This window comes from Haemaphysalis longicornis, unplaced genomic scaffold (assembly GCF_048455015.1).
Source record: "Haemaphysalis longicornis isolate Haplotype H1 unplaced genomic scaffold, Haemaphysalis longicornis Haplotype H1 scaffold_6, whole genome shotgun sequence".
Taxonomy (NCBI): domain Eukaryota; kingdom Metazoa; phylum Arthropoda; class Arachnida; order Ixodida; family Ixodidae; genus Haemaphysalis; species Haemaphysalis longicornis.
Genome location: NW_027526407.1, coordinates 137,117,629 through 137,240,729, shown reverse-complemented (window position 1 = coordinate 137,240,729; position 123,101 = coordinate 137,117,629). Strand labels below are relative to the sequence as shown.

Here is a 123,101-nt window from a genome sequence, read left to right as displayed (position 1 = left end):
AGCAGAAGGGAGCGTTGTCAAGGCGCTAAGCTGTGGCTTTTTTTCCCTCCTGCTCAGCCATGTGATTTACATGTCTCAAATAAACTTGAAACTTGAAACCTATGGCAGATGCCTACAAAAATATGCAGGTAACAGGAACACTTCACACGTCAACTATCGAGGAATGCATAAAAACTGAGCATCAGCAACATCGTGCTGGGTGCACACAAGTAATATTACATTATATTCCCGAAGTGCAACTGCAAGCTGGGTACTGTGAATAAATAACAAAGACATTTAGAACATTGAAACTTATATACACCACTACGTACGCAAAGTTAAATGGCGGGCTAACTTACTTGGTTTTACAAAAAAAAAAATGCGCATAAATTTTCTACGAGACGCCACTTCACAGCGAAGTGCGGTTCTGCAACAACGAATTTTCAGAATTGTTATCGTAACAAATTTTATTCCTGAATGGCTACTGGAAAGAAACAGCATATAAACGAATCTTTCTTAAACTTCATTCCAATATTGTAATTTCGAGTTTGTAACGTAGTGCTCGCGTTATGTAAGATGAAATGTACTTTAAATGTTTTTTAGACTTAAAACATCTCTTGCTCGGGGCTATATCTGGCGTCCGTCCGTTGTATGCACCTCTCCCCCTACACTATAAAAAAAGATATAGTTAGCGGAGCCCGGTTTAGATCCCTCGGCTTCGATCTCCCCAAGGGAACTATGTGGTGATGCAAAGCAGAATTGTTGGCGTACATTTAGCTCATCGGACGGTGCAGCGTGTCTCAACCGAAGCAGCAACTCAGCAAGCGGCGCGCCGGTCGGTTTTATTATATAGAGCAGATGGAGTGGAGAGGAGGAGATAAGAAAGAAGACGCGCTTGCGTGCTTATCGCGCAGCTGGCGAGTTGCCGTTATGTTGAGTGATGTGGTGTTTAGTAGCGCCAGAGGGAATTCCACGTCCGGATCCACACCAGTGGCAAAGGCACGCTAGTACTGTAGTGTAACGGTGAGTAGGCGGTTGTGCTCGAGGCGCCGAAACTCGTCCAGCATGTTTTTGTCGATGTTGTCGTCTCTGTGGTAGAATCGGTTGTCTCCGTCAGCGTTGGTGAGGTAAAGGTTGTTGACGTTGGTGCACCAGCTGAGAGCAACGTACACGCCCCCGTCTTCGCAGCTTTGTCTTCTTCTTCTTCAGCGGTTCCCCTACGGGAAGATGACGACGGTGCTTGAACGCGAAGCTATCTCGTTATGGATTCTTTCGTTGGCCAATCCCTAGGGGCATCGTGCCGAAATCATCATCAGAAGCGCTGCGGATGGGGCAAAAGCAACGTGCACGCCCTCCTCTTCGAAGGTCTGTCTTCTTCTCCTTCGTCTTCAGCGGCTCCCCTACGGGAAGATGACGACGATGGTTGAACGCGAAGGTATCTCGTGATGGATTCTTTGGTTGGCCAGTCCCTAGGGGCATCCTGCCACAATCATCATGAGAGGCGCTGCGGACGGGGCACGGACGCGGGACATCCCCCCGAGCAAGAGATGCTAACATACTCCTGTAAAATTTTCAGTTTGTCGTTTCTATTGACGTTCAGCTTCGCGTGCCTTCGTTGTATGAGTGGCTTCTTGACGTAGTTTGAATGCGTCAAGGACATAAGGCGCGTTCGTAGCACTTGCTCCTGTCTCGGTTTTGTAGCGCAGTGGGAAGAGCGCCGCGATCCTCCCGTTGTGGCCAGAGAGTCGTGGGATCGAAACCGGGCGCCGCTATCTGTATCTTTTTTTATAGTGTAGGGGAAGAGGTGCGGACAACGGACGGATGCCGGACAGAGCCCCGAGCAAGAGATGCTTTGCACCTAAAAACACTGCAAAAAAGCCCCTTTACACACACAGCAGGAACGCCCACTTTGCATGATGTGTTCCAGAAAGTGTGCATAAATTACACGCTACATTGCATAACAATGAGATATCTTTGAACACCTGAGGAAAATATTGTTATATGAAAATATTGTTTTGGCAGTACTCATGGTTGAACATTACCAGAATGAAATGTATTTTCAAAGCAGAGTTGGAATTTTTCTTTGGCATTTGGTGGTCTGGTGTTGAACATGGCTTTGAAGTACGGTTGATGAGAATTAGACTTTCGAACTTTGTCAGTTTGAATTTATACTTCCCAATCATATAGATAAGGGCTACCCAATCGTTTGATCAATACTTTGCAAGCAATCAAATCTTCTGTAATCCCGAGCTCATTGCAAACATTTTAGAGGTATTTGGGAAGTATATATAGTAAAAATATTAGTATTTACTAGACCATTTTCTGCCTTTCGTGCCTGCCCCTTTTATAGTGTGATTCACCAGCATATTCACGTAAAGAACTGCCTATGGGGACGGGCAATCACTCTTGCCTGGAAAGCATGTGCACATCCCCCCGATAATCGAACAAGAGGTGAAGAAATATACAGCTAGGGATACCTTGTTGTCTGAAAATAAATTGGCGTTTTGACAACGCGGATTGCCGGGGTTTCTTATAAGATACCCCTCAGGCGTCGTTTATAGTCGCTCTTATATGCTTGAGAAAGAGGCGGTCCTGTTTGAGCAATATGGCTAATGTAAGTTTGCGTGGTGCTTCGAGTTATTCGTCTCCCTATTTGGTGCTCATGAGACTTTGCAATGCTCTATTTTCCTTCTTAGCAACAACCTGTCGAAATATAGATATATACCGGGTATTCACCTGCTCTGACGGTGTCGGCCCTTCCGGACGATGACATGCCATATGTTGTCTTCATAGATTTCGAGCCCGGACTGGTTCTAAGAAACATTTTCTTTATCGTGTTTAAATGGACGTACGGTGCACTGTCTTGCATTTAAAACTTTTGTTAGTTTCCCCACTCGACTCGATACTTTCTGTTCAGTTGAACGAACGTATTGTCCAAGTTGGTAGTCGACGCACTCACAGAAATTCTCCACGAAAGCTCGGTGATGAATTTTAGATGCAAAGCATCCCTTGCTCGGGGCTATGTCCGGCGTCCGTCCGTTGTCCGCACATCTTCCCCTAGACTATAAAAAAAAAAAGATGAAGTTAGCGGCGCCCTGTTTCGATCCCACGACTCTCTGGCCGCAACGGGAGGGACGCGGCATCTTTCCACTGCGCTACAACACTGGGACAGCAGCAAGTGCTACGAACGCGGCTTATTTCCTTGACTCATTCGAACTACGTCAAGAAGCTACTGATACAAGAAAGGCACACGAAGATGAACGTCAATAGAAACGACGAACTGAAAACTTTACAGAAGGATGTTAGCGTCTCTTGTCTCTTGCTCGGGGGGGGAGTGGGCGGGACATCCCGCGTCCGTGCCCCGTCCGCAGTGCCTTTGATGATGATTGTGGCAGGATGCCCCTAGGGACTGGCCAACCACAGAATCCATCACGAGATAGCTTCGCGTTCAACCACCATCGTCATCTTCTCGTAGGTGAACCGCTGAAGACAAAGAAGAAGAAGACAAAGCTGCGAAGAGGAGAGCGTGTACGTTGCTCTCGCCCCGTCCACAGCGCTTCTCATGATGATTTTGTGAGGATGCCCACATGGATTGGCCAAGCAACGAATCCATAACAAGATAGCGTCGCGTTCAACCACCGTTGTCATCTTACCGTAGGGAAACCGCTGAAGAAGAAGAAGGAGAAGAAGACCTTCTTCTTCTTCTTCTTCCTCTCCTTATTTTTCTTTAATTATTTATTTATTTATTTCCTTTTTTGTTTGTTTCAATATTGACCAAATTCCAAACTCAGTTCCTCCAACACAAGAAAAAAAAAAGCTTCAAAATTTTTCTAATTTTCTTTGAATCTCATTCGAATTAACGACTGATGTTTGGCCCATCCCCTGATTGGGTATGCGCCAATAATATCAAGGAACAACAACAACAACAACGAGACGAGGGCGTGTACGTTGCTCTCAGCCGGTGCATCAACGTCAACAACCTTTACCTCACCAAAGCTGACGGAGACTACCGATTCTACCACTATGATATGATATGATATGATATGTTTTTTTTCTCTCAAGCAAAGCACTGAGACGACATCGACAGCAACATGATGGAGGAGTTGCGGCGCCTCGAGCACCACCGCCTACTCACCGTAACACCGCAGTACTTGCGGGCCTTTGCCACCGGTGTAGGCCCGGACGCGGAATTTCCTCTGGCGCTACTAAACACCAGATCATTCAACATAACGGCAACACGCCAGCTGCGCGATAAGCACGCATACGCGTCTCCTCTCTCATCTCCTCCTCTCCACACCATCTGCTCTATATAATAAACCCGGTTGCTTCGGTTGAGGCACGCTGCACCGTCCGATGAGCTGAATGGACGCCGACAATTCTGCTTTGCATCACCACATAGTTTTTTTCGGGAAGACGGTGTAGTTTTTTTTTCTTCCCCTAAAAATATGTGGAAAATACTTGGAGACGAAAATTGAACACTCATTTTGCGTCCTTAGGTCATGAGCTCAGCAAAACAACACATGGGCCACCCGTCTAGGAGAAAATCATTTTTAATGAAACAAAAGCTAGTTGCAGAAAAGAAAAGGAAACGCTTGGCCTTTTGAGAATAAGAAACAGCGTAATACAAAGACATTAGAGATTTAGAACTGATCATTACACCTCGACAATAAATTGCAACAGAAAAAAAAACGCAATAAAAACTGGAACCACTTTCAGGGAACCTGTCCGTTCCACCTTTTGGTATCACATGGGCGTTGTTTGCTGTTACTGACAATTTTTGGTGATGGAGGCGAAAAGAGAAAACGCCGATGTTCCCGAAATTTTGGTGAACGGAAAATGTCCCCGTGTGGGCAACATTCATCTGTAGTTGCCCACTACGGCGCTGCTCGTCGCCTGTGTAGCGTCGGGGCGTTACACCCTACAGTCAACCAATGAACAATTTTTGGTTGCAGCGGACAACCTAGGCAAAAAAGGCTACTAGTTGAGTGACTTGACTTTTAAAGTTACGAATTTTTGAGAGCTAAGGAGAATTTTGGACGGAGGCTTTTTATTTAGCTCGAACGCTTGTATCTTCATGTTCGTGTCGCAACCAGCCAATTTTGGGAGAAAAGTTAGAACCTGTTTGCATTATTTCAGAAACGGGAACAGCAGCACAAAACGGGCCAGAATTAGGCGTGCACGAAAAAATAACTGAGCGTTTGTCAAAAAAACATTTGGTAAAGAAATCAGGAGTGTGAATAATACACTCACCTGTTCGAAACAAGAAACACAGGTCACTGACCAAGTCAAAAACAAATTGAGGTTTCGGGAGCGCTGCGGCTGCCTTGTTCGATGTAACTACTAAAGATTGTTTATCTTACAAGTCCAAATACACTGTATTCAAAACCAATGGTGATACGAAAGCTGGAGCATTTGATGTTTCAACGAGAGCCATCGTAAAATGTTTGCAGAGATTACCGAATGTTTGCTGTTGAGTTGGACCTTGAAACGACAATTCCATCTTCATTGATATGGAAATAAAACGGCACAGTTAACAACAGCCGATGGTGAACATTTAAGCTTCATTCCAACCAGCGAGCAAACACAATAAACTCGGAGTGCTGTTCTGTTCGATTTTAAAGCTGGGTTGTTTATCAGGCCGCTATTTATGAGGATCATGCTGTGTACATACGTAGACTGCGTGAAAATGTCACCAGCTGCACGTGCGTGTCTCCGAAACATACCGAAGGAATAATAATAGATATGAATGTGCGAAATACAGAATAATCACTATCCAAGATTATCCTGGCGACTTAGTTTCGCTCATGAATGTTAAAAGCATACAGTTGCGGTTATTGAACGCGCCTTGTGGCAGCGAATGCATCATTTGCAGGTTATTACCAGGCAGTTGTTTTTAGGTCGGCGGCATGAAAAAATGTGCGACGGAATGTGGCTGCGCGCGAAGGAATCCACGAGGAATCCATGGCCTCAATACTGTTCCTTTTCTATCAAAGGCAGACAGCGTCATAGTGGATGTGATAGCAGCATCGTAGCACCGGTTATGGTCCTTAGAGAATTGTCACGTGCAAATATCTACGGCAGATTTAAAACGGAATTCTGCGACTTACAACGAACATTTTTTTGGTTATGCATTGTCACGTAAGCACAACATATAAACTCTTTTCCAGTCCTTCAAATCTAGCGTAGTTGAAACCAGCCTGAGTAAACTGACGAGGCAGCTTGTGAACGCCAGAGCTACAGATGTACGCGTCCCCTGACTGTGCTGTCTCAAGAGTAAAGCGATATTATAGCGGTATCCCATTGCTTTGGAAGACAGGACATGACTACAAGTTCTTCGCATTTTAATTAACCAAGAGGTATTGTTTCAGTCATAGCATATGGGATAAGTAAAAAAGCTCTCCTTGCTAGCTAAAACACCCACATAGTGTCGCTACATCAATTCTACTTAACACGGAGTCCTTACCCAGTAATCTGTAGATATTTTCACAGAAACAACAAACATTTTGATACCGGATAAATAAAATGGTATTCACATGACTTATACACCTAAACTGGTAAAACACGTGAAAAGCAGCCCTTTCAAAAGGTGGCCTTACTCGTTTTATTTTTAAGTATACTATAAAACGACTCACAGCTCACTTTAAAAGCGAATGTATTAGACGTTAGAAAGACTGTTTGAGCAGGTGAATGGGGCTTGGAAAGATATATAAATTGTGCAACCGACCCTGGAAAAAACCGTGCAGTGTTGAAAACATATTCACGATAAAACTTCTTGAAGCAATCTTCTTACTTAATATCGACGGCGGTATTATTGTTAGCAAACTGTGCAATTCAGCACGCTAAAAATACTGGCCATGTCAAGCCACGCGCGAAACTGTGTAATGCAACTCATTTATCCCCACCTTTACTACTTAATCTAAGGTCAACACATCTTGATTTGACACAGTTACTTTAGCTAAAGAAAATCGTATAATTTAAAACGTGTCTTCGATTAAAATCTTAGTTATATTAGATAAACACCTACACGGGAGGGAACAAATTGATAGCTAAAATAGCCAAGTTCTTTTGGTTTGTGCACATTATTGAAACCCGTCATCACTTTCTAGATAACATTTTTCGCTGTTGTACTTTTTATTATTATACTGCCATATAAGATACTGTAGTGAAACACGAGGGAGTACTCCTCTTCAACGACTCCTCCTGTTACTCCTCTTCAACGACTAAGAAAACGAGCGTTAAGAATTTTAATGTGTCCTCTCTCTCCCTCCACCCAAGTAGCTCTTTATTTGGCGAGCGTCGTGTGCTTTTATTCACATCTCTCCACGAATGCTCAGTTGCCCTTTTATTCAATAGCACAGCAACTTTTAATTCTGCCCTGGCAATAATACGTTTTCTTTGCTGGCTCACACGATGATACAGGATACCAAACAGAAATTTCAACCTTCCTACTTGTAAAAATGTGTATGGTGAACGGTCATTGAGTTGCTTGGTCGAAAGAAGGGAATAAATTATTAATTGAAACTAAACTGGCAAAACACTTTTCAATTAACATGTAAATTGTTTTACTTTCATAATCAACGTATATACTTTTCTGTTGCTCTATAAATTTATATTTTGCCTTTCTGTGATGGACAAAATACTCGTACCGAAGCCCTACAAACCTGTAGCAACCGACGACCTCCGGCCAAATTCTCATACTTCGTGCCTGGGCAAGCTGTTCGAACATAAGTGTATTATCGATTAAGAACCTCCCTCGAAGACAACGACCTGTATCCCCATGCCATATTTGGCTTCGGTGCGCACCTATCTGCTCAAGACATACACCACCATCTAAAAGAACCAAAATTTCATAACTTAAGCAAAACCCAGCTCAGGCCACTTTGCGAGGCCTTCAAATAACTTACTGTGGAGCGGCATCTCATAACATCATCCGGCCTGTTTGACAGATCGGACATCCGCAATACGACTGGGGCTCATGCAATGCGACCAGTTCCCCACGCCGGCAAAAGCAGTCCTCAAGGATATGCGATTTCCCCCCTACGTTCCAATATCACCCTCCTTGAAAGTCTAGCCAAACTCTGCACAATCCCAAATCTCCACCACACTTTCCACGATGATGAATTAACAATCTGGACAACTACCGGATCGTCGGAACAGCGGCGACAAAATATATAGAAAATCATCGACTACACGCTCGAATATCTACCGCACTGAAGCCTCACCTGTGCACCCGAAAAATCTGCATTACGCATTCTCCGCGCACGCACAGGCGGCCATCCTCCACTACTGACCCCTGACCCATCCGTCACCATATCCTGTGTTTCCGTCCCGCAAGTGACCACTCTTCGAATTCTCGGCGTTCCCTTGAAAGCTGACGTTTCCGGAGCCGCTTTTCCTCCGCAACTCCATCTGCCCATCACGCAACTTACGCACCGCATCCGAAGAGTCTGCACCCAGCACCACGCCCTCGGGAGAAAGATTCCTGCCAAACTATTCATGCGGTCCAGATGAGTAGCATCATATATGCGGTACCGTAAGTCCCACTGAAACCAAAAAAAAACACTCCAAACTCGGCGCACTAATTCGCAAAACATACAAAATTGTTCTTGGACTCCCCGCATTCACTCCTACCCCGTATCTACTCCGTCTCAGCCTCCACAATACACTGTCTGTGCTCCTAGAAGCACAGCAAGTCGGTCAGCTCCCTCGCCTATCACTCACCACCACGGGCCACACCGGTTTGATACACCTATGTCGTTCCGTTTCTACTTCATTGGACGTACCACAACGCATGTCCACCAAAACCGGCACACAATATCTAAGTCTGGCCAATTGTACTCAATATGCACCCTTCTTGCAACGTGGGTACAAGACAAGCACGCATCCGTCTAATAGAGGAGTGATACTTGTGAGTGGCGCACTTCGCAGCAGACAAGTTTTCGGCAATCGTTTTGTACACCAACCTCGGAGTGGCGGAAGTAAATTCGCAGAAGGTAATTGTCTCTGTACCTAAGGCAGCAGACGTTTCTTGCGACAGGTTGCTCTCACAGTTGGTTGGGAAGATAATAAAAACTTAATCTGCTGATCCCTGCCCCATTGTCATCCGGACTTCGCGTACCGAAATGGGTTTTCCCTGTAGCGGACGCAGATTTCGCAATTTTTGCTTTTTTCTAGCTCGAGTTCTTGCCGTTTGGTATCCTTTTCGAAATCGAGTAATGAGTTGAGCCAAAATAGCTAGACAACTCCAGTATCTCTTCACAATAAAGCCACCACTTACTAGCTGAGCAAGAATGCTTGCAGTGTTTGGCTCCTACTGGCAGGTAAATAGAAATAACTGTCGCATATCTGTCGTTACCTTGCTTTCTCATCAAACAGAAATAGGTCACTCAAACGTGCCTGTGATGCAGTTGGTATTTGCTCCATCTCAACCGTTGCTGCGGATACAATTGCGGAAGACCCAGCTCCAAGTTTTACGAGGGTGGTCGTGGCTTTTTTGACTGTGACTACCACATCACTAGGATTTTCTTTTCTCCGGCCAATCTGAAGGGTGACTCACCCTCCATTCTTCTCCCATACGCTTCCCGGATAAAATAAAATGGCTCACTCACTCACAACACCCCATAATTCGGTCTATTGCCAAAACATGATGTATATCCGTTAGCAACATCAAAAAGCGAGCGCTTATCTGATTGCCAAACGGCGAGTGCTAAATGACTCCCTATAAAACGCCCGCCAGAAGCCATTTTTTGAGTTGTACAATAATTGCACTGCTAAATTGTGCTGCACAGGGATCTGGAATTCCAAAGATAGAAAGTTTTCTTTGTACTGTGTAGTTGGCGGCAGTGGTGGCTGAGGGTGGGGTTGTGATGGAACATACCCGCGAAGGGGAATGACGCCACATTCTACGCGGAAAAGCCTAAGCTTAAGGCCAAGCGCCTGCTGATGAGTTAGAAGAAGAAGAGGTGAACGAGGCACGGGCGCAGGGAGCGAGACCCCAGCCAGGGAACGAGGCGGACGGAACGGGGCACGGCTCTGTGCGACCTCACGGCAAGACGTCTGGTCTACGTGCCACAGTGAGGCAAGGCCGTCGCCAGTCTCCGCTACGGTTCCGGGCGTCGCCACCAAGGCCCGGGACACCGCTACGAGGGCGACGTCGGCACCCGCGTCCCATACAACCGACTGTGAGCGTTTCCTGCCCTCGGAACGTTTACGCGGGGACGGTGCGCGGACTTTGTAGTTGCGGGCGCTGGAGCGGGCCGCGTGGGCCGTTTTATTATCTGAGTTTCTCCATAACGCTTTGTGAATTCCCTTTTGTCTTTGCTTAAACCATCTGTGCTGTCCAGTCTGTAAATATAATGCCATTCCCTCATCCGCACCAAGAGCGTTCCCTCCGTTTCGTGTGATCCGGCCCATTTCATTACAGGGGTGTGGACATATCGACAACATTTATTAAAGGCATATAATATGCCAAATACTTCCTAAGCTCACCCGAAACTACCTGTATTACAACAGCAGAGATTTGAAACCAGAAGTCTGTTACACTGACACGCGCCTGTGCTTTTTTGCCATGGGCGTCGAGCATCTCACGGTTTGGTCGTTGTGCGAAGATGCGTTTTTTCTGAAAACCTTCAAAATAGCTGCTATACACAATCCAAGGCACGCACGCACGCGCACACACACACACACACACACACACACACACACACACACACACACACACACACACACACACACACACACACACACACACACACACACACACACACACACACACACCTCCACAAACTTGTGAAGAGGTATTGCAAAAAGATAATATGCTGGACTATTCATTGTTTACATAACGTAGACTACGCTGCTTCTAGGAGAAATTGACTTCACTGTGGCCCAACAAGCCGCGAATTTAAGCCACATCGCATAAAGTGGTCCTGTGCAACTTTTCCGTTTAAAGTATATTACGGAAGGGAGCATACAACGCGCCACAACAAAAACTTCGGCGAGACTAGAGCGAACTAGAACACAGAGTGGTTCAAACACCTGTACTTTCAATACATCAGAAGTGAAGCAAAAACGGGTAAAATTCGTTAAGGCACTGCGATCACAAGACTTCAGAATGTGGCGCAGTGGTAGAATACTCTGTTCCCATGCAAAAGGCCTGGGTTCGATTCTCACCAGTGGCACAGTGTTTTATCTTTCTTTTTTTATTTTAATGCCCACGAAACCCTTGGTAACTACGCTCAAGGGTTACTATATAGGCCTTCAGTATTTCTGTTCGGGAAGACACGCAATATTCATAATCTCACAGCTAAATAAATATTTCTGCTTCCTTGGAAAACACAATCACGAGAAAATTTTTAGTTTGCGATTATAAGAAGCAAAGGCACCGCAATTTTCTGAGCACCGAATAGTTTCATACAAATATCATTGGATGAAACTCTATGCCTATACATGCGTTTGTTCTATGCAACGTCACATTTGCTAAATCTTAACCTCGTAAGGGCGGGTTTATGCAGCGAGGTGCATGAACACGCACTTATGAATGCCCGGCAGCGCTTTTCACCAAACGTTAAGAACATAGGGTAGATTAGGCGAAGAAACATATAGTTGGCGAACTAATGCCCTACCGGTGCATATTTTAGCCGAGAGGACTACTCGCTTCACGCCCGGTTTTTAACATGTATGTGCTGTCTTACACCCCGGGGGGCATCATCTTCCATGCAGGCTTCGCGTCGCAAAAGTTCATGTAGCAGACGATGCGAGAGTTGGTGGGCGCCGCATGGCGGCGCCGCCATCGCGAGAAGACTGGGAGGGAATTTCTCTACACTTTCCCAGTAGTAATAATAAAGCACAATTATTTTTGTTAATAATTGTTGACTTGCTTATATTTTTATATAATGTTATAATATTTGATTTGTTTGTTTGTTTGTTTTTAAATTCTGCACGCACAAGCTTAAGCTGTTATTGACCACCGCAAGGCGGCGAGATAATCGCAAGACGGCAGGTCATTACCCTGTTTTTGCTTCATTTTTGGCAGCTCGTTTGAACCACTCTGTGTTCTAGTTCGCTCTACCGAGACGCAGCTTGCGGCCATTTGCCGTGGAGCAAACGCCCAAGCCACCAAATAGGCCAGCTACCAGTGGGTGCTGCGCAGGCAAGATGGCGGCGCCTTCGATGGAACGGTCAAGACGTGGGGTGGTAGTGCGGCGAATACCCCGGCGCACGAGCCTAGATCGCGCACTGGAAGGCCGTCTCATCGACCCGGGAGCACTTACAAGGCCCCGGTAAAGGTTCGAAGGGGGAGGGCAGTCAGTGGGCGCATGCGGCGGGCGGATTACGGCCACTCCCAATCCTGTACGGCAACTTTAAGTTTGACTACGCCAGAGCTATTTGGCGAATTCACTATTGAAAATCTGGAGCTGATGGAATCCATCAAACATCAACATGGTGGAATATGGTAATGGCATTAATGATGGCATGACAACAGTTGACTGCATGCTGGCAGGGTGATGGATGACGGCATGCTGGTAGACTTCGGTACGGCGGTAGCTGATGGCATGCGTCGGTAGCTGACGGCAATGGTAGCGTCGATGCTGGCAGGTTGATTGGTTGTATGATGGCAGATATGCGAAATTGCAGAAAATTGATGACGACATGAAAAGGAAAGCTGCTATGCAATGCTAAATAAAAACTGGTTTCATTTTTGCGAATAAATTTATAAAATAAGATTTGCAGCAAATAAGTAAGCTTGCGTAAGCGTTTTGCTCTGTCCATTCATGTCGTTATCATTTTTTTGCTATCCTGCTACAATGCTCTGAAAACTTATTAAACATTTTATGAGAGCTTAGAGGTGTGTGCTGGGGTGCTTAAAAATATTACACAAAACAAACTTGGTTTTAACGTTGAATATATTATCATTAAATATCAAATATGGTTACTATCTTCGAACAGGTGGGCAGCTGAAAAGAAAAAAAAACTGAGCTACACACTAAAGCTTATACAATCCAGATCAACTCAACACAAATGTATATTCAAATTTCCCATACTTCCTTAAACATTATGAGATGGTCACTTCAATGTGGTCCCTTGCTTCTGCTATTCCTCTTTGCCATAAAAATCGAAAGCCTCCAGAAAAATAACATTTTCACCAAATTAAGTGGAAACCACCCACTAGGACTCCCTTCAGGTCATGGAAGAGTGCTCTTGACCGGCACTGCTCTAAAAGCCACCGCATGAGGGCAATGCCTTTCCCGGGAAAGGATTTTAGTAAGATGCAAGCGTGCATACATGCAAGCGAGAATTTCAAGAGAACATGCGTTAGCAGCAGGTGGGAAAGAAGCAAAACACCCTCGTCTAGAAGAATTCTACGCTCAAAGTGCAGCCAGCGAATATCAGGCGCAAGAAAATGTAGCTTCACGCGAGTGTGTTGAAGGTTAGGAACACGTTAAATTGAAAGGTGAAGAATGCCAGATGACATTTAACCTGGTTGGATGCATTGAAGCGACGAAACGAAACCCACAGTCTTGAGATGAAAGTGCAGACTAAACGAACGCTTGCAAAAAGTTCAGCAAACTTGTGATGAATTTAGAGAAAGTTCAATACTGTGAGTACAACCGAGCTGTGCAAGCACTAAAGACCTTTTCGGAAGCCGCACACGAAGGAGAACGGGTGTGCCAAATTTCTCACGGAAAAGATTATCAATAGTGATAAGGTGCGCTGACTAGGCAGGAACCCACGTTGCGGCAAAGTGTTGTGGAAGGCGACTTCTTGTAAAGGATACGAGCATGTGAGGGGCAAAAAACTGCTGAAGCTGCCGTGTCAAAGCCCACTAAAAATCTTGCCGGACCTTCTGCAAGAGACTCGAGTAACAAACCGAATAAAGAAACGGCTTCAAGTGGAGGGACAAAGCTTGCGGTCACTAAAAGAAACATACTGTAGCCCGATTACTGACGAAATGTCAATACAGGAAACAGTAATTTATGGCTGCCAAGTCGACAAATTTTCGGCCTTGATATAAGCTGTGAACCTTGAACCAGCGGTGCCACTGAAATAGCCTGCAGGCTCCTTTGGTTTGTCCTGTGGGGGCTTTCCACGGCTGACGTTATCCCCTTAGGGTATTTTTTTACTGGGAACATGAAGCATGACCGACTCCGTAACCTGAATTTTAGTGTGCCCAACTCTGTGTAAGAGGTGGGGTTCTTCATTATCCGTATTTTCACAGACAGCCACCGGACAAACAGCGCCATGTTTCTAGGCCTGTCGGTTGACAACACACTACAGCATGTTTTGCTACATCGAGCGTGGCAAAATGACCCATCATTACTTTTATTTGACCAAACCACCTAATTAAGAACCTTAGAACAAATTTTTTAGAGAGAGAGAGAGAGAGGGATGTTTGATGGAATGCAGAAAGTTAGGGAATGTTTTGTTCTCAAGGCTCTCTTTAAGATCCAACAAAAGTTGTCAATTGGGAACCCATTTTGGCTCCTAAGCTGATAGCAGATTGAGCCGAACCTGGAAAAATTAAGCTGTCCCACGCCACCTTGATATTTTTGCCTGTCGTCATCAGCAGCCCGAAGTTCCTTCAGAAAAAGCCCAAAGGTCACGAACACGCTAGAGAATCGAAAATTCCAGTAAAACAAGCTGAATAGTGCAATCCCACGTTAAGGACCAAGCATCTACTCCATGTAAATATGTGATTGCAGCCTGTTCAGCAAGGTGTCTCAAGTGAAGCATGACAAAGCGCAATAACACTACAGCCGAACCAAGAACTGCTAGCGCGGATGGCTGATTGTGTGGCCGCTTTCCGAATTGACGCCACCGCATCACCGATAGCCTGCACCACAGGCGACGCGGCGGAGTGAAAGAAAGCTATTGTTCTCACAGGCGGAGAGGAGCATTCAGCGGGCTGCACCAAAAGGGGGATATCAAGCGGCTGTGTCACTTCTAAATGTTGCATCATGTGCATCCTAGTTCTCTTTTTTACTAAGAAATCTTACCTTCGTGCTTGTGTTTCCGCAGTCCAATGTACAATGGCAGCAAAGGTTCATGTTAAACAATACATAAAGACGTTAAATACAATACATCCAAATTCACTGATTCCAAACTCGGAGTGCAATGAATTGCTGAAATGAAGAAGCCGACATGCATATATATACAGTGCTATTGGAAGACCAAAGCACTGCACTTTCGGTCAAATTAGGCAAGTTTTGGTAACTGAATTTCACAGTGCACGCCATAGCATTGCACTACGATTGTATAGAACTAGGTGCTAACCTATTGTAACCAACCTGAAAAACAGCCAGTGACATCTGATGAGAGGTCCATCCAGATCACCAAGTAGGGCATGCCAGCTGATCCCCACTGCAAGGTGTAACAGTTAGTAGCCTGCAAGATAGAAGTGAGTGGCAAACAACAAGCAAGTTGCATTAGCCTTAATCCTTCAAAGTTCTAAATGCGATATTAAGGTGTCGAGCAAGGTGTTCGTCACACTCCAAGCGAGAATATAAGAACGTTAAAATACCGCATTAACTGGATGTAAGGATGGCCGAAGTGACCATCACAGCATAGTGACAATGTCAACGATCAAGTTTCTAACTCAATTCTCTCTTTGGAAGTAGATGCCGTTCATTAGGACCAGTTCATGTATGCGTAAAAAGGAGCCGAGATCAGCTCTCTCATTGCTACTACGGCAAATTGCTTCGACGATTCTGTGACAAAGCGCAGACCTAAATGATAATAACGTTGCCCTAACAATTAGGGAGTGCCTAGCGTTCCGTCCAGACGGAATGATAAAAACTGGTAAAGTTCCGTCCAGACTGAACGCCAAATCGAAACCAGCCGATTAGCCGCCATTTCTCATTCTGGGATTTGGTGTAGTGATTCCGCGGCTGACTACGGACGCTGTCGTCCCTGGTTCGATTCTCGCATCGTTTTTTTTTTGTGTGTGGCCGTGGTTAGCGTTTTGTAATAGCAAAGCTTCACGCCCGCTTTACAATTCACGCGATGAGAGCAGTTGGCATTGGTTTTTTACTCAAGCGGCCGAGCCGCTCCCGCTCGCTGGAGCCAAGGCCGACGTTGCCATCGCCAGTTACGCCCGATCGCCTCTAATTATTACAAGTGATTAATAATTAACAGTGACTCTGGCTAGTCAGTGAGCGGAAGTGGTTTGGCCGGTTATGTAAAAATCAAGACCGACTGCTCTCGCTGAAACATTGTGAAGCGGGCGTCGGGTGGCAGCTTGAAGATCCGCCCAGATTGAGCTAGAGTTAGTCCGATCATCTGTAATTATTAATAATTATCAGTGATTCTGGCTAGTCAGTGAGCGGTAGCGGTTTGGCCAGATGGGTAAAAATCAAGAGGTAGCGGTTTGGCCAGATGGGTAAAAATCAAGAGAGACTGCTCTCAACGCGAGTTGTGTTTCCTCTGGACGGACCTTTAGTGACAGTTGCCGTTCCGTCTGGACGGAACGCTAGACACAGCCTAAGAAGCTGCCAAAGGAGGCTGTAAAGGCTGTGATGAACTGCTGAACAAAAATACAAGTGAAGCAATTTTTTTTCTTTCTGAAGTCTCTTCTAAGTGATTGCGGCTTAAATAAGGTTCAATTTTCCTTCCCACGCAGTGCTTGAAGCCCACATGATGTGTCGGTGCATGTTTTCAACTGGTACCGTCAATATCATGGCAACAATTTTTTTCCTTCAAACATGAATCTAATTAGTCCTTAATAATGGCCGCGATATCTTAGGGAAGCATAGGGAACCAGATTTAAGGTTGTGCTCACATTGACATCAAACCCATTGAAACGATATTCAAATATTTGAAACATGACAATAATGCATTACTGCGAATAATGACAATAGCCACTGCATAAAAAATTTTTGCGACGAGAAAGAGGTTATCCTTTTCTGAAAAAAAAAAAACTTTCAGTGTAATATAACCATCTAGAAAAGGCTGTTCTCCCATCTATTCTCTAGCGGTATACTTTCTAGAACTATATTTATCTAAATCAAGCCATGTGTTTTTACAAAGATTGTATTCTTTGCTGTGCAATTATGTACACAAGCTACTAGAAAGAGACCTTCGGCCTTAACCAGTCCAGAGGAGACCCACTTTTTTTTTTGAAGCATTTGCTCGTGTGCGGGGTGCACTCATCCACAGAATGAGAGCCCAATACAAAATTTAACTGAGCAACACGCGTGGCCGCGAATTATTCGGAGACGGTATGGATGTTGCAGTGCTTAAACGCTCCCCATGCGCGGCCAGCATTGCTTATGCCTCTGCACCAGACGGACGATACGCATGTAGTTTCGACGTGGTAGCAAATTCGGTTTGAATGAACGTTTTTGGTGCTACTGATACACATGCAAAAACATATATGTGATTATCGAACGATTGGAACACTCAAAGATTCACTGCACCTGCGGGGCTTGCGAGTGTGACGCCAATTTCGCCCATCGTACCCTCAATCTGAACGCAGAGAGCCTTGTTTGTACTAGTGCACTTTACTGAGTAACCGCTTTGAAAAATTGCAATCCCTGCAGTGTAGTGTAGACTGCTATGTGCCTCGGCTAAAAGTTACCTAAAGCGTACCACTCCAGTCCAGGTACGAAAAATGATGCGAAGAAGTAAAATATTGCAATTTCTTAATAAGAACTACCCCCCCCAAAACAAACAAAAAAACTTGCGAACCTAACCTGGAGCTGTCGACCGCGCGTATTGGCGATCGGTTGTTGCGAGCAACAAACCGTTTAGCCAACGTAGCAGTATGATCCTACTTCGCTCAACAAAAAGTCTACAAACGGCGAAAACATAGGGCTCTTCGATTTACAGACTCGAATTCACCGCGGATATTCCGCGGGAGTCCGAGGATCCCTCGAAGCCATAAGGATACACAAGAAAATCGAATGCCTAACTGCTTTCATGGAATCGGCGGTGAGTCCGGGACTGTAAATCGAACAGCCGTAGCGTGATATCGTATATTACATCAAAATTAAACAGTATTTGTGAAATTCACAAGGTAAACAAAGCCTACTGTTGCTTCTGCCGTCATTCCTTCAGAAAATGCATTTGCATCATCAATTCAGCAGTCAAGCTTGCCGTCACGCCAACATCGGCCGCCATTGCGCCGCAAGCCTGCCAGCATGGAGGAAGGTAGTGGAAGACGATGGAAGGTGCTGGCAGGCACGCTACCATGCCTGCCTGCACCTTCCAGCGTCCCCTTCAAGCAGCTTCCATTACAGTTTCTGACGTACATCAAGCTTTCCAAGGCGACCATCAAACGCAATCAACTTTTTCCAGCAATGAATCTTGATGGTTGGTTCATGTTCTGCACGCCGGAGCCTACCCCTTATAGATTTAGGGGTCGGTCTCAATGCCTCTGGGCGTGTTATGCCTGTACTTGAAGCTCCCCCATGAGGTTTTGTTTATCGGTCGATAAGTGGGCTGACACGAGCCGAGACTGCGGAATGACCGGCCACCGAGGCCATGCCGCCAATTGCGGGCCCAACGGGATACCTTTGTCTGACGTGTCGAACATTAAGAAACATTGCGAGCACCCAAATAGCTCCGCTGGTAAATAAAATATTCAAAATATAAACATGAGTAAACAAAACACCATACACGGTTGCGGAAAGATCATGTTTGTCTAGACGGTGTGTCAGAGTTAATAATGTGTTATTTTGCATTTGTGATATTCTCGGTAAGTTGGAAATATGCCAGTAATATCCCTTGTTAAGATTGAAACTAGGTTCTGTTAAGATTGAAACTGGCTTCTGGCTTCTGTTTCTGTGGGCTTCTGTAACGACTTCGTGGAGAGAAAATCTGTGGAATAACATTAGCTGAAAAACGCGCGTCCAGCGTGTTAACTCCCAGTTGTCCCTCGTTCGCACTGCGTCGCAGCCGTACTCATGCGCTCAGACGCTCCGATGCTTTCAACGCATCTCGTGCTTACGGACACACGTGCGCAGTGCGTGAGCGGAACGGCTGCAGCCATGTAGTTGATCCTTCTTTCGTGATCATAAAAATGAGAGGCACGCAAGCAATGAATTTTCCTTCTGTTTATTTTCGCGTAAGGTGGTATTTTTCGCAGGAAACAGAAAGGTGCATTGCTCGGGGACTGGTTGAAACCGGTGTCTGAGCATTTGCGGTGCATACATTCCCTTCTTTCTTTCTGCCTTTCGTCCTTTCTTAGTTTCTTTCTTTCTTTCTTTCTTCCTTCCTTTCTTTCTTTCTTTCTTTCCTACTTTCTTTCTTTCTTTCTTTCTTTCTTTCTTTCTTTCTTTCTTTCTTTCTTTCTTTTTCCTGTGCCTCTTTCCTTCTTTATTCCTTCCTTTCTTTCTTTCCTTACTTATTTCCTTCTTGCTTTCTTTCATTCTTCTTTCTTTTCTTGGTCCTTCTCTCTTCTTCTTCTTCCTTCTTTTTCTCGCTCCAAGATCGCAACTCATGCAGTAATAAAGTATTGCTTGCTCCAGAGTAACTATCGCCCCGCATAGCTACGAGGCTAAACTAGATATGCTCAACCACGTTACGAAGTCTCTTAATTTCACAAACAGCACTTCCTCACCGGATAAGGATCTCGCCCCTCTGGTGTTGTATTTGGCACCCCCCCCCCCCCTGACTGACCAATGCAACTATCGGCCGTCAGTCCACAGCAGCTGGAGATCACCGAATCACGGTGGTCAAGTTAGGGATACGGCAGACGGTGTTAGGAGTCTCTGGGTCTGGACAGGCGGCCTTTAAAATCTTAACCAGTCAGCGTTCAATGCACCAGCACTGTCTACCGAGGGAAGCTTACCTGTGCTATTAAAAGAGCTCTGGAACATTAAGCGGGACATCATAGGGTTAAGTCAAGTTATAACAGAAGGTGGCCTAATAAAGCTGACTAGCGGGCATCGAGGACTTAAAAAAAAAAGAAACAAGAGAGGGTGGGATTGTTAATACAGCGAGAAGGAGCCGGGAACGAGGAAGAATTCTTCAGCATAAACGGAAATGTCACAGCCCGTCTTATCAATCTAAACAAGCGGTGCTTCCTAACGATTGTACAAGCCTATGCTCCAAAGGTAGCTACGATGATAAAGCCATAGACAGTTTTTACTAAAGCATTAAATCAGCAATAAAGAGAAAAACCATGTTTTGGTTAAACTGGGAAGCTATAATACAAAATTCGGTCAGATACAAATGGAAGAAAGGTCACTGGGAAACTTTAAAATAGCAAGTCGAAACAATAAATCAGATAAACACGTGAGATTTGCGGAGAGAAATAACGTGTCTCTAACGAACACATTTTTATGCAAATAAAACAATAAAAAATATGACGTTTCAATAAAGTATAGCAAGTGTTCAACAAAAATGTAAAGTGATTTCATTTATGTGACAAACCAGTTATTGTGCACGACATAGAGATGCTAGGCAAGATGTGTAGCATTGATCGTAGGATAGTTAGGTGCAAAGTACGGCTGAGACCCACAAAATAAAGATGGAGGCTTTTGAAATTTTAGAAACCCACTTCCAATATAGCCCAAGGCAGGAGGAAGCAATTTAAAATAATCCTTCTAAAACATTAGGGCTCTTAACCGGGAACAACGAGTATTCTGCAGACAGGCTTAATGAAAACATAACAGGCGGCATGGAGCAAACCAACTTGACAACTAACTCAGAAAACGAAAAAAGAAATTGCAAAGCGTAAGAGCATGAACATGCCGGACACGACGATTGCATAGAATTTTCAGAGCTGTCGAGATACACTAGCAGATGTAAAACAAATGACATTCATGTGTGCAACACGGCAGTTCTCGTGGAAACGCTGGAACTTCGAGGAAGACTAAATGCAACTTAGGAGAAGCTAGGGCATGGCAAATACAGATTGTATGCACCCAGTGACGATCAAGGTAACATTACGAACAGCATGGGAGAGATAATAAACGCACAAAAGAAATGCTACCCGAGGCTACCCGACAGGACTTTATACCAGTTGAAACTACTCAGTGAACAAGCTAAGCTTGCGAAGTCGCCCTAGTAACCAAAGCAGTAGTAGAAAACGCTATCAAGGGCAATTAAAGAAACAGCGCTGAGGCTGACCATGGCAAAAGCGTAGGTCATTTGAAGCAGCGAGGATATATTGTACGAGTAAAGCTTGCTGCTCTATTCAGCGAGTGTTTAGGGGACTTAAAGTGTCAATAGCCTGGAAAAACGGCAACATATTTCTGATTCGCAGAAAGGGATGCAACAGAGGGACAGCAGAGTGTCCCAAAGACATAGCAAGCAAGCTGGCTTTAGGAAATGCTATTGATGAATAGATCACAACAATGTCGTCAATCAAGTAACAAAAAACTCCGCATTATAAAGAATACCCTTTCACGTGCTATTTATAGAGTATAAAAAGCGTTTCACTCACTACCCATCGCAGCAGTGCTGGAAGCATTAAAAGTCCCGGTAATGGAGACCTACCTAAGATATCTAAACGGCACATATAAAGGATATTGTGAGAATACCAGGAAAAGTGGAAGACGAAGGAAGCGGCAACAAGGCCAATCACGTCTACATGTGTATGCACGCTAAGCGAAGGGGGCGGGGAAGAAGTGCGCGGTAGTAGAAGAGGATGACGTTGGAACGTTGGGAGCAAGCGACTGTTGTGGGCGTTCTCAACACCTCAGTCTGGATGCCTTCTTAAGGACAGAATACATGGAGCGAATATGCTACGAAAAGACGGCGAACAAGGTCGTCCGCCGCCGATCTAGCAGGGTCAGATAAGTTCGTCGTCGGTGGAGCGGCGACGAGCGGCAAACCGAAGGAACTAATCAGGTCTTCCGATTCCCCCCCATGGCGTATGGCGTGTACAGGCCGCTGAAGACAGCCGTTTTGAAAAGTGTCATAGACGTACGCTTGTCCCGCGCCTACTGCAGCTAAAAAACGGACCTTACGTCTGAGATCAATTGAGATTGAGATTGAGATCCGGCCTTTTCTGATAGCTGAAGCCTCACGCGCAACACGGTCCCGATTGAACTACCGTCGCTTGTGTTGGCGAGATAGGCATATACGATAGCTTTTATTAAGTTAAATAAAAGTTATCCAGCTAGATAACGTGTAAAAACATCAACATGGGGTGCATCTGCAGGATACGCGTGTGAGGAACAGGCGATATTACTGCGAGAACTTCTCTAATACAGAAAATAATTACAAGCAGCAAGCCGTCCCTTGAGTAGCTGTATTTAGCGCAGTTGCCCCATATGTCCAGATAGAGTGGAGCGAATACAGTCTATAAAATCCTGATGAAGATTTTAGCACACAGATTACGGGAAATAATAACTCTAGTATGGCCGCATCAGACATGCGGCCTACCAGGTAGAGGCATACTAAACAATGTTCATGTTGCACGTAGCGTTTTGCAGTGTTGGGATGTATTTGGTAGAAAAGTAGCAATGCTTCAGATTATGAGAAGGCGTTTGATATAGTGTGTCACGAAATCTTGTTCTGCATGTTGGATTATGGTAATGTTGGTAATGTTGTGAAGGAGGGTTTACAAACGGCGTAACGTGAGGGCATCACAAAACGAATGGTAAACAAGACAGTTTCCGAAGGTATTCCTTTGTTATCTTCTGTGAGGCATGAGTGCCCGCCTCTCCCCTGTTGTTTTTCATTTTTTCGGAGCTGTTTTGCTTGCGTATAACGAATGATGGTGATATTCGCGGCTTCGTCTCTGCTCGATTGAGGTGAGACTATTAACATACGAGGACGACGTGGCTGTATTTTGTGAGGACAAGGAATACATCAACAAGGCAATAACGACAACAAAAAATTACCCAACCTTCCCGCGAGGGGAACCCTGTGGAGATGCGACGCATCTTGGGGGTTTGCTTAATGTTTCCGTTGGGTTGATTCTCTAATTGCGTGAAACGTGTGAGGAACGCGTATGATATATTCTTTATTTAACACGCGGCGTAACGTTAACAATGACGGCCTTGTTGTCGCTGAAGTGTAGGGGTAGTGGATGGTGAAGTAACAGGACCACCGTGGAATTTGCAGCGAAGATCAAGTCTATGCCCGTGCCCGAAATCGGAACGCCGGTGCTGGAACGACCGCGGCTATGACGCAACGTGGCGCGGCTATGACGCAACACAATCCCACACAATCCACTTTAATTCATTTCAATCCAAATCCAATCTAATCCAATCCAAGCCAAGCCAAGCCAACTCAAGCGAATCCAATCCAATGCCCCTCGTGAGAGAGTGTTCGCTATCGGAGAGGAGAGGGGGTGAGCGGCGGAGAGCGCAGCTCGCGCTGCGAGAAGAACGGGGGGGGGTATGGACGGGCAACAACAACGCCGTATGGAGGGACAAGGCGATTGAATGAGATGCAGTCGCATCTAAAATAATTTTGTCGCGTTACTAATAGTTCTTTTAATTGGGCAAAGTGTGCGGGTTTTTTTATGGGGAGTAGAAGGCAGCACCCGTGGTGTTTGAAAATTTTTCTTTGTCACGCACACCAGTGCGTTATCTCAGAGTTCCCCGGACAGCTACCAGGATAGCAGCGAGTACTGGGAAGGCGAGATGGCGGAGCTGCGCGAAAAGACAACCAAGTGTGGGGATTCAGCTTTGTCTGTTTTGGCACGTGCCCCAATTTGTAACCTTTCCTTGTATCGAAATTGTGTTATGTGCGGCAAGTACTTCATTGCTCGCGAGTTCAACTTCAGAAAATTCATAGTGTGTTTACTGTGTTCATCTGGTCTTCAGTTTGGGAGCGTTCAAGTAGAACGAATCTTTTCCGTCAGGTTAAAGAGGGTGAGGTAGGATTGTGTCACGTCTGTGTTCGTGAGCTTGCTAATCGGTTTTTCTTTTTAGGGGATGTTAACGAGAATTTTCAATGGACCTTTTTGCAAAGTGCATTGGCAAAGGTGCTGCCGACGTTTATTGTCTCGTTTGCAAGTAAAAGCTGTAGAAGCCCTAAAGGCTATATGAAGAAGGTTGTATACTGTTTCAGATTTCTTGCAGTAAGGTTTTCATTGGCGTATCTAGCAACTGTTTCAAGGAAGGTACTCACTGAAGACTTCAAGGATGTATTGTTCTCCACGCCACTTTATTGCTCATTGTACAGATCTATTCCTAGCCAGGGCCTGCTATCACGAGTCAAAAACATGGCCTTGCCAGCATCCGTGAAAAATTTTTTCTTTAGGTTACACACCGGTACGCTGCTTGTTACGACTTGGATGCAGCATAAACGTTTGTATGTTGTTGGTCGTACAACGTGCACTTTGTGCAACAAGCCCTAAACTGTTGAGCACGTTTTCGCGGAGTGCTGGAACGCCATCTTTTTCTAGGATGTGCTACAATGAACGTTACAGGTAGATGTACCCGTCTCCCCACAAGGAATACAATTTTTTAATGTACCTAGCGACACACTGTTCCATATGACCTCATCATGGCTCTAAGCTTGCATGCCACGCTGACCCACACGCCATCACTGTGGGAAAATACTTTGCACAAAGTATTAGTTCGTGTTTCAAGTGTATAAGTTACTGACACCGGGTCTGGATTGGTTACCTGTTCTAGAAGAACTGTGCATGTTTGATGTTTATTTTAAGTTTTTCCGTCAGACGAAGTTCGGCCCATGGTTTTAATGCTATCCGTGACGTTTCCTGTGTGAAACCAGAAGGTAATAAAGAAAAAAATGTTCAGATGGAGCGGAGGCAGAACGCCAATTCTATTTTTTTGTAGTCACTGGTTAGACTCTCCCCAAGGACGTTCGCTCTCTCTTTTTAACTGCCTTGTTATGCTTTTGAGAACTAAAAATGCATGTTTTAGCAGGATAAACGCCCCCTAGACCCGAACAATCGTCAAACGACTTACAACCCAAGCAGAAAAGCTATTTCACTGGGTCTGTTTATTGAACGGCGCCGTTGATTCTGGGCATGCAGGCAACCCAGTGGCGGTGTGGTGGTGGACACCGTGTCTTGGCTTCATTTCGTTCAACCCGGCGAACAAACGGCGTCCTGTCGCGGCGCGTTTCCCGCCGCGCGAACTTCGTCGTGAGAGTTAGCTGAATGTATTCTAGCCTTTACGCGGGAACTCCCGCTTGAGGAGTTTATGACTGGAAACTTGCCTAGGCGTGCCCCGTGCCCCGGCGCAAGAGCCAAGATTGTGCACCTGCGGCCGTGGCATCGTCTCGGGAGCAATTCGGGGCCCACGGCAAGATTTCGAAGATGGCTCTCTCGCCGTGGGCGTGTACGGAAGCAGGTGTACGGCCCCTCACAATCACGTACGCAAACTTTTATTCGATACGCAGTAGTATCTTGAGAGTTCGGCATGGTGGCGGCCACCTCTCGGAGGGTTGGGGGTATCACAAAACGACTTTTGGTGTTTTATTTTCGTAATCAAAGCTCACCAACGGACGTCTGGTAGTTTGCGGTGGATGTGGGCCGCGTGCAGAGATCTTGCACTAGACCGCTTTCAAGGCAGTGGCACCATGTGTCATCCCAGGGCGTAACTTTGCCTAGGCGGCTTTCGAGGCGGTGGCGCCATCTGTCAACCAAACGATGTACCTTCAAGTGGCGTTAAGGCAACACTTCCACCTCTTGTGACAGAATCGCCGGTTATTGAAACCTCGAAACAGCTCTGCTGTTAGAAACAGATTAACAGGGCTACACCTAACACAAACTGATATCACATGGCTCCATCGGCAACCAACGCGTGGCAAACTGTTATGGGCCAAAAATAGGTATTTTCTGGCACAGTGACTACCGGTGCAAGAGAACTGCTAGAGTATAACATATCATAGTTCAAGTGATTAAAAATAAGTGGACTTCGGCTCTTCTTGTAGTGGAAGTTACCGACAACCGGTGTACAGTTACGGTTACACAGTGGATAACTAGTGGTGGGTTTGAAGAAGGGGAATGCCAGTGACACGAAGGAGAAGCGAAATAAGCGAAATTCGGGGGTAAATTGTGGACTGGAGCATCGTAGTACAGGATCGGGTGGATGTCAAATGAAGAAAACGTCGTTCTGCAGTGGATTTCAGTAGGCTGATGATGAATGAATGAATTTGACTTGCTACCCAACATCAGATAATCACATATCTTGTAGACGCGCAAAGGTTCCTGGAAAGCGTGTGCACCGTGAGACAAAATAGAGAGTTGGCGTGATTATCTGACATCTACAAAACTATACACACACTAACAAAGTCTGGAGGTGAATAGAAAAACCTAAAGGGAGGCCGACAGATAGCCCGATCCCGGTCATTATAAGGGTCGCCGTTGCACACCAGCCGAAAGCAGTTGCCCACTACAAGATTTAAGCTGACTTGGGCGACACAGGTGTGACCAAAGCAGCAGAACCATTGAAGTGACTGATGTAGGTAATGGATAGACCATACACCTGCAACATGCGACAAACTCACACTTCATAAATGGTTCTTCAGAATTGCTCTGTAGGATGCGCGAATAACAAATATCCGGAGCTTCAATTGTAAATATTTCTAGAGCACTTGAACCACAAGACCCAAATATTTTCTGAAAAGTTGCAGACAACATACTCTCTACTTCATCCATTTTTCTTCTTCGCCGATATTGTTATATTTTCGATTATAGGCGTTTTTATGTTGTTAGCAAAGATGAAAATTTTAACCTCACTCCTTTAAACGCGTAGCCTCAATCTGGCTAATACACCACTGAAATCGTTTTCTTTAATTTTAGTCTCTAGTTACTCTTACCTACCGTTGTGGCTGTACCTTATCATATAATATTTAAGCATGTTTTTGCACCTTTGTCGGTGTTTACCTCGAGCCAAGAAAACACACAATCGCCTTTACCAGCTCAGAAAACCTCACGGTAGAACATATTGCTGACATTCCCTTCTGCAGAAACGAATTTTATTGCGAAGTAACGCAATATGCCGGAAAATGTTTTCGACATTTTTAAAACGTAAAACAATGTGCTCCTTTCTATACTTTCTTCTTCCTATTCCTCTGAAATTTCAGAACGAGGTTCTGTGCTCAGGTTTTACAAGAAAAGGCTATTTTTCTTTTCAGTATTGACGAGAATTACCAGCAGAAATCAGTCCTACTTTGACAGTTGCAACTACGCGGGTTGCTGACCTTTTAACATAAATGGACACCGTTGAGAAGGAAGAGGCATGCGTAAAGCACATGTTAAACTCATATGATGAACTGCTGAAAACATCTTTCAGTTATGACCGCGAAATCAAGAGTTCCAAAGAATGGTAGAGGCTGTTGAGCAGGGCTGCAAAGAAGACATTGTCCATCTGAGCGAAAAGCTGAACGACCTGAAACAATACAACCGTATTCAAAACACAAAAATCTATGGTCTCGGTTTTAGGGCAAAACGAAAATCTTTTGAGCGAAGTATATGCCCAAGCAAAAAAGCTCGAACTCCCGATCATGTATGAAAAAATTGTTAATTGCAGGGATTCAGTAGCGCTTGCACAAGCCAACGTTATGGGCAAGGAAAACGGGTACTGACTAAGAGCACCCGTTAGTCATCCCCCGTGTTTGTTGCTCTTCCCTTTGTCCTGCCCTAGTGCTGTTGAATCCTGGTGGTGCACTGGTGAACGCTTCGGCCGTACGCGTGAGGCGCAGGAGAGCCGAAAGGATGAAAACTGAAATTTTGTCTAGCAACCACCGTCTACTTTGGTTTTTGGAAATGCCGGAGCTGTCGCTGCAAATCTGCAATGATGCGTTCCAAAAAACAATCATTGCGAATTTAAAAGTTCTACTTCCTCGTTTGTTTTCCTGAGTGCTGCTCCCCTACTCTCAATAGAGAAAAAACAGCCACGGAGTTAGCTGAAGCAGCCGTATCATAAAAAAACCGCCAAGTAGGCATTGCGCATACCGTCACTGCTGTTGCTAAAGTTTGTGCCATGGGTGTCTGCTCTTTTTTGGGTTTGTAGATGATTGGGTTTGTAGATGTAAAAAATCTACTTACCCATTCATATTAAAGAGACATCTGGGCTCGCTCCGTAGCTCCTGGCTCTATACGTGGTGAGACGTGCTGTAGTAGAGGACTCCAGGATTATTTTGTCCGCCTGGGTGCCCCAAAATGTCCACAAAGGGTGTGTTTGAGTTTTTCGCCTTCAATACAAAAACCAACGCGGCGGCCGCGAAAAGATGCTGTTTCCTTCGGCTCAACAGCCCCAAAGCGTTAGCCACGCAGCCACCCCGGCGGGGCAGAAATGGTCTTAAGCTTTTTTTCCCTTTTGTTACTAATGCATCGAGAAAGAAGTGAAGTAAAATACGAATTGTGCACACAACGAATTGTATACGAAACCATAACAGAAATACGGCAGCTTTTGTTACACTTTTAATCAACATATATAGTCAAAAGTGCATAAGCGTGCGTATTGTTCCAGTTACTACGCTAATTGTCGAGGAGATTCTCCGGCTACGCTAATGCGTTTTCATGTCTGAGTTGGCTTATGTAACACAGGAGGTTTTGTGACATTACGCATTGAAATTTTACAACGTTTGGGCGGGCCGCGCATATTTGTTTCGGACCAATAAAATAGTGCATAACGCCATTCGGAAATGTTCATAAATACCGCATTTCACTCAGGCTCATGCGGGTTTAGCCTCACGTATTCTAATGTGGGCACAGCCTCACACAAGTTCATGGGGTTTCCGCCAAAGTTGGTGTTACGGGGGTTCAGCTTTTTTGTCGTCTCATTGAGGCTCGAGTTAAGGTTCCAGGTGCACACTTACACTGAGGGATGAAGACCCACCAGGTAGTATCTACCTCACACGGAAGTCTATGCACTCTTCTTCTTGTCTCAGCAAGTAGCACCCGGGCATCATATACTTATGTGCCAGTCTGCACACCTTTGTGGTAGGAATACACCTCACGGAAGCCACTCCAGGATAGCGATTGAGAACCAATCACACGCTGATGTCACCAGTAATCAACGCCCCCATTCGCTCTCTAACTAGTGCTTGCCACCAACAATAATTAGTTTAAGCTAACATAACGAGAGCTGCGGCTCTTGTGGAACTTGATATATTTTTTGTAACTGGTAAAGTTCGTTTCTCTTTACCTGGAGTCGTTTGCAACGTACACCTGCATTCCTACGTCGACCACTTTGTCGCCTACAATTCTACTCCTTCCACACGGAGAGGCTGAGCAACCTCTTTAGAGGACGGCATTTTTGCTATGCCCCGGGTCATTTATTGATAAACGGGGAAAATGTTCCGTGACTGCATATTACGGTTTCTCAACATATGCCTAATTCGTACTGTCTTATTCGGTTTCTTCAATCACTTCACCTTCTTGTTCCATGTCCGAATCGCCTACGTCGATTCCGTCTTCCTATCGTTGCCGTTTTTCCGGGCTTCAAGCTTACGTGCCATGTTTAAACTACGTCCGCCTTCCTTTATTTGAATATTATTCGTTGTTTTGAGAAAACGGCTCAGGAGGCCATTATTTCTTAGTAGACCAGTTTATAACGCATCCGAATGAATATTGCACTGGTATTTCAATTCTTTTTTAGGAAATACAGTAATTTTTCGATAAACGCTTCTCTTCAAACAGGTACTCCTAGCCTGCAAAGCCCGTCGTTTTGGCTATAAGAAAAATCCGGACCGAGTGATCGCGCGTTGCAGACAAAAATTATCTGTGTTGTAAAGAAAAGATCAACATGCGCGTGGTATCAAATTAAAAGTTTCTGCCTAATTTGTTATTTGCTGAAGAAATAAGTAGGAGACATTATCACCTCTCCTCTATAGCGGCCAGAATATGTGTTCGAGAGCTAAGACATTTTTATTGCTGCCAAATTGGATGCAGAAATTACATTTTTAATGCAATATTGTTCGACGTGTTTTCTCAAACAGCGTTTAAATAGTGTGCCCAATTACAGTCCTGGTATTTCTTTTTCCCCGGGGAATTCAATTCAATAGTGCAGTTTTCCGAGTCGATTCTGTGTTTAGCGAAGCCGCAATTCTCATTGTACAAATCCATGCACGATGGTAAAATATGGCATTCCGCAATTCCTTGAACACGCAGTTCACACCACAGCACGATACCTGAAAATTGAGTTGTCGTGAGTCAATCAGAACCACAACAAAACACACGCGTAACTCTGACATACAAAAACACGCCTCTAAAAAGATAATGGGAAAATAAGCCCCAAGAGACTTTTCAAATATGCTACATAGTCTAGCTTCATGGGCTAGTAACTCAAAGACACAAATTTTATTTCAAGGCATTCCCTTATGCATAACGTAGCAGCCTTATCTTCGAAAGTTCGAATCTTCGAAAGTTCCCCAGAATAAACAAAAAATTTCTCTGTCTGCGAAAGCTGCCCCTAAAATAGTCCTTAGCTTAGAAAATACAGACATTTCTGCCAAACAATATTTGCATCGGTACGAAGATCTAAGAAGAGAACTACTCTAGTGGTTTGTGTAGCGCGAACGACCCCAGCGCCCATAATATTACGGCCAATCAGATTTTATATTTTATCGGAAAAAGTTGCTGAACAGGGGAAATATCTTCTACGAGCTTAGAACAAAGAAAGGCGAAACACCTTTGACTGTATCTTGTTTATTCGCTTTTTTCTTCTTCATGGATATCCGCCAGCGCACAAAGCATGGCGGCAATATGGCTTGGCAGTGAAGGCAACCTCGGAAGGCAAAGGGGAGAATATGGTAGGTCATTGAAGCTGATAAAGAATTTGGAAAGACAGAAAAAAAGGGGAGCAAAAATGCCCGCCGGATGGGATCCGAACCCACGACCTCCATAATACCGCTCTGGTGCGATGACCACTACGCTACCGGCGGGACAATTTCCCCCTCCACTTTCCGGGGTATTTATGTTCAGGTATTTTTCTTTTCCGCGCTTGGGGGCGGTAGCCAGTGACTTTGGAATACTCGGGGTGAAGGGCACCTTCTTTTTAACCTCCGCGACGTGACTCAAGAGTCTACGACATGTCGAGAGGGGTCGACCACCGTTGAACCCTCTTAAGCTCCCTATGGCAATTAAGACTGCCCGAACAGAGGCTCTCGTTATGCATGTAGCGAATCAGAATAGGAAATGAGGGGTTCGTTGAAAATAAGACAGAAATAAGGGTTGGCGGTAAAGAAAACCTCAGGAAGCAAAGGGGAAAATGTGGTAGGTCATTGAAACAGATAAAGAATCCGAAAAGACAAAGAAAGTGGAGAAAAAATGCCGGAAGTGGAGAAAAAATAGTCCGAGTGGCGGTGGTTACCACCCCCAAGCGAACGAAAAATTCCCCGAGGGGAAAAATGTGAAAGTGCGAATGCACGAGTTGAATTTGCGCGGTTCGGTGATGTTCGCGAAAGAGAGATCACACACACACACACAACTACAAAGAAAGAAAGATGCTTTTATTCACAGACACCTATTTGTGTTGTCGTTGTACTTGATTGCTAGAGCGGATCTCAGCTTTGAAATTTCGTGTCAGTACTCCTCTGAGCAGGTGCATTAGCCCTTCTCACGCCCGATACTTGGCCAATCCCCCACGTGGGTATGTGCCATGTCAGCGGCCAGGCTGCGCGCGCCCATCTCCACGTGCGCGGACATCGCCGGTGGACGCAGGTTCAGGATCGCTTAAGAAGTGCATTCGCACTTAAAAAACCACCGTAGAGTTATTGGCATCGTCCGGGGGGTAGGGCACCGCACACCCTCACTGCACTGGGGGACACATGGTTCGTGGCATAGCTCAGTATTGCGGGTCTTGAGTCACTAAGCACTGTAGTGCACTTTGGGTTCGTGATGGCTAGCGCGATGGCTAGCTCTTCTGCGTGGTGGGCGTCTCGGGCTGTAAAACTTCCTGCAGTGTACGTCTCTCCTGACGCGGCTGCTATCACTACCGCGGCGTAGGTATTAGGTCGGTTGGGATACTTCGCGGCGTCAACGTAGTAAGCGCCGGTGTCTGCAGCGTGTGTAGCGGTAAGCGCCTTCGCCCTGGCGAGTCGGCGTTCTTGATTATGCTCCGGGTGCATATGTCGGGGAACCGGAGGCACGTGGAGGCTGCGCAGTAGGCTCTGTGGCAGGGATAACGGGACGTTGTTGTCCTGTGATTCTTGTCTGTGGTAGCCAATGCGCTGCAAGATGTAGCGTCCAGTGCGGGTCTGTGACAATAACTCTACGGTGGTTCCCAGCGCATCCGCGGCGCGCTTGATAGTCCGGCCTCCTCCCCTAAGTCGACCCAGCCTGTGGAGACGGAGCCACTCATCACATACGGGGACATCCTCGAGTGGTACCGCATTAATCGCCGGACTCTCCCGCCACCTCACCCGAAATTGACAAGAGAAGAATCAGTGACATTTAGACAGCTACAAACGAACTCGCTATTAACCCCGGTGTTAGCCAAGCACATGTGCCCTGAAGTGTATGTAAGTGATAACTGTGTATTGTGTAAGAAGGAGAGAGCCACTGCGGCTCATATCCTATGGAACTGCGAAGTGAATCCAAGCAAGGCCAACGCAGCCACAGTGATCCCGCCGCAATTTATGGACGCGGCGAGAAGCAAGGACTACAACATCCAATTTCTGGCCGTCCAGCAGGTGTTGGCTGCCCTCGAACGCCAGCGACCCGAACGTGCTACCTCCTTCGGAGGTTCAGCATTAAGAGGTAGCAGGCGACGTGCGGCAGACCGACGCGACGTTTAGGCCACGTCTCATCTGCAGGTCTCAATAAAGTTGTTTCCTCCTCCTCCTCCGCACTTAAAAAAACACCTGAACATAATTACCCCAGAAAGTGGATGGGAATAATGCTCCGCCGGTAGCGTAGTGGTCATAGCCCCCAGCCGGTGCTCTGGATGTCGTGGGTTTGGATCCCACCCGGTGGGCATTTTTTCTCCACTTGCTTTCCTTCCAAATTCTTTATCTGTTTCAATGACCTAACACATCCTCCCCTTTGCTTTAAAGGCTTTCTTGACTGACAACCCTTATTTCCGTCTTATTTCAACGAACCCCTCATTTCCTATTCTGATTCGCTACATGCATAGCGAGGGCCTCTGTTCTGGCAGTCTTGGTGCCACCGGGAGCTTTAGAGGGTTCGAAGTTGGTCGCCCGCTCTCGACATGTCGTAGACACTCGAGTCACTGAGGATGTGGTAGGTCATTGAAATAGATAAAGAGTTTCGAAAGAAAGAAAAAAAGTGGAGGAAAAATACCCACCGGGTGGGATCCGAACTCACGACCTTCATAATACCGGTGTGGTGTGATGACCACTACGCCACCAGTGGGGTTATTTTCCCCTCCACTTTCTGGGGTATTTTGGTTAGGGTATTTTTGTTTCCTGCACTTGGGGGTGTTAGTCAGCGCCGCTGGGACTACACAGGGTGAAGGGGCCCTTCTTTTTATCAACGGGGCCGTGACTGGAGTGTATACGACATGTCGAGAGTTGTCGACCACCGTTGAACCCTCTTAATCTACCTTTCGCACCAAGACTCCCACAACCGAAGCCCTCGATATGCATGTAGCGAATCAGAAATAAGAATTGAGGGCCTCGGTGAATTCAGACAGAATAAGGGTTTGCAGTCAAGAAAACCTCGTAAAGCGAACGGGGGAATGTTGTAGGTCATAGAAAAAGATGAAAAAATTTTCAGTAAGAAAGAAAGTGGTGGGAAAATGCCCGCCGGTTGGGATCCGAACCCACGACCTCCACAATTCCGGTCTCGTGCGATGGCCACTACGCTACCAAAGGGGCCGTTTTCCCACCAATGTCCATCCGCAGGGGGCACACGTAAAACACATTCTTAGTTCATCCCTGTATGGATCCGTCAGAACCAGTCTCCCTACACACTGAATACCTTATTGTACACATTTCCCTTCCTTTTGAAACCGTGATTGTCTAGTCTTCCGCACTTGCAGCCCATGCCAGGTATGTTGCCCCGTGTGGAGCAACTACGTCTGCTTCCTTGTAAATACGACCCCTTCCTCTTTCTCTCCCTCTCTCCTTTCTCTTTTTTTGTTTTTTTTTGTAACATAGGCTTAGCCACTGCAAGCATACTCTCCGGTTTCGAAACATCTTCCGATACTTCTCTCAGTTTTCTGCAAATCTATTTAAGATATGTGTTCTAAATGTTTGTGACAGCAATATCATAGAACTGTACCCTGATGAAGGCAAGTCCCGTTGCCGCTACGTAAGTAAACGTTCCTTGTTATTGTTCTTGCTGTGTATCCGACTTTTATACTATCCCTGCACGGTTTGTGAGTTTTATTTTTCTCTCTCTCCCTTTCTCCCCTCTCTCTCTCTCTCTCTCTCTCTCTCTCTCTCTCTATATATATATATATATATATATATATATATATATATATATATATAATTGGTTAACGCACCGCACCGGTTATGCGGAGATGTGGGTTCGAGTCCCGCTCCCGGAAAACGGCGGATTTTTTCTCGACTTATATTTTCGCTTATTTATCAATGAATCAAAGAAACGTGACAAGCACACGTCATTCGGCCCTATTATATATTTCGAAAAAAGCCGAATAGCACTGGCAATGACGACTGCAACCTTGATATGCATCTTTACCGAGTCCCTCGTCCCGTATCTCTCTGTTCTGCTACATGCATTACGAGGCACTGGCTCCAGCAGTTCGGATATGCCAATTGCTAACCCCGACCTCCGACCACGTTCTACGTGGCGGCCGCTGGGAAAGAAGACGTTCTACGTCTCCCGCGGTAGTCGAGGGGCGGCGCTAGTTGACCGGCCTCAGAGCTCTTGTAAATATAAACCCCCGCTTTAAAAGTCGAGAGAGAAGCCGCTGTGGGGATAGCGTAATTGGTTAACGCACCGCACCGGTTATGCGGAGATGTGGGTTCGAGTCCCGCTCCCGGAAAACGGCGGATTTTTTCTCGACTTATATTTTCGCTTATTTATCAATGAATCAAAGAAACGTGACAAGCACACGTCATTCGGCCCTATTATATATTTCGAAAAAAGCCGAATAGCACTGGCAATGACGACTGCAACCTTGATATGCATCTTTACCGAGTCCCTCGTCCCGTATCTCTCTGTTCTGCTATATATATATATATATATATATATAAATATGTGTATATATATATATATTCCCTCATTTTCCATTTTCTGATTCGCTATATATAAATATATCTATATATATATATATATGTATATATATTGTGAATGCGAAACCCGACAGCAAAAACTGGACGCGCGTTCAGCGGGCAATCGCCCACGAAGGTGGTGCAGCCAAGCCAAGCGGGGAAGGAGAGAAGCAAGCGGGAGCTCGGTAGATTAAAGCGTTCAAACATGCATACTCTTCGCAGTTTCTCACAATGGCTCAGCCGACAAACTTCCAAAGCACAGGCCACCCCGCCTCCGCAACCCATCTCCCTCGCGGCGATCCGGCCTCAGGGACTGTACTTCGAAGTTACAGAGTCGTTCCATCTATTCAAGCGCCGTCAGCCGAAGGCAGTGCGCAAGGGGAGAATTGAGTACCAACACGCACGCCGCCTAACGAAGCTACCACCGCTGATCTTCACCCCGTCATCGAGTTGACCCGACGATTTGCAGTCTTCACCGGTTTAGTCTCAGCTTCGTTCCTGAGTTGGCCGACTACATCTTTGGTGGATGCCGGTGCCGTAGATTCACATGGCTTCAGCGACAACCCAGTGATCTGACTGCAGGAAATATTCGCCTTTGCCGTTCTCCATCCGAGGCCTTAAAACGTCAAGCTATCATTCGCGGAAGCTCATCTGCCCAATGATGCCAGAGCGTGAAATCTTTATTACGGGCACTCATACTCGACCTGGGTAAGCTGGAGTGAGGCACTGATAGCCACGTTTGGCTTTTTTCCGAGTGCTTATAACGACCGCCAGATGAAGATTCGTGCTCGCTGCCAAGGACCTGACTAGGTAATTGCCACTTACAACTATGATAAATTACGCCTGCTCACAGCCTGTAACCTCATTTGGGAGTCTCCTCCTGCGAGGAAATATATCTTAGATGGCCTGGCAGACCCTGTTCATGCTGCAGTTTTGACCATGCAGCCGTCGGATTTGCTCCGAGAAACGTTCTGCCATCGGGCTGCAGAACTGGAGGAAGGTGGCACTCGGTGGCATTCCACCGCTACTACGTTGAGTTCTGCACCGAACGGCCGGTCAACGTCAAAGGAAGACGTTCTTCATCCCCACGAATACTTTTCGTGCCGGCGCCCTGGCCATAAGAGCAAGACTTGTCCGGCGCCAAAGCCACAGGCACGCTAACAAGTGCCTCCCCTGGGTCAAGTGCATATAGAGGGGATCGGCGACGTAGCGGCACTGGTTGACAGTGGGGCTGAGCGCACTGCCATCCACAGACGCCACGCCCATGACAACGTTATGAAGCCGTGGACACAGCCACCGCTACATGGCCTCGGGGGCTGTGCTTTGCCCGTAGGAGCCCTTCACTTGACCATAGGGATGGGGGCTGGCGGCAGGTCTTTCACGGCAGTCCCGGTCTTTGAGGACCTGCCAGCAAATGTCATGCTGGGAGCAGACTTCCTTCTTTCAAACGACGTGGAGGTACGCATGGAGCGTGGGCAAGTCCAACTGTGTCCCACTACAATCAGACAGTCCCTTCCTGCCATTGATGAAGGTGAACCTGCCTTTGCGGATGCTCTGTCCCGTTTGCTGGAGTGGCACAAAGCTCTTTTCACATACGACACAGCGCAACTTCCCGGCACTAACCTCCTCGTACACACAATACCAACAACCGATCTCCCGCCAGTCTGTGCACCGCTAGGTCGCCATGCTGAAACGGAGCAAACCGTGAACGACGAGCAGGTCTTTGAGATGCTCAACGCAAGATTCATCAGGCACTCGTCCAGCCCTTGGGCTGCTCCCATCGCCCTCGTGCGCAAAAAGGACGGAGAGAAGACAATGCAAGACAGCCTTACGTGCCCGGGCAGGACGTTTTCAATTTACCGCATGCCATTCGGATTTCGGACGGCGCCCAGGACTACCCAAAGGGCAATGAATTCGGTCCTGGGGTCACCGAAAAACCAAGCTTGTGTCGTATATTTGGACAATATTCTTGTTTTTGGGTCAAAACGCAAAGAGCACCTCCGAAATCTCCGAGCACTTATTAACATGGCTGTACGAGACTTGATTTTGACTAAACCATTACACATGCCGAATCGGGGCCACCTGCATCCCCTACCTGGGTACAGGATTTCCACCGATGGGACAGATCCGCTTCCTGGACGAATCACGGCCGTGGTTAACTATCCCACGCCATGCTGCCTAAAAGATGCGCAATCATTTCTTAGCGTTGCCTCGTACTTACATAAATTCGCCCCTGACTTCGCTTCTACAACTGCACACTTTAAGACCTTTCAAGGAAAGACGCAACGTTTGTTTGGGGTGCTGCTCAACAAGATAAGTTTCATACGCTCAAAGAGCAGCTCTCCCGTTGCCCGGTACTAAGCCATTTTAAAAGAATGAGGCAGAAGTGCACACCGATGCCAGCCAGCTTTGCTCGGGGCTGTGCTTATGCAGCGCGATACAACAGGCAATGAACACATCGTGGCTTACGCTAGCCGAAAGCTTTCCGCCACCGAGCGGCATTACCACTCGAATGAGCTGGAGTGCCTCGCCATTGTCTGCAGCGTCGAAGACAAATTCGGAATTACTTGTTCAGCCGCGAGTTCAGGGTGATGAGGGCCAACGCCGCAATGACGTGGATGTTCACTAACCGCCATCTCAAGCACAAGTTTGTCAGGTGGATTTTTAGTCTGCAAGAGTACACGCACCACGAAAGGCATCGCCCAGTGGCGTTGAACCAGCTCGCTGACGCGCTCTCACGTCATCCCACTGGTGAAGGCTCGCAGTTCCGACTTGGGGATAGTTGGATCCTTGGAAAGGAAGACGATCGTAAAGTACAGCGTGAATATCCCGACATGGCTGCCATGATTGGTGTTCTGAGCACCTCTTCAGGAAACCCAACTTTCGTTGTTCGCAACGGAACACTATATTGACACATGCAATGGCGCAATGCGAGTCGCACCAGCCCGTGAATAAATGCATCTTTCTTTCTTTGTAGTTGTGTGTGTGTGTGATCTCTCTTTCGCGAACATTACCGAACCGCGCAAATTCAACTCCTGCATTCGCACTTTCACACTCTTCCCCTCGGGGAAATGCGGGGAAATTTTTTGTGTGGTTTTAGGCACGAGTTCGCCGCTAATGAACGTCGTTTGGTTAATTGCATTCATTTTTCGCGAAAATTGTGGTCTAGGTACGGAGTAGACTGCTGTAAAACCTCTGCATGCACCGAACGACAGTCCGACCCGACGGCCGACTTCAGCCAATAAGTTGACGCCCGTCCATCAGCGGGGCAGTCGCCGGCTTCGAGGTGCCAAACCTGAGTTCGGGCTTCTACCCGCCGCAACAAGCGGAGCGAAGGCGCATACGCTCAGCTTGGCCACCATGACTACCGATAGCAGCGCGCAAGCTCAATTCGTCCTTCATCAGCCACGATTGCCACAAGCTTTCCACGGCGATCTTTTTGAAGACGCCGATAACTGCTTGAGCCACTTCGAACGCATAGCCGCTTCAACCCGTAGAACTACGCCACAAAGCGGACAAATGTCAATTTTAGTTTGGAGAAAGGCACTCGAACATGAATCGACAGCAGGGACGGTAAGATGAGCACGTGGCAGGAATTCTGCAATGAGTTCTTGCGAGCGTATGCCAGCCTGGATCGTCGGGAAAGGGTCGAGCACGCGCTGCGAACTCGCGTGCAGCTACGGAACGAAAGCGTCAGCATGTGCGTAGAGGAAATGACGTGCCTCTTCAGGCGAGCGGACCCCAACATGGCACAGGAAACGAAACTGTGCCACCTTACGCGTGGCGTGAAAGAGCAATTGTTTGGCTGCTGCCTTCTACGGAAAACCCCGAAGACCGTCGCCGAGTTCATCTCCGAGGCATCCGCTATAGAAAATACCCCGCGACAGCGCTCCAAATTCTTTGAGCGTCAAGTTCTAGCCGCAGCGCAGGTGAATGCTCCTAACGCTGCCTTTGGTGGCAGCATCGGTGGTCTTCGAGTCCACATCCGGTCCGTTATCCGCGAGGAGCTACATAAAATCCCTTGGAACGGCACCAGAGCCTACCGCAGGGACCACCGTGAGCATTGTACAAGAGGAGGTGCAGCAAGCCTTCAGGGCTTCGCCAGCCTCTGAAGATGCGGCACCGGCACAGCCCGAACCTGTGCAACTGACGTACGCTCAGACCGTGAAACGTCCACTCCCCACCACTTTATTGCCGCCGCATCCTATGTCGCGAGGTACACTGCCGATTCGAGCGTCCCTCTACTTCCCTGAACGCCTACGCAAAACGGAAATGTGGCGCACCCCAGACCTTCGCCCGTTGTGTTACCACTGCGGCGAGGCCGGCCGTGTCTATCGTCAGTGCCCGTAGACAGAGCTCGGTTTGCGGCGTTTTGCAATCGACGCCCCACGACTTAGACCTGGCCAACGGCTCCTCGATATCGAGGACTACCTGAAAAGCCAGCGCGGACAACTACAGACGTCTCGCCGTCCTTCCCGATTGCCATCTCCACGTCGAAATTCAATGAGCCATGCTGGTACCAACATTGCGCGATCACCAAGTCCCATCGGGAAAACTAGACGCAGCGGCCTTTGACGCGGGGTCGCTGACGGCGGAGACGATCAAGAGCTTCCATCGTTAGCTTTGTCGCCGCATAGTGCGAGGATGACGACAGCTGCCGACGGGAAAAACACGTCCTTAGATATTTATGTTGATATTGACGGTTCGGGAGTGAACGCTTTTATAGACACTGGCGCCGACTACTGCATTTTAAGTGGCAGGTTGGCGGCGATTTTGAGCAAGGTGACGACGCCATCGACAGGAGCGCAAATTCGAACCGCAGGAGGTCATATCGTTACGCTGTTCGGCACGTGCACGCCCCGAATTAAAATTTATGGATCAGAGTTCGTCGCAAGTTTCCTTTGTCTGCGAAAATGCTCTCGAGAACTAATTCTGGGTATGGACTATCTCCGGGAATACGGGGGCGCATTGACTTCCGAAAGCGGCGGGTCTCTGACTACGGAACTAGCGACAGGGGAGAACGACGGTGACCGCCGGCTACTCATTCGCATAACGAACGATGTTGTTACCGTTACCATACTACCTCGCTCAAGCGTCTTTTTTGTGGTTTTCTGTGATGAAATGCCCGAAGGTGAACAAGTCGCTGAGGGCAATCTGTCGCTCCTCTTCATGCACGGAGCATACATCGCAAGAGGCGTCGTGCAACTGCAGCAAAGAAGAACTTGTGTGCTTCTGACGAATTTTAGCAACGAGCACCGGCATCTTTTTCGGGATACTGCAGTAGCCGACATTCAGAAAGTTACACGGGCAGACGGCTGTTTCGCGCTTGAAGAACTCGCGACGGTAAACAATGCAGAAAACCAAGACGCGCATTCAACCGAAACTATCGACATCAATTCTCACCTTTGGGAAGATCAGAAGAAACTGCTACGACAACTGTATTGGTGTTTCAAGACTGCTTCTCTCGTTCATCGAAAGTTCGCCGAACCAAAATGAAAAAACACCGCATAATTACGCATGAAAATACCAAACCCATACGGCAGCAGCCGTATCGGGTATCTAACAAAGAGCGAGAAGCTATTCAAAAGCAAGTAGAAACAATGCTTGACGAAGACATCGTTCCGTGATTTAACAGGCCATGGTCATCGCTAGGTGCCCTGGTAAAAAAAAGGATGGGACTATACGCTTTTGCATCGACTACAGCTGAACCGTGGAACCAAACAAGACTTCCATCCCCTACCACGCATACATGACTCTTTGGACAGACTTCGCCGGGCGAAGTACTTTGTGTGAATCGCCTTGAGAAGTGGCTACTGGCAGACCGAAGTCGACGAAAGGGACCGGGAGAAAACCACTTTTATTACGCTGGATGGGCTCTACGAGTTTAAGGTGGTGCCTTTCGGCCTCTGTTCTGCCTCAGCCACATTGTAAAGAGTGATGGACACTGTACATACCGGTCTCATGTGGCAGACATGCCTTGTGTATTTAAACGACGTCGGAGTTTTTTCCACCACGTTTGAGGACCACCTCTCCCGGCTGAGACAAGTGCTCGAGGCAGTGCCAACGCCTGCCCTTTCGCTAAAACCCGGAAAATTCCACTTTGGATTTATAGAGCTAAGGTTCCTGGGACATAACGCCAGCGCCGAAGGGATACGACCAGAACAAAAAAAAACAGCTGCCTTTGCCTCTATTACCGCACCTCGGAATAAAAAGGCTGTCCGGCGTTTTCTCGGCCTCTACGCCTACTCTGCTCCGCCATTTTCTTGTCCTCTCCGAAATTCCTAAGCCACTTATCCGGCTGACAAGAGATGACGTTCCGTTTGGTTGGTGAGATGAGCAGCAAGAAGCCTTTAACAAGTTACCCCGACGCATGCAGTCATCTCCTCTGCTGGCGCGTTTTGATAAAGACGCAGAAACTGAGCTTCACACGGACGCCAACAAATCGGACTGGGTGCTGTGGTCGTGCGACGGCAAGAAGGCCATGAGAGAGTAATAGCTTACACGAGGCGTACCCTTTTGTGTGCCGAGACAAACTGCTCCACAACAGAAAAGGAGTGCCTCGCAGTCGTGTGGGCAATTACGAATTTTCGCCCCTATCTTTACGGCAGGTCATTTAAAGTGATCACGGACGGACCATCATTCCCTCTCCTGCTTAACAAATCTCACGGATCCATCAGGCCGACTTCCTCGTTGGACTTGACGATTGCAGGAGCTTGATTTGACCATCGTGTATAAATCTGGTCGCAAACACCACGACGCTGACTGCCTATCCCGCAACGCCTATCTCGACTGCCGATCCCACAATACTGCAACTCAGGAAAAAACCCGCTCCACTCTGTTTCGCCTAGTTTATGTTCGTGAGGCTCGGACGATGCTGGACGTGATGCTAGCATGAGAAAGGGATGATGAAATAGATGCAGAAGCTGAACGGTTCACCCAGCGTGCAGAACAAGCCCGGGAGCTGGCACGACTTCGCATCCACCGCCAGCGAGTGACCGACACAACGCGCTATTAATTGCATCGCCGGGAGGTAAACTACACCCCAGGTGACCACATCTTGCTGTAGACTCCAATCCACCGTCCAGGCCTTTTAGAAAAAGCTACTACACCGTTATTTCGGACCTTAAAAGGGGCTGCGACGCCTCAGCGATATAAACTACTAGGTTATTCCAGACGGGACTGTGCGAACTATGAACTAACCGCGAAGTGAAATAGTTGATGTGGTGAGAATGAAACCGCACTTTTCGAGCTAGCCCACCCGGCTGCCGGTGATGTGTACCCTAGTAGAGTGTGATTATTATCCTGCTGAAAAAGTGAATGAGAGTTGTTTTTTTCCTGGCATAGGACTGCCACTTTTGTGCTTTGTGGGATAATGACTTCAAACTCGTTTGCTTCACTTTTTGGTCACGTTGTTCCCCCGCCGGTGTTTAGTAATGTGCTGTCTCATTATGACATTTTGCGCATTCGAGGCATCGAGCCGATGTCTCTTTTTGGGGAGGGGAGTATTGAAACATTTTTTTTCTTTATTTCCCATCTCGGACAGCAACACCAGGTACCAGGTACAATAACAAAGAAAAAAACCACAATAATGCCACCATGCCCCCCAGGGCCGGTGTTGTCATTTAAAATTCCCTAAGCGTTGTGAGAGGTTCAATTTTAGACAACCACTCTGGTGGAGACTTCTTCGCTCTCTGAACTTCAACAAACTGTGACACACTTTCCCCAAAATACTGTCTCGTTGGTCGCGCGTCGACATCGCAATGCAGCCAAGCCATGCGAGAACGCCAAATGCTGTGCAGACCTAACAACATGACACTGTAAATGGTACACCATCCTCTCTATCAATGCACAAAAAACGAATACCGTGTGGGCTAAGTGGAAAATCTTTTTGGAGTGACCGTTGGAGGACATCCCAAAGGAACACTGCGGCCCAACAATAAAGAAAAACATGCTCCACAGTTTCGGGTTGTTTGCAAATGGGGCAGTCGGTTTCCCATGGAACCGAGGGCCCCATTTCATTCATCCAAGTAGCAACTGAAAGTGTACCCGTGTGCAATTTAAAAAAGAAAGTCTTTGCCCCAGGTGTCCAGGACAAGACGTGTTAAAAAGAGTCAAGCGAAAGGGGAGTATTGACACATGCACTGGCGCAATGCGAGTCGCACCAGCCCGTGCCCTTCTAGTCTCGCAGCGGGATGGGGAGCACTCCGAGGCGAGGGGGTCGCGTGAGCACGCGCTGAGATGTCTAGGAGAAGAAAAAGAAGAGGAGGTCACGCGGGCGCAGTTGGGAAGTGGTTCGCAACGTGAACTCCACGCTCGTTTTTTTGTCCTGTTTTGGGCCCACGTTGGCCCCTAATAAGCGTGCTTTGGTTAATTGCATTCGATTGTAAGTTAGAACATCGCCTCGTGTGGTCGAAAGTCGCAAGGAGGAATACCACGTCATTGCAATTCCTGTCGTGTTGAGGGTTGTGATTTCGCGCGCCGTTCATGGCTCCCCCAAGGGCGGACACATTGGGTAGCTCGCAACCCTCCGGAAATTAGAGGAGCGCTTTGGGTGGCCAAAGATGCAAAGCCAAATTCGCTCTTTGGAGCCATTTGTGAAGTTTGCAAGCTGTACAAAAGGATTCTGGGAATTCATCCAGGCTCACTTAGCCACATCGTGCCTCCAGAGGCAGCATTTAACACCATACATAACATGGGGCATTTGCCCACCATGGCTGACGGAAACCGCTGTATCATTGTCGCCGAGGGCAACCTCTAAAAATAGGTCGAGGCCGCAATGTACCCTCCCTAGCTGCAAGTCACGTGATCAAGTTCCTGAAAAATAATTTCCAACGGAGATATGGAATGTCCAAAAAGCTAATATCAGACCGCTGAACGACTTTCTGCAGCCGCGAGCTAGGATCTTTCTTTCGCCGAGCGGAACTCGAACACCATTTTGCATCCTCCTACCACCCCCAGGCTAACGGCCTTACAGAAAGAAATAAAAGACGCTTCAAACACTACTGGCACCGTACATGGAGACCCACAAGGCAGGGGAAGCCGACTGGGACAGACACCTGCCATCCGCTGCTTACTCGGTCAAGACGTCCTTCCAATCTTCAACCGGAAAAACCCCGTATGAAGTCGTTTACGGGCAACTCTTGAGGTTGGACGTCGCGGCCAGTTTGGATACTCCCGTCAAAGTCGGCCGACCTGTCGATCGGTAGGTGCTGCCGCAATATCAGAACAGACGCACGGAGGAGCACCATCGATGCGCAGAGGAACCAGAAGAAATACAACTATTGCAGACATCGACGCGCATGGCTATATGGTGTCGGTGGCTAGGTTTGGTGCAACGAGGGACTCAGGCAACAGGCCAGACGCTTCTACCTAAGTTTCACGGGCCATTCGTCAGCACGGAGCGCTTAGGCACGAATATTTGGCGAGTGGCCACCACCTCGGACACAGCAAACCTTGACAAGCGCAAAAGAGACAACTTCGCTGTCCATATGTCGCGCATGAAAAAAAGATTGGCAAAGCAGACTGACATTTCGCTACGCTTCGGTCAGGCTCGCAGTCATGGCCTAGTGTGAAGGCGAAAACCGGAAGCCAAAAGTGGGCGCGTTCAGCCGGAAATCCTCCGCGAAGGTGGTGTAACTGAAGCCAAGCAGGGATACAGAGGATAAGGAAGCGGGAGCTCGGGGGATTAAACCTTACGTACTTGCTTGCGTATGTATCTCTCTCTCTCTCTCTCTCTCTCTCTCTATATATATATATATATATATATATATATATATATATATATATATATATACATATATAGGGAGTAGTAGAACTTTGAAGATGGTAGAGAACACAAGAGAAGAAAAACATCGAACAAGATAAAAGCACGATTGCGGCCTAAAAGCAAGTTCTCTTTGTTGAAACATAGGCCATATCTATATCTCTCTCTCTCTATATATATATATATATATATATATAGATAGATAGAAAGCAAAAAATGGGTATAGCTTCTAAAAAAGTTGTTTATTGGTCGATATTGCGGTCGGATGCCGACCTTTATCAAGACAACATTTGGTATTTCTCTGCACGTATTTATAAGCTCGTCGTCTAACGATGCCGAAAGAACGAGAGAGATAGAGAGAGAGAGAGAGAGAGAGAGAGAGAGAGAGAGAGGAATTTGGGGAGAAAAGCAACAACAAACACACCCTCTCGGCCAGTTGAGGTAAAGGATAACAAGAAGAGAAATTGGAAGAGAGAGAAAAAAGAGAAAACAAAAACAAGTCTAAACGTGCACAGGGCAGAGAAGAGTACAGAAATTTTTCAAAACGCTGTCTATCTTTCGTCAGCTTGTACAAAGAGTGACAGGGACCACCCACTTCAGAAGGGCGCCGCTCTGCTCAAGAAAGAAAAGCGCAAAGCAGTAACAGGAAGGATCTCACACAATCACTGGGGGCACAGCATTCCAATGGTCACGGACATTACGGGAATGGTTTACACGAAGCGGTCGCAGCCGCACACATGTTTCAGTAACACCAAGCCTACCAAGGCTCGTTAAGAGTGTAGGTAGGATCTCCGTACTGTGGCTCAAAACAAGCAAGGTTCCGCCGACCGGCCGGACGGGCGAGCGGCATTCATCATACATCGGTCTATTCTTCCGCTCTATTCGGTCAGTCGAAGGGGTCGTCCCTGACCATGAACCCGGGGAAGGGCGCTTAAATTATCCTCTACAGGCACGCGGGAGTGGCTCGGGCCTTTTTTGGAGTAAACGACGGCGGGTGCCTCGAGGCTGTATGTGGTATATGCCGCCTGTCCGGACACCCCAGAAAGGAAATGAATAAAATAACAATAGCTTGATTACTTGTTTAAACAACACAGAGACTTACAATTTAGATAGGAGGTTATTCCGCAGCCAGACTTTCAACAGCATGTATAAACGACATAATGCCCGGGCTAACATTCATACCTGCCTATACGGTATTAAATTTGTGAATAATGTAAGATTCACGTTGTTCGCGTTCTCCTCTTGTAGTAGAAAATCTACTCTGTAAAAGTGTAGCTTTGATGGAATCGAACTGGTGGTTTTCGGAGTTAATATGCTGGGATAAGGGTAGATCCCGTAGTGAAGGAACATGTGCGCGATGGTTGTTGAAGCGCATGCGGAATGCCGTGTCCATCTGGCCAATGTATAAATGCCACAAACACCGCACTCTAGTAGGTACACGACATTAGAAGATTCGCAGTCGAGTGTCGCGTGACCTAAATGTTTGAAATTGGAGTTGGGGCTTTCTGCCACCGTGGTTGTCTGCATGTGTTTAAATACGCGGCACCATGCCTTTCCGCATTGGTGACACTCACCTTAGGGTGTCCTCTCAATTTTGGCGTGTACAAGGTAATCTTTAATTTTTTGGGGGCGTCTATATACGACACGAGGAGGGGTGGGGAAGATTTTTGAGAGCCGTTCACTCTGTTGTAGCACGTTGAAATGCTTTTTCAAGATTTTGTTTATGTTCGGGGAGTTGCCCTCGAATGTCAGAACCAGGTTGCCTCTCCCTTTCTGGTGTAGTTCTTTTTCATGGTGCAGCAACTCTTCGCGATCAAGGTTGGCCGCTTTACAAATAGCCTCGTTGACTATGGGTGGTGGGTATTGTTGCTTCGCGAGTACATTGCGCAAGTTTTATGCGTTTGCCTCGAAGTCCTCGGTGCGGGAACAAATTCTCCTAAATCGGTGGGCCTGCGAGTATGGGATACTCGTTTTGCAGTGGCGCGGATGACAACTGTCGAAGTGCATATTTTCGCGAAGCCAAGGACAACGCAGTTGTCTTGAAGGAGAAACAAGTTTATTGGAGCGAACTTGGTGCCTATCGGTAGGTTTTTTGTGCACGGTAGTGATCAATTCTCCTCTGTCTGTATTTATATTCACGTCAAGGACATTGATTTCCGTGGTTGAGTAGGTATAAGTGAATGCGATGCATGGATTGGCCTTGTTGAAACACTCGACGAAGTCGATTAAGTTCTCCTCCGTACCGGTCCAAATAAGGAATACATCGTCCAGAAAGCGGTTGCAAAAAAGTGGCCTGATTTCACGGGTTTATAAGAATTGTGTTTCGAGATCGTTCACAATTATATTAGCGTAGTTGGGTGCCATTCGAGTGCCCATCGCATGCCGCTTATTTGTAGGTAATATTGATCGTGGAATTCAAAGCTATTTAACTCCAGCACTAGCTTGGCCAAAGTTCCAATAACTTGAGGACTTGGAGAATCGTGATCCAGCTGTATGCTATAGGAATCAACCAGGGCTTCAATCCCATCTCGGTAAGGTACATGTGTGTACAGAGAAGTTACATCTGGAGTTACATGAAAGGCGCCATCAGGGATTTTTATGTTGTCGATTTCCCGTAGGAAGTGGTTAGTATAACGAAGATACGCCGAATGGGTGGCGGGTATTTTCGTAATCAGGGAGTCTGTGTAGCTTGATATTGGTTCGGTGAGAGTGCCTCTTCCCGAAATTATTGGTCTACCAGGGTTCCTTTCTTTATGAACTCTAGGCAACATGTAAAACCTTCCTGGAGTTGCGTGTGCTGCAGTAAGTGCTTTACGGAGGCGTGGCTCTATTTCTCACATTTTTTACAAGGTTATTTAGTGTTGTTAATATTTCCTGATGTTGAAAAATTTGATCTGCGTCAAGTTTTTGGTAGAAAAGTTAGTTATTTAACTGACGGTGGCCTTCTTGAATGTAGTCTGGTTTATTAAGTACAACAATTCCGCCCCCTTTATCGGCCGGTTTTATGACAATGTCTGTTCGATCACTCAGTGTTTTAGGTGCTTCGCACTCCTCTCTAGAAAGATTCTGGGCCCCTGGTTTGCGAGCGTTATAAGCTCGCAAAACGTCTCTTTGAACGCCCGCAATGTACGAGTCCAAGTGTTTATCTCCCTCCGATTTCGGCGTCCACTGCCACCCTACATTGAGGGAGGTTGGGGCAGTGCGCTCTTTCGCTGGCTCATCGAAAAAATATTATTCAAGGCGCAAATTCCGTGAAATATTGTCCAGATCTTTTAGCAAGTCAAACTCATTGTATCGGCCTGTAAATTGGTAAAATGTCAGCCCGCGCGAGATTAACGACCTCTCATGAATAGTAAGCTGTACTCCGGAGAGGTTAATCATATTTTCATCTATGATCTTTTGAGTTATTGGTCTTTCTTTCGACTTGCAGGGCCGAATTGAGGGTGTAATTTTAGGATTCCCAGTGTCCGCGTGGTAAAGAGCTGAATTGATTTAAGAAAACGTGTTTGAGTATAAAACTTTATTCCTTGACAATTTTTTTTTATTTTACTCTTCATTATTTCATGTCTTTTTTTTCTCGAAAAGTTGTAGTTCGCTGGCCTCCAGGGCAGAAAGGACAATATTATTCCTCGCACTAAACTCCTCCGCCCTCAGAGACGCGAGTGTATTATCACAATTGTCCACTACGATTTTAGTTACCTGAAGTTATGGGGATTTAAAAATGTCGTTCCCATTTTGTGTTTCACGTTTGTTAAAGGTATGCATCGGTGGTGTTAACGATAGAAGAAGGCCCGGCCCCGGGGGGCGATCCCAGCCTTTTGATATATTTTGGGTGTACGCACATGTAGGTCATGGCGCACCCGCTTGTCAATTGTTTTTCTTATCTTAAAAAAATTCGGCGTCAGCAGCTGATCGCGCGTGTCATCTAAAGGAAAGGAAGTCGGAACTGTTGCACGGCCACGATGTCAATTCATGTAAATGCAACGTGCAGAGCCACAGTGTTTTCGGAGATCGTACCTTTTGACGGCGGGGGTGGCAGAGCTTTTCTCGTTTTCTGGACTGGATTCCAACATCCGCAGTCTCTCGCGCTCGGCTGGGGGTCAGAAGGTTGTGGGCTCGTTGAAGTCCGTTGGTTGAGTTCAGATTTCCCGGGCTTGGGCTCGATCGCCTGCAGGCCTTCCGACGGAGGTGCGCTTGTGGCTGAGAGCCCTGGGTCTGGGCCTTGGGGATGTTCAGGTGCGCTGCTTGATCCGGCGATTGGTTTGGATGGTTGGGGTGCTTTACGAGGCTTTTGGGGTTTTTTGTTGGTACCCTCGGAAGGGACGCTGCAAGGTGTTCGCCTCGGTTTCTGCGTTGAGTCCGCAGACTGTGCCTCGCTCCTTTGTGGGGCCACAGTTGTACGCCCACTCACAGCCGTAAGCCTTCGGTGGGCGTTTGAAAGGGTGACTGGGCTGTGCGCCGGTTCTCTACTGCTTCCGGAGGGACTGTTCGACCTGACCACCTGGGCGAAGGATGGTGTCACTGGCTGCAGGTGGCTAGTTGCACTGGGGCATGTGGGGTAGGCCGTATCGTCCATGTGATGGCTGTTCATGCAGGGGACGTTCGGGCTCGTCGATTGTAGTTGCGTGGTGGTAAGGCGGAGCGCGTGGTCTCTCCAATCTCCGATTTGGGGTTTCCGGGTTCTCAGCAGCAGGTTGTACAGGTTCCAAGAGAGTAGTGATACTCCCGTAAACTTCGAGTGCAACCCATCCGCCGCCAACACCATGCGAGGGGAGAAGTGATGCATAGCGTGATCGAGGTAGAATACGCCGGACATTTCTTTGCACATGTCTACGAGCATGCAGTTGAATGTGTGCGTATTGATCACCTCTACTCTTCTCAAGTTGGGCTAGCGTAGTCTCTCGTTAGGGCCCCAGGGCCGCACCAATGACACAAAAATGGTTCCAATGTCTCGTATTTCGGCATTGATGTGATGAAAAAGGGTACGGTACCTCTGAATTGCTGTCTCAGCTGTCGTCCTCGCGATGTCGTTAGTACCGACGTGGAGGATTAGGAGGGACGATCCTCGTGGCACGAAGTCCAGCAGTCCCCCGACGTCGTCAATTCGGGCCCCAGGCTGAGATATGAACGCTGGGGAGTCCGGGCTTGGCGGGTCGAAGTGCGTATGGAGATGCTTCGTTTGGGATTGACCCACGACGGCACAGGTGGGTGCATGCTGGGGGAATTTCCAGATGATCCGTTTCGTAGAAGCATTGACGGCAGCCATTGCAAGTGATACTTTGGAGAAGGGCTGTCTTAGGTTGCCGTAACAAATAGTAAAACAATGGGTATAGCTTCTAACAAAGCTTTTTATGGGTCGACGTTTCTATAGGATGCCGACCTTTATAGAGACAACATTTTGTATTTCTCTGCACGTATTTATAAGCTCGTCGTCCAACGACGCCGAAAAAAAGATAGAGAGAGAGAGAGAGAGAGAGAGAGAGATTTGGGGAGAAAAGCAACAAAAAACAGACCCCCTCTGCGAATTGAGGTAAAGGTTAACAAAAAGAGAAATTGGGAGAGAGAGAAAAAAGAGAAAACAAAAACAAACCTATACATGCATAGGGGAGAGAAGAGTACACAAATCTTTCAAAACGCTGTCCTCTATCAATCGTCAGCTTGTAGAAAGAGTGACAGGGACCATCCGCTTCAGACGGGCGCCGCTCTGCTCATGAAAGGAAAGCGCAAAGCAGTAACACGAAGGATCTCACAAAATCACTGGGGGCACAGCATTCCAATGGTCACTGACATTACGGGAATGGTTTACAGGAAGCAGTCGCAGCCGCACACACGTTTCAGTGACGCCAACCCCACAAACCAATAGGAAGGCTCGTTAAGAGTGTAGGTACTATCTCCGTACTTTGGCTCAAAACATGCAAGGTTCCGCCGACCAGCAGGACGGGCGGGCGGCATTCATCATACTTCGGTCTATTCTTCCACTCTGTCCGGGCGGTCGAAGGGGTCGTTCCTGACCATGAACCTGGGGGAGGTCGCTTAACTAATCCTCTACCGGCACGCGGGAGTGGCTCGGGCCTTTTGTTGGAGTATACGACCGCGGGGGCCTCGAGGCTGTTTGCAGTATATGCCGCCTGTGCGGAAACCCCAGAAAGGAAATGAATAAAATAAGAATAGCTTGATTACTTGATGGTTACATCGAGGTAACAAGGGTTCTTCGTGGGCTTTTTAAAATAAATAATCGTTCCATTATTTTGTGAAAATAAGGCAGCGAATGGTGCAAGTTTTTTTTATCACATGAGAATTTAACGCAGGCTACCTTTATAGCGGGACGTCGTATTTATTGTACCCAACGTAAAGATTTATTTTGTGTACTTGAATACCTTTTGCCGAAGCTGAACAACGGTGATGTCCTTATTTACCTTCCGGAGAGCCTATATATCTAGCACATGAAATATGGCGTAGTAAGGTGCATAACTGTAGATAGCGTATTAGCGTAAGCGTATCTGTACATGATAACAATAATTTCAAACATACATGCCCTTGTAAACATCTGCGGCCCAAAAGATATCTTTTCGGTTTATTGAGTGCGGCATAACCACGCGAAAAAGAAAACTGGTCTGCTGTACGCAATACACACCTATAACTTTCGAACTCAAATGTATCAAAAATGATACGTAACGACCAATTTATAATTAATAAACTTTCCAAAAGCTTCCGTGAAGAGGATTCAAAAGCCCCAATAATACAGTTCGCTTCATTTGAAATCTCGCATAAAAATTAATATATATATTAGGGTTTCTATTATTCCCAGCTCTTTTGCGCCGATAAGTGGATGGGCGAGCTGGTATGGCTATCCGGCATCGGGATGCCCACCCTGCATAAGATCTTCCCCGCAATCAACTCTCAGCATTATTAAAGGATTATAGTCAAGCGGTAGGTTTCGACACAACAAATTTATCTTTTGTGCTTCGGCACTACATTAAGGCTTTTCAATTACGTTCACGGATTGCTTTCTTTTACGGTTTATTGGCTTAGGGAGTAGGTCAATATCCGCATTCTTCGCTACCAACGTCTTGATCACTGAATTCTAGATCCATTGTCCTATAAGCAGGTATTCATATATTTTGCCTTAACTACACGTATGCAAGACGGCCGATCTATCCCCTGTATACCCAAATTTAGAACTTGTTTATGGACCTAGTAGCTAAAAAAACAGAGCTTTTGGTTTCACAAATGTATTGTCGTCTTTCTGGGCCTTGTTGTCGAATTCACAGCACATTTAAAGGTGATTTATGGTGGGGTCGAATGCGCCGATGAAAAAGCTGGACCGATAACCACAGCATAGTGGTGGGTTCCGGGCTAATTGTTCAACAGTTGGGGATCTTCAATGTGTGTCTGAGTCCACACTCATCCGCGTTTGTGCTTAAGCAGAACACCAACGTTTGTACCAGACTTTGGTGATAAGTGCTGTCACTCTACGATGAATTTCAGTGCTCTCAATTCTATAGCTTTAACTAGTTGCTAAGGCTTCAGCTGTTGTCAGAGCTTTTTACGTTTTGTAGGCATTTAAAGCCCCACATGACAGTTTTGTAGTTCAAATCTGGGTCCTAATGCAGGAAATTGTTGGTCGGTAAATCGTACTGAATTATTTTTTGTGTTGTGGAGCTACAAACTAATTGATATTTCACAGTTCCATCGATTTCGTCCCAATGTTTCGTTCGGAAAATCCCAAACATAAATTACTCGCATTATTTCAAAAAAAATTGTGCTCCGGATTTTTTACATGAACAAATAAAACCTTCAGATTAAAATAAGTCGCGTTTTAAAACAACCTTTTAAACATAGTCCTCTAAAAATAATGAAACATTACGCGTTTCGGAAGTAAATCTTTTTTTCCCTCAGTATTTTATTTGTTACTGAGAAAGTATTCTGTTTATTACAGTTCTCGCGGCAACAACTGCCTTCAGTTTCTGTGGGTTTTGCTCTTACCGTCATCCGGGTTCACTGTAATGAATACTGCGCACACCTCGCCGTCATGAATGGCTATTAAAACCTCTTTCCAGGACTGGCCAACTGTACAGAAACAAATCAAAGTGAGCTTAGGAATAGCAATATTTACCTTTCAAAGTCCCAACGCAATTTAAACACACAACAGTGTTACATTTGTAAACTGAAGGTGTCACGGAGAAAATTCTCAGCATAGAGATGAGGGAGTCGTAACACCCAGGAGCGTAAGGAGTTTTTCGCCATTTTTAGCTTTCTCAGTGTGGAAGAGTGGTAAAGATTGTAACCTCGCTATGTTGCATTACTGTATATTCGGAAGAGAAATATAGGGGATGAGGGATCCCCCGAGAAGGCACATAAAAGAGTCCTCACTTATTACCAGTGCTATTCTTGTACTTGAACGTCTTTGAAAGCGCGGAAAGAGGTAATTGTTGGTTTTTTGATACAGGAATACAGAAAGAAGTCGACCTATCGACCTAAAATCCCACGTTATCAGACGGGAATCGCACCCACGACCTATATATATATTGTGATGACTCGCATCTCCCGGCCGCAACAACGCGCAAGCAGACGACGGAAATAAGCCGACGGTGGAAGAGAAGAGGACGACGAGCGGGGCCACGCGGGGCGCGGAGCAGGAGAAGGGAGTGTGCCGGCAGTGACCGCGGACGGGACAGCGCAAGGATTCCTCTCGGGAGGCGGTTCGAGGGCAGGCCAGGAGCGTTCGCGCGCCGTGCTCCGAGAATCGTCCCGGGAGCTGTTCCGGAACTCCTCTGCTGCAACGAGGAGTGCCTGTTCCCGCTGGCGAGATCCCGAGGCGTGATCCGAGCCGAGGTTCGGAGCGAGGCCTAGAGTGGCCAGGCACGAGCGCGGGCATCGGTGTTCCGACCAGGGGCCTCTGAGTCTTAAAAGGCGGCACCGAGAAAGTGTACCGCCACGTCTCCGGACCACCGGCACCCTACACGGGGAGCGCTCAACACGTACTACCGACGTCATTCCGCCCAGCGTCGAATAGACTAGACGTGAGCGTATCGCCTCCTTTGTTTTCCCCTCCGCTCGAACTTTGGTTCGGACTTCAGTGTTATAGACATTCCTCCGCGTGGCGCGTGTGCTGCTTTTTGTTGCCAATCAGGTCACCAGTTCTTTTCCCCAGTGTTTGTGTGTCCTCAGAAGAATATATGTTTTTTTAGTTGTTCTCGACCCATGGCGTCACCCGTCGTTGATCCTCCTCCGCGAGCCACACGCCCGCCTGCTTAACACGCGGCCTCACAATTTCTGGCGTCCGCGACAGGACTCGAACCTGCAATTCCTTCTTGAGACTAAGCAGGCAAGTGGGTGTGGCAAGCGAGGATGGATCTAGAAAAGTTGATGTCCATTGGGAAGGAGCTAGGACTGTCCGGACCAGCTCTAAAAGAATGGATTGACGAGGAACGCATAAAAGAAAGGGACCGGCGCGCAACTGAACGCGAGGCGGCTAAAGACGCGGCAATACTAGCCCAGAAGACAGAGTCCGAGACCAGAGCGCGCATTGAGGCTGAACGTGCCATGCTAGAACTGAGCCTGCGGCTTCAGGAAGGGTCGCAGAGTTCTAATGATGTGGGAGGCCACACTGCGACTAATGCCACACAAGGTGTCCACAGCCCTCACAAGTTCATTCCTGCCTTCAACGAGGATCGAGATGAGCTTGACGCCTACATCCAGCGTTTTGAGAGGGTGGCAACCAGTCAAGGGTGGCCCTCAGACAAGTGGGCGCTGTCCCTACACTTGTGCTTGACTGGTGAAGCTCTTAGTTCCGTGGGTCGCATGTCTTCTGAGGATGCCATGAATTACCCTAAACTAAAGCAGACCCTACTACAGAGGTTCAGATACACCGAGGAGGGCTACAGGTGCAAGTTTAGGGAATCCCAGCCACAGGACTCGGAGACAGGCCGTCAATTTGCGGGCCGCCTACTCGGCTACTTTGACAATTGGCAGGAGCTGGCCAAAACGGAGCAGACGTATGTCGCGCTCCGAGACAAAATGGTGGCCGAGCAATTTCTCGACAGGTGTCACGAGAAGCTAGCCATTTTCCTCAAAGAGAGGGGCTACAAAGACCTGGAACAGCTAGTCGAAGCAGCTGACCAGTACCTCGAAGCTCAAGGTCTCAACAACTTGGCAAGAAGTCGAGAAGACGAGAGGGGCAGGCCACCTGAAGTTGACAAGCCTCCTGACCAGCAGGACCGTAAAGCGAGGCCTTACTGCTTGCTATGTAATAAGCAGGGCCATTGGCCAGCTGACTGTTGGACGAAGTCGACGTCTCCTGGTTCCAGCCATGCCATCAAGAAGAATGCCTTCTGCTTGAGGGGCCGTAATCTCGGACACCAGGCTGAAGCTGGCGCAAACCTGCCCGAGAACCAGGGCCAAGCAGCAGGTTCATTGCCTGGACCCAATTCCTTTGCGATGGAAGCGCCGACCAAGACTCAACGACGCCACGCTCCGCCAGAGTATCACAGCGGAAACAGACGCAAGGTGTCTCAGGAAGAGAACCCGGTATTAGCAAGCACGGTTCTTGTAGAAGGCAGCACCCGGGTCCCAGCAGTACTGCGTGGTCGGAACCTGCCATTTTCTTCGCCAGCTGTAGCAGGATCGAAGCCCCACAGTGGCGTCTACGCATCAAAAAGCGAGGCTCCAAGAACAATGCCGCAGGTACCTGCCGTTGCTGACAGCCCCTGCACTGTCACCTCTGCTGACGTATGTGCGCTACAGCAGCAAGACCCTTCTCTCCGAAAGTTTTTCGGCAAGGTCGGCAGAAAGGGGACATTCAACGCAGCGGTGATCGAGTTCGGGAAGACTGCTGGTGTTCTTTACCGACGGCATCAGTTGCCCTCCGGAAAAGAAAGAAAGCAAATCGTCGTCTCCCAGGATCTTCGCAGCATCGTCTTGGATAAGGCCCATCAAGGAACCCTCGGAAGTCACAGGGGTATCAAGCGAACCATGGAGCGTGTCTGCAAGGATTTCTACTGGCCTGGGATGAAAGCTGATGCTGCAGGCTTCGTAAAGTCGTGTCACACTTGCCAGAGCGCTGCGCCTAAATACCGTGTAGCCACGAGAGATCGTGCCAGGGACCGAAGCATTTCGGCGTGTTGCCATCGACGTGGTCGTCCACCTCTTGCCCAGCGCCTAGAAGAGAAACCCCTCCACAAGGTTCAAGATGCCACACGCACCCAACAACGAAGTTGCGGGTGTGTCATTTCCTCTAACTCCTATACTACCACCGACTGCTCGTGCCAATTAACCTGTACATTTCCCACCCACTGACAGAGTAGGCACGGAAGGAGGCACCTTTGTCCAACTTTTTAAGTAGGCAGTTTAGTCTACAGTGTTTTTAAGAGTGGCAAACGCTGTTTCTTTTGTTGGTTTCCCTTTCATTGGGCTAGAGACTGTTTTGGACTGTTTCGGACAGTACTCTTGTCGTGGTGCTAGAAAGTCTGGCACGAAAGAACGTGCTTCAGTGCCATATGTCTCGTCGCGGCCGTGCTAACATTATGTGCCGAGTTTTGTTTGTTCCAAACAAACCTCTCGGGAAGGGGGGTGAATGTGATGACTCGCATCTCCCGGCCGCAGCAACGCACAAGCAGACGACGGAAATAAGCCGACGGTGGAAGAGAAGAGGACGACGAGCGGGGCCACGCGGGGCGCGGAGCAGGAGAAGGGAGTGTGCCGGCAGTGACCGCGTACGGGACAGCGCAAGGATTCCTCTCGGGAGGCGGTTCGAGGGCAGGCCAGGAGCGTTCGCGCGCCGTGCTCCGAGAATCGTCCCGGGAGCTGTTCCGGGACTCCTCTGCTGCAACGAGGGGTGCCTGTTCCCACTGGCGAGATCCCGAGGCGTGATCCGAGCCGAGGTTCGGAGCGAGGCCTAGAGTGGCCAGGCACGAGCGCGGGCATCGGTGTTCCGACCAGGGGCCTCTGAGTCTTAAATGGCGGCACCGAGAAAGTGTACCGCCACGTCTCCGGACCACCGGCACCCTACACGGGGAGCGCTCAACACGTACTACCGACGTCATTCCGCCCAGCGTCGAATGGACTAGACGTGAGCGTATCGCCTCCTTTGTTTTCCCCTCCGCTCGAACTTTGGTTCGGACTTCAGTGTTATAGCCATTCCTCCGCGTGGCGCGTGTGTTGCTTTTTGTTGCCAATCAGGTCGCCAGATCTTTTCCCCAGTGTTTGTGTGTCCTCAGAAGAATATATGTTTTTTTAGTTGTTCTCGACCCATGGTGTCACCCGTCGTTGATCCTCTTCCGCGAGCCACACGCCCGCCTGCTTAACACGCGGCCTCACATATATATATATATATATATATATATATAAATATATATATATATATATATATATATATATATATATATATATATATATATATATATATAAATATATATATATATATATATATATATATATTTATATATATATATATAGCAGAACAGAAAGATACGGGACGAGGGACTGGGTAAAGATACATATCAAGATTTCAGTCGTCATTGCCAGTGCTATTCGGCTTTTTTCGAAATATTTAATAGGGCCGAATGACGTGTGCTTGTCACGTTTCTTTAATACATTGATAAATAAGCGAAAATATCAGGCGAGAAAAAATCCGCCGTTTTTCCGGGAGCGGGACTCGAACCCACATCTCCACAAAACCGGTGCGGTGCGTTCGCCATTACGCTATCCCGCAGCGGCTTCTCTCTCGAGTTTAAAGCGGGGGTTTATATTTACAAGAGCTCTGAGGCCGGTCAAATAGCGCCGCCCCTCCACTACCGCGGGAGACGTAGAACGTGTTCTTTCCAAGCGGCCGCCACCTAGACCGTGGTCGGAGGTCGGGGTTAGCAATTGGTATATCCGAACTGCTGGAGCCAGTGCCTCGTAATGCATATAGCCGAACAGAAAGATACGGGACGAGGGACTCGGTAAAGATACATATCAAGGTTGCAGTCTTCATTGCCAGTGCTATTCGGTTTTTTTCTAAATATTTAATAGGGCCGAATGACGTGTGCTTGTCACGTTTCTTTATTACACTGGCTCCAGCAGTTCGGATATGCCAATTGCTAACCCTGACCTCCGACCACGGTCTACGTGGCGGCCGCTGGGAAAGAAGACGTTCTACGTCTCCCGCGGTAGTCGAGGGGCAGCGCTAGTTGACCGGCCTCAGAGCTTTTGTAAATATAAACCCCCGCTTTAAAGTCGAGAGAGAAGCCACTGCGGGATAGCGTAATGGCGAACGCACCGCACCGGTTAGGCGGAGATGTGGGTTCGAGTCCCGCTCCCGGAAAAACGGCGGATTTTTTCTCGACTTATATTTTCGCTTATTTATCAATGTATTAAAGAAACGTGACAAGCACACGTCATTCGGCCCCATTGAATATTCCGCAAAAAGCCGAATAGCACTGACAATGACGACTGCAACCTTGATATGTATCTTTACCGAGTCCCTCGTCCCGTATCTTTCTGTTCTGCTACATGCATTACGAGGCGCTGGCTCCAGCAGTGCGGATATGCCAATTGCTAACCCCGACCTCCGACCACGATCTACGTGGCGGCCGCTGGGAAAGAAGACGTTCTACGTCTCCCGCGGTAGTCGAGGGGCGGCGCTAGTTGACCGGCCTCAGAGCTCTTGTAAATATAAACCCCAGCTTTAAAGTCGAGAGAGAACTCGCTGCGGGATAGCGTAATGGCGAACGCACTGCACCGGTTATGTGGAGATGTGGGTTCGAGTCCCGCTCCCGGAAAAACGGCGGATTTTTTCTCGACTTATATTTTAGCCTATTTATCAATGTATTAAAGAAACGTGACAAGCACACGTCATTCGGACCTATTAAATATTTCGAAAAAAGCCGAATAGCACTGGCAATGACGACTGCAACCTTGATATGTATCTTTACCGAGTCCCTCGTCCCGTATCTTTCTGTTCTGCTACATGCATTACGAGGCACTGGCTCCAGCAGTGCGGATATGCCAATTGCTAACCCCGACCTCCGACCACGATCTACGTGGCGGCCGCTGGGAAAGAAGACGTTCTACGTGTCCCACGGTAGTTGAGGGGCGGCGCTAGTTGACCGGCCTCAGAGCTCTTGTAAATATAAACCCCCGCTTTAAAGTCGAGAGAGAAGCCGCTGCGGGATAGCGTAATGGCGAACGCACCGAACCGGTTATGCGGAGATTTGGGTTCGAGTCCCGCTCCCGGAAAAACGGCTGATTTTCTCTCGACTTAGATTTTAGCTTATTTATCAATGTATTAAAGAAACATGACAAGCACACGTCATTCGGCCCTATTAAATATTTCGAAAAAAGCCGAATAGCACTGGCAATGGCGACTGCAACCTTGATATGTATCTTTACTGAGTCCTTCGTCCCGTATCTTTCTCTTCTGCTACATGCATTACGAGGCACTGGCTCCAGCAGTGCGGATATGCCAATTGCTAACCCCGACCTCCGATCACGATCTACGTGGCGGCCGCTGGGAAAGAAGACGTTCTACGTGTCCCGCGGTAGTCGAGGGGCGGCGCCAGTTGACCGGCCTCAGAGCTCTTGTAAATATAAACCCCCGCTTTAAAGTCGAGAGAGAACCCGCTGCGGGATAGCGTAATGGCGAACGCACCGCACCGGTTATGCGGAGATGTGGATTCGAGTCCCGGTCCCGGAAAAACGGCGGATTTTTTCTCGACTTATATTTTCGCTTATTTATCAATGTATTAAAGAAACGTGACAAGCACACGTCATTCGGCCCTATTAAATATTTCGAACAAAGCCGAATAGCACTGGCAATGACGACTGCAACCTTGATATGTATCTTTACCGAGTCCCCCGTCCCGTATCTTTTTGTTCTGCTACATGCATTACGAGGCACTGGCTCCAGCAGTTCGGATATGCCAATTGCTAACGCCGACCTCCGACCACGGTCTACGTGGTGGCCGCTGGGAAAGAAGACGTTCTACGTCTCCCGCGGTAGTCGAGGGGCAGCGCTAGTTGACCGGCCTCAGAGCTTTTGTAAATATAAACCCCCGCTTTAAAGTCGAGAGAGAAGCCACTGCGGGATAGCGTAATGGCGAACGCACCGCACCGGTTAGGCGGAGATGTGGGTTCGAGTCCCGCTCCTGGAAAAACGGCGGATTTTTTCTCGACTTATATTTTCGCTTATTTATCAATGTATTAAAGAAACGTGACAAGCACACGTCATTCGGCCCCATTGAATATTCCGAAAAAAGCCGAATAGCACTGACAATGACGACTGCAACCTTGATATGTATCTTTACCGAGTCCCTCGTCCCGTATCTTTCTGTTCTGGTACATGCATTACGAGGCGCTGGCTCCAGCAGTGCGGATATGCCAATTGCTAACCCCGACCTCCGACCACGATCTACGTGGCGGCCGCTGGGAAAGAAGACGTTCTACGTCTCCCGCGGTAGTCGAGGGGCGGCGCTAGTTGACCGGCCTCAGAGCTCTTGTAAATATAAACCCCCGCTTTAAAGTCGACAGAGAACTCGCTGCGGGATAGCGTAATGGCGAACGCACTGCACCAGTTATGCGGAGATGTGGGTTCGAGTCCCGCTCCCAGAAAAACGGCGGATTTTTTCTCGACTTATATTTTAGCCTATTTATCAATGTATTAAAGAAACGTGACAAGCACACGTCATTCGGACCTATTAAATATTTTGAAAAAAGCCGAATAGCACTGGCAATGACGACTGCAACCTTGATATGTATCTTTACCGAGTCCCTCGTCCCGTATCTTTCTGTTCTGCTACATGCATTACGAGGCACTGGCTCCAGCAGTGCGGATATGCCAATTGCTAACCCCGACCTCCGACCACGATCTACGTGGCGGCCGCTGGGAAAGAAGACGTTCTACGTGTCCCGCGGTAGTTGAGGGGCGGCGCTAGTTGACCGGCCTCAGAGCTCTTGTAAATATAAACCCCCGCTTTAAAGTCGAGAGAGAAGCCGCTGCGGGATAGCGTAATGGCGAACGCACCGAACCGGTTATGCGGAGATTTGGGTTCGAGTCCCGCTCCCGGAAAAACGGCTGATTTTCTCTCGACTTAGATTTTAGCTTATTTATCAATGTATTAAAGAAACATGACAAGCACACGTCATTCGGCCCTATTAAATATTTCGAAAAAAGCCGAATAGCACTGGCAATGGCGACTGCAACCTTGATATGTATCTTTACTGAGTCCTTCGTCCCGTATCTTTCTCTTCTGCTACATGCATTACGAGGCACTGGCTCCAGCAGTGCGGATATGCCAATTGCTAACCCCGACCTCCGACCACGATCTACGTGGCGGCCGCTGGGAAAGAAGACGTTCTACGTGTCCCGCGGTAGTCGAGGGGCGGCGCCAGTTGACCGGCCTCAGAGCTCTTGTAAATATAAACCCCCGCTTTAAAGTCGAGAGAGAACCCGCTGCGGGATAGCGTAATGGCGAACGCACCGCACCGGTTATGCGGAGATGTGGATTCGAGTCCCGGTCCCGGAAAAACGGCGGATTTTTTCTCGACTTATATTTTCGCTTATTTATCAATGTATTAAAGAAACGTGACAAGCACACGTCATTCGGCCCTATTAAATATTTCGAACAAAGCCGAATAGCACTGGCAATGACGACTGCAACCTTGATATGTATCTTTACCGAGTCCCTCGTCCCGTATCTTTTTGTTCTGCTACATGCATTACGAGGCACTGGCTCCAGCAGTTCGGATATGCCAATTGCTAACGCCGACCTCCGACCACGGTCTACGTGGCGGCCGCTGGGAAAGAAGACGTTCTACGTCTCCCGCGGTAGTCGAGGGGCAGCGCTAGTTGACCGGCCTCAGAGCTTTTGTAAATATAAACCCCCGCTTTAAAGTCGAGAGAGAAGCCACTGCGGGATAGCGTAATGGCGAACGCACCGCACCGGTTAGGCGGAGATGTGGGTTCGAGTCCCGCTCCTGGAAAAACGGCGGATTTTTTCTCGACTTATATTTTCGCTTATTTATCAATGTATTAAAGAAACGTGACAAGCACACGTCATTCGGCCCCATTGAATATTCCGAAAAAAGCCGAATAGCACTGACAATGACGACTGCAACCTTGATATGTATCTTTACCGAGTCCCTCGTCCCGTATCTTTCTGTTCTGGTACATGCATTACGAGGCGCTGGCTCCAGCAGTGCGGATATGCCAATTGCTAACCCCGACCTCCGACCACGATCTACGTGGCGGCCGCTGGGAAAGAAGACGTTCTACGTCTCCCGCGGTAGTCGAGGGGCGGCGCTAGTTGACCGGCCTCAGAGCTCTTGTAAATATAAACCCTCGCTTTAAAGTCGAGAGAGAACTCGCTGCGGGATAGCGTAATGGCGAACGCACTGCACCGGTTATGCGGAGATGTGGGTTCGAGTCCCGCTCCCGGAAAAACGGCGGATTTTTTCTCGACTTATATTTTAGCCTATTTATCAATGTATTAAAGAAACGTGACAAGCACACGTCATTCGGACCTATTAAATATTTTGAAAAAAGCCGAATAGCACTGGCAATGACGACTGCAACCTTGATATGTATCTTTACCGAGTCCCTCGTCCCGTATCTTTCTGTTCTGCTACATGCATTACGAGGCACTGGCTCCAGCAGTGCGGATATGCCAATTGGTAACCCCGACCTCCGACCACGATCTACGTGGCGGCCGCTGGGAAAGAAGACGTTCTACGTGTCCCGCGGTAGTCGAGGGGCGGCGCTAGTTGACCGGCCTCAGAGCTCTTGTAAATATAAACCCCCGCTTTAAAGTCGAGAGAGAAGCCGCTGCGGGATAGCGTAATGGCGAACGCACCGCACCGATTATGCGGAGATGTGGGTTCGAGTCCCGCTCCCGGAAAAACAGAGGATTTTTTCTCGACTTACATTTTCGCTTATTTATCAATGTATTAAAGAAACGTGACAAGCACACGTCATTCGGCCCCATTGAATATTCCGGAAAAAGCCGAATAGCACTGACAATGACGACTGCAACCTTGATATGTATCTTTACCGAGTCCCTCGTCCCGTATCTTTCTGTTCTGCTACATGCATTACGAGGCACTGGCTCCAGCAGTGCGGATATGCCAATTGCTAACGCCGACCTCCGACCACGGTCTACGTGGCGGCCGCTGGGAAAGAAGACGTTCTACGTCTCCCGCGTTAGTCGAGGGGCAGCGCTAGTTGACCGGCCTCAGAGCTTTTGTAAATATAAACCCCCGCTTTAAAGTCGAGAGAGAAGGCGCTGCGGGATAGCGTAATGGCGAACGCACCGCACCGGTTATGCGGAGATGTGGGTTTGAGCCCGCTCCCGAAAAAACGGCGGATTTTTTCTCGACTTATATTTTAGCTTATTTATCAATGTATTAAAGAAACGTGACAAGCACACGTGATTCGGCCTATTAAATATGGCGAAAAACGCCGAATAGCACTGGCAATGACGACTGCTACCTTGATATATATATATATATATATATATATATATATATATATATATATATATATATATATATATATATATATGTATATATATATATATATATATTGTGTTGATGTCAGGGTTCGTTGTTAATGAACAACGAGACGACGCACACTTGATGGCCAGAGATAGAGAAGCAACACGTGGTTCCATATTACGAAAGAACTACAATTATGAACAGACTGATGGAGGACACAAACTACAAGAAAAAAACTAAGGAGTAAGGTCCTACTCGCTCTGGTCCTACTATCAACCACAAATACCAATCTAGGCAAATAAACCCACAAGCTCACAGTTTATGCTGCGTGTAGAGCTCTCATGGTCCGGCGAGCGTCGACCATCTAGAAGGGGCGAGAGCCGAAGTCGATGTTGTCGCAGCTGTCGTGGACAGATGTGGCGCAATGGCGCCGAAGCCGTTGCCTTGATTTGCTGTAGCAACGGACGGCCAGGCACAGTGGAAGGCCCTGAAGACGTGCCGGCTCCAAAGAGGTGGCACGAACCAGGTGGCACGAACCAAGTGGCACTAACCAAGGCTGCCTGGCGCACAGCACGGGTGCTTCGGTATGCGGGAGGGCAAGTGATCCACCCGACGACGTGGCGGCCCCCGCAGGACGGAACGAGGGTTAGACTACCCGGTAAAAAGCTCGGGTGCCCGGAGATGGACGGGTGCCCGGCCCTACAGCGTGGGCCCCACTGTGCCGGCAGGAGCTGTGGACATCCCGGCTCTACGGCACGGTCGCCGTGACTTGGGTGCATGCTCTCGCTGCGCAAGGTCGCGTTCGATGAGCAGCCCTTTGCTCCAGCTGGTCTTGCGTTCCGTCATCCGACGTCTTCCTCCTCTTGCACCCCCTTCTTCCTTTATGGCGCATACCCGCGTTAGGCAGATTGGCCTTGTTATGCCCGGTTCCTTCATCATCCTGGTATCTTTTTCCTGGTATCATCACACACACACACATATATATATATATAATTCATCATCATCATCATCATCACCAGCCTATCTACGCCCACTGCAGGGCAAAGGCCTCTCCCATTATTCTCCAATTAACTCGGTTCTGTGCCAACTGTGACCAATTTATCCCCGCAAACCCAGGGATTCTTAGCACCCTCTGCTGCGTCACAGGTCTGACCGCCGCCGTGGTCAGTTGCTTCGCATCCGCTGGGGACTGAGGGCCGAGGGTTAATTGGCGTATTCATGGGAGGTTATATATATATATATATATATATATATATATATATATATATATATTTAGCGTATGAATGAAGTACGATGGGGCCGGTAAAAAATATACAGTGAAAGAGGAGACTAATGGGTAACGAACGAAAATGTATTAACGTTTCGGCTTCGGAGAAGCCTTCGTCAGAAAAAATAGTCCAACCATTCCCCTATGCCTTCTTTGGCGTTGTAGACTGCCGGCATTTCTTTCTGTATTTCCTAACGAGCCCCTCATTTCCTAACCATATATATATATATATATATATATATATATATATATATATATATATAGCGAAACAATTCCGTAGACGGCGGTAAGTATAATGAAGAAAATGAAACGCGTCGAAACAGGATGGAATTTAACGTTCCGGCAGCGGACCGGCCTTCGTCAGAACAACCTGACGAAAGACGGTCACCGGTCTTAACGTTAAAACCAATCCTCTTTGGTTGTGTTTCATATATAATCTGAAAAGATAAAAACTCACACAGAGCGCGAAAAAATAAGGTTAGTAGAGACAGAGAAAAACGAGAAAGACGTACAAAATAGAATATATATATATATATATCTATATATATATATATATATATATATATAGGAAATGAGGGACTCGTAGAAAATAACACAGAAATAAGGGTTGGCAGTCAAGAACACCTCGGAAAGCAAGGGGGAGGTTGTGTTAGCTCATTGAAACAGATAAAGAATTTGGAAAGAAAGAAAGAAAGCGAAGAAAAAATGCCCGCCAGGTGGGATTTTGCTTTCCGAGGTGTTCTTGACTGCCAACCCTTATTTCTGTGTTATATATATATATATGTATATATATATAGTAAGGAAATGAGGGGCTCGTTGAGGAAATACCGAAAGATAGGGCAGCAGTCTACAACGCCAAAGGAGGCATAGGGGTGTGGTTAGGCTCTTTTCTTTTTCACTACGGTTAATGAGGTAAACATTTTTTTAATATACATAAGAAAGAAAGAAAGAAAAACACGCGCCTTCTAGTACACTTCTAGTAAATATAAATAGCCCAGAAAGTGAAGGAGAACACAGTCGCCCAGATAGCCGAATTGGTAAGGCATTCGACATGTAATCGAAAGGCGTGGGTTCGGTCCCCACTATGGGCGCGTGTTTTTCTTTCTTTCTTTCTTATGTATATTAAAAAAATGTTTACCTCATTAACCGTAGTGAAAAAGAAAAGAGCCTAACCACACCCCTATGCCTCCTTTGGCGTTGTAGACTGCTGCCCTATCTTTCTGTATTTCCTCAACGAGCCCCTCATTTCCTTACTATATTATTCTGCGAAAGCCTAGCGAGGGTCTCGGTTCTGGCAGCCTTGATGCCTAGGTAGCATAAGAGGGCTTCCCGCCAGTTACCCGCTCATGACAGGCTGTAGACGCTCGAGTCACGCCCCGGGGGTTGAAAAGAAGGTCCCCTTCTCCCCGTGCAGTCAGTGTGGCGCTGGCTACCACCCTCAAGCGTCAGATACACTTCTAGTAAATATAAATAGCCCAGAAAGTGAAGGAGAACACAGTCGCCCAGATAGCCGAATTGGTAAGGCATTCGACATGTAATCGAAAGGCGTGGGTTCGGTCGCCACTCTGGGCGCGTGTTTTTCTTTCTTTCTTTCTTATGTATATTAAAAAAATGTTTACCTCATTAACCGTAGCGAAAAAGAAAAGAGCCTAACCACACCCCTATGCCTCCTTTGGCGTTGTAGACTGCTGCCCTATCTTTCTGTATTTCCTCAACGAGCCCCTCATTTCGTTACTATATTATTCTGCGAAAGCCTAGCGAGGGTCTCGGTTCTGGCAGCCTTGATGCCTAGGTAGCATAAGAGGGCTTCCCGCCAGTTACCCGCTCATGACAGGCTGTAGACGCTCGAGTCACGCTCCGGGGGTTGAAAAGAAGGTCCCCTTCTCCCCGTGCAGTCAGAGTGGCGCTGGCTACCACCCTCAAGCGTCAGATACACTTCTAGTAAATATAAATAGCCCAGAAAGTGAAGGAGAACACAGTCGCCCAGATAGCCGAATTGGTAAGGCATTCGACATGTAATCGAAAGGCGTGGGTTCGGACCCCACTCTGGGCGCGTGTTTTTCTTTCTTTCTTATGTATATTTAAAAAATGTTTACCTCATTAACCGTAGTGAAAAAGAAAAGAGCCTAACCACACCCCTATGCCTCCTTTGGCGTTGTAGACTGCTGCCCTATCTTTCTGTATATATATATATATATATATATATATATATATATATATATATATATATATATATATATATATATTGTAATGAAGAAGAGAGGTCCGGGTCAAGGGATTAAAGCTCAGGCCGAAATTCAAGCTGAAGCAGGGCAATCCCCACGGACAATCCCCACGCATCAAGTGCGCAGCATACGCAGCGTGATCGAGTTCAGTTCTGGCTGCCCCAGCTTCTTCGGCTCCTCGAGCTCCTTAGGTCTCCGCCGCTTGAGCCCCTCGGTGCCTTTGCTGTCTAAATAACCCCACTACATTTTGGTGGAGTGTGCGAGTTCGAGCTCGGCTCCCATCACCATGGAACTTCGAAATCGTCGGCTTCCAACCCCAACCATGCCCGGTAACGACAACACCACTCAACCGCAGCCAACGCCCTCGCCAGTGATCTGCTATGGCGCGCTCCGGGAACGGGATCCTGCCAAGTTCACCGGCACTGACGACTATGACGCTGACGATTGGCTTTCGTCATACGAGCGCGTCAGCAACTACAACAGATTGGACGGCCCGATGAAACTCAACAACGTGACTTTTTCCCTCGAGGAGGTCGCAGAGCTGTGGTACAACAACAACAAGACCGACATTCATACTTGGACAGACTTCAAAACGCGCTTTTTAGAAGCGTTTGATCGCTCTGCCGTGCGTAAAATTCTCGCCGAACAGCGCCTTCGTGGACGAGCCCAGCAGCTGGGAGAACATTTCACCAGCTACATCGAAGACGTTGTGGACTTTGTAGGCGGGTCGACCCCGCAATGGCTGATGCCGAGAAGATCCGGCACATCTTGAAAGGCATCGACGACGGTGCTTTTCAGATGCTCATTGCGAAAGATCCGACCACGGTGACTCAAGTTATAAGTCTATGCCAGAGCTATGACGAGCTGCGCAGTCGCCGGGTCGTGGCCCGTCAATCTTTGGGACCAGTGAATACCATGTCGGGCCTCGCTCTCCCTTCGGAAAGCCCGTCCCTTTGGGCAAAAATACAAGCTTTTGTGCGAGAAGAGGTGGCGCGCCAAATATCTTGCGTGCCCCACGTTCAGGAGACGTCATCATCTCTAGCTCCTGCTCTTCAAACTGTTATTAAGGAGCAAATCGCCGAAGCGCTTCCGACGCCTGAACTTTCTGCTGAAGACGCCGCACCGCTCACTTACGCTCAATTAGCGGCCCGAGCTCCACGCCAGTTCCCCGCAATTCGTCGTCTGGGGCAAGCGTTTTCTCCGCCCCCTTCTCAGATGACGCCTACAGTCACCACTCCTTGGCGAACACCTGACAACCGGCCTATCTGCTTCGCCTGCCGCATACCGGGCCATGTTGCACGTTATTGCCGCCGTATGCCACTATCTCGTCCCGACGCACTTCGTGCACCTGCCTACTCACCCCATCCCATGTCGATGTATGAGCCGCCGCCGCTTCGTCGTGGCGCACATCCTGGTCCAACTCCTGATCAGTTTCCGCCCAATCGTGCCGTTGACGCCAGCCGCCGTTCACAGTCACCACGCCGCCGCTCACTGTCGCCCATGCGGCGCCGCCCCGAAGATGCCCAAGAGGGAAACTAACGTGCGCAGTTCACGAGGCACGAACTGCGCACCCATCGAAATGCACAAGACCTCGATCGCCCCCAAGAAATGTCATCGACGTAACAATTGACGGTATACACACAGTCGCCCTTGTAGATACAGGAGCCGCTATTTCTGTCATAAGTGAAAAACCTTGTCGCCTATTGAAAAAAAGTTACCACACCCCTCACAGGCCTTTCGCTTCGTACCGCAAGCGCTGAACAAATCGAACCTTATGCGACGTGTACAGCGCGTGTAATTATTCAGGACGCCATTTACCCCATTGAGCTCGTCGTCCTGGCCTCGTGTTCCCACGACATTATCCTCGGCTGGGATTTCCTGTCTCGCCATCACGCGATCGCCGATTGTGCCCGTGCCGAGGTCAAGTTGTTTGCTCAATATGATGAGACTTTGTGCGATGTTTCCGGATCGTACTCTTCCAGTGACAAAGTCATCATCTCCGAAGACGCTCATATTCCGCCGTACAGCTCTATTCTTAAACCTCTGTCTTGCTACTCTATCTCCGATGACACGGTTCTGTTTACTCCTTCCGAAGTATTCCTCCGCCGGAAAAACCTACCCCTTCCTTTCGCCGTTTTGGAGCTCCAGTCTGGCGGCACGTCAATGTGGATTACGAATCCGACCCCCTGCCCTTTGAGTTTGCTGTGCGGCGAATCCCTCGGCAATATTGAACCCATAGCCTCCATTCTCTACTTCGACGATGCCGAATTCAGTACATCTGCCCTGGACATCAACGCTCTCACCACTCCGTCCTGCCATGTCCATCCGCTACCGGCCGACGATTTCGCCTCTTCATTAGACAGCAGCTTGACCTCAACGCAGCGCACACAATTGCTCGCCCTGCTAAGCGCCTTCCATTCGTCCTTTGACTCGAACCAAACTGCCTTGGGCCGTACGTCAACTGTCGCCCATCACATCGTCACTGGCGCACAGCCACCTTTGCGCCAGCGTCCGTATCGCTTATCACCATCTTAATGCCGCGTCATTGGTGAGCAAGTGGAAGACATGCTTCGGCGAGGTGTCATCCGACCGTCGCAAAGCCCGTGGTCATCGCCGGTAGTGCTCGTCACTAAAAAAGACGGCTCCATACGTTTTTGCGTTGACTATCGGAGGCTTAACAAGGTGACCCGCACAGATGTCTACCCTTTGCCCCGAATTGACGATGCCCTTGACTGCTTGCACGGTGCGGAATTTTTCTCTTCATTAGATTTGCGATCCGGCTATTGGCAGGTTCCGATGGCCGAATCTGACCGACCGAAAACAGCCTTTGTCACTCCCGATGGCTTATATGAGTTTAATGTAATGCCAGTTGGCCTTTGCAACGCGCCCGCAACGTTTGAACGGATGATGGACAACATCTTAAGAGGTCTCAAGAGGTCTTGACCCGAACCTCTCTTCTTCGTTACAATATATATATATATAGTGAAAGAAGTCGACTGACACGTTTCCCGTTTTCGTTGCCAACAGTTTCGGAGTTAGAAACTCCTTCTTCAGCCCTGAAGAAGGAGTTTCTAACTCCGAAACTGTTGGCAACGAAAACGGGAAACGTGTCAGTCGACTTCTTTCACTATTTTTATACTGGCCCATCGAACCTCATGATCTCTCTCTCTCTATATATATATATATATATATATACATATATATATATATATATATATATATATATATATATATATATATATATATATATATATATATATATAATATATATATATATATATATATATATATATATATATATATATATATATATATATATATATATATATATATATATATATATATATATATATATATAATGAATCAGAAAATGGGAAATGAGGGGCTAGGTGAAAAAAGACAGAAAATAAGGTTTGGCAGTCAAGAAAACCTCGGAAAGCAAAGAGGAGGTTGTGGTGGGTCATACAAACAGATGAAAAATTTTTTGAGTCAGAAAGAAAGTAGTGAAAAAAATCCCCCCGGGTGGGATACGAACTCACGACCTCCAGAATGCCGGTCTGTTGCAATAACCACTACGCTACCGGCGGGGCTCTTTCCCAACCACTTTCTCGGGTATTTATGTTAATGTATTTTTTGTTTCCTGTACTTGGTGCTGGTAGCCAGCCCCACCCGGACTACTCGGGGTGAAGGGGACCTTCATTTTAGCCCCCCTGCGGTGACTGTAGTATCTACGACATGTCGGAAGTGGTCGACCAGCGTTGAACCTTCTTAAGCTATCTTTGGCACCAAGACTGCCAAAACAGAGGCCCTCGCTATGCATGTAGTGAATCAGAAATGGGAAATGAGGGGCTCAGTGAAATAAGACAGAAAATAAGGGTTGGCAGTCACGAAAACCTCGGAAAGCAAAGGATAGGCTGTGGTGGGTCATACAAACAGATGAAGAATTTTTTGAGTCCGAAAGAAAGTGGTGAAAAAATGCCCGCCGGGTGGAATCCGAACGCATGACCTCCAGATTACCCCAAAGTGCCGGAAACAAAAAATACCTTAACATAAATACTCATAAAACTGGTGGGGAAACAGCCCCGCCGGTAGCGTAGTGGTCATCGCACCAGACCGGCATTTTGGAGGTTGTGGGTTCGGATCCTTAGTGGCAGGCATTTGTCACTACTTTTTTTCTTACTCAAAAAAATTCGTCTGTTTCTATGCCCTACTGCATTCTCCTTTGCTTTCCGAGGTTTTCTTGACTGCCAGCCCTTAATCTGTCTTAATTCACCGAGCCCCTCATTTCCCATTTCTGATTCGCTACGTGCATAGTGAAGGCCTCTGTTCTGGCAGTCTTGGTGCGAAAGGTAGATTAACAGGGTTCAACGCTGGACGACCACTCTCGACATGTCCTCGACACTCGAGTCACGGCCCGTGGGTTAAAAAGAAGGTCGCCTTCACCCCGAGTAGTCCGAGTGGCGCTAGCTACCACCCACAAGTGAAGGAAACAAAAATACCTTAACATAAATACCCATGAAAGTGGTTGTAAAACAGCCCCGCCGGTAGCGTAGTGGTCATAAAACCAGACCGGCATTCTGGAGGTTGTGAGTTCGGATTCCACCCGGCGAGCATTTTTTCACCATTTTCTTTCTGATTAAAAAGATTCTTCATTTGTTTCTATGGCCTACTGCATTTCCTTCTTTTTCTTTACGAGGTTTTCTTAACTGCCAACCCCTATTCTGTCTTAATTCACCGAGACCCTTATTTCCCATTTCTGATTCGCTACATGCATAGCCAGGGCCTCTGCTGTGGCAGTCTTGGTGCCATAGCTAGATTAAGAGGGTTCAAATCTGATCGACCACTCTCGACATGTCGTCGACACTCGGGTCATGGCCCGTGGGTTAAAAGGAAGGTCCCCTTCACCCGAGTAATCCGAGTGGCACTGGCTACCACCCCCAAGTGCAGGAAACAAAAACACCCTAACATAATTACCCATGAAAGTGGTTGGGAAACAGCCCCGCCGGTAGCGTAGTGGTCTTCGCACCAGACCGGTATTCAGGAGGTCGTGGGTTCAGTTCTCACCCTGCGGGCATTTTGTGTCTAATTTTGTGTCTGCGGGCATGCAGTGTTTAGTTTGCGTTTTCTGCTTCTAATTTACCTTGAATTCGTGCTTTTTGCACCTAAAAAGGAAAAGCTTCAAAACCTTCAAAGGATGTTCTTGCATTTCCGCTGTGTTTCTTGTTCATTTCTCACTTTCTGAAAAACCTGGCTTGTGGGAGCGCGCAGTCGCGACGAAACACTATATGGCAACTTTTTATTGTTAAACCCTTCCTTCCTTACGCCGCCTGCCACTTCTCCCCAAAAAGATCCCTGTTCCTGGTTATTTCGTATATCCTGAAACATGTAGAACTCCCATTCTGTTTCTCTCTCGCAAGCGCCCTCTTTTACGCTAACGTCTCTTTTGTGCCATCGAGGATGGAGACAGACGTTTGCAGCAGGTGTCTGCTTATATATTTTTGTAGGGCCTTTTGGGCTGGGCAAGAACAAGACTTTGCGTCGCTCACATTCAGCCTTCTTACCTCTGATTCCAGGAAAGCTTCGCGTATGGCTCGCATGCTCAAGAGATTTCATCGTCTTCTTCGGCCAGAGAAGGCTGTGACGTGGTAGCCCTGGTAGTTCGACGTGTCACGCTTGGGCCCCGAGCTTTTCTCAACATGTGGGGAATTACCGAGTAGTGACTACCACATCCACTATTCATAAGCGTCGGAACGGGCCATAAACCACATAGGTAAGTTGTTTCAGAAATTCGTTCAACTTTCTCGAAAAAAAATTCAGGCACATCTATACTAGGGTGAAACCTGGTGAGGGGCGAAGAGGGAAGGGTATAGGGGTTGTCTTGGCTCCTCGGCGTTTTTGCTACCGGAGATGAAAACGTTGGGGGCACCGGTATACAGCTTTGTTGTAATTTTATCTTGCCTTTGGAGCACCCAGCTGGCTAGCAGTAGAGCCGCGGTGTTTTCCTAGAACGCGTTACATAGCCCCCCAGTGCGAGGCGTAAACGATTGTCCTGGTGTTTTTCAGGGCACAGGCCTGTGTCGCTTGTACGTTGTCTGAGCCGCGTCGCCGTCGTCGGGACCGAGTGAAAAATGGCTGGACCGATGAGTGAAAGAAAAAGCAAACGATGAAAGAAAGTAACGAAGGAGGGGGTCGGGAAATTTTGAGGGGAAGGTGGTTCGCCTTTGCGGCGTGAGCCAGCGTTCTCCGAAAATGTGCGGGGGAGAGGGCGGGGGGCACGATGCATTGCCGAGGTGCTCGACGGCGTGTCACTTGGCGAAAACGTGACGAGGGGGGGGGAAGGGACGTTCGTGTGACTGAAATGTGCGTTCGCTTAAGATGCCCTTCACGGTACCTTCTTGAGACGCCCAACGCGCAGCCGACACAGAGACTTATCATCGGTGCCGTCGAGAGAACTTACGAGTGAGTGTTGCTTCCGCGCACTGCCGCTGCACACAAATATCTCAAAAGGGAGTATCGTATTAACCAGCTAATTTTTTAGTATGTGTTACTTTCTAGCGCAAGCCGTAAACTTGTTTCCGGGTGTTTTAGGACCGTAACTACATTAATCGAACAATGATTGCGACGGCGACGACGACCGGACACGCCAACAATCCGAGCCCCTAGAAGGCTTCGCCACTAAAATTTGTATTCTCCACCAACAGCGCCAGAGCTAGACTTAGCTAATATCCCATGCATCGAAAGGCAATCATGGAAGTCGTAGTAGATGGCGAACCAATTTGACCGTGAATTCTAGTGTGCAAAGCGGCAGGAAATGCGAAGGCGACAGCGCACCTTCAGCTAAGCGAAATCAAAACGAATAAACCAAAACTGTGTCAAAGAGCAGACTAAAGAACCCCGGAACAGATTTGCGTCCTTCAATACCGCTTATTGAGGCAAGTGCCTGACGTAGATATCGAAATGTTTTCCCTACACAGAAGACTATTAAGCATCAGGTTGCTGGCCGAAGCATCTTTTGCGGACGCTTTTGTTCAAGCAGCCAGCGTTCCACAAAACAATGATGATGATATTTTGGCTTAATTGGCACAAGTTCAGCAAGGGCAAAGAGTGCCATAGAAAAAGGTATTTGATGATGACACAGATGTTAATAAAATCGTGTAATTAATTACTAAATATTCTTAGTAATAACAATAGTAAAGAGGGAACGACACCACTCAACGTGCGATGTAATTACCAGCGCTTCTTGTCGAGGTTTTTCCTTCGATCCTGGCAATCTGCTCAAGCGGCTTCGTCGTCGAACCCATCGCTAGTTCTGTTACTTCAACCTCCGGATTTTCCTGTTTTGGATGTCATTCAAAACTTGGGCCTGACCGACTTATAAGCCTGGCAACCCGGTGACCAAGCCTGGCAACCAGGGACATCGCTTTGTGCTTATATATTTCCACCGCAGCTGTAGGGCTAGGGGCATGACACCACTCTACAGGTCACGCACTTACCAGCGCTTCTCGTCGAGTTTAGTTATTTCGATAACTGTCCCTGTATAATAACGGTTCCTAATTGTGGTGTCATACCCCTGTGATACTAAAAACGTTCTGCTCGCCGTTGCTCAACAACTCATGATTGTAGTGCACCGTACCATTGTGTCGCAATTGCTCCTATTATTGTCGGGTGACGTAATGTCGAATCCTGGCCCTACCGCAGTTCGTGAATTGTGCACCCAGACAGAAACATCTCAATTGTCTACAAAAAACAGAAGTAATGACCAGACTGGAGTCCTCTCAGGAAAAGATCATTTCCGACTTACCAGGTATCGGTAGCAAACAGCGTACCACTGAAGAACAGTTAGAAAAACTAAGGGAAAGAGTCAATTCCTTGGAGCAAAGGCAGGCAACTTCTACTAATGGTACAGTTGGTGCCGAAATTGCTTTCAAAGTGCAATCAGTAGAAATAGAGCGCTGAAGGCATGCACAGATGATGGCATGAGCAGGCAGCATCGAAATATTCTTGTGTTTTTTTTTGTTTGCCTGATAGTAAATCTGAAGAAACCCCCGTTTCGTCCTGCCGCAATACACTTGGGGTTGCACTTGATGCAATTAACATTCACCGTGCCCACAGATTGGGCTCTTTCGACAAAGAGAAAATTTGGTCAATCGCTGTATGATTTCTTGGGGTGAAAGATAACGAGTCTGCGTCGACGTGAGGCGTGAAACTCAAAGATACTCAATTTTCTGTGCGCGAAGATTTTTCACGCCCACTAAGTGTGGCACGGAAAAAGTTGCCTGAATTTGGCAAAGCGCAGTATTTGAAATACAAGCTCAGGCATGACAACTTGTTCATTGATGGGTGCTGATATCTTTGGTGTTGTCTCCAAAACTGTTGTGCAGTTAAAAAAGTAGTTCGCACACGACGCCTCGGCCATGACCTCTCTACTCAGCATTCTGTGTCTTCTGTGAGTGCGTGTTTCACAAGTCTCCGCAGTGTGGAAAATAAAAGTGATGAGCTAGCGAGCCTGTTATCCCCCCTAAACACAGATATCGTCTTCGGCTGCGAGTCATGGTGGGACCAACACATTACCAATTTTTAGGTGTTCCCCGGTGAATATGAATCATATTGTGACCACAGAAATTCACGTGGCGGAGGTGTATTTTTTCCGGTTAGAAAAAGCACCCCGAGTTTCCCGATGTATTTTTGCAGTATAGACTGCGAATCAGTATGGTTAAAGGTTGTGCTTCATAAATGGCGGACAAAATATGATGGCGGTGCTTTATTGCCCACTAAGGAACAGCAGTATTCGCCCCGTCCTTTCATAATCCGATCGGCTGCAAAATGTGACAACAGCTTATTTGTAATCGAGGGAGATTTTATACGCCTGACATACACTGGATAAATAAAATGCCTGTATTTTCCTCCAAAGCATCATTGGCTTCACCGTTTCTAGGTCTTATCTCCAGCCAGGGTCTTTTTCCAAATTCTTGATGTCCCTATTGGGTTCTCTAGCGTTAATACGAACACGCTTGATTTATTTTGTTTTTTAAATTGTGAATCCCCGAATGAATCTGTCTCTGCACTCACTGAAATTACTGATCATGCGAAAAAAACCGCGCAGGCCTTAAGTGATCGCTCTCCTTCAACTGCCACCCGGCCTTGTAAAGTTTACCTCTACAACTGGTCGCGAATATGATTCACTTGCCGCAGAGTTAGAGGAATTGTTTTCGTTGTTCGAGTCGCACAGTGCTGCATCGGGTATTCCACATGTATGGTGGAACTTCAAGGAAAAAATATTCGCCCTTTTAGAATTCGATATACTATCTAGGATAGTTTCGGGAAAGCAAAGATCAAATAGGCCATTGTTCACAAGAGAAAGAAAAACACTCCCGAATAAGAGGAAATGAATGTTTAGGAAGCATAGAGTCCACACACAGAACCTTTTTCGTTGCTAGCCTTGAGGAACCAGGACTTTTATTAAAAAATTAAAGTGAATTGTGAAAAAAGTACGTTCTTCCTTTTGTAGGACTAGAAAATTAAAAACAAACCCAAAGAATTAGGGAAACTGGCGAATTCCAAACACACAAAATGTACAGGTGTACCTCCACTCACTGTAATAACTCTGTCCTTAACGATGTTGATAGGGCCAATAATTTAACGAGTATTTTGAAATTAATGATGATGATTATTTGCTAATTTTTATTGCGCACGGCCGACTGAAGGCAAAGAGTGCCATAGGATGGTTAGCTAATTTTAGTTGCAGGAAAGGAAAAGTGAAGCATTTCAGTAAAAATAAAAGAAGTAAAACATAGGCTAAAGAAGACTGCTGTAAATGTCCAGGTTGCCATGACGCATGATAAGAGATGAGATGTAAAAAATGACTTCAGAAAGAAACTTAAAAACACGATGGAAAAAACGGGCTGAAATAGGGATGTGTTGTCTGTATAGTGGTGGGAAGTGTTTGTATCGTGTTGTGTGGTGTGCTCTACATTGAAGTACCACATGAATCACGTATAGGCCGCCTATACCCCTGCTACACAGTGGTCTTGGAGACCCTGTGAGCAGGTAGGAGTGTATTGCATGCGGTTGGCCTATCCATAATCGGGCCAGGGTAACTTCATTGTGTGTGTTGTGTGTGTTAGTGGTGTATTCTCCTAAGAGTGGCTCTATAACATAGTTGTCTGCCTGGTCATTCCAGTATGCTTGCCGTGTTGTGCGAAGGTGTTGTCTGAAGTGTGACTTGACGTTGGTGTAAGGTATTGTTATGTCAACTTAAGTTGTAAGAGCAGCAGTGGCAGCCGTTCTGTCTGCGGTCTCATTACCTGCAATCCCAGAGGGCCCTGACACACACAACATGGTCCCTTAAGGTTTAACGCATACACAGACATAATAGTAATATCGAGAACATTGACCACAAGGTTTTTAGACTTCTGTAATGATAATGTATGCACAACAATCAAAGAAACTATAAATGACGAATTTCTGAATTCAATTTGGAATAATATGTTTAGCTAAATGTAGTATGCCATAAGCCTCTGCCGTAAAGATGCTTGTCATTCTATTCATAGTTTTACAGAAATTAAAGGTGCCAGTATGCGCAGCAAAGTAAACAGTTGTGCCAGTTTTTGAAGCGTCCGTGTAACATTCAGCACACTTATAGTTGTGCTTCAGAAACAAGAAATGTTGCAGGATTGCACTTCTAGACACCCTGTTTTTCTCCTCACTTGTGAAAGAAATATCACATGATATCTGGCAAAGCTGCCGCAGTACTAGAAATTCAGTAAAGGAGATTTTGATGGCGTCTCAAAACATGAGATCAAGTTGTGACGCTTCTCTCTTACTCTAAAAAGGAAGGAAGCAGAGATTGATGGATGATTACAAAAGAGTTGAGATATGGATGTCTCACAAAAACTGACGTAAAAGGATGGCGAGGCATCGATGAGATTGTAAAAGCATACAGCAGGTCCATGCATGCTCGCTCACGTTGTAGGCCCCATTGGGTGCACTCTTCATACGGGCGTTCAACTAGACTTGTCCAGAAGGCACCACACGCCAAGCGGAGGCCTAAGTGAAGTACAGGGTCGAGCATTCTGACGGTTGTTTTAGTAGCTGTCCCATAGCCAACGCTACCATAGTCCAATCGTGAACCGACTCGTAAAAACACGTAAAAAAAGTTGTCTGTCAGCACCAAAAAAATGTGCGGGAGAACCTTCATGACAGTCATTGTTTTTAGGCATTTACGTTTTAGTTTTTTGTGTGGGAAGAATGTGAGCTTTTCATCAAAGAATATACCTGAAAATTTGTTTTCCTTTTACCAGGAATTGAGGTGCCTTTGAGTTGAGTGTCTGGATTTTGCCGGATGTCACGGCTCTTGGAAAGCAAAACACAAGTGAACTTTGCTGGAATAAACTTAAAACCATTGCTATCTGCCCACCCGGCAAGCTTGTTAACACCAAGATGGACGTGGCGCTCAAAGACAGACAATTTACAGGATTTAAAGGAGAGTTGATAGTCCTATACATAGATTGAACAGGAAATCGATAGAGGCAGCGCCTTCATAAGAGAATTCATTTTCACAATAGAAAAGGTGGAGCTCAAAACTACAACTTCTGGCACGCCATTTCCCTGCACATGAACCCTAGAAAGTGTAGTTCAAACTAGCATGCGAAACGTTCCTTCAGACATGTAATTGGCAAGCGCGTTCATTTTGTTATCCTACACGCCAAAGGATTTCAAATCGCTGAGGATACCATACCACCAAGCAGTATCATACGTCTTTTCATGATCATAGAATAATGTCATACAATACTGCTTGTGGAGGAAAGCATCTTTGATATAGGACTCTAACCCAACGAGTTGATCGGTAGTTGATCGCTCTGCCCGGAAGCCTGTCTGGCAGCTCTCGAGAAGACCATTGTACTCTAAGAAGTACACTAGTGTCCTGTATATCATCTTCTCGAAGCGATTACACAGACACCTGGTCAGGGCACTGGGTCAACAGCTAGCGGAAGAGGAAGGGTCCTTCCACCCCTTCAGGAAAGCTACGACTACAGTATTCCTCAAGAGTTTGGATTGTGCCCCGAAAGTCATACCTTGTTATGTAGGTGGAAGAGTGTTAGAAGTGTGTCTCGTTGGAGGTGTTGTATAATGGCGTATGTAATCTTATCTACACCTGGAGCTGGAGGTTTGCATGTGGTCAGAGCAGCCTTCAGCTCACGAATTGAAAAAGGAGAATTGTATGAAGTGTGAAACTTGTTGCTGTCACGCAGGGACTTCTTTTCGCAAGACATTTTGCGTTTTATGAAACTGTTTGTGTAGTGTGCTGAACTGGACACATGTTGGAAGTGTTGTCCAAGTGTGTCAGCCTGGTCTTTGAGTGTGTCCCCTGTTGTAATAAACAGAAGCAGGCTGTGTGTTTTTTCTGCTTTGAGCTTTCGTATGTGTGTCCACACTTTGTGAGTGTCGGTGTATGAATTTATGAATGTGAGGAAGGTGCGCCAACTCTGCCTTCGTGCAGCACGGCGCACACACTACGCAACTGCTTTTGCCCATTTAAAGGACATGAGGTTATCGGACGTGGGGTAGCGACGAAGGACACCCCGCGCCTTCTTCTGGGCCTCTCGTGCTCGCCTGCAGTCCTCGTTCCACCAGGGCCTCCTTGGGTTGCGCGGGGGAAGAGACACCTGGGGAATGGAGTTGGGCAGCTTCTTCTACGTGTGAGTGTGCTACGGCTGTGTGCAGTAGTTTAGATGTATCTGTAAAAGTACTCCAGTTAGCTTTTCCTTCGTTAAACTTGCTATGAGAAGATGAAATGCTGGGGCCTTTACCTATATATGTTTATGTAGGTGGGAAGTGGCCGCTATCATATGGGCGGTGCCCACGTCCCCCTCGAGTAATAGAAAGAGAACTGCAACCGAGTTTCAAATCAAGGTATAAATAGGTGCTGTGTCCTAGATGATGGTATGTGTTTTTTGTTACAAAGGCATGCTACCGATGTTTTTACAAACTTCTCAACGAGGGGTCCTTGAACATCTGTGCGGGAAGAACCTCAAAAGGGGTTATGAGCATTGAGGTCTCCTAATAAAAGAAATGGTTCTGGTAACTAATTCGATCCGTGTGTCGCGTGTCACTGCTCACGCGGCCAGGCAAGCCCCGCTGCTGATGATGATGAGATGATGCAAATGATACTGGCGCTGCTAGAAAGGAGGTGCGTGCCACTACAACATCATCAAAATTTTTAAAGAGGCCTCTACAGTTCCATGAAATAATATTTTCCCTTCCCATCATGGAGATTTAAGAGCTACTTGAGCCTGTGTGTATGTGTGTTGATGTGTCTTTCGGGGCTTGTACTCTTGGAGGGGGCTTTTTGAACCTTTCTGTTTGGTTTAAACGTCGCAGGCCGTTCCTTGCGGTGCGCGACAAGCAAGAATGGCCCGACGTCCATCTCGTCATCAGATGCTATGGGGGTGCCCGACGAAGTGGGCCCCCTGGACTTAGCACCCATTCGGGTGCCCTTTGCCTGAGCCGTCCCTGCCACTGGCGTCGGGCCCGCTCCGGTTTAGCCCACTTGGTGAGGCGAAGGTTGGAGCTGATGCGGAGGCCACCTTGCCCATGTCCTCAGCAGCCTCAGTGGGCTGGAAGCTTGGGAAGGAGGGGCAAGAGAAGCATCGGCCTCCCTGGGAACGGTAGCCACCACAATCGCTGTGGGCTCAGCAAGCAGTGTGTTGACTGGTTGGGCTGCCTGAAGCAACACAAGGGGGGAGGGAGGAGCGCGGGGCAGGGACCAAGTCTGACTATCGGTACCGGGTCCCTACCGAAACCAAACGCCGCTCCGCCTCCCAGTGAGCTGCGTTGGCGTACTTCTCCAGACGGAAAGACGCGAACCTTGTTTGTGCCTCTGGAAAGGTCATGTTCTCTTTGACCTTAACAGTGATTATTTTATTTTCTGCTGGACATTCTCTTAGCTGTGGGACCATGCCACGTGCGGTCTCTGACTGTTTTTACAGGTGAAGGTGGTGAAGTCACAGTTTTCAGTGGGATGGTGTTGTGCGATACATTTCGCACAGGACCCTTGGTTGCGGCAAGAGGCAGTCCGTGCCCGAACCGCTGGCACTTGAAGCAGCGGCACGGGTTCGGTATGTATGGTCGGACTGGGAATCTGATAAAACCACCATTCACCGACGACCCAGGGAGCGTTGAGCAATCAAATGTCAAGATGAAGTGTTTGGTACGTATTGTAATATTTCATCGCATAGTTATCCTTCGTGCTGCCGTCATGCCTTGCTCTCGAAGGCTCTCGGGGAGATCTGTTTCTGTTTCATTGAATAGGTCATGATCGAAAATCACGCCCTGGGAGTTTGTCAGCGTGCGGCGGGGACGGATCTTTGTCTGTATCTACCATGCGTGTTTGTGAAAGGTTAATAGATTGCTGCCTGTTGTAAATTGGACGAGGATTTCCGATGTTCTGAGTTTTTTGGCTTTGTAGGACTTTCCGACGATGCCCCCAAGGAACTTTAAAATGAGAAAAACAGACTGCGCAGTGGTGGGTTTTGACTGGTCAAGAGATTCCGTTATTAGATAGAGGTAGGAATTGTCGGGTCATGGAAATGTCCCTTCAGGCAAGGGTGGAAAGGAGACTTCGGTACAGCAACCTTTTCAGGGACCGATCACGTTTTTGCGTGGTTTTGAATTACCCATATGGCATTGGAAAAAGCAGGGAACGGGGGTACTTTCTTCGTGAGCCTTCCCTGATAGCTGAAGGGGTCTAAGGTCACCCTGCCTGCTAAACAGACGGGGAGCCCATCCGCCGGAGCTTGACCTTGATGGCCACCGTTTCAGGTTTGTACCCTTCACCTTAAAACTTATCACCACGGTCGGGATCAGCGTGAGTAAGGGGGCTCGGGGTCCACGGTGTCATTAATACCGTCACCAAGAATACTCAAGGCTCCCCGTGCGGGGGTATTTCTAATCTAGCTTTCAACGATGCCAACCAAGCCAATTTCCGACTTGCACGTTCTTATTACTTGAGCCTATGCCTGTAATTATCGTTGATGACTACCGAATGCGAAACCTGCCCCAAACCATAAAACCAAACTCTTCAAAATCTAGTGCTCGTATTCTGCGCTTCTGTCATATATAAATATTTAACACTGCTGTATAACATACCTCTTTCAATATCCACACCACCAGAGGATTGGGAAATTGGAGACGTCATCCCCATTCACAATACCTGTAGCCGAGATTTGGTTCAAAATGATCGACCTATACGTCAACTGCTTTTTGTTGCAAGACACTTGAACGCATCATATACACAGCCATCATTACCCATCGCTAAAAAAGCCATTTTTTTGTGGAATATTAACACCGGTTTAGGACCGGCCGATATGTAATTGAATTACCGAAAGATCTTTTTAAATCTTTCGATAATGTTTTACAAACAGACTGTGTACTGAGAGATTTTCAGAAAGCTTTTCGCAAAGTTTCTCACAACCTCTTCTTATACAAGGTTTCTTGGTTTACCTGGCAATATTCTCTGCTGGCTTCGAAATCATCGAGCCTGCTGGTCGAATAGGTTTTACCTAACTGTGTTTCATCAACCAACGTTTTCGTGTCGGACCACTTTTATTTTTTGTATATATGAATGGTATCGGTGCACGGGTGACTTCAAGTATACGGCTACAGGGAGACGGTTGTTTTTTGTACAAAGTCATCCGAGAAGATTCGGATAGGCTGACGTTACAAACTGACCTATATAACATGTCTTTGGTGCAGCTAGTTGCTCATGCCTCTAAACGTATTTAAATGCAACCACATTCAATTTTACAGAAAACGCCAACCACCCAAAACACCTTACAACCTAAATAACAAAGCTATCCCTCAGGTGAGCCAAGCTAAACATTAAGGAGCCACATTTTCGTGCGACTTGAGATAGAACCAGCTCATAGAATCTATAACAACGAAGATAGCCCACACTCTTCACTTTATTAAGTAAAACTTTAAGCAGGCTCCGGAAGATGTAAAAGAACTCTTATACACTACACATTTCCGTCCGACTCTGGATTAAGTTTGCACGGTATTAGATCCCTTCATGCAGAATCTGATGGGTAGTCTAGAAGCCACACAGAACCGCGCTGCTCGTTTTGTGCGAGGAGTTACAGATTTCCGAGTAGCATTACTCGGATAAATGATTCTCTTGGCAGGCCATCGCGTAGTGGCGTTTCTCGTATGGCCTTTCTAGGGGGTATACTTTCACAGAACACCACTCTACAAAGATGCTGAGCTGGTGCCTCCAACATATGTCTCGCACTGCCTTGACCGCGCACTTCAGAAAAAAGAGGTGCCCGCTCGTACAACTGCTTTTATGAATTCATTTCTCCCCGCGCAATAAAATCCTTGAATAAGCTTCCCCGGAAAATCATCCAACGCGCACGCGACAACGAATTGCTTGTACATTTGCGCAAATATTTTCAGAGCTAAATTTCTACACCAGTCTTCCTAGTTCGCACGTCTCCTCATTGCATACTTGTTTTCTTCTGTGCGGGAGTTTATATGCAGTTTTCTGCGTAGGTGTCTTAGTTTCACTGCTGCATATTTTTGTAAGTCAAGCATGTCTTGTATATTTGTAAATGTAACTTTCCCTCTTTGTTTCCCTGTTTTGTTATATTTATTTTTTTATTGGTCCAGTTCGTGTGGGACAATGCATTTTTACTCCCCTATTGAAATGCCCTCCTGGCGAATTGTCACAAAGCCAAAGACGACGCAGCTGTCTTTGAAGGCGAAGACAAGTTAATCGGAGTGAACGTGCAAGTTAAATATAAATGGTGGTGAAGCTTCGGGAGAAAAGCGGTTCAGAACCTATTGCCCGCGGCATTAAAATGGGGGGTTGTGGAAGTGGCGATTGAAGTGCACCTAGGTGACGAAGGACCAAACGCTAATAACAAAGAAATAAATTTTATTTAACATTAAAACAATAATTAAAATTCACGAGCGATATTCATTTCCGAATAAACTTTATTTACGCACAGTGTGCAAAGAATGTGTGAAAATTTTGTTCCTTCTCGAAAACTATTTTTGTAGCGCTCTCTGAAGAATGAAACTTGTCATTGCTCTGTGATGCAGTCTTTTAACCGTTCGGAAAGGCGCGCCTAAAGTTAGTTTGCTAAGAAGCGCCCCCGCGAGTTTTGGTGGAGCGCATTTGCACTCGTCTTTTCTTGTTAATTTGGTGTGCACTTATTTTGGTTGTGCGTGTACTTGCAAGGAGCGTTTTATCGTGGGTGAACACATTTACTACCGTGCCGGACGGGCACCGTGTTCTACGGGAAGATCTGCCAAGGGTTATAGCGGAGCGCTTTGCTCGGTACCTACACGACCGAAAGGCTATACAAGGCTCCTACCGCAGCTTCCGTTCGCTTGGCGTATCACTCCACCATTTCCCTCTCATTTCCACAGGTAACGGGAAACTATAGTACCGTTACTACGTGCACGGGGGCTCGTGTAACGTTACCTACACATGCTGGTGCTTCAAAAATAATGAGTTTAAAGCTTTCTGATGTCACAGTTATCTCTAGATTTTACGTAAGGTTGGCTAGGAGTAAGTTGTGTCAATTACTCTAGGACTTCTCAGCGTATTCAAATAGCGCAAATATTGTGCGCAGCTCGTATTCAAATGATACGCTTCGGATTCTCATTTTACTGTCTCAGTGCCTTGAGTATTGCATTAAAACGCTTGTAGTGATTGTTGCTTCCCGCCCTTGTATGCGCAGCAACATTTCTATCGACGTACTGTCCGTGCGGCGCTGCTGCAAGATATTTCCTGCTATGTGCTTTTACTTACTGCCGTTGGTTTCTTTTGCATTGATTCATTTTTTCTCTTTTTCCTGATATGGTGTGACACTTTCTTAAACAATGCAACCAAGAAATTGCAGGCGCGAATCCTGGGTGAAGTTCTGTAGAAACCCATGTCTACTTGATAAGACGCCTTGACAGCTGCGGTTCACAGTTTCTTTTTTTTGTTCCGAAGTAGCTCTGATTTTAGGGGTTGCTTTGCTCATAGCGCTATTTGTTACGGGTAAAGCGAATTTTTCGGCGTGCAAAGAAAATCATAATGCATGTAGTTATGCCCACAAACATTTTTTACTGATTGCTGCAGTGTGGTAAATATGTTTTATGTTTATCCTGGAATAAAATTCACATGTCTTATTGTTTAGGTGACACTATGCGTTATTTCTTTTTTTTAGAGCTGAAGCACACAAACTCAGCAAGAATTATATAACGTTGATCTATACTTAAGGCACACACGCAACCTGCGTATGTGCGATGCAAATTAATAACCCAGCAGTGCCGTTGGCAGAAATTTGAATTTGTGCGAGGAGGAGACACGTTTTGCAGATGAAGGGGGGGGGGGGGAGGGCAGGCACTGTGGTCAAGTGTCATTTTGTGCTCTGTATCTTATGTCAGAAAAAAAATTGCGGGGGTGGCGGTTGCGGGGTACGTGCCCAGTTCCCGGTTTGCCACCCACGGCATTCAAGTTTACCAAATGATTGCTTTTATACAGCAGTGGAAGGCATGACTACGTTTTAATGCATATTTCCAGAGCATTTTTTCTCAAACAGATGATTATGAACTTGAGCATTCATTTGTTTACTCAGACAATGACCTATTAGATACGCAAGAAGGCGTATTGCACATGCTATTAAAATTTGATGCGAAAAAATCTGCGGGGCCTGATGGTATTCCTGATGCTGTTTTTAACCGCTACGTTGAGTACTTACCGAAATTCCTAACTTGTCTTTTTAACCTTTCACTTGCTACGGGGGAAATACCGGCTGATTGGGTTATAGCAAGTGTTAAACCAATTGATAAAAAAGGTGTCCCTGTATCGTTTGAGAATTACCGCCCCATTTCTATTACAAGCAGTTGTTGCAAGCTTCTTGAGCACGTTATTGCTAATTACGTCTATGAATTTCTCAGTGAACACAATGTACTATCAAAGCATCAGCATGGCTTCAGAAAGGGGTTATCCACTGTTACCCAGTTAGTTACAACTGTAGATGAGCTTTCACGTGTGCTTGATGTTTCTGGGCAAACTGATGTACTATTTTTGGATCTTTGTAAAGCCTTTGATAAGGTGGCACACGGGAAGTTGTTATAGAAACTACAGTGCTTAGGATTACCTACAAAAATTGTTCAGCGGACTCAGGCTTATCTTAAAGATAGACGTCAGTATGTAGTGATTATTAATTTTTTATCGACTGTTCTTCGTGTGTCTTCTGGAGTCCCACAGGGAAGTGTGTTAGGGCCACTTTTGTTTTTGATTTATGTCAATGATTTAGCTTCTGTCCTTCCTGAAAATGTGTCTGTGTGTTTGTTCGCGGATGACTGTGTCATTTTTAAACAAATTTCTTCACCATGTGATTATGTGGCTTTACAAGACGCACTTATCGCTATCGATAACTGGTGTCAGAACGGGGGAATGCCGTTAAACACTAACAAAACTGTGCTACTGCGTATCACCAGGAAACTAAGCACTAGTAAATTTCACTATACTCTAAGAGGCACTAACATAAATAATGTAGACAGGTATAAGTACTTTGGGGTCACTCTCACACACAAGCTAACTTGGTCAACCCACATATCATGCATTACCACTTCCGCATTACGTAAGCTATGGTTTCTAAAAAGAAAACTAGCATCTGCATCTTTGCGCACTAAAATTCTAGCCTATAATGCCAGTGTTCGTTCGCAGCTTGAGTACGCTTCTATTATTTGGGATCCGCATACGAAGAAAGATATTATGAATCTCGAACTTATTAAGAGAAAATGAGTTAGGTTTATTTTCTGCAAATATCGCAGGCTTGATTCCCCGACCACCCCAATGAAATTAAACGAAATTTCTACTTTAGAAGCTCGGAGAAAGTTCAGTCGTCTTTCTTTTTTTTACAATTGTTTGTGTGGTAATGTAAAAATTGATCTCCCTGACTGTGTTAAACCGCTATCAGCACGACGTAATCGCCATGGTCATGAACATGCTCTAACCCCAGTTTTTGCCCTATCAAAAGCTTTTAAATATAGTTTCTTCCCTACAACTGTGGAGGACTGGAATTATTTGCCTTGTGACATCTTTCATTCCAATAGGTTTCTTGGTGACCTGGAGCGCCACCTTCTTTCTTACTTTTCTTTCTTTTGTATTGTTGTCTGTTGTTTTTTTACAATTTATTTCGATGTACCCACTCCTGCTTGGGCCGGCACATTGGCCTGCAGTATTGTGAAATAAATACAAATTACGCCCACCTCCCCTCGCGGGAACCATGGTGTGTCGACGCTGTGGGGGGTTCACGCGCAAGCGGAGAGCAACCATCGACCGAAAGGCCGCCGGAGAGCAGCACACCGGTTATATGCGCAGCGCGCCCGAAGGAGACGAGACCGCGGAAGAGAGAGTACTGCACATGCGCCGGCGCCAGTGGGTCTGCCGCGGCTATAACGCAACACAATCCAACACAATCCCCTTCAGTCCAATCCAATCCAAATCAATCCAATCGAAATCAATCCAATCCAATTCAATCCAAGCCAAGCCAAGCCAAGCCAAGCCATTCTAATCCAATCCAATGCCCCTTGCGAGAGAGGGGCGTTGGAGAGGAGAGGTGGTGAGCGGCGGAGAGCACAGCTCGCGCGGCGAGGAGAATGGGGGAGGGGCGCACGACAACAATGCTGACGACGCTGCATGGACAAGGCGAGTGAATAAGATGCAGTCGAATCTAAAAAAATATTGTTTCAGAGAAAATGCAAGATGTTTTTTATCAGCACCGAGGCGAATATTCCGACAGTATGCTTAAGTACGTTTCTCTAGTCACGAGTCTATACTTTAAAGCACACACACCAAGGGCTCGCCAACTTGCGTCTGATGGCAATAACATGAGCCCTCAGTGATAAGAGGCATGCTAAAGCTATTTTGAAGTCAAATTTTTGTGCTAATGCCACCAAAATGAAGTCACTTTTTGAACGAATCTTTCATCACACCTGGTTTATTTTTTGTTCCTCCCGAAATGTTTCCTCCTAACACAGATGGCTCTAACGCCCATGTGTAGCTTAAAAGCCACCAAATTCTGAACGCGAGGGTTTCTGTGGAAGCGTCGCTACCAGTTACATTTAGCTTTAAACTTCTGCCCTCCCAACAACTAAAAAATACACAGGTGGCGAAGCAGCAGTCAACAATGTGACCTGTGCAGGCGAGTGTCTGCGAATCGAATACCGCGGCGCCTGCTCTGCGAGCATTTGTCTTGGCGCGAGCGTTCCCCAAACCATCGGATTAGATCCAGAACACTGTAGAATATTCTAGGCTGGTTACGTTAGTTCCAAACCCTCTCTATATCAAATGAGATAAGAAGTGCGGCACAAAGAATGGAACATGACATCACTTGGCCACCGCATAACACAGATAACTTAGCCCGGCGTAGCCTGACGGAAAAACAAAACATAAAAAAACAAGCGGTTCAGAACCTATTGCCCGCGACATCAACATGGGGGGTTGTGGAAGTGGCGATTAAAGTGCACCTAGGTGACGAGGGACGAAACGCTAATAACAAAAAAAATTATTTAACAGTAAAACAATAATTATATTTGGCGAACGATATTCATTTCCGAATCACATTTATTTAGGCACTGTGTGCAAAGAATTTGTGAAAATTCCTTCTCAAAAACCATTTTTGTAGCGCCCTCTGAAGAATGGAACATGTCATTGCTCTGTGATGCAGTCTTTGTACTGGTCGGAAAGGCGTGCCTAAAGGTAGTCTGCCAGGTAGTGCCCCTCACGTGTTTTGGTGGTGCGCATTTGCACACGTCTTTCCTTGTTAATTTGCTGTGCACTTTTTTTGCTGTGCGTGTTCTTTCGAGGAGCGTTTTATCGTGGGTGAACACGTATACTACCATGCCGGGCAGGCACCGTGTCCTACGGGAAGATCTGCCAACGGTTGTAGCGGAGTGCTTCTTCGGTACCTACAGAAACGATTTGCTGTACACGGCTGCAACCGCAGCTCCCGTTCGCCTGGCATTTCACTGCACCATTTTCCTCTCACTTCCAGAGGTAACGCGAAACTATAGTACCGTTACTACATGCACGGAATGTGGTGTAATGGGACGTACACATGGTGGTGCTTCAAGAAAATGGGTCTAAAGCTTTCTGATGTCAGAGTTATCTTGGGAGTTTACCTAAAGTTGGCTCGGAGTAAGTGGTGTCAATTACTCTTGGACTTCTTAGCATATTCAAATAGCGCCATTATTCTGCGCCGCTCGCATTCAAATGATACGCTTCGGATTCTCAGTTTACTATCTCAGTGCCTTGTGTATTGCATTACAACGCGTGTGGTGATTTTTGCTTCCCGCCCTTGTATGCGCAAGCAATATTTTCATCGCAGTACTGTGTTTTCCTGCTCCGTGCGGCGCTGCTGCAAAATGTTTCCTGCTAGGTGCTTTTACTTACTGCCGTTGGTTTCTTTTGCATTGATTCATTTTTTCTCTCTTCACTCATCTGGAGCGACACTTGCTTAAACAATGCCACCAAAAATTGCAGGCGTGAATCCTGGGTGAAGTTCTGTAGAAACCCATGTGTACTTTATAAGACGCCTTGACCGCTGCGGTTCAGAGTTTTTTTTTTGTTTCGATGTAGCTCTGATGTTAAGGGTTTCTTTTATCATAGCGCTACCTGTTACGGGTAAAGCCAATTTTTCCGCGCGTAAAGAAAATCATAATGCGTGTGGGTATTGCCCACAAACATTTTGTATTGTTCGCGCAATACGAATATCTCAATAAATAAATAAAATCAAATATGTTGTCACGTGGATTGTGTTAAGCAGGGCAACCCCCGTCTAAGGTATGTAAGGGTCATTGCACTTGGTACAATCTGCGAGTGATGGATACGTGCCGTGTTTCTTGGATAGCGGGATAGCACGAAGACGACGACACAAACGCGTTCCCGTTTCCTGCGCGCTTCTCTCGGTCAGCCATTTTTGCTGAGATTTGACGTGCTCTCTCGCCTTCCTATTTTAGGCGCCCCGCCCCTAATAAATCGGTGCCATACCGTACAGCCGATTTTGCCTGCGTCTATCGGGACACAACAATGGTGGAGGTGCGGGGTACACCCATGCCTGGATCGCAGACGGACACCAGCCCCGAAAGGCCTCGTCTCGTCGGCACCCCCGTGTATCGGACTAGTCGCCGCACGCTCAGTCTGTCCCCAGAACTCTCGGGCCTGCCTAACAACGTGCCCCGGAGTCAACCTCCGGTGTTAAAACCTCAGCCTCAATCTCGACCGCCTCCGGTGATGACCACCGACCACCTCCCAGGTGATATTCCATCAGCCCCGCACCCCGAAAGCGTTCCATGGTGAGATGTTCGAAGATTTTCAAGACTGGCTTGCGCATTTTGAGGGTGTTGCGGATTTCAACCGATGGGACGATCGCGAGAAGATGCGGCAAGTCTACTACTCGCTGGAGTACGGTGCCCGCACATGGTACGAGAATCACGAGAGGAGATTGGCGATAGACTATCTCCCACTCTCCTAACGCTCTCCTCTTCCCCCTTCTCTCTTCCTATCCTTTGAAGCCCCAATCCCCTTCCCTGGACTGGGTCGTATGAGGGTGAACTCCCCGTTGAGTTCAACAATATCCCCAGGCCTTTTCTCTTCCCTCCTTTGTTAATAAATCACCACCACCCCCCCGTCAGGAGCTCCAGGAAACTTTTCCGAACACCGATCGACGAGACCAAGTGCTGCGTTTGCTGGAGTCGCGTTTTCAAAAGCCCAACGAGAGTGTCGCCATGTTTTCAGAGGACATGGCTCGCCTTTTCCGCTGCGCTGATCCAGCCTTGTCTGAGCCAAGAAAACTTCGATACCTTATGCATGGAGTCACGGAGCAGCTGTTTGCTGGGCTTGTTGAAACCCACCACGCACTGTGCAGGAGTTTATCAAAGAGGCCACGGCTATCGAGCGGGCTGTGCAGGTGCGTAGCTTGCAATATGCCCGTATTACAACCAGAAGTCGCGCCGATGTCGCTAGTATGACCTGTGACTAGAGCTCCTTGCGGGACCTAATTCGGTCTGTTCTTCGCGAAGAGTAAATAATCTTGGTATTTCGTCCCAGCAGTCGGCTCCTTCTTTGCCCAGGATGTTGCGAGAGGAGATACACCAAGTGTTCTCACCACCCGATCCACCGACGCAACATTTTCCTACTAGCTACGCCGCGGCTCTTCGTCAGCAAGCTCCAAAACTGCCGACTCCACCACCCCCGCCACGTCGCCAGCCACCTTTTCCGGTACATCCTCGGCCCGCACAGGAACCTGCTGTCCCGCCACGTCGCCAGCCACCCTTGCCGGTAGATCCTTGGCCCACACAGGAACCTGCTGTACGTCCGCCAGTACGAAAGACGCACTTGTGGCGCATGGCAGACGGCCGGCCGTTGTGCTACCACTGTGGTGAACCTGGCCACATACGGCGACGCTGCCCTTATCGTGACATTGGTCTTCCGGGATTCTCTCCTACAGCTCCTCGTCCGCGGTTGGGACAGAAGCCTGCTGAAATCGCCGATTATCTCGCCGCAGAAAACGCTACGTCTCCATACAGTCGTCTATCACGCTCGCCGTCTCCCGCAGCCCACTTCTCACTGACCCGTCGTAACCCTCGAGACAGCCGCCCGGGGAGGTTTTCCTGCCCCCGGCGAGAAAACTAGGCGAAGCAACCTCCGGAGGCAAGGTTGCTGAAGATCGCAAATGTAAAGACCTTCAAGCGACGCTGACGTAGACTCAAGATATTGCGACGAAGACCCGACGGATTACCGACATATTACCACCCCAATGCAAGTACATGACGACGACGCCACTGAATACCGACAGAGTCGCGAAGGCCGACCTTCCTATTACCATCGACGGGCATGAGGTGACTGCGTTACTCGACACCGGCGCGGATTATTCAATCATTAGCAACGAACTTGCCGACCGTTTACGGAAGGTCAAGACTCCGTGGGATGGTCCGCAGTTTCGATCTGCGGGAGGTCACCTCATGACGCCAGTTGGGAACTGTACAGCACGGATTGGATTGGGGGGCGCTGACTTTGTTGGCACTTTCCTCGTTCTTCCGCGGTGCGGCAAGGACCTGATATTGGGTATGGATTTTCTGCGCGAGCACAATGCCGCTATAGATCTCGGAGAGCGCCTGGTGAGATTGTCCACAAGCCTGCCTCGTGAACAGCTTACCGACCAGGCCATTTGCCCCTTCGTATCGCCGATGAAGACGTGAGCCTGCAACCGCGATCTTGCGCATTCGTTTCCATATCGTGCGACGATCCCTGCACCGCCGACGGTGTTGCAGAACTGCATATTGCGCTCTTTTTGGGCCAGGGCTGTGCCATCGCAAGAGGCCTTGTGCGCCTGTCAGGCGGCCGCACCAATCCCTTGTTGACCAATTTCTCGTACGAAAGCTGTCACATAGCGAGAGGGACTACAGTAGCATTTTTTGAAGGTATAGACAAAGGAGAAGGCTGTTTTCTGCTTTAAACCAGCCCAACCACCACGGCGAGCGCTAAATGCACAGTCGACGTCAACTCCAACCTCTCGTCGGAAAACCACCGAGCGCTCCTTGACCTCCTTCAGCACTACGAGGATTGCTTTTCGTCCACGTCTGGTGTCCGTCAGACACATTTCACAAAACATCGAATAATCACCTAGGAAACGACGAGACCCATACGCCAGAACCCTTACCGTGTGGCTCCCAAGGAGCGCGACGCGATACGGAGGCAAGTACAGCAAATGCTGGAAGACGACGTCATCGTGCCGTCGAACAGCCCCTGGGCATCTCCAGTCGTTTTGGTTAAAAAGAAAGATGGGACATCGGTTTTGCGTGGATTATCGCAAGCTCAACCAAGTGACAAAAAAAGACGTTTACCTGTTGCCTCGAATTAAAGACTCGTTAGACCGACTGCGAAGCGCCCGCTATTTCTCGTACATGGACTTAAAAAGAGGGTATTGTCAGATAGAACTCGACGAAAGGGACCGCGAGAAAACCGCTTGTCTGACGCCGGATGGACTTTACGAATTCAATGTTTTGCCCTTTGGATTGTGTTCAGCCCCGGCTACTGTTCGAAGACTTATGGACACCGTGCTGTCGGGCCTGAAGTGGCAAACATGCTTGGTATATCTGGAGGACGTGATGGTATTTTCGACCACGTTCGAAGAACACCTCGAACGTCTTCAGTCGGTCTTCGAGGCCATAAGATCTGCCGGACTTACGCTGAAAGCAGAGAAATGTCAATTTGGATACGAGGAACTGTTGTTCTTTGGCCATGTGGTCAGCTCTGCTGGAGTTCGTCCTGATCCTGGCAAGGTAGACGCGGTCACCCAGTTCCCCACGCCCGTCAGCAAGAAAGCCGTCAGGCGTTTTTTAGGCCTGTGCTCCTACTGCCGGCAATTTATTAAGAATTTTGCCCACATTGCGGTGCCCCTGACTCGTCTTACGCGGGATGATGTCGCATTCCTCTGGAGTGACGGAGAACAGAGACCGTTCGACGAGCTGCGCCAACGGCTGCAAATGCCACCAGTACTAGGCCATTTTGACGAAAACGCCACCACGACGCTCCATACGGACGCTAGTAACGTTGGACTTGGAGCTGTCCTTCTGAAACAGCAAGACGGGGCCGAGAGAGTTATAGCGTATGCCAGCAGAACACTCTCACGGACAGAAGCCAACTACTCGGCAACGGAAAAGGAATGTCTGGCCGTCGTATGGGCGCTGCTGAAATTTCGCCCGTACCTATATGGTCGTCCGGTCACGGTGGTCAGCGATCACCCCTCACTCTGCTGGCTACTGAGCTCAAAAGACCCGCCCGGACGCCTAGCACGCTGGAGCCTTAGGCTTCAAGAGTTTGATGTGACTGTCGTGTACAAGTCCGGTCAACAACACGCCGACGCCGACTGCCTCTCGCGGGTACCAGCTATTCCAGCGTCGTCAGATGACTACGGCGATGACGACGCATTTCTTGGCGTTCTGGACGCATCCTCTCTGTCGCAACATTAACACGTAGATCCGGAGCTGCGGCCACTCATCGAATTCTTGGAAGGACGGACCTCCACCGTACCGAAGCTGTTTTCGAGAGGGGTATCATCCTTCGGATTCCGGAATGGAGTTCTTTACAAGACAAACTTTTCCCCACGTGGCAGAAGCTACATTCTTGTGGTTCCCGCAGCCCTCAGGAATGACGTTTTGCGGCCTTGCCACGACGAGCCGACAGCGGGTCACCTAGGCTACACCCGTACCATGGCCAGGATCCAGCAATCCTATTACTGGCCCAAGCTGGCAGCCACGGTGCGACACTACGTACGCACGTGTCACGACTGCCAACGTCGTAAAGCACCGCCACTCCGACCAGCGGGTATACCGCACCCTGTTCAGATTCCAGCAAAACCTTTTGAGCAGGTCGGAATGGACCTTTAGGAACCACTTCCGACGTCATTCGCTGGTAACAAGTGGATTATAGTTGCCACAGACTACCTCACTAGGTACGCGGAAACGAAAGCCCTGAAGCGTGGAACAGCTCACGAGGTCGCCCAGTTTTTTGTTACGAAGATTCTTCTCCGCCAAGGTGCTCCTGCTATCGTTATTACTGACCGAGAAAAAGCATTCACTGCGGCCGTCGTCGAGGAAATCATGCGGCTCAGCGGTACCTCCCATCGTAAGTCGACCGGGTATCACCCGCAGACAAACGGCCTTACTGAGCGCCTAAATAAGACAATAGCGGACATGCTCAACATGTACATCGACGTGAAACACAAGACGTGGGATGCTGTGTTGCTATAGGTCACGTTCGCCTATACCACGGCTCAGCAAGACACGACAAGAATGATGCCGTTCTCTCTTCTTTATGGCCGACCTGTCACCACCATGCTGGATACAATGTTGCCCCATGAGACCACCGGCGACAACACGGAACTGCACGAATTCACGGAACGAGCAGAAGAAGCGCGGTAGCTGGTGCGCGTTCGAACAAGACGGCAACAGCTGTACGACTCTCACCGCTACAACCTCCGCCACAGGACCGCTGTGTACAAACCTGGCGACAGAGTCTGGGTATGGACTCCCGTCTGTCGTCGAGGACTCTGTGAAAAACTTCTTAAACGGTACTTTGGACCATATCGGGTGCTGCGCCAGGTTACAAACGTAACGTGCGAAATTGTCGACGATGTCCTCGTGTCTCGACGCCGCCGTAACCACTGCCCTGACGTCGTTCATGCAGTGCGCATGAAGCCATACTTCGATAGTTGACGGACTCATTTTGGGCAACAAGATTAGTGCATCTACCATTTAAAATAACTCTGCGTGCATCGGGGCGATGCTATTTCGGCGGGGGAGCAAAATGTCGCGTTGATTGTGTGTTAAGCAGGGCAATCCCCTGTTTAAGGTATGCAAGGGTCATTGCACTTGGTAAAATCTCCAAGTGATGGATACGTGCCGTGTTTCTTGGATAGCCGGCTAGCACAAAGACGACGACACAAACACGTGCCCCGGGCCCCGCGCGCTTCTCTCGGTCAGCCATTTTTGCTAAGATTTGACGTGCTCTCTCGCCTTCCTATTTTAGGCTCCCCACCCCTAATAAATCGGTGCAACCCCGTACAGCCGATTTTGCCTGCGTCTATCGGGACGCAACAATATGCATCAGGCTGGTGTACATGGCCTCGATGATTACGCATGATATAAAGTTGCCTGTAAAATCTTGACACCTGATAAAAACTTTAAAACGCACGTAATAGAAAACTGTGGGCTGTGGGACAAACCGTTCTACTACAGCAAGGTCGAGAACAAGAAGAAACTGGTCAAAATCTCAAAATCTCCAAAGCGCTACGCACTTAAGGACGGAGTATTATATGCTGCAATTACATTAGCCTGGCGTGATATGTCTTTGTATGGAAAAGAAGGACAACAAAAACGTTCTGACAAGGTCTCAAATTATAGCAATTACTAAACTATTGAACATTGCATTGACTTTAGTGCATAGCACTTTCAGAACACTAGTAAAGGCCTCGCGCGAAATTTCTGAAGTCTTCTATGGAAAGCCCTGGGAATTTCCCTGTTTGTAGCTCGCTTGGACTAATGCTAAGGATAGCCAGGGGGGAGGAGGGAAGCGCTGTCAACGGAGAGAGACACGTGTTAGGCTTAAGCACATACGCTGATATCAGCATCTACAACAGATACCCCAGGCAACGTAAGAGCTGAATAACATTGTTTGGCTTGTTGTAAATTAACCATCAAACTTGCCGAACTGCAGGCAACCTGAAAACTGCCGTATAACTTTAAGGCCTAACCTAGGAACTGTAGTTCATTGAAAGAAGCCTTATTATACTTGAATGTGGCAGTACTGATTGACGCCAGAAGCCCAGTGTGTTGCACAAGTGAATGGCGCTGATAATAATATACAACTGCAGCACATACTTAGCAACACGACACACTGGTGATAACGAATTACGCCTATAAAAAGCGACGCATGCGTCTCTCGCAAAACATCGCGTGTTTTGCGTACGGAGACCAGCCACCCAATATCATTAGGAATAAGCTTACAGCTCCTATGTAAAAGCTACGGCTTAGGAAGACAGTTGCAAACAATCTATAAAATGGCATTTCTTCGATTTATGTGCTGGACCTGTCAAACAAAATCACATACCGTTTGGTTTTGAATGCTAGGAATGACAAAACAACTGCGAATAAACATCAGGTACAATTGTTCACTTCAAAAAATACCGTACCCTGGCAGATAGTTTGAGTATAAGACACATTACCTGGGTTCGTAATAATCATTGCTTCGCCGGGCTTTCATGTTGCCTCTTTTATGGTGGCGTTGAGTGTTAAAATGTCCCTGCAAATAAGGATAAACATCAGCTTAGCCACACGAAAATCCCGTAAATATCTCAGTGCAATAATATAAAGACCTATTTACTCATGATAGTCTGGTCCTGTGCGCCTTTTGAACTGGAATGCATTATACTCAGAGCCTGGTATAACTTGGTCGATCTTGCAAGTTGGAGCCGCCGTGTAGTTGCCGTACTTAGTCCACACTTCATCTGGCACGTTCATAAACTAGAAGAGAAGTAAGGTTGACTAACGGTTTGTTGAACAATATCTGAGGCCGAATGATTTCCGGTACTGTAGTGTCTAGAGGGTAATCAAAAATGAAAAGCCACACCGCATTGCTTGCTGCTGCGGATCAAGCAATTTGAAAAGCGTATATATCTGATCTTGTTTGCAATATAAGTGGTGTCCTACGTAAGATAGAGAAGGCGGTCCAGAGCTGGAAGAAGGTGGAAGGGGGGGTCGCAGTCAGAGCGTCGTTTGATTTGTTTTCGCTGTGTTTGCTTCCTCTCCTATCCAACAATAAAGGCTGCATCATGCGTATAAATTTTCCTGAAAAGCAGCACAGTTCGGTCACTGCTTTGAAATATAAGTACGTTATTTTTAGTAGGGGGTATTTTTGGGCGCTTTGACCCTTCCATTTGTTGATATCCCTAATATTATGAGTTTGCTGGAAAAATAGCTAAACATTTACCGTTAACAAAGCGAAGTTTTTTTTGTCGCACTGATGGCCGTGTTGTAACCGTAACGAATGCTGGACAGCCAACTTTTGACAGGAAGGGGGCAGAGCAATCTTCGCGCATCTTTCCAGGAAAACCCGTCCTCGTCCTTTCGAAATTACCGTGACTGTTGGAGAACCCCTTCCCGTCGTACCTCAGAGAGCTCAAAAAATACTCCGGCTTGCCCAAAATTCGCCGTTACTCTGAGACTGGATAAAACCGAGCTAATGTCATGGTCAGGACCATGGCCAATAAAGCGCCTCCTATCGAGGTGGACAGATGCATTCTGAAAGCCGTTGACGGCCTCCCAAGAAGAAAGGTCAGGTACCAAGGCATCTCGATAGCGCAGGTAGCCGTTACCCTCCGTCAGGCTGACCAAAAGCTGTTGTTGTGTGACAAAGAACGTGGTTTCGTCATCGCTTGTCCAGATGCTTTCGATGAAAAGCTTTGCAAGAGGTGAACGTTCACTTTCGCCGAACCAAATGGGCACCGAAGAAAATCACGAATCATGCAGGGAACAATGCAAGGATGGGTGTGCAACAAGACTTCCGCAGTCTATCACAAATGCCAAAAAAACCGTGCGTGCAACCGTTTTCTTTTCTCCCAAGAGGAGAAAAGAAGGCAGTCCGTTTTACCTAATCATCACCGTACGGGGAACTTGGCAGCGACACATCGGCCCTTTTCTGCCACCTTTCTTGTCCCTGATCACCATCAACAACCATTTTCATTTTCGGAGCCCAATGGAAGTATCCGACTACCTGCAACAAAAGAGCCTGACACCTGTGAGTGCTTTTTCAATCGACAACAGGGACCTTTATTTTTCGTTGCCCCATAAAGAGTTCCTAGATGTCGTAGAAGAAGACATCGACACCTATGGAAACATTCGAATCCAGAACGCGACAGGGACAGCCACAGGGAAATTCCTCGGTCTTTATGTTCCCCATTGAGTCGTGCGTGATGGCCTTCAAGGGAGATTACTACGTTCAAGACAAAGGTGTGTGCATTGGCGCTTGCCTCGCTCCTGTACTAAGGGACTTGTTACTTGCACGCTAGGACAGAAAACTAGCCAAAAGTCTCATCGGTTGTTGCACTCTGCGGGTTTTTTGACACTTGGACTATTTCTTAGCTTTCTTAGAGCGCGATTCAACTTCTCGCAGCCAGAAATACATGAAGCAAGGTTGTTCAAATCCACCCTTCAGAGCTTAGCCTTGATGACCGAAGAACTATCTGATGGCCACATTGGGTTCCTTGACTTTGCGCTGATATTGCGCCCCGAGAACCTGTGCTGTAAATGCTCGCCTCACTCTAACAAGAGCCTACTGCCTTTAAAGTCAGACAACTAAAACAAATTCCCGGCATTTCCCCGAGGGGAAGAATGTGAAAGTGCGAATGCACGAGTTGAATTTGCGCGGTTCGGTAATGTTCGCGAAAGAGAGATCACACACACACACACACACAACTACAAAGAAAAAAAGATGCATTTATTCACAGACACCTATTTGTGTTGTCGTTGTACTTGATTGCTAGAGCGGATCTCCGCTTTGAAATTTCGTGTCAGTACTCCTTTCAGCGGGTGCATTAGCCCTTCTCACGCCCAATTTATGGGCAATCCCCCACGTGTGTATGTGCCATGTCAGCGGCCAGGCAGCGCGCGCCCATCTCCCCCCCGTTGCCAAGGAAGACGCGGAGATTCCTGGGCAATCCCCCACGTGGGTATGTGCCATGTCAGCGGCCAGGCAGCGCGCGCTTATGTCCCCGCGTTGCCAAGGAAGACGAGGAGCGCGCGCACCCGCAGCTGTTGCTATGCGGATGGGTGCGGACGCTTCAGGCTCGCTTAAGAAGTGCATTCGCACTTAAAATCGTCAAACAAGGCATCGCCATATCGGTTCTCCGGACCGCCATCGACCGATCCTACTTGTATCAGATGGGGTCCAGCTTTTGTGATCAAGTTGACCGGTTGACTCAGGCAGGATTTCCCGCCCCCATGCTGTTCGATAAATCTGAAACCTTCGAAAACGAACTACGAAGGCGAAAACCAGCAGAAGTGCGCAAAAAGACATAACGAAAGAAATGGGCTGCCGTTCCATATAATTTATGAAGTTTCGCGCAAACTCAAGAACGTTGCAGCTGGAGCCGGAAAGAAAGCGGTGTTCAGCGCACTCAAAAATTTAAGCTGTATGTGCGGCGGAGTAAACGCTGGCAAAATGTTGAGGAGACTTTGCTCTAGAGCACGCAGAGCAATTCGTGGGTTGCTCGCCGGGGGTAGTGTAGGTACACGCACCAAACAAACCGTACACGCGCCAAACAGGCCGATGTATAAACGACCGGCTATGGGAACACACCTGAAACCAATAAACAGGAAAATGCAATAGTCTAGCCCTTCACTCTGCATAGTGCGGATGAAATCTGAGACCGCAAAAGACACCTAGGCTAAAAAATAAAAGGAGGAAAGCACCACGGAAATCTACGAAGCCCACATCATTCATACATAAACATGACAGTTACGTCAGACTGGCGTCTATCGAATTATATAAACAGAAGCACGATTACATAAGTCATGGGTCGTAATCTTTGCGCATGTTCATATTGTTCTTAGAAATAAGCGCTTAACTTCACAATTTTATAATTTTTTGTGTTTTATTGTTTTTATTTACCACGGTTTATGTCCAGTTGCGCCGAAATAAGCCCTTGCCTGATAGACCGCGCGACGTCTCGTGTGGCGTCCTTTGTATCCTGTCCTAGTACTGTTATCAAAATAAGCACGTACCAACAAGCCGTATTACGCCGTTTCTAAGCCTCCTTCTGTCGCTTAGGCATCGCTTACCGCCACATTTGTCGTCGTTGGACACTCATCCCGCTGTGAGCCTCTCTTCATTTCGAGCTGAGCAGCCTCGTGGACAGTGTCACCTCCCATTGACAGGCCTGAGCAGACAGCAAATCTCTGCCCCTCCCGACCATTTCCATGACGGCATCCGGCTAACGTATGACCGGATTTTGCTTCCATGGTAGTGTATCTAGAAACTCCCTTGATCGGCAATCGCTTATCACGCCGCTGCTAATGCTCCTCTGGAGTTTTGAATATATATCGGGTGCGCTTTAAACTTGATTTCGGGTTCTCTCCACACGATCCGGCCCTTCATTCCTTTATAATAGAAGTAAAGAAAGTAAATGCTCCCGATAATGACGACATAGCAAGGGACGAGAGAATAACAACCAAAACGGCAATGTCGATTAGGAAAGGTTGGGCAGGAAACGTTGTTCTTGAACTAACGCTCAGCAGAGTTTGGCATGCACCAATCCAACTGAAGGGTTAAAAGTTGATAGTTGGTTTTATGGAAGGGTACTAGTAGAAAAAGAAACACCATATAGAAGTAGAAAGAACTACAGTACGGGCATGCCGGCCGCCTGGCAACCATGCTGCACTGTGCGTCTTCCCCTTCAGTGACAAACAAATCGGTCTAGGTGGTCATAAAAAGGAGTGGTAGAAATGCGAGTGCATAGCTTTTCTGCCGGCAAAGAAAATAGGAAATAAGTTAAAGCAGCATAGGCAGTTGGACAGTTGGTACAAGTCGAGTCAGATTGATAGCAATAGAGATATTGGCTGAAGGGAGTGTTGTGAGCATTTATATGCTCGTTCCAGAGACGTCGAGCTGCGTAACGGTGGCGAATAGATGAGCAGGTGGGTAGAGTAGAGTCCGGACCAGGGGAGCAACGCTACCCGCTAAAAAGTATCGCGGACGAGTTGATACGCCAAGTCATTGCCGTGAATTTCGAAATGTTAGGCACACAAGGGTGCAAAACGGCGGATTGCTGTAGAGTGCAGACCGATCATTCGACCTCCTGTTAAGGAGTTGAAATTTGAGTGCATTTTCGTATTTAGTATGTATACAGTTACAATTTGACGTGGACACGTCATGTGGCGATGTAGATGTATTTACAAGATGGGAAACGGATGAGATGTAGTGTCGTAGCACTCGGCTTGCCGCACCAAGCACGGAACGTATTTCCTCGTCGTCCTTCACAAGCGATCAGAGTACGCGCTCTAAGGCGGCTCGTCTTCGTAGTCGGTCATGCTTACTGCAGAAGGGTAAGGTACATGAGCCCCCCGGCAGTGGAAGCATCGTGTTGGGGCCAGCTACAGTCAGGAGGAGCGGTGGTAACAAGGTTTCGAGTGTAGTATGGCTTGGGGCGTATGACGGGGACCGTACCAGCTGGGAAGTTGCCCACGTGAAGGTGGGCTGTCAACAGGAACAAACACCCGTATGACACGTCAGTAACTTGGCAAACAATTGGATAAGGGCCAGCATATCGAGAGGGAAGTTTTTCAGAGAGGCCAACACCTCATACATGTTGAGGAGGGTACAACACCAAGACGAGAGAACCAGGAAAGAAGTTGGCGGGATTGTGGTGTTGATCGTATCGGGCGTTTGGGCAGCCTGCGATGTAGAAAGCTTTGCACCACCAACTTGGCAGGCCACATCAACTTTCGCTATGACATCGTACCGGCGGGGAGAACCAGGGGTCTTTTTCGGCGTTGCCTCAGGTTGCCCGATCGAACGTAACAGCGAACGGTGACATTTAGTTAGCGCCACAAGAAGCGGCGACAGATGGGCTCATATGTGCGAGCCCCTGTTAGGGGACCAGCCATGTGCTGGTCGTGAAGCTATCGAGGACGTGGAGCCTCACGTGTTCAAGAACAATGAAGAGTACGTGAGGGCTGTCTGGTCGGAAGTTTGGGCGGTATAGCACCCCATTCTGAAGAACAAACGCTCGGTGGGCTAGGTGACGTGAGTGAGCGTGGTGGCGGTCAATTATCAGTGTAATGAGGTGTCACTGCGCTGTTCGGTGGCTATAGGGCGGAAGTGAGAATTTGCAAGCACGCAGGTTTCGCAGTCTTCGTCGGTATAGGTCGCTGTATACACCGGATGTCTAGACAAGCAGTCCGCGTCTCTATGGAGCCGGCCTGATTTTCAGGCGGCCGTGAACCTGAACTCCTCTAGATGCATTCCCCATCGACACAGGCACCGTATTGGATCTTTCAGGGACGAAATCCAGCATAAAGCGTTGTGATAAGTCACAAAGTAAAGGGCCTATCTTATAGGTCAGAGCTGAATTCACCCACAGCCCACACGAGGGCAAGACACCCGCGCTCCGTTATTGAGTACTGGCGTTCAGGCGCTGACCGGAGACGACTTGCCTAAGCGATTACTGGTTATGACAGTGTTGCCGTTGAGCCAAAATGGCACTTATGGCGTAGCCTTTGGCATCAGTTCCAACTTCAGTCGGTGCCGAGAGGTCAACGTGAGCAGAGATGGGCGCAGTCGAGAGGCCGGAAACGAGCGTCCAAAAGGCGGCGGCTTGTTCAGGGACCCAGGCGAATGTTGTGTTGGTATTGAGTAGATCCTTGAGGGCACGGGCTATGCTTGCAAAATCCTTTATAAACCAACGGAAATAAGAAGAGAGTCCCAAAAAACTGCAGACGTCTTTGACGACACCGGGAGAAAAAATGTTTTGACGGCATGGATTTATTCTGGATCCGGATGAACACCAGCAGCGTTCAGGAGGGGGTCAATGATTGTAAGTTGCAAGCTGGCCAAGTGACATTTTGCTGAGTTTACTTGAAGCCCCGCCTTGAGGAAGACGCCGAAGATGTCATGAAGGCGCTGGATAAAATTATCACAAAAACCGGTAACATAAATACGTGGAACTCCTCAACCGAGGAGTAACGAGTCCATCATGTGCTCAAAGGTGGCAGGGGCATTGTACAACCTGAAAGGCATTACCTTAAATTGGTAGAGGCCGTCAGGGGTCGTCTACAGCTGTGTTCCAGTACGATGAGCGCAGATCGGTCGACGAGAAATATGCTGCAGCGTGCAGAGAGTAGAGTTCGTCGTCGATCTGATGTAATGGATAAGCGTTCTTCGTTATTTTGTTCAGATGACGGTAATCGACACTATATAAGGGCCATGTGACAGTCGGTAAAGAATGTGTAATCAGGAAGGGGGGAAGGGAAGCAAACGGCTGAGGGGATTGGCTAATGGCGCACAACCTCTTGAGACATTGCTTCCGAAGTGTCAAGGAACGGGCCGCTAGTGGGGTTTTTGTTTTGACAAGGCGAGGGTGGTAGAGAGCGTAACAGCACCATGGAAGGGAGGAGGTTGGGCATGTTGGTTCCCACCGCTTGTGCTCTCCTACAATAGGTCTTTGTTTATTACTGTGCTCGTTTTCTGTGCAACCTCACGACCCTCGGGGCACCGCAAAGGACGCATCTTAATAAGCAATTCCATGGCTCGCGAAGAGAGCAGAGTGATGCTGCGGGGCCGCTTTACGACCACATCCATCAAGAACAGGGGAATGTTTGGCAGGAGATGGAGGATCAGAACATTGGGCGACTTCATTTCATAGGTAGGTGTAATTGGAGAGACTGGATTCAGATATATACAGACCTGAAGCAGTAACCACTCATAGTGACGGGTAAGCGATAGCCGATAAAACTGGGAATCACAGTGGTCATTGATGAGACAGTGAAATCAATGAAAGATGGCCATAACAAGGATGTTATCAGTAGAGCTGGCGATAAGCATGTTTAGTGCTGCCTTGTGGCGCCCCACGCGGGTGGTTGCAAGGGTGTGATGACTGGCGTCCCACGAGTGGGGAAAAACCTGGACGAGGGCGCAGAGCAGGTGCCTCGAGAAGAAGAAGAAGATGGTGACCGGGCCAATTTCCTTTAGAGGGTGTGTGCCAGGAGGGGAGTAGCATCATCATAGAGGGCTGGCCTGGGAGGCGGAGCGAGCGGCGGAGGTTCCGGAGGGCAGCTGGACCAAAACGACCGGCAGGCGGGTCGAGGCTTTTGTGGCTTTCAAGGTTTGAGGGTCGTGGTCACTCCAGTGGGGTGATGTCCACGGGCCTGTGACGCGGAAGACCGACGTCGCCATTCGCGAAGCTGTCAGATCACCGCGACGACCCTGGGAGCCGCAGTTCCGAGGCAAGGCCTAGCGAGCAGAGCCAGCGGCGCGTGACTCAGCGGAACCGCTACTGGTCCGCCGTCTTCCGAAACCCTGCGGCGAGGGCGTCAACGCCGTGGCGACTGAGCGCCATCACTGTGGGACAGAGCCGTGAGCGTGGCATTCTTTTTTTAACCTCCGCTCGAACTTTACTTCGGACTTGGGTTAGTTTCTTTTCGCCTCCGCGTTGCGAGTGTGCTGCATTGTGTTACCGTTATTGTTCCTAGTGCATTTCTCTAGCGTTTGTGTGTCCGCCAACGAATATGTTTTTTTAACATGTGCTGAACCCATGGCGTCACTTGTTGTTCATCATCCTCCGCGAGCCACACGCCCGCCTGCTTAACACGCGGCCTCAGAATTTTTGGCGTCCGCGACAGGACCTTTCTCTACTTCCATCTGAAGAGCTTAAGCAGGGAAGTGGGTGTGACGAACGAGGATGGATCTCGAGAAGTTGATGCTCATCGGCAAAGAATTAGGGCTGTCCGGTCAGGACCTAAGAGAATGGACGAACGCTGAACGCGCGAAAGAAATAGAGAAGCGTGCGACCGAACGCGAGGCGGCTAAAGAAGCCGCAAGGCTAGCACGGCAGACGGAGACCGAGACCCGAGCTCGAATTGAGGCTGAACGTGCCATGTTAAAACTGAGGCTACAACTTCAGGAGTGGTCGCAGGGTTCCAACGCGAGTTCGGACGTCGTGGGAAGTGACAACGCGACTAATGCGGCACAAAGCTTCCACAGGCCTCACAAGTTGATTCCCGCTTTTAATGAGGAACGAGACGAGTTCGACGCTTATATCCAGCGGTTCGAGAGAGTGGCAACAAGCCAAGGTTGGCCTTCGGACAAATGAACGCTCTCATTACACTTGTGCCTTACAGGTGAGGCGCTCAGTGCCGTTGGCCGCATGTCGTCCGACGATGCACTGGACTACACGAAACTGAAGAAGACCCTTTTACAGAGGTTCAACTACACCGAAGAAGGGTACCGGTGCAAGTTTAGAGAATCCAGGCCGCTGAACTCAGAAACAGGTCGTCAGTTTGTTGGTCGTCTTCTCGGTTACTTCGACAGCTGGCAGGAAATGGCGAAAACGGAGCAGTCGTACTCCGCGCTCCGGGACAAAATGGTGTCCGAGCAATTCCTGAGCCAGTGCGATGAGAAGCTCGCCATTTTCCTCAAAGAAAGGGGCTGCAAGAACCTGGACCAGCTTGCTGAGACGGCTGATCAATACCTCGAAGCTCAAGGCTTAGTCAACCTGGGCAGAGGAAGGGAAGAAAATAAAGACAGTGGCAAGCCCCCTGGACTCCCTCGCGCTCCTGATTATTATGATCACAAGACGACCAAGCCACATTGCTTCTTATGCAATAAGCTAGGGCACCGCGCGTCAGACTGTTGCGCGAAGTCAGATGTTTCCAGCCAGCCCAACAAGAAGAACGCCTTCTGCCTCAGGGGCCGCAAGCACGGACACCGATACCAGGCTGAAGCTTGCTGCAACCTGCCAGAGAACGTAAGACAGGTTCCCTCCGCAATGACCGGACCCAAAATCTGTCCAGTAGAGGCATGCAGCAAGTCTCGACGACGCCAAGCTGTGCGAGTGTCTCCAGCAAGCAGCACGCCGACAACCGAGCTGGAGAGAATGCCAACGTCGGGAGGACTTCTGGAAGGCCAGCCCGTAGTCGTCCTGCGAGACACTGGCTGTAATACAGTCATTGTGAACCGCTCTCTCGTTGCTGACCGCAAGCTTACAGGAGGCATGAGCACCGTCCAACTATTAAATCGAACGTGTCTGTTCCTGCCGGAGGCAGACGTCGAAATCGATTCCCCGTTCTTCTCAGGCCGCGTACTAGCATCCTGCATGGACAACCCCTTGTGCGACGTCATTATAGGGAACATTGAGGGGACTGGTGATGCCAATACGAAAGAGAATCGGAACATCAGACGAGAGGAGCCTCACGAAAAGGAACCAGTCATTGCAAGCACGGTGCTTGGACAAGGCAGCGTCCGCGTCCCAGAAGACCTGCGCGTCGGAACCTGCCATCGTCTTGGCGAGCTGCAGCAGGGTTGAAGACCCACATGCGCACCAACGCAGCAAAAAGCGAGGCTCCGACAACAATTCCGCAGGTACCTGCCGTTGCCGACAGCCCCTGCAATATAACCTCTGCTGACTTATGTGCGCTTCAGCAGCAAGACCCTTCTCTCCGAACGTTTTTCGGCGAGGTCGGCAGAAAGGTGACATTCAACGCAGCGGCGATCGAGTTTGTGAAGAATGCTGGTATTCTTTATCGACGGCATCAGTTGCCCTCCGGAAAAGGAAGAAGGCAACTCGTCGTACCCAAAGAGCTGCGAGGCATCGTCTTGGACAAGGCCCATCAAGGAACCCTCGGCAATCACAGGGGTATCAGGCGAATCATGGAGCGCGTCTGCAAGGACTTCTACTGGCCTGGGATGCAATCTGACACTGCACGCTTCGTAAAGTTGTGTCGCATGCGTCAGAGGGCTGCGCCTAAGCACAGAGTATCCATGGGAGATGGTGTCAGAGATCGAGGCATTTCGGCATGTTGCCATCGATCCGGTCGTCAACCTCTCGCCCAGCGCCTAGAAGAGAAACCCCTCCACAGGGTTCAAGATGCCACACGCACCCAACGACAAAGTTGCGGGTGTGTCATTCCCTCTAACCCCTGCTTTATTACCGACTGCTCGTGCCGCTAAACCTGTACAAGCCACTGACAAAGTAGGCACGGAAGAGGGCACCTTTGTCCGACTTTTTTTTAAGTAGGCAGTTTATTCTATAGAGTGGATTTAATAGTGGCAAATGCTGTTTCTTTTTTTGGTTTCCCTTCCATTGGGTTATAGACCGTTTTGTACTGTTTCGGACTGTACTCTTGTGCTCGTGCTAGTGGTGCTTGAACGTCTGACACGACAGAACGTGCTTCAGCGCCATAAACCTCGTCGCGGCCATGAGCGGACATTTTTGTATGCCGAGTTTTGTTTCCCCAAACAAACCTCTCGAGCAGGGGGGTGAATGTGATGACTGGCGTCCCACGAGTGGGGAAAAACCCGGACGACGGCGCAGAGCAGGTGCCTCGAGAAGAAGAAGAAGATGGTGACCGGGCCGATTTCCTTTAGAGGGTGTGTGCCAGGAGGGGAGTAGCATCATCATGGAGGGCTGGCCTGGGAGGCGGAGCGAGCGGCGGAGGTTCCGGAGGGCAGCTGGACCAAAACGACCCGCAGGCGGGTCGAGGCTTTCGTGGCTTTCAAGGTTTGAGGGTCGTGGTCGCTCCAGCGGGGTGATGTCCACGGGCCTGTGACGCGGAAGACCGACGTCGCCATTCGCGAAGCTGTAAGATCGCCGCGACGACCCTGGGAGCCGCAGTTCCGAGGCAAGGCCTAGCGAGCGGAGCCAGCGGCGCGTGACTCAGCGGAACCGCGACTGGTCCGCCGTCTTCTGAAACCCTGCGGCGAGGGCGTCAACGCCGTGGCAACTGAGCGCCATCACTGTGGGACAGAGCCGTGAGCGTGGCATTGTTTTTTTCCCCCCTTCTCTCCCGAACTCTAGTGGGTCGGACCTGTTTGTATTTTTTTATTTCGCTTGTGTGCGCGTTCCGTTTCCAATATATCCAGTGTTGAGTTATCTGTTCAAGACCATGGCGTCAACTTTCTTGTGATCTTCCTCCACGAGTCACACACCCGTCTGCTTAACCCCAACGTCCTCACAAAGGGTACCATGTGAGTTGACGCGCTCGTTTTTACGCAAGCGCGGGCACATGACCGTTAAGGGATTGCACGCGTACTGCCGTGCCCAAGGAAAAGAAGCGGCAAGTCACACGAGGGGAGGACGTGGACCAATGAGAGGCGGCCCCAACCGAACCGCTACGGAGGCCAGTGGTGAACAGGGCAGAATTTGTCTTGGAATGGAAGAGGAAGGTTCGCGGAAAGCCGAGTACAAGCGAGATATCGAGAGCACGCCGGCTTTCTGGGACCCGAGCTCTCGAAAGGTCTACCTGACGGCCTCCCTTCCTGCAGTCCCTGTACCGTCCTCCAGAGTCCTGCCCTGTGGCAGGTGCACGAAGCCACGGCGTGGCCTGTTCTTTGCCCGCTGTTTCCGGATCGTCGATAGCGGCCTGCAGCCCGCCCCCTGCCGTCGCTTGGTACCTGTTCGTGGCCGGGTGAAGACCACTACCGTACCAGTACGAGCTATGACGGTTTAAACTCTGCGAGGCCTCGGCACGCAGGATACAGTCAAGGGCCCCGGTCGCGCACAACAGCAATCTGCATTGCATCACATCGCCGCACCATGCGCCGACCCCTGACAACACCGCTCAGTCATGGTGAACGTTTTCCATGAACTATTGTATGGTTCTTAGATAGTGTATTTCGTGGTGTCTGAAATGCTTAGATTGTTTTGCCATTGTTTTATTTTCGGCTAGGCCTTGGTCTGGGCTGTTCAGTGTATAAGAATACATGTTCACCCAAAACAATTCCAAGCGCCCTCGTCCATTTTTTGGCACAGTTGCATGACCCAGTCGCCCATGAATCCTTGAAGAAAAAACCTGAGAGAGAGAGTTTCCGCTTACACCATGTTGAGTCTTGGTGGAGGAGATGTAAAGGATAATGTACGAAAACTGGTTTATTGGGAGCGCGTGGGTAATTCTGCGGGCATTGGTGTGATGGAAACCCGCTTGACGAGTGACACACGACGCAGCATTTGGCGTGTACACTCTTTGCTGAATTCAAATAATTGCCAAAAAACTTCCATTTTGGGAACACAGGAATTGCAGTGCAAGGAATACGGAGCGAGGTCAAAGAATATTGGGTGCGCTTGTATGAGGAATGCTTGATAAAGAGAAGGTCAGATTTTAGATGCAACTGCATCTCATTCACTCACCTTCTCCCTCCATACGGCGTTGTTGTTGTCCGTCCACACCCCTCCCCCATTCTCCTCGGCGCGTGAGCTGCGCTTTCCGCCGCTCACCACCTCTCTCCTCCGATAGCGAACACTCTCTCGCGAGGGGCATTGGATTGGATTCGAATAAATTGGATTGGCTTGGCTTGGCTTAACTTGGATTGGATTGTATTTGATTTGGATTGGATTAAAGTGAATTGTGTTGGATTGTTCTGCGTCATAGCCGCGCCACGTTGCGTCATTGCTGCGGCAGGGGGTTCACGGCACGTTTCACGGGATGGGAGAATCAGCCTACCGGAAACAACAACAGAACCCCCAATGCGTCGCATCTACACATGGGTTCCCGCGAGAGGAGGTGGGAGAAATTTTTTCACCGCAGGGGAAGAATCCAACAGCGCTGAGAAAGGAATCGATGAGATTCAAGTCAGGCTGTCCGGCATTCTGCACGTCGGCCTGAGCGCAACACGAACACGAAAGTTTGATTTCATCGACGGAAAAGAAGTGATGGACAAGAGGTGATGGACAGCAGCGAGAGTGGTGAAGGCATTGTGAAAAGGGTGAGAGAAACATCGTGGAGCGTGAGTGGATTGTGGACTGGGAGTAAATTGCAGTGTTAAGATGGTCGCAGAGCCCAGACTATCGAAAATGTCCAAAAGAGCCTCAGTAAGCCACGACATCGTCTCCCAGAGCAGCGATTCTGGAACTAAGCTTGTGGAAGCAGGCGATTCTGGAAGCAAGGGTCTGTGATTGGGTGACGGATGCGACAGCGGCCACTACTGCTCGAAAATACCACAGAAATGCCGGACGTCCTGTTGTTATACGACTAAAAGGAGTGGGAGGCCAGAGCTGTGCGCAAGGGATACCATTATTGATAATGACGAGGCAACATCTAGAGATGTTGAAAGAGGAGATGGAGATGGGCATCAGAAAATGGTCACTCTTGACGGTTTCGGCTGGCCTGCCAGCGTACCGAAATGGGTCCCTGAGAGAAAGGGAGGTCGAGTTCTGTGGGTCGCTTTGGGATAGAACCTGCTCTGACAGGAAAGCCAGGAGAACTGAGAAGGATGAGGTGGCCCTCCTGTGCAAGACAGTAGAGGTGTCCGGGATTAAGTGCCTGTGGGTTTCACCAAAAATTGTGAGGGGTCATAAACTCACCCCCATGGACCAGACTAGTGGTGTGCGGAAGCGATTTCAGGAACTTAGCTAGGACACTGAATATAGAGAAGTAACATGAGATTTCACAAAGGGAGGACGGCGTTGAGATTTGGGAAGAAGGATGTTAATAGACCATACCGAATAAATATTTGAGGACGGTGGAGCGGATGTACAGTGGTTGCACACGCAGGTTCCCACGCACATATTCGGAGGCTCACGGAGTGCTTGTTGCGGCATGGCAGGCGTTGTAACATGAAATAATGGAAGCGGCCCGGGTCGTTTGAGCAACAGAAAATCTACAAAAAAGGGGCAGGTAAGGAGGTGCAAATGGAGAGGGTTCTTATTGTTGCGCAAATTGGGCAGTTTGACTGAGTCACCTCCTTATCCTCACCTCAGGACATTTAGGACAAGGTAGAGTCAGGACAACCGCCCTTTGTTCTGGGGGAATCGATTCTTGTAAAAAAAGCAAGGAACTCAAGGGAATAGTGTTTCCCGGATTTGGATATGTCGCGTGTTCAGAACCATAAAAATTAAGGTTTCGAACTCGAGCGTATTTGGCGGGAACGTGCTTTCGACTGCCCGCCATACGCAAGCGTGGCGTTGCTGAGGAAATGTGTGGTGGAGAACGTGGAAAGTTTCTCATTGAGATGCGTAAGTTCGGACGTAAAAGAGACGGGTGTTGTTTGGAGTGTTTCGGCGAGGTTGTGAATGTACTGTTGCAATCCCTGGGAAATGCGCCGCTGCTCAGACTGCTGGGTTTCAAGCATCGCAAGCTGGAAGTTGAAAGAACGCCGTCTCTCTTTTATGAAGGATAGTGAGACTGCCGTATTAGAGGAAGCAGTCGGTGGCATCCACAGTCCTTGCAATTTAGCTTCGTAGGAGCCCGGTGGGGATGTTGCTAGTGAGTCAGAAGCAGGTTTATAAGTAGAAAAAAGGGGTGTCCCGAGTGATCCGGCGCCATCTATTCGGTGTTAAAGCGCCGTTTAAGCAGATGCGCGTTGCTTGTAGCGAAAGACGGGATATATAGGGTCAAGATAGGGGTGCGTGTTCACATTGCAAGGAATGCACCAGGGCTGGCATACGTGAGTGGTAATGTTTGGCGGTAAAGGGGCTGCACAAAGGGGTACATGGCTTGAACATTGTGCCGGGGGCACTGGTGAGCCCGGTGTCCCAGAGTGAGAAAGCGGGTGAATGTGGAAGGCTTAGGCCTATGTTGTCCGGACCGAAAGGCAATATGTTTGAAATATACGATCCAGGGAATCACGGTGCCGTCAACACAGAAGAGAACATATTGTGTGCAATCCATCATGCGTGCATTGAGAATATCGGTGTTATACGAGTCTAGTTCATGAATGATTTAATGGAGGGTGAAATGGCTAATGATGTTATGGATGACACGAAGGCAGGTGATGGCAGGGCTGAGAGCATATGGTTTGGGACTAATGTTCTTGCCATGAATGTGAAAGTGTGTGTGAGGGAGACTGAATATGGTGTGAGCGGTGAGGGTAGTGGGTTTTAAGAAATCCAAGGTCCTGAGTAGGTTTCGCTTGAAGGTTGATGTAGCCACAGGTTTTGTAAGAGCAGGAGAGGTGATGGCTGCTAGCGAGTCGTACAGTGGTAGCTTTGAAGTGAGGGTGCCTGGGCACAGTCGGATACCGACAGTGAATAGTTCTTTGCGGGTGAGGTCGGTGGAGGCGGGTTTACGTGTAGTACCAGGAGTGTTTCAGACGTTTTCGAAGATGGCGTTGTTTGGTTACCTTCCGATTACAGAGTAAGTCCACTTCTGCCGATGAGACACAATTCGAAGGCACAGTGGGCCCAAGGGAATGCTAGGGTTTTACATAGGCGGTGCAATCACTGGGAAAGGGCTGGTTAGGCACAGACCTTGTACTGTAACACATGACAGAAGATGTAGCTATGAAAGGCTCGTAGCAGCGGGGCGTCCAGCGGCGACTCGGGGAGGAGAGTACGTGCCCTGAACAGAGGTCAGGATTGCGGTTGGAGGCGGTAAAATGGCGCCATCAGCGGTGATAATCGCAGAGAGCCGAAAAGTGGACACCAACCATGCGCTTTTTGCGTCTTTCACAGCGTGAAGTGTGGTTGGAGCAGATATCACGGAGTTCTCAGAGACGACTTTAGTAATAATTCTTCACGCTTCGGCCTTAGTTCTGCGAGTGATGGGAGAAGGCGCGGCAGCGTCGGTGGCAGGAGGTAGGAAGGACTACAAAACAGGCATGATGATCGGCTTTAGGGGCCTCGTACTGCTTGCAGTCCCTTAATGCCACCACGAGACTGTTGGCTTAGCGAGGCGGCGCACGGCTTCTGACTTTTGAAGGGGCCTGGATGCCATCCTTTTGTCGGACCGCGACCCGAATGGTGTCCACACGTTCCTGATGGCTTCGTAGAAAGATTGATGATAAATGCTGAAGCTGGCGAGGCCCTCAGCAATGTCAGGAGCAAAGTACCACGGAGCACGATTGGCAGCCAAATTACCTCGACGGCGCCACCTAGCGGCCCCCAATGTGTTCTAAAACCATCTTAGCATTGCGGAAATACCAAGCATTGAAGTTAGGGAAAAAAGATCATTCGAGGCAGAGGGTGCACTCAAACAAGACACAGTACTAGTGGCTGTAAATCTTTGAAAGAAGCCTTTGCCCTGCAGTGGAGAAAACGAGCGGGTGATGATGGCTATGATGATGGTGGCTGCGGCGTTGGCTTTAATGGTGAGAGGGGCCAACAATAGTAAATTTTAAAAAGCTGCCCTATTACGTGCTCCCTTTTACAAACACCTACAAAGACATCTGAAAATAGAGGTGTACTATCGTGTCTAGGGCGTATTTATTCTCATAACAAAGAGGATATTTGCGATTTTTAGAGCATTTTTTATTTGCATCAAGCAACTATTGTAACTCCTCTTTTGGTGGTTATCAGGGCAGATTAACAAGGCTGGGTAAGTTGCCACAAGGTATGGCTATACTTTCGCTGTTTTTTGCTTGACAAACAGCCTATAAACTAGAGAATTTAGCGCGCAGCTGGATTCTGGTAATAATAATTTGATTCAAATGGGAACGTGAGATGCTATTTCAGAAACTTAAATTTGCAATATTAGTAGTGTATCTAAACGACACATAATTAAGGATTATTGAAGAATAATTGCAAATGCCGTAAATATTCAGGCATGAAAACACTCCAAGATAGCCAAATATCTAAGGCTTCGTATATTGACAGCTTCTATAGCAGATTGAAAAATTAAGTGAAAATTAAGGCGATATTCTTCGCTACAATTGTGGTTAAGTTAATCAGCAACGTGTGTACCCCTGATTTTCAACAGAAGTCAAATGACAACAGGCCGCGAAGTCCTACTTACGAATGAAGATAAAATTGCAACAGATAGCCCTCTGGGTATAGACATACAATCAGAGCGCATCGATACAAACACTTCCCTATAAAAATATCGGCAGAAATATTAGCCTTAAATAAATCATAGGTTACCCATTTTTAAAGAGTGAGGTGAGAGAAAAATGTTTTTAACCAGTGCAAAATTCAACTAAAGAATAAAAAAAAGCAGCAGACTTACTTCGAATATTAAGGAACATTCCGATTCTTTCCAAAATTCACATAATTTAGGGAGGGTAGAGTGCGTACACCATAGAATCAGCAAAGTTGCCAGAGGGTAAAATGTTGATTTTGTGAAACTACAGCGGAAAATCTTCATCTCGTGCTTTGCTACGGATGTATTTTTTAGGAATACCCATCAAATACATTACATGGACGCAGGCCTGAGAAACAATACAGTGACAGTTAGGTACGGCACTAGCCTACTCAGAAAAGCCGTAATCAGGCAAGCAGCTTTCAAAATTTTATTGGCAATATATCGTACAAATCGTTTCTTTGGCCCAGGGCTCAGCAACTTTTTATTTCATAAAACCACATATTCGCTTTTTCTGTAATTTTATTTTAATAACAAAGCAATAAAAGGTTCAGTTTCCTTTATGACGTTTAAAATGAAATCTTTTTGCAGGGTTAATTTTTCTAAGTACTTTCAAAGCACTAAAACATCAGATATGCGCATTTAAGTGTGGTAAAAAGGTATAAGATATAAGGTAAAAAGTATAAGGGTGGTAAAAACAAATTTCGACTCCCAAAGCCAGCCTTGTGGCTTCTCTTTTCTTTACACTTCTGAGTAATTCCTCATAGTAATCCTTATGGTTCCTTCAGGCGTGGTGACATGAGAGGGAGGGTACAAGCGATGAGGCCGATATGTTCGCGATTTCGGCGCACCTTAAAGATCCCCAGGTGTCCGAACTCAATCCGGAGCACTCCACTACGGCGAGCCTCATCGCCTGTGTAGAGTGAGTTAAACCCCACACTCATTCACTCAATCAATCAATCAATCAATCAATCAATCAATCAATCAATCAATCAATCAATCAATCAATCAATCAATCAATCAATCAATCAATCAATCAACCAATCAATCATCAATAAATAAATCAATCAAATAATTCATTTTTAATTATTTATACAATAAATAAATATTCATTTATTTAATTATTTATCAAACAATCAGTCAATGAACCAAACAATCAGTTCATCAACATTAAAGTGAAATGTACGAATACAGCTGAGACATAATGCAAATGTTTATTTGCGCTTCTGATTAGCCTACAATCCCGGTTACAAAGATAATAACGGCGATTCACAAAAAGCAGTTTTCCTTTTAAAGTAATCGTCTACCATCTTGGTGGTGGAACGAAGGTTCCGGTACTGTCAGCCATTGGGGAACACATTTATGTGATGTTGCACTGACGAAACCACGCAGCTTGCTGTGTGTGCCATGAAGAAGACATTACCAACCTCAACAACTTTCTTGCCAGCCAAGCAATGACATAGGATGTTATATTTGTGTACAAGATTGCAATGAAGATCAAACGCAAGGAATAGCTTCCTGTTGAATTAGCAGAACAAAGTAAAGTGACAGTTACGTTACCTACACCTCTACTTAAACCATTGATGCAAGTCATCCCAAGTTGTGCCCATTGCTGTGAAATCAGAAAATGTAAAACTTTACATGCTGTCGTCAAGGCTGCGATTCTTTACGTGAGCAGCTGAATGCGGAGAAACAGCTTACTTTTTTTGTATTTGTTCAAAGAAAATTGCTAAGACTTGGAAGATTACGTTTGGCGCCTTCAAAAAATGTCCTTTAGTATTTTATAGAACAAATATCTGCCGACGCATCTCATCGAAACGCATTTTATTACAAGTAGCCACAAATAAAGACTCAATATACAGACTTTAACACCAAAGCTGAAATTCTGTATTCGGTCGTTAGTTAAAAACCATAAACACTAACATTAAGCAAATTTTTTCTCTGCCCGTAGTCTTGCTCGATCAAAGCCTCCTAAGTTAATAAGGGCTGTGTAACATGCATTTAAATTTTGTTAACAGGCCGCATATAGGAAAAACATTCTACTGTGATAAGACCGCCTCAGACTCCGTTTCAGAATGCATCCGAATATTTGAAATGTAACAGAACACGTTCATCAATCACTTACACCACCAAAAATCATAAATACCGCAATTTGCAGCGCCCCAACCGACACCAACCTTCTCGTCATTTGCTTTGCTTCAACCACAACAACATCAGCAGCCCAATACAATAGTGTCACAATTCAATAGTTTTATTTGCGGCGGAAAACGAAGGCATCGTAAAAGTAAAATCAACGGGGCTGCATGGTGACATTCTTGACCTTAGAATCTCTCCGCTCCATCGTAACTTCACCTTTATCACGGTGACCGAATCGGTCATAAAGGCGAGATGCGGTTGTGGCGGAACGTTATCGCCACGACTGCTGCGCATCTCAGGACAGCCCCTTTCTAAGCCTGCGTGCAGCGACCTGGACATGAGCGACCTGGTGACCTGGACATGAGCGGCACTCGCCCGACGACTCTTCACCGCCCGGCATGCGCCACACCCCCAAAGGCCCCGCTCAAACGATCAGCTCCACGGTCGCCACCAACGCAAACACTCCTACTACCGCGGCGGTACCAACCCGGGCGTCTGTTGCATCGCCGTCAGGCTTCCGCCGTTTTGGGCAGACTCTCCTGAGCTGTGGTTCGCGCACGTCGAGGCTTAATTTTCCCTGGGACGTATCACCCAAGACCATAAGCGCTACGATTACGTCATCGCCCATCTGCATCCCCGCTACGCGACCGAGCTCCTCGGCATTTTCGCAAGCCCTCGAGCTGAGGACCGTTACCTGCATCTGAAGACGGAACTCATTCGTCAGCTTTCGCTTTCGGAAGACCACAAAGTGTGCCAACTGCTTCAGTCTGAAGAGCTAGGTGTCCGCAAGCCATCGCAGTTCCTGCGTCATACGCGTGCCTTCTCGGGCAACACGCGGGTCGACGACTCCATCCTCCGAACCGTGTTTCTTCAGCTCCTGCCTTCACGTGTACAGGCCATTCTCCACGTTCACTCGACTCTACCACTGGACCATCTTGCTGAGATCGTGGTACGCGTCGTCGAAGTCTCCCTGTCATCACTGCCACCCACCATCCACACAGTCGGCGCTCAACAGCTCACCCCCGTGCTCGTGCGTTGTATCGACTACATGAACCGTCAGCTCCACGTTATTCAAAAGTATCTGGACCAAGGCCTGAAGGTGAGTCCCCGCAACCGTTCAGAAAGAACGACCGAAACGCGACTCGTCGCATCGTTATGACAATGGCCGCTGCTACTACTACCGTCGCTTCGACGACAGGGCCCCAAAATGTCAACAACCATGTTCCGCCGATCGTCCGTAAAACACCAACGGTAGCCTGTAAAGAGGGCCGCGAGCTGCCACCCTGGAAGCCGTGGTATTTTCGTCACCGAAAGTCAATAAGCATCCGTTCCTGATCAACTGCGGTTCCGACATCTGCTGATATCCCAGGGCCTTCCTGCACGACTAACGTCATTGGACGTCCTTCGGGCTCAGTGCGGCGAATCACTCGTGCATTAAGACTTACAGCTCTCTCCGTCTGGACATTGAGCCCAAAAACGTATGCCGCGATTTTGCATGGAATTTCGTCGTCACCAAAGTAGCCCAGCCAATCATTCGGTCTGACTTTATGGCGTACTACAATCTACTGCCGGACTGTCGACGCGACCGCCTCATCGACGCCACAACAGGTCTCTCCTAGCCAGGTCAGCGTACAAACAACACACAGCCCAGCATTAAGGTAATCGCCGTTCAAAATCAATCACCGTACCATGCCCTCTTCGCAGAATTTCGCAACCTTTGTCGGCCTAGCGGGCTCCTTCAAAAAGTGGGGCACACAACCGTTCACCACATCCGTACCTAAATTGCCTGACGAGAACTCTGCTCCTCTGCAGTTGAACAGCGGTGCATGTACATTTTACGCAAAAGACAGTTTGGGTGTCTGTACAGAGCAAGTTTGCAAAAATCTCAAGCAACTTCTCTAGTAAAATAACACCAAGGAAATGCTTACATCCACAATATACACGAGCAAGTTCACAACTTCATATAAAACCGCTGATACAAGCGATACCTACAAAAAGCAAGAAAACGCTTAGAACTGATCAAAAACTTATACTGACAGCACATGCATTTCCTCATGGTACATTGTAACTCTATTCAAATATGTACAACGCTCCGCAAAGCACGGTAACGCGATTAAGAAAAATAAATAAAGAAACAATTATCTGTCCTCTTTGTGTCCTAAATAAACCCCATTACGCAATGTTAGGATGGCAAGGAGCTTACCTAGTGGGCAGTTGGAACGGCGGCTGCGAGTGTTTGCTCGGACGAGATATTTAAATTCGATTCAGTCTATTTACACGTTAAAAACCGAGTATTTTGGCAAAAAAGTTTCATGGTATGAGCCTCTTCTAGCAGGAATTCCCAGCCATCCAAATCTGCCTCGAAGTTTTAGATGGGGTCGAGCAGTTCAACAGAATGCACATTTAATTGATCCTGACTGGTGAGAGGTAAGGTCGATCTAGGGGTCGTGTCATCGGAAAACCGAAGTGTGGACAACCGGCGACTTTTTGGGACGGGAAAGTTGAACTCGGGCGTCAAGATGACTAACCAGCCGACCGAGTAACTTTGTAGTTCGAGGCATATAGCGCCCCAGCAGAAAGCAAAATGTCAAGTCCAGGTATTCTACAACGAAGCTGCATGCGTGAAATGCTGGTCGATGATGACACGATTTGTGCTTTCGGCCATTCTTTTTGCGGCAACTGGAGGGGCTCGCAAGGCTTCATCAATAATAATGGATTTCTTTAGGGTTTTATTGCGCCAAAGCTACACCTGGGCTTAAACGACCTGAGATTTTTAACCCTGGCTGAAATCGCGACTGAAATCGCTGGCTGACATCGCCTACACCAGAAGAACGGCCACTGTAGCTGGAATTGAAAACAAGCTCTTTAACTCAGAAGCATAGCGTCACAAGCAAGGAACCACCACGGGGCGTTGAATTACCGACGTAGGCAACGTTGAAGTGGAGCAGCTTTTGAACCACACCGGACGTGGTCTTAACTCAGTCATTATTCACATTACGGGGAGTCAGCGTGAGACAAAAAAACTACATTTGTGCAAAACAAAGTGCAGACAACACGCTAGAGCAGATTGTATGGAGGGTTTCGGTGACAGGTGGAAGAACAATTTACAACTGGTTCCTTAGCTGTTCTTTTTTAAATAATGGGAGTGCCGTGTAAATGAATTGAAGGATTGCTTAAGCCGACAGCTTTAGTACTGCGACATTGCAAACATTATTGTAGAACATCTGGCGTCGTTATCGATCTGGTAAAGTACAAGGAAATGGGAACTCCTGACAGTGGAAATAGAAAAGCTCGCACAAAATTTTGCACCAATATTCCATTCGTGAAAAAAATTTTTGAAAAAAAAATTATTGCCTTTTTAAAGAAAAATGAATAATTTCGTTCCACGTGTGCATGGAACCTGTCTGTTCACGGCGCTACAGAAGTGCGGTTCCTGGGTGCTATGGAAGATCCACTGGCTTATCTATCTAGAGGTAGGCTTAGTGAGAGAGAGGAAGGACGTAATTTATTAATGTTGCCAATATTCGTCTAGCGTAGTTCATGACATGCTACATCAGGTAAAGGAACAAACGCGTAGAAAAGAGAGAGATAAGACCAAAAAATTGAATGGAGTTACAATAAATAATTCCGTTTTTGTGTCCTAAATGGTAAAATACCCGCGAGAAATTGTTGGATTTTGAGGTCACCAAAGTTTGAGCTCACCAATTTATAAACCATCGGTTTATAAAAGCGCCTAAATAGTAGTCATGCGGAACACTTGCAAAAGCTGCCTATATTGACACCCCGCAGAGTTTGAACAATGAAGGATCAAAAAAAGGGACCTGGAACACAGGAGTGTCAGTATGCAGTACTGTTAAATAATGTCGACGAAGACTATGCGCATAATTAAGTACAAGCATATACACTATGGTAAAGCATTTGGCCTTGGAGACATCATGAAGCCTGTTGACGCTTCACCCATGAAGAAGTGCTGAAGAGACCATGGGATCAAAACACGTACGCTCCAGCACTTAGGACGCTGCTTCCAGCGCTGTGTTACTAGCACGCGCCACCAGTTTTTCTTTCTTTATTTAGCACTGTGTTCGGAGATCAAAACGGCTTATACGTCCGACAAAAGTCCCGTTTCTTCATTGCCGAGCCGGAACTGCGCAAATACGACAAGAAACCCTCATTCGCGAGATAATCACGAAAAGAAACACCTCAAATAACGAGACGCAAACAAGCCATATAGAACACATTATTGATCAATTCCGCCGATATAATAACTATACTCGCGAATACAAAGCACATGAGCAGAACTAAGTTGTCTCGACAGATTTGAAAAAAATGAATTTGCTCACCGGCTTCAACAGTACAGAAAGGTTTGAAACCTAACATATACAATCATTTAAGGTATACACCAACTAAAAGGACATATTTAAATAGAACATAAATAAGCGTCCAGCCATGCTGGCAAATCTTTACAGGATTTTTTAGTGTTTTACCCATGTGCTTCATTAAAACAAGCTCTTGGAATTCCGGGCTACAAATGATTCCTGTAGACAGCTTTTCACACAAAGTGTTCTAAAGATCTAAGAGCTCCCGTGGTTCTTCAGCAACCCCGGAGACCACCATCATTCCGTGGGCGACCTACGGAAAATTCTGAGGAATGGCTGTGGCATCTTGACAGGGTCAGAACGTCTAACCGATGTGATGACGACGAAACACTCAGGCAAGGGTTTTCCTACCTTGAAGACTCCACACGAATTTGATTCGGGAACCACGAACGCACGCTGACAACCTGGGAGTTATTCAAGACCGAGCTCTCGAAACGTTGACGACTCTGGCACGCAAGGAACGGGCCGAGCAGCTGCTGCAGACACGCATGCAGCATCCCAATGAGAGAGTGCTCGTGTTCGTTGAGGAGATGAAGCTACTTTTTCGCCGTACAGACCCAGCAATGACTGAAGAAAAGAAAGTAAGGTATCTGATGCGAGGTGCGAAGCAAGAGCTCTTCACATGCCTTTTCAGCAACCCCCAGAAGACTGTGTCCGATTTTGCATCTGAGGCGGCGGCGCTTGAGAAGACGCTTAAAATATGAACGAGGCAGTACGACCGCCCAATCAATGCACTGGTTTCGGATACAATTGGTGCCGGCGCTATTAACTCCGAGTTACTATGCGAGACCATCCATGCAGTGGTGAGGGAGGAGCAACGGAAACTTTTCCCGACGACGACGCCGCAACCTCAAATAGCTTCCCTGAATGACGTAGTAAAATCGTTTCCCCGTATTCCGGTGTCGACCAGGAAGGCAATCGCCCGAGCTCCGGTTGATTTGGCAGGAGGCTGGCAGGGAGATGGTGTTGCAGTTCTTGGAGATGGCGGTCGAATTGACGAACTCAAGGCGTTGGGGTTGATTCAACGAAACGAAGAGTTTATATACAGCTATTTACAGTCGAAAACTGGGTACATGATAAATAAATAGAAAAACTTAAAACTTCGGCTAGACGCTAGCTTCGAGTGCGCACAAATCAGTCGAGCTCTTCAACTTCGTCTAAATCTCCTATTCTCGGAGCGTACACAAACCGCTCAAGAAACGACGGCCGAGACTCTGTTTCGCCGCAAGATCCGTCTAGTTGCCCGGTACGGTGCCGCACCCTAAACCTCCGACGCGATCTTAACCTCGACTAGGGGGCTCACAAATGCCAATGTAGCTTTAACGGTCGAGACTCCTTGTCCCGCCGGAACTGCCCAGCTCGGCGCTCAGACGAGCACGATTTTCAACGGCCAAGTTCGGCCTTATAAAACCTCGAGATCACCCTTTCTCGGGAACGCCCCTGTAGCGTTCGTACACGCGTAAGGGAGTGCCCAAATTCACCTAGACAGCTGTCACTCAGCGCGCCACGGAATATTCAATGAGGCGCCGCCATCTTCGGGTCAACGGCACGCTCACAGACGAGCAGGTGCGGGCGACCCCGCGGGGTGAAAGCGAAAGACGGCGACAGTGCACTGCGCGGGCGGGGGCACTTTAACAATGGTTTCTTCACGGCCCGCGCTTCGATGCCGGTAAACCCACCACCTCCGCGCGTCACGCCGAAGGTGGTACCCGTAATTCGACGGCGCCGTCTGCTTTCTCAATGGGGTAATATACCTGTGGTATGTGGTGGGCCCGACAATCCGTCTGCCGTGCACGCCGTGAGAAATTGGCGATGGCTGCAGCATAGAGTCTATAGTGCTGGGCCACCAGACAGCGGCGGGTTCTCCCGCCCAGCTCGGGCGCCTGGCCGCTAATCTCATAAGTGGACCTTACAGACGTGATCCGGTCAGAACTACAGCATGCCTTTGGAAGTTGTATGCCTACCGACGCAGCCCGCAAGCCAGAGGCGATGACCTACTCCGCAGCTTTTCGTCACCCCGCCCTGTTCCAACATGGAAGGCGGAGGTATGGCGAACGCCCGATAAACGCCCGCTGTGTGACCACTCCGGAGAGGCCAACTATATCTACTGCCGCTGCCCTTAAAAGAGGCTAGGTTTGAGAGGATTCTCCGTCTATGCACCTGGCCTTTTTCCTGGAAACGAACACGTGATATCACCGAGTATCTCTCTCAAACAAGCCGTGGCCCTGCCCGTTTCAACCACCCGCCGTCTCCCTACGTGTACCAATCGCAGAACCGCCGTAGCAATGTTGACTTCGCCCGTAGAAGGTCCCCCAACCCACGCGGCGGAAACTAAAAGCAGCAACTTATGGAGGTGAAGTTTGTCTACGGCGATAAACCGGAAACCCTCCAACGAGACAGGGACGCGCCGAAGACAGTGATACACGACGTGTACTCATCCCGACGACCCGACCTTACCCTTACGAGACTCCCGAACACGACGACAGCTACACGGCACGATGCGTACCCGACATGGCCGATACTGCCGCTGAGAAGCCGACGACGACGCACACTGCCCGACTGTCAACTCGCATAAGCCGAGATGCAGCGCCCCGTCACACCTGGAACTCGATGAAGGCAGGATTCGACGTCAAGCTGTCCATCGACGGCTTTGATGTAGTCGCCCTCGTAGACACGCGAGCTAACTCTTCTCTAATGAACGGACCATTTGCGTCTTAGCTGAAGAAAGTTATGACCAGAGGGGACGGTCTGCACTTACGCACAGACGCCAAGTAGAACGTGCACATCCCGCGTCACCA

At 47.8% G+C, this 123,101-nt stretch overlaps 1 long non-coding RNA gene across 1 annotated transcript; it reads right to left on the bottom strand.

Moving 5' to 3' along the window:
• Positions 1 to 29,814: 29,814 nt before the first annotated feature.
• LOC144141951 (uncharacterized) lies at positions 29,815 to 96,569 on the bottom strand. The gene is made up of 3 exons (XR_013316771.1): positions 96,484 to 96,569; positions 52,751 to 52,834; positions 29,815 to 29,988 (listed from the first exon to the last, which is right to left on the bottom strand). It is a non-coding gene; the product is annotated as an uncharacterized LOC144141951 (long non-coding RNA).
• Positions 96,570 to 123,101: the final 26,532 nt, after the last annotated feature.